Below are 107,498 nucleotides of genomic sequence, written 5' to 3'. Positions count from 1 at the left end.
TGGTTGGGGGCTCACGGGGAGACCGACGGGGACTCTGCACCCTGCAACCGCATCCCGAAGCCAGGGTGGTGTTTGGGCCAAATTCCCTTCTTGCATTTACGCTGGGGAAAGCACAGAGCGATTCCAGACAGGGCTGTAGCGAGGGTGTGGGAGCAGCTGCCACTGCTGCCCGTGAGAGCGTGGCAGTGGTAAGGGAGGGTGAGAGTAAATAGGAAATAGCACGGCTTGCGCAGCGTGGAAGTTGTGACCACGTTGGCTTGGTCTGTGCTGAAGGCTTTCCCGGGGCGGGCACAGGTCAGAGGGCCCACAGGCTCTGGGCACGAGCTGCGTTTCTGTCACATGCAGCACTGTCAGACCTTGGCAGAGCAGCTGTGCCACCTCCAGCAGCTCCTCCCAATATAGAAGATGCACTAATTAGCACCAGCTCTGAAGGTACTAATTAGTCTTCCCCATATCAGCCTCATGTGACAGCTCCCCACACCCAGGAGCCTTCCCTGCATGGGAAGAATTTTCTAAGCATGCTCAGGAATTCTATTTAAGCTCAGCTGGAGTCATCAGTGCCTGTGGGAGCTGTGTTGGAGGAGTGCTGGTATCCAGCTCAGCTCCATCTGTGCTGATCCAAGACCTCAGCCTGATCGTTCATCTTGCCCCATCACCATGGACCTGCCTGGCCGCTGCTGGACCTGGCCCTGATCTGTGGCTTTTCTTCCTGGCTTCGCACTGGACTCATCTTCTCACCATGGTCTTGCTGGATCTGGATTTTTGGGCTGCTCTGGACTCTTGGTTGGACCTGGCCACCATCTCAGACCTGCCCCAGTCTCGCACACAGGTCCTGCGGGATGGACCCTGCTGGACCTGGGGTCCCACTTGCTCCTGCCTCCCTGAGGGAGTAGCCCTACGCTTGCTGTCCCCTGGTATGGGGGCACCTTGGTGTGGGGGGCCAGGAAAGGCCGTCGGGCCAAGTGTGGAACTGGTGGGGAACACTGAAGGGGGCCCTGTGGCCAAGGCTCCAATCGCATTCTCCCCATGGGTGCTGAAAGCTAGAGTGGAAGGTGCCATCCCTCCCTTTGGTGCCAGCTGTGTCCAGGGCATGACCCACATTGGCAGAAATCCCCCATGGCAGCAGAAGAGGACACGTGGTTCCCAACACCTGCGCTCTCTTCCCTGCCAAAGCTGCTTTGCTTTGGGTTGCAGGACAAAGCGCTGGGGGAGGGACCAGCCTGGGAGGATGCAGCATGTGAGCAACCTGGCTGGCAAAGGTGTCACCCATGGTGTACCTGGGGGAGTTTGCACCCCAGCCTACTGCTGCAGACCCACCCCTGGCTGCCTGTCCCCTGCTCCATCCCAATGGCATCCCTCTTCCATGCTGGTGTTGGAGATGTTCCCCCCAAGCTGTGCATGGTTGCTGACAGAAAAACCCACCACTGCGCCTTGTGCCCGCGCGTGGGCTGAAGCTGCTCCCTCCCCCCCAGCCCCAGGGGCCACCGGGCATGCGCTTGTCCATACCACATCAACTGGCAGCGGGTGGCACCTAGGGTCATGCCTGGGGGTGCTCAGGTCGGGTACCGTGTGCCGGAACCCCGATGCCTGGACAAAGCGTGGGCTGGCAAGGTGTGGAAGCGGCAAACTGCTCCCTGCTGGGATCGGCCCTGGCGCATGCGATGCCTTTGCTGGTGTCTCTCCTGGTGCCCAATTTCCTGCTCAGCTGCAGGGCTCTGTCATTTTGCAGTCAGATTTTGGGGCCGAGGCCATGTCCCTGCTCCGCTTGGTGCCCAGAGCCCCGGTTGCCTGTAGCAGCATCATCAGGGACATCCTGGCTAGGTTCTCCCATTTTCCAGTTGCACCACAACCCTTTGTGGTTCCTGAGAAAGGGCTGAAAGCTGGCGACCAGTTGACCTTCAGGTTGCTCTTACACATGAGTTGGGAGTTTTTTCTTTTATACAGACAGCGATAATGAACTGCTTTCACCGAGCCCATGGGCTTGTAGTGCTCCAGGCGGCAGAGCCGGGGCTTTTGGGGCACTCCTGTACCAGGGACGTGGCTGCCTCCTCCGTGAGATCCAGGGCTGTGGGAACATGAACGGGACGTGCCCTGTGTTTCCCCATGGGCATGGCCCAGCTGCAGCCAGAGGAAGGCAGGTGCACACAGACGTTCTGTGTGAGCTCTGGCTAACTTCAGCTGCCTCCAGGAAAAGAGATTTGTATTTCAGTGTTCCTAAAAAGGAGCTGATCCAAGCTGCCTCCGTTAATCAAAGAGAGCCTGTCTAAAGCTGCCTCCGGAGGTGGGTGCTGGCTGATGTGGCCAGCCTGGCTGCAAGGCTGAGTCCTCCCTGGGATTTCATTCCGCCGTGGGAAGCTGCTGCAGTGATGGCACAGCACTGGACCAGAGCTGCTCTGTCACGCACCACGGTGTCGTGCCGGCTTTGCTGGGCTGGCCCGGTCCTGAAGTGCTGCTGGCACTGCTCCTACTGCACTGTGCCCACCAGCAGGACCGTGTCCTTGCTGGCTGGTGCCTCTGGCCACGATGGCTCTACCAAGAAACACAGAGGATGTGTGACATTGGCCTGGGACATCTGAACAGCGTTTGCAGATAGATACAACTTGGTGTAACACTTACAGGGGTTGCAAGGGCGACAATAAGCCCATCCCCACATGCACTAGTACTATGCCCTTATACACAGGGCAAGGGAAAGCTGCTGACGATCCCTAGGAGGTGAAGTGCTCTGTCACTTTTTTTCCCAGCTCCTGTGGTCCTCACTAAACAGATGAGCTGCAACCAAGAAAGCAAATTTTAACATGGGGGAAAGATCATGGGCTGCAGCAGGGGAGAAGAGAGCAACGACAGCTCAGGTAAGGCAGAGGCTTGGCAGTAGCTGTGAACGCTGCGGTTCCTCTGAGGGTGCAGAGGGAACTGTCTACAGCCGCTTCTCAGACCACGGGGAGGTGGGGGGAGCCCCTGAAAGGTGGGGGGAGGACAAGCACCCCAACATTTTCCAAGTGAAGTTGTGACCATGGAGTCTAATTTCCTCATCTGACAGGATATTCAAAGTACAGCTGTTAATAGTTACTGGGATGAACTGGAAGGCGTTTTCCAGAGCTGGGGAAGTTCAATATTCCCCACACGGTGGGGAGGACAGAGGTGGGAGCTTGCCTGCCTGTTGAGTTTGGAAGGGATGGGGTGCTGGGAGGCATGCAAGCATTGCAGAAGGCAGGCTTGGGATGAAAAGCGTAAATCGGAGGAAAGGTCTAAAAGAAGGTGCTGCAGAGGAGGGTGGGAGCGAGCAAATGCACGTTCCAGGGCAGGGAGGGCGAAGGGCTGGAAGGAAAACAAGCCTGGGGGGGGATCACAGCGCTCATGCTCCGCACCAGGAATAATACCACGAGGTTGCAAGAAAGGCAAACATCCTGTTAAAATGTATAAATAGGTGTGTTGCATGTACAAGGGATGAAGTAATGCGGGGCTGCGCGCCGTGCCTCGCCAGAGCACCGTGGCCATATTTGGGCACCCTGCTGGGGAGGGAGCCCTCGGCCATCTCGCCCGCAAGAGCGAGCTCCGGGAGCGGAGCGAGCGAGGGGGGTCCTGCAGCCTGGGGGAATTTTCAGGGGAAGCATGATCACAGGTTTCAAATATGCCTAAGACTGGCAGAAAGGAGACGGCGGTGCTTGGTTTGCCCAGTCCTTCCTGGGCAGGGTGTGGAGCTGGCTCCAGAGAATGAGATTTAGGTTAAACTTTCGGAAAATTGCTGTAGCTGCAGCAGTGGAACATCAAAATGGATTATTAGAGCGGCTACAGAACTGCTGCCGCTCAACCCGGGCACAGAGAAGGATGGTTTAGCCAGAGCCGCAGGACTCTGCCGCAGTGGACTCGCAAGGTCCCACTTTGCCTGTCTTCTGTCACCCCTTGGTTCAGCTCAAACTTTCTCCTGCCCAGCACACAGCTGGTCTTACTTACAGTGCTTAGTCTTCACGCAGATCACACCAAGTTAACATCACTGCTCTGTAATGGATTTGTTTTAGCTACTGAAATACCTGGATTTAGGTGCATCTGAGAACTGTCAGCCTGGGGAAGTGCAGTAACTCCCCAGATGGACTGGTTTCCCAGATGGGGTGATCTAGAAGGACAAGAGAAGCAGCCAGCATTGGAACTACAGTATGCAAAACAGTTAATCGTATAACTGATCTAGAACTCCATTTACTTCCCCTTGACACTTTTCTTTTATCAATTCAAGTTTATTAATAGTTATTAGATACTACTTTAGGTTCTACATCTAGAGCTACCTCAAAGGACTTGTAGCCATCTCCAGGCAGCACCTGCAGAAGGGGCAGATGTCCCCAGCTTGGTTCAATATTCTCCAGTTACAGATGTGGAGCTGGTTGGTGGCTCCCTGGGTCACTGTGCAGGAGCGGAGCTCTGCGATGTGGGACTCAGCACCAGTTCCTGCTCCTCCTCCGCTGTGGGGATCACGGAAAAGAGCCACTCACGGCTCCGTGCAGGATGTGCGCCGTCCAGGATCTTCTGTGGATGCTATTTTGAGTTTACTGACGCTGAGCTTCCTGTGCTGTTTTATCAACTGATCCCTTGGGCTGGGATTCAGCTGCCCTAATTTCAGCATCTGGAGGAAGTCTGAGTAAGTCTGCCTGGGATTTCCCCGGCCCTGCCTCCTGGAAAGAGCCTGCCCAGGAACCCAGGCCTGGGAAAAGGGCATCCGGAAAACCTCCCCCGAGCCACAGTTCACTCCGTGGGCTCCCTGGGCAGGGTTAGACCCCCGAGGCCATGTGGTGCCCATGCACCCCCATGTTATTCCAGCCCATCGCAGCTCTGTACTCCTTGATGCAACCGCTCCAGCTGTCAGCATGCTGCTCATGGAAGCCACCAGCACCGCATCCCACCCCTGGCCACCCTGTCGTGATACCCAGCCGTCCTCAGCTGACATCTTCCATCTGGGACAGAGTGAGTTCCTCCAGGTCAAACTCCTGCTAAGCAGCAGTTGTGGGCCAAGCCCTGCATAGTCTGCTACTACAGCTGTGGAAGCAATCACTCTGCTGCTCCGAGCTACAGGACATCTATATGGGTGCATCTTGCTCTTCATTTGGCTCTTATTGCTAGTGGTGCAGCTCCCTGCTGGAGCTTTGCCCTGGGGATGTGCCTGAAGGGACGACCATGTTCGCCCTGTGCCCAGCTCCCAGCCTCACTGCTCCAGCCTGGAGCACCAGCTCTCCATGGTCTTCATTTTGTTTAACTTTGACATCAGCACCAGCTGATGAATCAGAGGGGCGTAAAGATCCAGTCCTCAGGAGCCCATCCTTCACCAGATCCTGGCACCTGACCCCCAACAGATATGTGTACATTTTTGTGAAAGAAAAGGTAAAGCATTACTTGCAGCCAAAACCTGTTTTCACCTGTACCTTCATCCCTCTCCTGTAGTGTGCTGCATGATCCAAATGGCCTCACTCAAACCAGACCCATGTGGGCCTGTTCTTCTAAGAAAAAAAAAAAAAAAAATCCTGGAGAAAGGTGTTCTCAGAACTTATGGTTTCCTTTCAAACTCTCTGAGCAACTCAAGATGAGCTGCGTGCAGGTACAAAAAGGAGTCGGAGGCATAACTCCCTGGAATTAGGGAGTCTGGTGCTGTGTTCCCACCTAGGCTTTCCCAGATTCCACGTTTTCACAGCGTGCCTCTCTGTTTCCTCATAGCTTCTCCAAGGCTACAACTGAAGAAGTATGTACTCCTCTAGGCTGGCACAACTTGGCATTACTATCGCATGCTCTTTCTGATATATCACAGCAAACCTCCCAGTTCTTCCTGAGATGACCTCATTTATTTCCCTCTGTGGGATCAAGGTTTCTGAGTCACAGGTTTGCTTTGCCTTCGATGAGGTCCTGCCACCTCACTGTGTGCTGCAGGGGCCTTGGAAAGACTGTTCTGAGCTTTTGCTTTGAGCATAAGCTGGTCCTTGGCTTCAAGGTTGTTGCTTCTCTCTCCAACGTGAAAAAGGGCTTGTGTGCCTTGGGTTTGCTCCAAAGATTTCAGATGATGTAATGAGCATTTCTGCCCCTCCCTGTAGACTTCTTCAGCACAAACAGCATGGCAATTCTTGGCTGTCTCCAGGTCGGAACACAGTACAGAATGTTGCGGAGCACCTTGGCCTGATGCGACCCAGCGTCCTCAGCTCCATCAGTGCTATGGCCTCTGTCATCTTCAGCTGTAAAAGACACTCCATACTGGTTCTTTTACTCCCATGACCCATGCCAAGGCCTTTCAGATTGCACCCTTATGCCAAAGATCCAGCACCTCTACCTCTGAGTCATAGAATGGTTTGGGTTGGAAGGGACCTGAAAGCTCATCTGGTTCCAACCCCCCTGCCATGAGCAGGGACACCTTCCACCAGACCAGGTTGCTCAGAGCTCCATCCAACCTGGCCTTGAGCACTGCCAGGGAGGGGGCAGCCACAGCTTCTCTGGGCAACCTGGGCCAGGGCCTCACCACCCTCATGGTGAAGAATTTCTGCCTAGTATCTAATCTAAATCTGCCCTCTTTTAGTTTAGAGCCATTCCCCCTTGTCCCATCACTCCACACCCTTGTGCAAAGCCCCTCTCCACCCTTCCTGCAGGCCCCTTCAGGCACTGGCAGCTGCTCTAAGGTCACCCCGGAGCCTTCTCTTCTCCAGGCTGAACAGCCCCAGCTCCCTCAGCCTGTCCTCGGAGGAGAGGTGCTCCAGCCCTCGGATCATCTTCGTGGCCTCCTCTGGACCTGCTCCAACACATCCACGTCCTTCTGATGTTGGGGGCTCCAGAGCTGGACGCAGGACTCCAGGGGGGTCTCACTAGAGCGGAGTCCAGGGGCAGAATCCCCTCCCTCACCCTGCTGGCCACACTTCTCTTGATGCAGCCCAGGATACGGTTGGCTCTCTGGGCTGCCAGCGCACATTGCCGGTTCATGCTGAGCTTCTCACCCACCAGTACCCCCAAGTCCTTCTCCTCAGGGCTGCTCTTGAGCCACTCTCCGCCCAGCCTGTGCTTGTGTTTGGGATTGCCCTGACCCGCATGCAGGACCTTGCACCTGGCCTTGCTGAACTTCATGCGGTTCACGCAGGCCCACCTCTCCAGCCTGTCCAGGTCCCTCTGTCTGGCATCCCTTCCCCCCAGCGTGTCACCCACGCCACACAGCTTGGTGTCGTTGGCAAACTTGCTGAGGGTGGACTCAGTCCCACTGTCCATGTCGCCGACAAAGATATTAAACAGCAATGCTGCTTCTGGTACATCCAAGGCTCAGTTTTTGGCTTTGGCGATCCATTGGTGAAACACACTGAAGTCTCTGATTTACAGGGGGTTGATGAAATTCAGTTCTTTGGATCATGCTCAACACAAACTGCTTTCCCTCTCCTTGCACCTGGTGGGCAGAAGATCTGCTTCTTGCAGTGCTGATTCATCTTAGTTCCTCTCACTTGAGGAGGATCCAGTGACCTGCTTGGACAAGTTCACCTGCGAGTTATAAATATACCCCTGTGTAATACTCACATGACAATAAGCTAATGGGTAATGATGATTGCCAATAAGAACAAGATTTGTCCCTACAGGTAGAGACCCCTCTTCCTGGGACTCGTTTTGAGGTTGGGTTGTTACTCACCTGCCTACAGCTGGGTGTTGCGCAATGCTGATGAGATGGATTGGACACGAGAGGCGCAAGATTTGGAACTTCACTGAGAAACCTCTACGTGATTAACACAGGCGATGCCATTGGTACCAGAGCTGGAGTCAACGTCTGGACAGGCTGCGTTCCTGTCCATCGGGAGCTAGCTGTTCACTGCACCGAGGCAAACAGAGCTCATGTGATGGGACAGCTGGAAGAAACCAAATTGATCTGCCTCTCTCCTTGGATGTGATCTCAGCTGAAATAAACGGGATAGTTGAATGTGATCCTGGCTGCTTGATTTTTAGCCTTTAGCAGCCACTGTTCACTCAACATCCAGGTGTATTTGGTATCCAGTTTGGGCACTTTCTCCTCTGAACTGAGCCGAGCCATCCTGAAACCTATGGCCTGGGAGTGGGAGGATTCGTTACTAATCCCCAGCCTGACTCACATGTGGGTTGGGACCAGGGTGGGTCAGAGGGCTCACACAAAAGCAGCAGCAATCCACATAATTATTTTCTTATCGTGTGCTTCTTTTAAACCACTTGTGTGATTTAGGTGCTGCCTGACAATATTTCACCAGCTGTGGAAGACGGATGCCTGGCAGGGAGTGCAGCTGGGACACTGCCACTGAGCACAGCTTTAGCCATCAGAGTTAAGGGAGAAGACATTTTACCCACCTCTGACCAGCTTCTGTGAGAGATGGTGACTAAAGAGGCTGCTTGAGCCGATTCTTTACATCTGAGGAGTTGCCTTGCCATGAGCTGCCAATGACTAGGTGATTTTGGAAGCAGCAACTTGTCTCACAGCCCTCTGGACTTTGCTTTGTAAGGGGCAAAAGAACATGACTGAAGACCACTAAAGTTCTGTCTTTAAGCCCTGCCCGTGTCTCAGGTTTAAGCACTCGCCTGGGCAGCGCAAGAGACTGCCCTGAGGAAGGTGTTTTTCAGCAGCAGGTGTCATGAGTTGAGCCGCTGGCTCCAGTGCTCGTTTAAGTGGGGATTAGGGATGACTGCAAAGGCCACAAGCAGTGTTCCCGCGTGGAATTATTGACCTAACACCTTGGAGGAGCTGGGTGGTACACAGCTAGAAGTGGGACTCCATGTATTGTAGTCACTATGTTAGCAGCTAAGTTTTGTTTCTGCCCAAGACTCAATTTCCAGTGGACTAAGCCTGATGACTGAGAGTTTTCACATCATGACAGCAGTGACACAATGGTGATTTACAAGCCGAAAGCACAGAAGTTTGATGCCTTGTGACAAGACAATGTCATTTTGTTCTTCCAAGAAGTAGAAAGCAAGCAATGTTAGGGAGCTCAAAGGGCAAGACGAGATGGCAGAGAATAGTTTTAAAATTTAAATTTTTACCCTTTGCTGCTTTGTGGTGGCTAAAGGCTGCCTGAGAAGACTTAGGAGAGATCAAGTTATGTCTGATTTGATGTTAGCCATCCAGAGCTGGCTGCCCAAGGCCTTTTTACCCAAGTCTGTCTTTCGTTCTCATTTGCTCAGTGCAGGTGTGAGGTGCCGCAAACTGACAAAGATACACGAAGTTTGCAGCCAAATCTTCTAAGTTCATGACAAAGATGCCAGAGAGCTGGAGACCTCTCCACCAAGTTTGTGGGCACTCAGCCTGTTCAGGCTCTGTTTAGTCACCACAAGGCACAAAGCATTTGAACGTGAGTGTTGTTTTTTTCCTTTTCTGGGCATATCTGAGATTCAGCTTGCCAGAGCAAGTGCTGAGGTTGCTCATTTTCTGGGGTGCAGTGCTGAGGCTGCACAGCGTCAGAACAGAAACTGGGGTCTCCCACCTCCAGCTCAAGGCCAGAGATCCTGGCAGATGGGATGGGAAGGCTGGGGAGGACGGTGAGAGTGTGCCTGTCCTCAGATCCTCTCCTGTTCTTTATAGCAGATCGGTGAACTTTAATGAAAGATACTCTCTCGAAAGCACTGAAATGTCTTCAGGCAAAGGCTTGTGATAGACAGCTGTAATAAAGGAGAACAGAACTGGGGAGGAGAAAATTTGGAGCGTGCTCTTGCACTCCTGTTAGCCGCAAGTGCCCGTGGGCAGATCCGTGGTGCTGGGGGTAGAGACATTCCAGAGCGGTTTGCGAGCCAGCTGAGCTCCTCCCATCACAACTTCACTCATCAAAGCGAGTATTTATAGCACAGGTAGGAGTAGGGACAGAAATCAAAGAAGAGCTTCCCAGAAAGACGCATAAATCACTCCAAGAGTTCAGCTCTGGGGTTCTGCATTTTTTTCTTTAAAGAGAATGAATAAAAGCGCTGTTGCTATTAGTAATATTTCTTAATATTATTTTATCGGTCTGCTTTTTGAATTAAAACCATCTTTGAGCAAAGAGCTATTTCCATAGGGTTCTCCCAGCTTTCAGAGCTACCCCGGCAGGCTGCTAAGGATATGCTGTCTGACACCAGAGAAAATATTTTCTCCAGCACAGATCTGCTGAGAAACAATTCAGAAAGCCTGTCCAGGCCGATGCTTGCTGTCCAACCTGTCAGGAGACCTCCAGGCCTTCCAACAAAGCGAAGCAGGAAAGCCAGGAAGGTGCTGTACCCAGCCCAGGTGAGAAAATATTTGCCGCGTCAGGAGAAAGACCTAGCCAAGCGGTGGCTGCTCTTCTTTGCTGGCATCATCCTTATGCAGGTCTTAACTGAGGAACCCGAGCGAGAGAGACTGGCTGGGGGGAAAAGCATTGGCGAGCAGCAGCTCTGTGAACCAGCATCTCTGATGGCTGCACAGCTCAGGGCTGCTGGGAACTGCTCCAGAGAAGACAGAGCTATTTCAGAGGCCCCAGCAATCATTATCTCATCAGCTTATGGGCACCGACCTCTCAGGCAAACCACAGCAGATGTGCCACAACAAGCACGGAGACAACCGCACGTCTTCTGCAGGCAATGCTTGACCAGATTCTCCCGTGCAGAGTACTAAACCGTGTGTGAGAAGCTGTCTTCCTACTCCTGCTCTTGGACATCAGCTGCTGGAGCACCGTCGGCAGCAGAGGTGGCCTGTGAATCCCTGCACCCCTCAGAAGGGACATGAGGACTCTGGATGGTGACACAAGGCCAGCGGTGGCCAGAAGAAGCATTGAAGAAAGCCCTGGGCTGCAGCAGGAGCTGTGCAGTTCTTACTGCTGACTTGTTTGTGACTGCAATTAGAGACTGGGATTTCCCAGAGCTGTAAAAAAAGGCTGCAGGAATTAGATTTTCACTCCTCGGTCGGGTTTGTACTGTGCTGACCTACCTGTCACTGTTGCATAACCTTCTTCAGTGCCTCCCTTTGCATGTCATAATTTACTGTCAGTCCTCACAAAGCAGAAGAAAGCAGCTCAGCTTTTGAAGTGATGAGAGTGCAGAGATCCTGTGTGCATTTCTCCCTCTGTAACACTGTAAGAATAAAACTGCTAAGAACAGACTTTCACAACGTGTTTCATCTGAGATTTTAAAATTAAGGTTTGCCTCTCTGCTGCCTGCTGAGAAGTGCTGACCATCCTGGGGAAACAAAACTGTCCAACCAGCAAGAATAGTGGGGTCAGGGCCACAGCAGGACCCGGACACCGACAAGCTGGTGCCAGGCACAGGGAGAGGGTTCATAGACCTGGGTCAGGCGCCATGGCTTTGGTCGGAGAGACGGGGCACAGCATGAACCACAGCACCGGGCTGAGATCTCGCCTTGGGAAAAAGCTGGGAGGCGCCTAAGGGAAACCATGGGACGTGCTGGGAAAGAGGGTTGGGCAAGGGGAAGGTTGAACCAGAGATCCCCAGTCGTCCCTGCTAACCAGCACTTCTACCATTTCTGTGTTTACTGGGGTTACTGGGAGTTTAGCAGCGCTTTGTGGTTCTGTGCATGAGATATGGGATCAGCCACTGACCCAGGGCAGTACATCTGTAGGTTTTTTGGACAGAGTGAATGGGATGGTGTCTGGGGGCTACAGAGCAAGGTGCAGCTCGGAGCAGGGCTGCTGCCTCCCAGACACGAGCAGGCTGCCTGAGTCAGGCATACAGAAATCTGGCTCCGGACCTGTTTCTGTTCCTTGTCCAGCCATGGGGCTTATTGCGAAGAGCCCTCATGGCTCCTTGCTGGAAAGGCTCAGTCCGAGATGTTCAGTGGGGGATCTTTTGAGCTTATTGAATTTCCTGAGCTGTGTTATCACCCAGTCCCTGAGGCTGGGATTCAGCTGCCCTAATTTAGGCATCTTAATGAAAGTCTGAGTAAGTCTGTCCTGGATTTCCCCAGCCCAGCACCCTGGGAAGATCCTGCCTGGGGAAAGGCCGCCTGGAAAACCTTCCCCAAGCCATGGCTCACGCTCTGGCCTCATCTGTCTCACCTATCAGGCGTATCTCACGTGTCAGAGCTCTCCCCCACGAGGGTCAGTCCCAAAAGGCCATGCTACGCCTTTGCAGCCCTCAGCTTTGCCCTTCGGGTCTCCAGTCCAACCTTCCACCCCTCAGAACAACTGGCAAACTTTTTCTGGGTTGCTCAGGGCTGTATCCAGCCCAACTTTTAAAAGCTCCAAGCATGGAGATTTCACCACCTCCTTGGCCAACCTCTTACAATTGCCTGGGACTTAATTCAGACCTTTTCCACGCCACGTGGTGGCAGGCAGCTGGTGTGTCTCACGTAGCTGTTCACTGAGCAATGTGTCTCAGAAAGCAGGTCTTTTCGTGGCAAAAGCTATTAGTTCCTCAGTTAGTTCCTCAGACCCTGACGAGAGCAGAAGTCCGATGTTTTGTAATGACCTAAAGCAGCCGCCTGTGACCCAGGGATGGAAGGAAGCTGGATCGCACATGCAGTGGTTGCAGCAGAGGTGTGGAAAAGCCAAGTGCAGCACTGCAGGCTGAAACAGAGAAGAGCAGGGAGCTGCAGCCCATGGCAATTACAAAGAGACCTGCTTATCTCAAAAAAAGTGTAGCTAAAAAGACTGAATCACTGACAGAATTTAGCTACTTAATTTCTACTGAAAAAAGATAAGCAATCTGTCCATGTGCAGCCAGGGAACTGTCTGGAGCGAGGAGCAGCTGGGACACGACTTCTGTGAGTGGTGGTCCGGGATGAGCCCCACTGAGGGGCTCCACATCCCGTGTGTAGGCAGGGGAAGACATGCAATCACAAGGAATAACTGATTGTGGAGTTTTGTAAAACTCTGGCGTGGTGAAGGTGGTTGAAAAGTAAGAGATCTTTCAACAACGGTGTTGAAATCTTTCAGTTGATTGTAAACCTGGTGAGCGAGGTCTTCCCAAAGCCCAGCACAGCGCAAAGGCCTCACGAGAGGGCAGCAGAGACGGGAGCTGAGCAGACACCCGCAGGGTCTCAGACGCCCGAGTATGAAACCGCAATGGCGCAGGCCTGAGAAATTGCTGAGGATGCTGTCAGTGCCTTGCAGAGAGCTGATGCGGGGGGAACACAGAATCTGTCGAAATAAACTACTGTGCTGAGGCATAACCGAGCAAAATAGTTACAGAACCCTTAAACATAAAAACCCCATCATGGAGTCTTACAGGTGAGAAGTTTTATTGCTCCACACAGCGCAGGACGGCGAGCTGATGTGCATGGTAATGCAGACGTAACAGAGGCTGCCATCAGCCAACTTCCAAGCCAGGCAGTGACAGCTGAAGCCAGTGCAACCACTGAAAATTCGTTTCAGGCCTTGTGGCTCAAATGAGCCAAGTACAAATAGGACCACTGCAAGGAGTCTGTTGGGTGATGTCTCCTGTTTCAAGTCATGGTCAGCCTCTACCCTACCTGTTACGTTCCTGTTTGCTGCAGTGCTTGCTTTTGGCGCGATGTAACATGCACAGGACCAGCTCAGGCCGAGAGCAGGAGCGAAGGACGCTGCTAGGAGCGCACGTCCCTGCTCCACAGCACGGTGTTGTGAGCACTGTTGCACCGCCGACCCTCACCCAGCCCTGTTGTAGCTACTCCCAGGCCTGTGCATCTCCCAGTTTAGAGCTACGTGCGCCATCTCGCCGGGGACGCGGCAGCCCGGCAGGTCGGCATTGGGAGCCCCGTGCTGCCCTGGAGGGGAAACATGTCAGCACTGCACCGCAGTCGGCACAGCAGCGTATCCAGACAGGCTCTGTAGCTGGGACATGCCAGGACCCAGTCCTGCCCTTGCGTTTCCAGCCCCGCGTGGGGCTCGTGGCTCCTCCTAGCAGCTGCCTTCTCTGCACCCCAGCACCCCAGCTCTGTGGCCCCAGAAGCCTCCACCCTCACCTGAAGTCCCTTGGGCCAGAGCCTGTGTCTCACTCCTTCCTCTCCCAGAGCTCCCAGTTCCTGGCTCTGCCCGCTCCAGAGCCTTCCAGATCCATGCTGCAGCTCTAGCCCCCTCTTTCCTCATCCCACCCCTCCGTCCCACCTCTTTCCTTATCCAAGTCTCCTTGGGCTGTCTCAGTCCACCCTTCCTGCTGGCCCGGTGTCCCCCGGTCCTGTCCCTGGGCACAGGCTCCTTTGCTCCAGCACATGGCCCTGCTGGTAAAATCTCTTGGCAAACAGCACGCCGATGTGTACTGGGAGCAGCCCCTGGGACATTCCCACCATGTTCCCTGCCTGGGGAGCGCGGCGGATGCTCTAGCCCGAACCTAGGCCAGCGACTGTTCTGGCAGCCTGCTGTTACACATGGCCACATTCCTGTCCCCAGCAGTGTCCCCAGGAGCTGCTTCATTTAGGACCACAGATGTGTCCTACGGGACCAGCGCTCCAAAGATGCTCCTGAAGGGGAACCTCTCACCATCTTTCCCTGATCCTACGATGTGAGCACCCTTTTGACCCCCATCCCCACGCTCATCCAGAGCAGGCGCAGAACTGCTCGGTATTTTTTCTGAGGCAGCCGTAAGACCATTCACAACCTCCCTAGCAAAGACCCGCTCTCCCGAGCTGCGACAGCAAGCTCCACCGCAGCTTTTCGGCTCTCCGCCCGGCGCAGGAGCCGGCACCGCTTCCCCTCGCTGCGACAGGAGGGCGGCGAGGCCGCGGGCTGCGGAGGCAAGCCGTGGGAACTGTAAACACAGCTGCTTTCGCGGGCCACGTTCTTCACCCTCCAGCTCTCCCTGAGCTGGGCTGACAGTGTCTCAGGGGCATCACGGAGAAGACATTAAAGTGGTTTTTCATTGCCCTGCCTCACCTAGGTGTTATGTGCTGCACTACTCTGTTGCACAACTGGATGTCTGAAAAACGGGAGCCTGAAAAGACTACTGTAAATAAGGCCGAGAAAGGAGGCAAACGTGAGGCGGAATGGTGAGAAATCAACAGATCAATGAGGAACCTAGTGAGGACGTCCTGGGGTCTGCGCCTCTCCTCGCAGCGTGAGAGAGCCACTCGCCAGAGCTCAAAGCCCTGAGATTGAAAACTGATTTGTGTTCACCCGCACAGCGGAAAGCGACTTTCCTGCTTGCCTTTTCCTTCTTCGGCGTGTTCAGGGCCGTGTGTCTGGGGAGTGGGGGTGCGCAGCAGTGGCCAGGACCATGGTGGCAGCCTGAGGCACGCTGGGGAGCTGGGGGACATGGCAGGCCCCTGAGGCGCATGAGATAACCTGGGAATGTGGCAGGGCCATGAGCTGCGCTGGGGGGGACATGGGGACACGGGACAGCCCTGAGGCACCTGGCAATATGGCGGGGGCCTTTGGCGCTCAGTGGGCATGGCTCAGCCCGGAGGTACCCGGGGGACAGAGGAACATGGCTCAGCCCTGAGGCACGGGGGACATGGCAGGCACAGCCCTGAGGCACATGGAGGACATGGCAGGGCCCTGAGGTGCGTGAGGTAACCTGGGAACGTGGCAGGGCCATGAGGTACGCTGGGGGGGACACGGGGACACAGCAGGGCCCTGAGGAACACAGAGGACAAGGGGACATGGCAGGGCCCTGCGGCACAGGGGGACGTGGGAGGGCACTGAGGCACAGGGGGACACGGGGATATGGCGGGGCACTGAGGCACACGGGGACATGGTGGGGCACCAAGACACAGGAGGACATGGCAACATGGCGGGGCACTGTGGCACAGGGACACATGGAGATATGGCGGGGCACTGAGGCACACAGGGACATGGTGGGGCACCGAGGCACATGAAGGACATGAGGACGTGGCGGGGCACTGAGGCACATGAAGAACACAGGGACATGGCGGGGCACTGAGGCACAGGGGGACACGGGGACATGGCGGGGCACTGAGGCACAGGGGACGCAGGGACATGGCGGGGCACTGAGGCACAGAGGGACACAGGGACATGGCGGGGCACTGAGGCACACGGGGACATGGCGGGGCACCGAGGCACAGGGGGACACAGGGACACGGCGGGGCACTGAGGCACATGAAGAACACAGGGACGTGGCGGGGCACTGAGGCACCGAGGCACACAGGGACATGACGGGGCACTGAGGCACAGGGGCACACGGGGACATGGCGGGACACTGAGGCACAGGGGCACACGGCGCTGACCGCACCCCGCCCTCCCCACTCCCGCGGACGGCCCCGCCCCAGCCCCGGGCCATCCGCGGCTCCCGCCCCCGCGCCGCGTTGCCGCAGCGACACCGCCCGCCGGGCCCCGTAGCGGCGGCCCCCCCCGCGGCGCGGCGGGGAGCCCCTCGCCCCGCCGGCCCCGTCCCGCCCCCCCCGCCGCCGCCGAGCTGTCGCTTTAAGAGCGGCGAGGCCGCAGCCGCCCCCGCCCTCGCCCGCCCGGCGGCCGGAAGGGGGCCGTGATGCAGCGCGCCCGCCCGCGCCCGCCGCCGCCGCTCGGTCCCTCAGGTAAGCGCGGCCGCCCGCCCGCCGCCGCCACCCCACCCGCCGCCGCCGCCGCCGCCGCCGGGGGAGGCGCTGCTCGGGACGGCCGCCCCGCCCCACCGGGTGCCCGCGGGGCTGGGGGGCGGCGCGGCGGGGCCGGCGCAGGTGTGGGGGGAGCGCGGGGCCGCTCCCGGGGCGCCGTTCGGTAACGGCGGGGCCTGGGGACCAGCGCGGGCGCTGGGGCCGCCGCGGTGGGCGATGGGGTCCGGGGCGAGAGCTGCTTAATTACCGAACAGCCGCGGCGGTGCCGAGGGGCTTTGGCTGCCCTGCCGGGCCTCGGGCCGGCCGCGGCCGGGAGCAGCTCCCGGGTTCTCGGCGGGTGGGAGGTGCGGCTGGGCCTCGCCTCCCCGCGCCGCCGGGCCGGCCCTGCCCGGGCTGCCGGCACCGTCCTGCCGGCACCGTCCCGGTTCGCTCCTCGCCGCCGGGTCCGGCCGGTGCTGGGGCTGGGCGAGGCCGGGGGAGGCGGCGGGAGGGAGGGAACCGCGCTGCTGCCGTGCGGAGCGGCGGTGCGGGCCGTGCGCCGGTCCGCGGCTCCGGGTTTGCCTCGCAAGCTGCTGGCCGGCGGTTTCGTTTACTTGTGGTTTTTTTTCCCTTTATGAAAGAAAAAGCTTTTTGGTTGTGTTTTTTTTTTTTCTTAAGCAGACCCCTGTGGGAAAACTGCGCTTCTGAGCTGTTGGTTTGGCTGCTCCTTGTTGAAGCTCAGTGTTCCGATTTCTGGTTCGTCGGTGCTCTTCCCTTTCTTCCTTTCTGCGCTGGCTTTCCGTTTCTTTGGCTTCTCAGTGTTCTTTAAATCGGGGGAATTCGGAAAAGATAAAATATGAGAATCTGGGGCTATTTCTTGTCAGCATCTCTAGTGGAATCTTGTAAGCCAAAGGGGAAGAGGAAAGGAGAGAGAAAAGTGGCTCCGTTGGAGCTCAGGGTGCTTTGCTTTGTTGGGGGCAGAAAGGGAGAAATGTTAGGAGGGGGTGACTCAGATTTTGTTTCACTTATGTTTCTCATCTTTTGAGGCTGAAAGATGAAAGCACATTTTGAAACATTTCGGCTGAAAATGCCGAGCTCTTCTTTTTCTCGGCAATTGACTCCACTGAGGGGGGGGGGGGGGGGGGAAGTTCTTTTGAAAAAAAAAAAGGATGTAGCGGCAGCTCTGCGGTTGTGGAGCCAGCAGCGTGTGGGCAGAGAGGCCTTGCTGCTCGGCCGTCGGCCGCTCCTGCCTTCTCTCTGCGGACCGTGAAATTAGAAAGGCTCCGCTGTCCGTTTGGTCTGATGGTCTGGGTAGCGTGGGCTGTCGAAACGGAGAGCAGCTCTTTGTGAGTTAGCTGCCGTGCCGCTCGTGGCTCGCGCAGCCTGCGGGTTCTGGTCTCTGGTGTATAATTGAGGGAAGTAATTGTGTTTTGAGAAGACTTAAATCTATTAGCCAGGTGTATGCTTGTCCCCTGGGCAGACATTGGGGTGTGTGAGCTTTCTTTTGCTGCTAGCAAGCGATTGGTGGCCTTCTGATGTTCATGGGATACAGTTCGAAAACTGCGGCATCTTAAACTTGTGGGAGCCAGCCCTGCAAGACCCCGAGACTCTCTGTCCTCCTCCCCCCTGGGAGTTGCTGAGGTGACCTGCCTCCTTCCCTGGCCCGGGAGCTTTCATCATTCTCATTTGATTCACTATCCAGGAAGATTTCATGTGTTGCATCTTTCCTGAATTTGTTTTTTGAGCACTGACAAACCAGGCCACGGAGAGCACAGGTATGTGGTGAGGGAGGGAGAGCCAAGAACAACTCGAACTGGGTATAATTGAGAACTGTCAGCTTTGCAGCGAAGGAAGACATTCAAAGCATGTGGCTGTCTACCGAGGCTTGAGATAGTTCCTTGATAACACCCAGTGGAGGTTTGGATCTTCCAGATCTGAGTAGTCATTGAGGAGAAGCTGCCAAAAAGTCTTCCTTGTGTCCCAATACTGGGGAGTTATCCTGGCTGGAGACCAAAGGTGAAATGGCAGCAGGACTGGGTGACTTTTCTCTCGAGGTGCTACTTGCTGCTGCAGTTCTGTGCCATCTGATGTGCTTGCTGTTCTTCTACTGAAGATGTCCTGGAGTGACTTCAGAAAGGTTGAAATGTTCAAGACCTGGTGTCTTGTTGTGAGTTTCCCGCCCTCCTTCCCTTCGGGGTGACTGTCTCCTGGGGCATCGGGCTGCAGTGGGGCTCTCTGTGCTGGAGGGACCAACAGTGCCCTGGGAGAAGGCTTTTGAAGCCAGGGGCACCGGGATGCTTCTGGCTGGGCTGAGACAGCACGGGGCAGTTTGGGCCGTGGGAGAGGCCTGGGCATCTGGGAGGAGAGGGGGGGATTCAGGAGAGAGGCACAGCTGACACGGAGCAAGTGCCCACCGTGGTGGGAAACAGCGCAGGCAGAATAGCTGCTTCTACCCTGCACGCCCTGGACCGATCAACTTTCAGCAGTTTCTCAATTAACCCGTGGGTGAAATTCACTGTTTCATTCCCCAAATGTCCTGCCATCCTCTTGGGCCACTTGTATCTGCCGGTGTTTGCCACACATTGCCTGAGCTGCTCATAAACTGCAGCTGTTTTTGCAGGTTCCTGGTTACTGCACGGTTGTTCTTACTGTGTTTATTTTAGTGGTTATAAACTGATTTTTAAAAAAGAGTTGGAACTTGAGCCGGAAAGTCTCCTTTTTCGTCTTCCCCTTCATGATTTGGTTGAGAAGCTGCACCATGGGAGGTAGCAGCTGAGCCCTTCAATATTACTCCCTCTTTATGCTTTGAATTTTCGAAGATGTGGTTTCCCGGGGGTTTGGGGATGGTTGTCCTGTACCTGGATTTTAGCAGCTGACATATGTTCGGACGGGTGTCTGCTCTTAATCTTGTAAAATTAAGAACTTGGCTAGGGAGTAAAAAGCTTGACGGAGACTCTTTTCCCCTAACATTTTGTTTAGCCTGAATGTTTGCAGTCAGAGCTATGTGTTTCTTTTTTAAAGAAACAAAGAGCACAAAGCTTCTTTAAGGCAATATTTCAAATTCCCATGAGGTTCAGAGTTGCGTTTGGAGCTGGAAGGTGCCACTGTTGACCAAAACAGTTTCACCATGACTCTCTCATCCTGTATTGTACAGGGCAAAGTCCCTCATGGTGATTCTCACAGTGGATTCAAGAACTGTGGGTTGAGGTGTAGGTAATCTTTTTAAAAAGTAGTAAGTAGCTTTAGTGAAGAGACAAACTGAGGGAGAACCTCGTGGTTAACTTGATCCTCCGTTCTCATGGTAATAAATGCGTGTTGCCTTTCCACTCTGATCTTTGGTTCCTTCTGTTTGTTTCATAACAGTTACTTTTGCAAGTTGAACTGAAAATAGGTGCTGGAAGTGGTGAATAATCACTTCACTTGGAATAATCCATGGCTGGGAAGAGCCAAGGGTTCAGTCCTCCTGATCTCCTTTGTTAGAGACAGGCTAGCTTTTTCCCTTTTTCTTCCCTCCCTCCGTCCCTTCTGTATGCTGTGTTGAACACTGAGCAGCGATTTCTATGCAAGAATTTTAAGGAAAGTCTTTCAAAGCACTTGAATGACCAACTAGGGGTAGCTAAGAGAGGGTTGCCTGGGAGATGCTGTTGGGAGCAGCGAACGCGTGGTGTGACAGCTTTCACGGAAGAAAGTGAAGGAAGGCAGGATTATGATCTGATCTTCCCTGCCTCCCCTTTGGGGTGCAAGGGTGGTGAACTGAGGGTGCAATCTAGGAGTCAAACACCACGCTTCATTTCCTACGCTCTTTGCAGTGCCAGTGCTTCCCTGAGGTTTTCACGGGGAAGGAGAAGATGCTTCCTTCTGGGGATGTAGTGCAGGGAGGAGGGGAGGGCTTCTGGATGCTCCTGCAGCATCACCAGAAATTCAGGTAAAATTCTGTTACATCACTTTAAGCAATCTCAGGGTAAAGCTGGCTTTCCAGGGAGCTGTTTGTTGCCTTACTCCTCTTCTGAGCTCCAGCTGTACTGGCTATTCCTCTCTGGGTGCGTGTCTAGGATCCAAGTGTTAATTGTGGGGAAATGCTGAAATACATATCCAGAAATGAAGATGATATTCTGTCTCATGCAGTCAGGTCACCACTATTGCATGTTTAATGGATTGCTTTTCCGGATGCTCCTCAACTTGCAGGTCTGAGTTTGTTCTTGCACTCTTCCAGTGGCTACTTAAAATGAGTTTGCATGAAAATGTGAGTGCTTTCAGGCTGTGGAGAATGAAAATGTGATGCTCCAGTTAGGTGTTGGCGAGCTGTCCTGCTGTCTGGAGTTGTGTGGGAGAAGAAATGGTTTCTTGGTTGTGTGACCCCAATGGGGAGAAGAGCAGCTGGGGTTTAACAAACTGGTTAAAATTATATAGGCCCCCAAATTCTCCCGAGACATCTCTCCTTTCCTAGAAGCTTCCTTTAACAAGCTGATTTCTCAGGCTGATTGCTTGCAGATGAGATCATGCAGTGTGCTTTGCAGGGAAAGAATCTGAACTTAGACTGGTGAGCCAAAAACTTTTAACACACAAGTCACATGCCCAGCGTCCTCATGGCACATACAAAGCACTAGAGACTGCGAAAGCGTCGGTCTTCAGGGCGGCTTTGTGCTCCAACAAGAGCTTTCTGAATATAAAGAGTACCAAGGGATGCTCGCAAGTGCTGGGTCCTGTTGCTTGGACAGCAACAGGAGATGGCAAGGAAGCATTTCATCGTTCTTTAGCTCTGTTTCTCTCTTTAGTGTGTGTGGTGTTGGGATAAGCCCAAGCGAGGGAAGGCTCTCATCTGCCTTAATTCCACAGACATTTTTCTGCTGGCTTCAGCAAAGGAATTTATGTAGAATTGATGATATTTTTGCTATTAATGCATGAGAACATTCTGAGCAGGGAGCTTGGCGCTAACGTTGTGCTGCGGAGGAGAGATCCCACCAATCTCTCTGGTCCCTCTCAGAAGGGACACTGTTCTCCGTTTCTCTCGATTGCAGCTGGGTTGAGGTGTCCTTAACAGACAGGCCTCTTCTGAAATAATCACAGCCTTCATTTAAGAATGCTGAAAATTAGGCAAAGCTGTTCTAAGGTGACATTAGGTGTTGTTCCCAGCATAGGGGAGCAGGCTGGTTAAGTTTTGTTGCCAGTAGCTTTAAACTACAACCCATTCTCACAGGCAAGGTGGAAAGGTACCTTCCTGATGCCAGGGGCACTTTGTGCCTAAGAGTATTTCTTCTTCCAAATGAAGAAAGTATTAGTTATGCAAAAATAGATTTGATGTGAGGGGGAGTTTTACTAATATTGATTATGGACCCAGGAGCCAAGGAGTCACTTGTTCCCAATCTCTCTTTAAAAAAATGAAAATAAAAAGTAGAGTCAAACTAGGCAGGGAAACTTTCAAATCACAAACCTGAAATATGCCAACACTTTATGCAGCTTGAAGACAGGAATGTATAACGCAAGCTGCATTAAAACCTCCTGCCACTCCACATCAGTGTTCTTCTGCCTGTAGGGGAGTCTTGTTCTGTGGGTCGCCCTGGTGAGCTTGTTTTCTGAAACAAATAGTTGAAAATAAATCTTACAGCTGAGCACAGACTTGGTGGTATAGTTTTTTTTTTCTGTGTCGCTATGCTGCGTGTCACATAAGCATGTCTGCTCTGTGGGAGATGAGCAGAAGCTGTCTTCAATGCATAACTTCACACAGGTATTTTATAGAGGTGGAAAGTCAAGCACGTGGAAGTGGAAAACACCTGTATGCAGGCTCATCGAGCTTTGTTTGGAGTCCTTGTGAGTGTGTAGTACAATGCAAGTTAAAATACCGACTTTCCACGTTGTATTATTTTATTCCCTAGACAAAATAGTTGTGAACATGAGTTGCTTTGATTCCATGCCACTTCTCACTGGCTAATAATCCCAGGATCATTCTTTCAATGAGAAGGACTGGTAAAACACTTGTTGCTCCAACCGATTGCTGTGAGGTGGTGTATTTTTTGTAGCAGCTCAGCGATTTTCAGCGTGACCTGGATAGGCTGGAAAGCTGGGCAGAGAGGAACCTGATGAGGTTCAACAAAGCCAAATGCAGGGTCCTGCACCTGGGGAGGAACAACCTCATGCACCAGTACAGGCTTGGGGTCGACCTGCTGGAGAGCAGCTCTGTGGAGAGGGACCTGGGCATCCTGGTGGACGACAGGTTAACCATGAGCCAGCAGTGTGCCCTGGCTGCCAAGAAAGCCAATGGGATCCTGGGGTGCATCAAGAAGAGTGTGGCCAGCAGGACGAGGGAGGTTCTCCTTCCCCTCTACACTGCCCTGGTGAGGCCTCATCTAGAGTACTGTGTCCAGTTCTGGGCTCCCCAGTTCCAGAAAGATGAGGAGCTACTGGAGAGAGTCCAGCGGAGGGCTACGAGGATGATGAGGGGACTGGAACATCTCCCCTACGAGGAGAGGTTGAGGGAACTGGCCTTGTTCAGCCTGGAGAAGAGAAGGCTGCGAGGGGACCTTATAAATGCTTACAAATATCTGCAGGGTGGGTGTCAGGAGGATGGGGCCAAGCTCTTTTCAGTGGTGCCCAGCGACAGGACAAGGGCCAATGGGCACAAACTGAGGCACAGGAAGTTCCGTCTGAACATGAGGAAGAACTTCTTCCCTCTGAGGGTGACGGAGCCCTGGCCCAGGCTGCCCAGGGAGGTTGTGGAGTCTCCTTCTCTGGAGATATTCAAGACCCGCCTGGACAAGGTCCTGTGCAGCCTGCTGTAGGTGACGCTGCTTCGGCAGGAGGGTTGGACTAGATGACCCACAGAGGTCCCTTCCAACCCCTACTATTCTGTGATTCTGTGATTTCATTCTTCATGCTGCTCCTGGATGGGGTCGTGCTGGGTCTGTTCCCAGGCCATCTGTCCACCTGGAGACTGGCTGCTGACTGCAGCTGGGTCGAGCACTGTGCACACATGGGAGGTGATGATCTGCACCCTGACAAGTGCTGCCTAAACTTTGTTTTCTCCATGAAGTTTCAAGTACGGAACTGTTAAGCACCAGGCCACTCAGAACTAATGCTCGCAGAATGCGTGAGCAAGGAATTAAACTGGGTGGAGTTGTTCCAAAGTTTGGATTTGGGGCCCGTCTGCTTCTAAAGCAGCAGCTCTCTGGGTGTTTGCTTGGAAGGACTCCCAGCGTGGATGATGCTCTCCTGACCTGATTTGACTTTCCTTGCTTGATGCTTGGTGCTGTGCCCAGATCTGTCTGCAAGGCTCTGCAGTGCCTGACCCACCCGCAACAAGTCAACGCTCGTCAAGAGGTGGTAGGGAGATGATCAGCTCGTATGTGCCGTAGGGGATGGAGGAGAGGGGGACAGGAGAAGAGGAGGGACAGACAAACAAAGTAAACAGTTGTGTTTCTTCCCCAGGACAGTCCTACGTCTGCCAGCTGCAGTTAGGAGGCCAGAAGAATAGGGTGGGGTATTTTCTTTCAATTTATGCAGTGAAAATGAGAAGTCTGTTCAGTTTCTCTGGGAATAGCATTTAAGGTGTAAAAACATCCCACCCATCAGTAACGAGGAGCCGCTGAAGAGCGAGCAGATAGAGCCAGAGCCTGCAGAGCACGCTGCGTTTGCAGCTCTTCTTTTTCCTTGAAGGAGGAGAATCTGGGCATGAGTTTGCTGCATCTATCACTTGGTAGTGGTATCACTCACTCATGTTGCCTTCTTCTGGAGAGCTAAACTAGCCAAGTGTCAGGCTTTGTTGTCTGTCTGTATTACTGCTATGTTATTTCACTTGTGCTTGTTTGTTTCTGCCTGTCAAAGTAAAAAAAAAAATTAAATAAAAAAAAATACTGTAACAGAAATAGCTGGAGCACCAGTATTCTCCAATATGAAAATGTCAGCCTATAAGGAGTGCTTTTGACTGCTACACTCGGGCTGTTTCTGCTGTCCCTGACGAGCTGTCACGTCTTCATGCTGGGTAATGTGATCTTCCAGGAATGTTTATCTTCCATTTCTGCATTTGTAGTGGAGCTGGGCTGGGGGTGCTTGTGAGAACATGTGCAGCATGAGCCTCCAACGCCGTGTTATTGTTTGGGATGAGGTGTTTGGCCATGTGTCCTGTGATTCAGCTGCTGAAGAGAGCGAATCAGACTAGCCGAGCTAGCCATGCAGTGAGCTCCCTTGCTGTTTCCCTGGACAGGGGTCCCAGTGCTGTAAATTAATCTCATGGACTTTGTTTTTAAGTGCATGTGTTTTGCATTTGTCTGGATTGCGATGGCTATTATTCAAATAACTGAACTTCCCAAAGTGTCCTTCCTCTTTCCATCAGTTTGATGCCACCCATCTACATATTTAGCTAGCAGCAATCTTGTGTTTTCTTTCATGTTTTGGGACAACCTGGACGGGGCTTTACTCTGAGAAAGAGCTTTGCTGGCCAGTGCCATGTGCAGACACCGTGAGTCAACCCTGGCAGCACCACGGGAGGAACGGCAGTGGTGGCAGTTTCTCTGGTGGCCAATGACCCTCCTTCATCTCAGTGCCTGCTACTGCTTCCCCATCACCCTCCAGACAGAGCACCTCGCGTAGACATGCTGCCTTCTTCCCGAGGACTGAACCCACAGTGATTAGATGTGGTTCTGTCTCTGCTATGGCATTTTTTTGGCCTCCTCCCAGCACTGGGAGGACACCAAATAGCAGCAGTGCTTCTGAGACCGCCCTAGGGTAAGGACTTCTTGTGGGAAATTATTTTTCGAGTTGCTTCTAGCGTCTTCAGAGCTATTAGTTGTCTTGCTTTTAACCTGTGTTCTTGGAGTTATTGCATGCTTTTGTGTTTGAATACATAGCTGAAGTTAAATGCCAAAAAGAAATCTCTCATGGTGAGTGCTAATTGTGTGAGGACAGTGTGAGGCAGTGTACTGACCCTGACCGAGATCCGTGCCGTACATCAAGGCACGGCTGCTGGCACTCCAGTATCCCTGCCAGTACAGAATTAGCCCTGATTGTGTCAGTGCTGGTGTCTTTGTTAACCAAACTCTTAATATAATCTAGAAAGATCTCTTCAGAGAAACTGGACGTGAGTCTTTCATAAAACTGTTGGAAATAATTTATTCTGCCTATTCTCATTCACTGTCACAGAATGATGGAAATACTGGTTGGAAAGGACGTCCGGAGGTCTTCAGCCTGACCTCCTGCTTGAAGTGGGACTGTCTCCAGCATGTGATCACCTCAGCCATGGCTTTTTCTGGCCAAGTCTTGGAAACGTCTGGGGATGGAGCAGCGTACCGTGCCGGATCAGCTTTTGTTTGCTTTTGCTTGAGAGTTGTACCTAGTGAACCACCTTGTGGTGTGGGTTATGCATTTAGGTTTGAATTACCTCATCCCGCAGGTTTAAAAACATTGAAGTGAACTGTTAGGAAATGTCCCAGTAGGCCTCATAATGTGATGTGTAATGTATCTGAGTCCTTCTGTCTTTTCCATGCTAGTATGGAAAATATGAGCAGCCTCTGGTGCTGTTTCTGCGGGACAAGGCAGGGATACTGTCAGGTGGCTTTCTCATGGCTTGCACAAGGTGAAGCAGCGCTTGCAGGCGGTGTCCCGTTGTCAGAACGAGCACGTGGGTGTTTTCCCCTTGGTATTAGCCGTGGTGTTTGCCTAGATAGGAGCTGGACTTGTCAGGAGGCGCAGAATGAGCACTGCGAGCATCCCTCGCCCCGAGGCCGAGCGTGGGATGGGTGCCGGCCAGCTGTGCGCCCAGGCTGAGGCCACACAGACACAAGGCATGCGGCTGCCTTTTATCTACCCTCCTCAGCCCCTCGCAGTGGGAGGAGAGGGTTTGCCCCAGAGCCTACTGCATTTATTTCAGAAAAAATACCAGGTCATGAGATGAGTGTGCCTGTTGGAGTGCACATCTAAGTTACCCACCATGGTCCTGAATATTAATGGGAGCAGAAGAGCTCTCTACATCTGAGGAGTAAACTCGCCTTCAGAAATGCCACAAGCTTCTGGACGCAGTGGGTGTCCATGAATGGCACGTAGTCAGGCCAGACCAGAGGCCTGCTGCTGCGTCCGGGCTGGGCTGGATTTCTTCAGACAAAACTGCGGATTGCAACACCCTTGTGCTTCCTTAGGCCGGGAGGCCTTGTTTGGAAGGGAAACGGCAGAGTTGCGAGGAGCTGCTGAGGAGGTGGAAGCTTCCCTAGCCAAGACGTCGTTGCTAGACTCGGATCTGGCTGCATCCCTGGACTCTGCATCCCCTCGTCTAACGGGGAGATTCAGAAATGATGTTCATGCTTCACTGGCACTGAGTGTGAGAGCTCCCGCGGGCTGGTCGCGATCCTGTTTGGCACTGCCTGCTGCTCTGGAGATTGAGGTTGTGTTCCTGTTAGAGTGCAAACCAGCCGTCGTGTCAGAGGAGTCTGGTGTGGAGCGAGCAGCCGTGTCCCTGAGTGGGTGACGAGTTCTCACTGCGCCGTGCAGAGGGGCCGTTGGTGTCCTGCCCGTCTGAACTGCGCACCCGAGAGCACGCTCCTGCCCTTTGTTTCCGTAGCAGAGCCCACGGGAAGGGCTGAGAGCATGGGCTTCTGCAGTCTTCTGGTTGCTTGAAGGTGATGGTCCTTGCTGAGGAATTGCAGAAATGCGGTGGCTGCTGTTGTCCGCCGCTCTCTGTGTGCCGCCTTCGGACAAGCGGGCAGAGGTCAGGTTTGGGGTCGCGTGGCCGGAGGGTCCTGGGGCAGCAGCTGTACGGGGCTTCAGGGGTGTCACCGGGGGGCTGGCTTGGGCTGACAGCTCTTGTTTCACCACTGGTTCTTCCATGCGCTGCTGCTTTTTGCAGGGGTCTGTCTGTGTGTGTTACAGGCGGAGGAGCTGTAACGGCATCGCTGCCACGAGCTGAGCTCGGCCCATTTGGTGTTCGTTGCTGGGAAGAGCGAACGACTGGTACCGAGTCTCTCCCTTCCCATGTGCTGTTCCTCCTTGCTGAAGCTTACAGCCAGTGCTTATGATTTGCTTTGCCTTTCTGCTCATATTCCCCATGTCTCTAGGATAAAATATCCAGTGAAGGAAGCTTTGCTCTGAACTGGATTTGGATTTAATACTCAGATGTTGGTCTTCTCAGGTCCCCACAGCTTGTAGCTTTTGGGGTGAAATATGCCAACAGAGATTCACCTGGAAACTTCTGGGAGAGAGGAACAGGCTTGGGGAAAAGTATCACTGCAGGTGAGATAGCAGGGCTTTGTCCCCAGCAGTGCTGGGACCTGCGCAGCTCTACACTCCTTACGCCGCCTTCCTTGCTCCGGACTCAATGTGGGGATGGAGGGCAGGAGAGCTGGCCCACTGTGGTGGTGGGGGATGAACTTGTGAAGGACAGTGCTCGGGATGTTAGCTGCTGTCTGGTGCTTCAAGAAGAAGGGTCAGCTTTGAAAGAGGCTTTGTGCCTGCTGAATTTGGCAGCTGCTTCCAGGGATTAGATGTCAGAAGCCCAGAGCAGGGGCTTGCTAGCTCATAGGAGTTGATTCCTTCCTTGGCATGGCAGTGATTGTCATCTGCAGTGCACGCTGTTGCAGAACACCAGAGGGTACTTGGCTTGTTGTGCAGACGAGAGCAAGGCAGAGAGGCTGGAGATGTCCTGCCTGGGCTGGTCCCAGTGTCCAGGGATAGGGAGGGATGCCCGTTCACAGATAGTGGTCTGCTCTGCTCAATTCTCACAGCTGCGTCAGCAAAGATGGCCAGGGAGAGTGTTTACAAGTGTGTCTATGCCAGGAGTTTAATCTGAATGACGTGTTCACTGGGGCTTTGTCATTACAACAACGAAAGCTAATTTGATCTTGCTGCACTTGTTCTGACCTGGGGGTGTAAGTACTGCTTTCCTTCTCTCTGCTCTCACCCCTGCCTTTGAGGCAGCCCACGATGTAGCACCTGGGGACATGTTGTTTAAAAGACAGGCCAAATGGGAGGCTGCTGCTGTTTGGGTCTCTCCTGGCAGTATTAAAGCTCTGAGTGAGATTTCTCAGGTGCTGGGGAGGAATAGTTGCTCTTCCATTGCCACCTCCCCAGCCACTCTCATCCCTGGGTGAGGGAGCTGTGGTGGCAAAGCTGTGCTGAGGCCTCCTCTGCTCCCCTGTCCCAGCAGAACGGGGCTTCACCAAGCAGCTGCCTGTGTGCCCTGAAACAAGCAGCTTGGCTCTTCTGCAGACCTTCATCTGCCGGGGGCATGAGGATGTCTGTCCCATGGCTGGACCAGAGGCTGTGTGGGTTTCAGTGATTCAGGAAGTCGCTGAGGGGCAAAGGAGACACTGTTTTGCTGTAATGTTTGTCCTCTTGAGGCCTCCTGTCATCCCTTTTCAGAGCAGGAAAGGCTTCCTCAGTGTGGGGTAGGAGGTATTTGGTGGAGGGTGAGTGTTCCCATGTGCCCTGTGGTCTCCTGTACTGCTTGGGGGGGGTTGTCCCACATCAGGCGTCCGTATATGTCACCGCATGCACTGTGGTGTCATCTCCAAGCCCTTCCTCTGTTACCCTGCGGTACGGCTCTCATCAGCACCTTGGATGTAGGGGTGGCTTGTCAGTATTTCTCAGAGGATGTCTGTCACACGTGCGTCCCACTGTGCCAAGCTCTGCCCTGCTTCCCTCTTTCCCCAGGTGGGTTCCTTCGCAGTGGAAGGATGATACCAGCAGAGCTAGGCTGAGCAGATGTTTCAGCTGGGGTAGGGTGGGAGTGGATGTACTCTCACACTATGAGGAAGGACAGAAGAGGGCTGTAGGGTGTAAACAAAGCACTTTTACAGCAGGCTTCTGTGTTGCATCAAAAGTTCCTGGAAAGGTGGAGGCAGGAGCTGGCTTTCATCGCTTCTCACTGAAAAAATAAAGCAGCTTGAATGTGCACTGGTTCAGCCTCCTTAGTGGGACTGCCCTGTGTCCTCCTTTGTCCCTGCTGAGCTGGAGACTGCTCAGGTGAGGTCCTGGTCCTGCCTGAGGCACTGGGGTCACCAGGCCTTGCTGTGGCCTTCTCAGATAAAGGCATGTAGAGGTCCCACCGTAGCTGGGCTGGGCAGGCGGCTGGAGGACAAGGACTGTAAGGGCCATGGAGCAGAGCTGCTGGAGAAGGATGGGAGGTCTGGGAATATGGCTAGAGCAGCCTCTTGTGCTGCTGCTACAGGAGAGGCCTGTCAGATAAAGCTTTTAGGTGGTATTCTAATGAATATTTCCCTTGTTCTTGGATATATATTGCTGCACCACTGTGGGTAACTGGCAGCTCTCTGGCCACAAGTCACAGGTCTGGTGCATTCATTTCTACAGTGTGGTTATGCAGCTTTTCTTCTGCAAGAACTTTGTGCTCAGGACAGAGGAGGGATCTGCTCAGATGTTCTAGCCCATCAGTCTGTCTTTAGCTGTTTGTCTTCATGTGTGTTCATTTATTTCACCTGATCAGGCAGTGGCTCTGGGGCAGCAAAAGGCACATTCATGATTTTGGTGTGAACAGCTCATCAGTTCATCACCCACGAATTTCAGGTTTCTGCTTTGCTGCTCAACACAGCAGGTTATTTTTAAGCACTGGAAGGAAAAAAAAGTGGTTTTAAGCCCCTTAAAACACTTTCAAGGCATTGTTTTCTGTTTTGTGAGACCATTTCTTATCTCTTCTTAGAATGCTTTTGAAATATTTCTGGGATTCTTGGTACTATGTAGAGACCTAAAGAACAGCCAACTTGCCCTGCACTGGGATAAACAAGGTTTTGTGTCTAAACTTGTATGTGGAATTTAGTATCTGCTAATGTGTCTTCATCTGTTAATTGGTCTGATCTTTTCCAAAGCCAAATGCAATCTGCTGGAGAAACTATAAAAATGCCAGCCCTGGCCTGAACTGGTTCTCTTCCCTCACCGTGTGGAAACCTGCTCATGCTGCGGAAAGCTGTTCTGTGCAAAACCAAAACAGGGTCTGTTGATGTTATTTCTAGTCCTTTGAGAAGATGACTTACTGGTCACATGTGCTGCTGTGAGGTCATTAGGAAGTCTCTCAAACACACAATTTGAGAACCGATGATGCTATTGCAGAAGTATGCTCCCTCTGCGATGTGAGATGCAAAGCGCTCTGAAGTACTTCAGTTTGCAATAGGTCTGAGTGAGATCTGTTACTGTGCATATTTGGGCTCATTCCAGTGAGAAAAGGACTGTTTTCTGCTTTGCTTTATCCCTAGATTGATCAGTGAATGTACACCGTGGGATCACGTTACATTTCGGAGGGCATCCAGCAGAGAGCCTGTTTCTGTGTTGAAGTGCTGAAGGCAACAGTGAGTCTAACTGCAAGATCAGCAGTTTTCTAGCAGTGCTTTGTGCCTCCATGGCACCGTCCTTCCCCAGGGAGCGGAGCTCCTCCAGTCTGTTTGCAAGTTGGGCTGTTGTTCTTCCCGGTGCTGTGAGGAAATGGAGAGCTTTCTCTAGACCCTTGATATCGCTTCTGCGATGTGCAGATGTCTGCGTTGATGCTTTTGTTGATGTCTCTCGTGGACTCCCTGTTCCTGGATGTCCAGAGGTGCCTTCTGCCACAAACTGCCCTGTGTCCTCCAGAGGGAATTGGTTTGGTCCCAGTTTACCTCGGGCGCCTGCATCCAGCTTAGTCCTTGTGCACCATTATGTTGACAGGGCAGGTGTCCTTATTTTGGCAGAAGAGTGCCTTGTAAGAGTGTTACCTGAATCAGTAACACCCTCTTGGAGTAGGGCTTCCCAAACAGGGAGAGGTCTCATGTCTTTCCACCTCCACCCTACCATGTGTTTCTGTCCCAAACTATATATGAGCCTTAGGGATTGTCCCATCCCTCTGAGCTGATTAACACACTCAAACATGCAAAGATTACCCAAAGAGGGGAAAAAAAGTTAGTAGTTTTCTGTTCTCGGTGCTGAGGTGGGCTGAGGAGGCAGGGAGAAGATGGGAGCAAGGTGGTATCTGACTGCACACATGACCATGTTTTACAGCTCACAGCTGTATTTTCCGGTTAAGGCTTAGTGTGGGCACAGTGTGGTTCAGGTTTGCTTCCTTTTTTCTTTTGAGTACCCAAAATACCTGCTTCTTCTGTTGATGCTTTACTGTGATTTCTGCTTGAGGCCAGGTGTAGCATGTGGGAGTCTTTGAGGACTGGGCTGAATTGCTGCCATCTCCGCTTCCCAGTCTCCTGCTGTGGAGTCCCTGTGAGTGTCACTCCTGTACCACACCGGTGTCCAACTCCCACCCCGGCGCTGCTGTCGCAGCCCTGTGCTGCTGACCCCAGAGGGTGCTTACCCCTGCCGTGGTGTCCGAACGGGACGTCGCAGCCCTTCCCGTGTCGAGCAGCCTCCTTGCAGGAGGCAGGCCAGCACCTGCGTTTCCTGACGGGCAAGTCAGCAAAGCCCTTCTGCTCTTTGGTCTCCCTCTGCTGTCATGGTCCCTGATGCTGGTCGCCTAACTGGGGCCTTATACCAGCGACCACAGGTGATGTTCATCTCCAGATCTGGTCTCCACCACAGCAGCTCTGCAGTGGAGCCTGGCAGTGGGCAGGGGCAGCAGCCGGTGCTGGAGTTGGAGGGGCTTTGCAGGGCTGTGCAGCCTGTGAGCGGTTTTGCAGCCCCGTGTCCTTGCTGGTGCCTTACTGGCATGGATGGGTGGTCTCCCCAGGGTGCCCATAGCCTCCTGGCCCCCGTGGCCATGTTGGTGCCTCCCATGGCTCCGTCTGCTGTGGTCCTGCTTGCCCTGCCACCACGGAGCCTTAGCAGTGTCACCTGCCCGTGAGGTTCCTAGTGTCACCCTTGGTAATTATCTCCCTCCAAGTGCCACATTCTGGTATTGAGTTTTGTATTTTCCCTCCATTTCTATATTTTTTAAGTGAAAAGGAAATGAATGTGGTGTTGCACAGCTGTCTGACAGCTGCATTGGTGATCCTCACTCCCGTAGGACCCCAACCCGAGGAAGGCAGTGGGGGGAGCTGGTGTGATGAACACGACTGAGCCCTGGTGTCACTGCTGGGTGCTCCTTCTCCCAGGAAAGGCTTTGGAAGGAAAAGTCCAGATGTCTGAGAAGTGCCTCGCTCTGCTCTTCGGCTGCAATTATCCCCTCAGCTGGGCTTGCCTAATAAATGACTAGTTCTGTCTTTGCTTTTTACCTTTCCCCCGGACGACACGGGCTGGTGAAGAATGCGCGCGAGGAGCACGGTGCGGCGATGTCCCTGCCGGGACGTTTCCCGCGAGCGCGGGCAGCCGTGCTGAGCACGAAGGCGCGGGCTGGCTCTGCGGTGCCGTGCCGGGGCCTGCCTTGCCCCTGGGACTACACGGGCCCTGCTTCCTGAGCAGGAGAGCTGCTTTATGTTGTGGTTTTACTAAATGAATTCAAAGCTTGGCCTTCCTCCAGGCGAAGTCTGGGCCAAGTGCCAGCGGAGCAGCCCCTGGGGAGAGCACTGGAGCAAGGAGGGGCCAACAGCAGGGAAGAGCGGAGGAATCCAAGAAGGCAGATTTGCCTAGAAAACAGCTCTGTTTCCATCTGCTGGGTCAGGAGTTGCTATAGGAACTGGGATGATAGAGGCAGGGCCATCTCCTGGGCCTGTCTGTGTGCAGAGGGAGGGAGGAGGGAGGAGTTACTCAAGTTTGAACATATCATGTGTGCTGGCGGAAAGTTGCAAGGAATGTCGAAACTACAGCCTGGCTCAACCTGTGGAGTTCAAAAGAGACATGGCCGTGGTTCCCCGTGCTCAGCAGGCCCCTGGCGAGGCAGGTAGGGTCCTTCCAGCTTAACTCGGCTCTCGGCTCGCGATCAGCTCTCCCCCCTGCGCCTTTCTGTCACTGGCTGCAGCACAAACACTGTTGGAGACTTGCTGGAAAGGGAGGGGGGGTCTGTGGAGGTGGCAGCGCTGGGAGGTGAAGGCTTTCCTCCCTGGGCTGGTAGGGAGATGGTGGCTCTTTGCGCCCTGTTTCCTGTCCCACAGCTGCGGGGGGGTTGAGGACCATGGGTGTTCCCGCAGCGTTGCCTGTGGGGTCTTTTGTTGGGTGGAAATGTGAAGCTGGATGGTGTCGTTCTCCCGGACAGAAGTGGTTTCTGGGGCTGCGGCTCTCCGGGAAAGCCCATGGTGTTTGAGCTCTGTCGGACATGCTTGCCTGAAATGTTTCAGGGCTAGGGCTGAGTCAGAGATGCAAAAATTGGAGCTGGCAGCGAGTCGCTTGTGGAGGGTGGGAAAGTGGGACGGACATGGTCTTGGCCTCCGAGCCCCAGCGGCCCCTGCCCCGTGCGAGTTTTGTGGCTGCATTTCGTTTGCCTTCTCTCCCCTCTTCTCCCAAGGGGATGCAGACCTCCCTGTCCCCTCCTGGTGCACCTACTGCAATTTTTGTCACTGTCAAACTTTCTCAGACTGGCATTTAGCCTAAAGCACAGGAGTAAGAATAAGCAGGAAGCTGCTCCTGAGAATCCTTGTTGTTAGGGTTAACCACAGGGCTCCCCAGTAGCAGCCCTTTCAGATAAAATCTGGTTACTTCCCCAGTAAACCCATTTTTTCAGGTACTGAGAACTTTACAAAATAGCCATCTTTCCCCCGTAGCGTTCCAGGGTTGCTCACTGCTCTGTAGGTATTTATTTAACAGGTTTGGCTGAAATTTCATCTGCCCTTTTTGTGTCATCTCTGCTAAAAAAAAAAAAAAAGGTGGGTAGAGTTGTTTCTCTTTTTGAGAAGCTGCACAATAAGGCGCCGAAAACTGAAATGCGATCTCTGTACACAGACACGAAGCTTGCCAAACTGGATTAGATCCCAGCCCACCTACTCGGGCACCCATCTGATCTCGGGCAGCGGCTGCTTGGCACATGGCGCGTGAAAGCCCAAGGGCCTGAACGCAGGCAGATGTGGAATAACCTGCCTGTGTAGGAGATAGCTCGCTGGTCACATTAATTACTGGTTTGCTTATGCTTGGCTGGATGAAAATTTATGTCCAGTGTTCTCTTTCTTTTGCTCTGCTAATGGAATCGCAGATGTTCTTATTATGTAGATCCACTTCCAATATTTTATTGAGTTACTCCCACATTGCTCTGTGGCAATACATCCCAGAGGCTTAATGCACGTGGTGTGCTGTGGAATTTCATTTCCTCGGTTTTAATTTGTTGTTTTTTAATTTCGGTTCATTTTCAATATGGAAAAGAGGTAAACGGGTTCTTTTTTTTTGTCTAGGCATCATTATTCCCCCTCCCCCCCCCCCCCCCCCCCATCTCTCTTGTTTCTCTTCTTTGCCTCAAACAATCCCAAGGTTTTCCTATGGCTACCTGCCTTCTGTGTAATTGCTAAATCTTATTACTTCTCTGTGGGCTCCTGTTTTCTGGTCTGCCTTGAGAAAATTTGATCAGAATCGACCATTCTGGTTTTCCGTAGCTGTGAAACGCAGCTAGAGCTTTTTCAGTCGTCTTGTCTCTTCCTTTGTTTGTAAGCAAAACATTTGGTTTGATCGCTTGCAATGCGTTGTGGCAAGCAAAGATCTCTGAACTGTCTGCAGTCGTGCTAGGTATTGTGCTGGAACACTTAGTTAACTAGAATTTCATCTCTGTACATGAGAAGTTAAAATTTATCTTGGAGAGCTGCAAATAGTAAACCTAGCAGAACATGGTTAGACCTGCCTGGGCACCCTCACTGGAGTCTCCAGCCTTGATGCTTTACGAGGATGGTGAGGGGACTGGAGCATCTCCCCTACGAGGAGAGGTTGAGGGAACTGGGCTTGTTCAGCCTGAAGAAGAGAAGGCTGCGAGGGGACCTTATAAATGCCTACAAATATCTGCAGGGTGGGTGTCAGGAGGATGGGGCCAAGCTCTTTTCAGTGGTGCCCAGCGACAGGACAAGGGGCAACGGGCACAAACTGAAGCAGAGGAAGCTCCAGCTGAACATGAGGAAGAACTTCTTCCCTCTGAGGGTGACGGAGCCCTGGCCCAGGCTGCCCAGGGAGGTTGTGGAGTCTGCTTCTCTGGAGATATTCAAGACCTGCCTGGACAAGGTCCTGTGCGGCCTGCTGTAGGTGACCCTGCTTCGGCAGGAGGGTTGGACTAGATGACCCACAGAGGTCCCTTCCAACCCCTACTATTCTGTGATTCTGTGATGCAGCGAATCCAGCTGATCCGTAAATGTTGCTCCTTGCTGCTCCCGTTGTTGCCAGACCCTTCATAAATTAAACTTTAAAACCACTTTGCGCAGCAAACAAAGTTTGCTCAGGTTTCGCTTGCTCGGTTGCGTGCGCTGCTGCAGGTTGTGCTCAGGCTCTGAGGAACCGACCCCACGGAGGACGCAGCCTGCCTGTCGCTCGGGCTCAGGCCAGCGGGCTGTGCGAGGGCAGGAGCACTTTCCACCTGCTGCATCTTGGTGTTCGGAGTTACTGTGTTCTGTGGAATGCCGTAGGTGATGATAAATTTTGCTTCTCTCTGATACTGGAAAAGCTTCCTCCAGTTTGGTATGTGTTTGTAGATGCACGGCATGGCATTTCACGCTGAGAAACATTTTTTTTTTTTTGGTGAGGTTACAGCAGAGCTGCTCGAGCTGAGGGCAAGGTCTGTGTTCCAGTGACAGGTGCACTGAATTCTTGTTTCAGGAATATGAAGAGACATTTTACAAAAGTCCTAAAACACAGCTTTCGGTAGTATCAGCGTTTTTGTGGTGGTTTGGAAACTAGGTTGCCAGCTAAATTAGTAGATGTTCCAAAATAGTGTTTCTGGTTTGATTTTCACTGAACCATCTCTTAGAGTTTGGCTTCCACCCGTGCAAAAACCAGCAGCTTCTCAGCTTGGTGCTGGGTACTGCGTGCTGCTGTGTGCAACTTTGGTTGCTTCCCTTCTGAGTTTGCAAAGAGTCCATCCCAGTAATCGTGTGTTATCTTTTAGAAAGAATCTCCTAGGAATATATTGGAAAAAAAGTAGTTGTTACGGTAGACTAGGTATTCTGGAAGGTAGGCAATTAATAAGGAAAGCTAAAGATGACTGAAAAAGTATATCTCAGGGCAGTGAGAAATATTTTAATTTCTGCATAACAAATTTAATCAATGATGTTTATGTTGTTGGGAAAAGTTAAAAAAACCCCAACTGATTGCTAATAACAATACTGAGAAGTAAAATGTTTCCTGTGTTTGGGGCAAAGCTGGCTGCTGTACCCTCCTGTGTGAGGGTATCGAAAGAACTTCTGTTGCACGGGGGACAAGGGAGGGTGTTAAACGCGAGGTGACATTTGAAAGTCTTTGAAACTTGAGCAAGATGGGAACCTGTTTGTTTAAAACAAATTGGCAAAGCAGCTTTCCGAATCCTGGCTGCTGATGTGTAATAAATCTGGGAAGACTGAAAGAGTTCCAGAGATTTGGGATAACAGAAATGTGGTGGCGATGTGCTAAAATAGAGTGGGGGCAGGTAACCAGCAGGCAGTGGAGAGTAACCTCCGTCCAGAGCGAGGTCTGGGGAAGCTGGTGCGTCAGTAAATCAATGTCAAATTAAAGTAAGAGTGTGCTTGGTGATCCGTGTGCTTTGATGGAAAGCAGATCAGGTCCGAAAAGTCTTGAGATTGTGGTTTTTAATGAGATTCCTCTACTGGCTGCCAAAAGTAACTGCGTTGACATCATAGATGTGGATCCCAACTAAGTGCCCTGCCGTTGACCAAACGCTGCTGCTTGTGGGAGGTACAAGAGGCTCTGCTTTGGGAGCCGGAGCGGTCAGCTCCCCGGCGCGGTGGAGCCGGGTCCCCCTTGCCCTGGCAAATCCCTCACGCTGTGATGGGCTACCTCACTGCTGCTGGCAGCTGGTGGGCTCTGAGCAGTTTTGGTGGGACCTGGTCTTTGTTTGCTGTTGACGTAACCAGTCCCGTTACTGTGCTGAGGCGGCAGTATCTCAGCTGCCACGTCGCCGATCAGTACTGTGTTGAGTAAGTTGATTTAGAAAGTGCCACCTGATACCTCTCAAAAATAGTTACCAGTGGGAATGTGATCCGCGCAGTCCCTAAGCAGAGGGCTGTGGAGTAGTGCTCCAGCCATGCTCCAGCGTCCATATGGGACTAACTCAGGTATTCCCTAGTTTGCCCATGAAGAAGCTGGTGGGAGTCATAGCAAAATCCCACTGGAGGTGTCCCACTGCCTGGGTGGAGCCCTGGTCTCACAAGTGGAGACTTGGGGGAAAACGTTAAGTAACTTCATACTGAAATTTGGTTTCACTGAGGAGGCTGATGGAGCCGGGGCGGTTTAGTTGGGACAAGAGAAGGCTTTGGGATACCAAAGAGCAGATTATCAAGAAGACAGAAACAGACTCTTTGCTGAGGTGTGTGGCAGGAGGGTTGACAACTGAAATATCAGGAGGTTTTGCCTTGGCATAAGGAGGGGTGAAGTTTTCCCTCTGCAGCAGTCAAGCAGTAGAAGAGGTTGTCCAGAGAGGTGAGGGAGCCTCCGTCCTTGGAGGTTTTTGAGACCCAGCTGGACAAAGTCCTGTGCAAGCTACTCTGAAATTGGTGCTAACCCTGCTTTGAGCAGGAGGTGGGATTAGGTGTTCTCCTGGGGATCTCCTCCAGCCCAAATAATTCTGCGACTCAGTAACCTGATCTCCTTCTGAATGCAAGTTTGAGTACAGTTAAGTAGAAGGTTATGGGGGAGCCCCTTGAGAACGAGGAGGGAGGAAGGTGGTTTAGATTGAGTGCTCTTAATACTCCATCTGTCATCTGTGTGGTTAACGTGTCATATGTATGGTTGCTATGGGAGACTCTCGCGGTGGAAGATTGCCGGTCGAGAGGACTATTGCTGACTTGTAGTAGATACGTTTTAAGCATAGTTTAAAAAACAAAGTAAGCAACCTTAAGGAATAGGCTGAAAATGTCAATGTTCCAGGTGCTCTCTGGTGCCCATTCTGTGTGGGGAGCAAGCCCTGGTAAGGGATGGTGATTGCTGCTGCTTGGGCAAGGAGAAAGGAGACAGTCAGAGCTTTTTGTTTGTGCACATCTGCTGTTGTTCTGCCACTGCTGCCCTCCCTGCATCATCTGTCACACAGACAGTGGGACTGGAGCCTGCAGGCTGTCCCTGAGCTGAGACGACCTGTGTTCTGGAGGGCTTGTGGGAGGGCAGCCAGGCTTTCCCTGCTCTGCTTTTAGGTTTAGGTTCCTGGGGGACGGTGTGCGTTCATGTCCCGTGTGGAATTGCAGCCTGCCTGGTGGGTCTGCCTGGGTCGTGGGAAGCACCTCCAGGTTCCTCGGTTGAGAGAAGCACAGGGTACCCTCGCCCTAGGGTCAGCAGGGAAAGATAGCTGTGTTTTTGGGTTAGCTGAGCTGAGAAGCACCTGTTGTTAGTACAATGAGTTGCATTTCCTTATCTTCGGCTTTGCCTTTCTAATGGTTTCTAATTTTGTCCTGGTTACCCTGGTGGATTACATTACACTTGTTCATTTATCCCGAAGTCTGGTTTTGTGACAGAAGTGCTCTGTGCAGTTTCACAACCTGAGGATACCCCACACCTGAGGGACTGGCCAGCGGGCAATGGGAGAATGCTGGAGGATTTGTGGGTCTCCAACTGCTTTGCAAAACCACCCGCACCTCTCTCCGGGCTGTAGGTGAGGCACTCCTTCATGCTTGGGTCCATGGGCTGAACCTTCTCCCGGTGTTCAATGGCTGTGTCACGGGTGACTGGAATGCCGTTTTCCTCCTAAAATCTAGCAAGGGTGAGGTGTCACTTTTTTCATAATAGCTCCAAGTAGATGTTTGGCTACAATGTGGAAAATGAAGTTCCAACCCTCCTCAGCCTTGGGGCAGTCCTATCGCTCACCCCTCAGGAGAGTGATCACAAAGTACACCCTGACCTTGATGTTTCTGTTCTGCTGCCGCTGCCTCAGCCCCAGCTCTGCGGTGTCCCAGTGCCCACCCCATGTGCTGCTGTCACGTGTTGTGGTTCCTTTCTTAGCCCCCTGTGTTCTTCTGTGTCTCTTGGGGTGATGGGTCTCCTAATGCCACCTCAAAGATCACGCTGGAGCCTGTTGCTGTCTCACTTTTCCTATTGCCATGTCTTAGCTCTCTCGTGGATCTTGATGAACCCAACCCTTTCACTTAAAATCTGTTTGCTTTTGTCTGTCCAGACATGTTGCTGCTCTGGATATCACTCTGTGGTGTCCCTGTTCCCGCCCTACATCCCCCACCGCATTCCTAGCATCGCCATGGCTTTATGTTCTTTTTGGCCATCTCTGTTGGTGCCCGTATCAAAGAACTCCTATTGCAGCCTCATGCTTCGTGCCAGGATCTTGCCGGCCTGCCCACCTCCCCTGTTACTGTCTAATGTGTTGATTCTTGGTGTCTTGTTTGTACTTGGGTTGTCCAGGTTCCACCCATGTGTCATGCGGAATCTTTGTTAATGGAAAATAGGAATGTATAGGGAGGAGATAACTGGGGCTTAAAAGCCCTCTTAAAAAACCCAAAATTGATACCAGCAGTAGGAAGTATTTGAATTGTAAAATAAGCAAAATGTTTTAAGTGATCGGAATCCTTTCTGCTAAGCATTTGCTTTGGTGAATTCTGTTTGGTCCAAGCTGGAGGTGCATGGGCTGTTAGTGTGTGCACCGGAGGAAGGCTGCTGGCTTTGAGGTATCTCAGATTTGATTCTGAGGGAAAGAGAAATGTTCCACCATCATTCTGGGGCCAGAAAATCACACCTTCCAGCCTCTGTTTCTCCAGGCTTCAGATATTGCCCAATTAGTAGCTTTGCTGTTTCCTCCTTGAATTCCTTTAGGAATGCTAGGAGATACCATCCAATCCTCCTGACCATTCCTGAACCTGTTCTGAGGATACTTTGATTTAGGATAGAAGCTCTTGTAATACAGAGTTCACCATACACACAGCTGTGAGTCTAGATCACGACCGTTGAGTTTCTTGGCGCGGTGCTGGGCATCTGTAATGGGATTCCTGCAGCAAACCCTAAGGTCCCACTCCGAGGTAATGATCTGTGAAGGAACCAGTTAAAACAAATGCCTGTTTCAGCTGGGATCTAGAGAGGCTTGCAAACATGCCAGACCTCCGTAATGGATCTCTGGAGGGAGAACAGTACCTGGAGGAGCTCCAAGTCCCACCTTCTCCATGCACATCACTGAGGAGTAGCTCCCTCCTGTGCCCGCTGTGCCTGGTGGGACGGTGCTGGGTCCCAGCGAGCTGAGCCTCTGCCGAGAGGGGCATTGCCTTTTGAGACATGGTATCTGCTGGGTGTCTTGGGGAAAAACTGCCCTCTTTTGCATTTCTTAGGGAGTTTTCAGCAAGTAGATTTTTTTTTTTCCACTCTCACAATGATTGTAACAGGATTTTATTCTCCTGCAGCCAGCTGTTAGCAATTAGCAACTTGATCCATTCCGTCCTGAGAACAGAGTTTAACACTTTCTTGCCTCTGTGAGGATGTTGCAAATTCTGGTTTTGCTGGTTGCCGGCTTGTGCTGTAATTTTGGCACTTTCTGTGTGTGTGTGAGCAGGGCAGGAAGGCAGGCACGAGCACAGCAAGGGACTCTAATGCAGCTGAAAGACCTACAAGTACGTGTCAAGTTGTTTACCTGGAAAAAATTGTTAGGAGGATGATTTCCAAGCAGTTTGTAGAGGGGCTTGTGTTTAGTAATATATCCCAGCGTGTTCTAGCATTGGGAAGTTGCAGTGTGGAATCCAATCTACTGCTAGTTGAGATTTAGACTCAGCAGAAATCAACATCTGTAGTTCTCCAAACAGTGATTTCTGGCAGTACCAGCTCCTGAGGGGAGCTGAGGCTCCTTGAAATTCTGAGACAGGAGTGAAAAACACTCTTGGTGTCCTTGCTCAAGAGAACAGCAGCTGCTGTAGAGCACCAGAAGATGAGAAATGACACTTCTCCCTGTGTGCAGCACCTCTCCTGGGATGCCCAAATGTGTGCTTTTGGTGGCCCAGGACTGGGAACCAAGTGTGCTGGGAACAACAAACCCAGTACAGCCTGACCCAGCTGCTGGGGTCCCCGTGTGGGGCTGAGCTGCTGGAAACAGCTCGTCACTGCCACGTGCAAAGGTGAGGATTTGTGTCACCAGGCTGTGGCCACTGTGGAATGATGAGGCTGGTCCAGGCCAGCTATTTGGGTTCCTTTTGTCATCAGCGGGGACAGACACATCCCAAGAGGATTCATTCTGCTCATCTTGGACACTCTTTAGGCAAGGGCCAAATTCAAAGCCAGCTTTTGTAGGCACAGAGCTATAGACAGGCATGCTGCAGAGCCAGCTCTGAAGGTTTCCTTGTCTTTCCTGGAGGCCAGGCTGGCCACTGTAGTCTTCCAGTTCTGACTTGCAGTTCCCCCAGGCCATACCATTTTTGCTTGGCCTGCTGAGCTCCAGGTGCCTGTGGGACGCCCTGGGTTCACACGGTGCTGGCTGCAGCAGGCTGGGGCAGACAACCAGCCCTTGCCTTTCCTCCAGCGCTGACTGCCGGCACGGTGGCAGGAGCTGGCGTGGTGCTGGAGCACCTCTGGGTGACTTTCCTTGTCTGTCCTCCTGTTATCTTCTACATTCTGATCACCGCATTCAAGTGGCTAAATGATGTGACTGGCCACGTGGCAATACAGTCGGCGTGATGTAGAACACAGCGTGAGCTTTGCGTAAAGCAAATGGGCCCTTGAATTACGGTGTTTGGGAGGTAATGGTACTGTTTGTGTGACATCTGTTATATTGGTGTGACGTTGGTGGCTGTTGTCATGACTTGCGTGTCGTTTTGAGAGGATGAGAGACACTTAGCACAACAGCTCTTTTGTCAAAAGATAAAATCCTTATGCAAAGTCTCGGCTTAATTCTTCTCATCTGGGGCAGCAGCCGATCCAAGCTGGACTGCGAGCTCTGTGCTGGATGAGCATGGGCGCTCCTTCGTCCCTGCGCTCTGCTGCAGGCATCTGCCTCCCTGGTGTTGATCCTTCTTTTCTGGACTTTTGGAGCAAATGGGATGCCAAGGCATTTGAACGCTTACAGTGATGTTTGGGGTTGCTCTCACTTCTTTTTTGCTTGAACAGTGAGCGCTGGTCCTCACCTTAGCCGCTTTCTGGACATCCTTTCCCTTAGCCCTGGCTTGGTTGCAGAGGAGAACCCGAGAGTGTTTTGGTGGAGCTGGCCCGTGTCTTGACAGATGCCTGATCCTCTCCCTGTTTGCCCGGCTCTGTTTCTAGGCTCTGAAGAGGTGATGAGGGTATGGATCCGGTATGTCCTTGTCCTCTGCCATCTGAGGGCTACAATACGGCTGGCAGCTTTTAAACCTCGATCTGAGAAGTCACCTGGGAGATGTCTCAAAGCTGCTGTTCTCATGCCAGGACCTCCTCAGCAACTTGCAGCTCTGTTCAGTGGCTGGTCCAGCGTGGGGACCCAGGGGAAGGATCTTCTCCAGCCCAGGCTGCACCCACATGGCCCCCCTGATCGGGGCAGGCTCCTGGGTCGTGGTCAGGGCACCCTGTATACCACCAAACAGCTCTCTGCTGTGTTTCCCACCTCATCCTCCAGGAAGGTGGTTAAAGTCTTGAAGTTCAAGACACTTTGCTTTCGAAGGCCCTGGGGGAGGACAGTCTTCTGTAGGGCTGAACTCTCTGCAGTTCTCTCTGCAAGTCCTGCTTTGGGAGCCTCTGGGCCACCCTAGCAAATTGTCTGCATAGACTAATATACACCAGGTCTGTCTTCAAACTCTGCTGCAAAAATGGCTTTACACAGAATCACAGAATGTTTGGGGTTGAAAGGGACCTCTGTGGGTCACCCAGTCCAACCCTCCCGCTGAAGCAGGGTCACCTACAGCAGGCCGCAGAGGACAGCGTCCAGGCGGGTCTGGAACATCTCCAGAGAAGGAGACTCCACAGCCTCCGTGGGCAGCCTGGACCACGGCTCCGTCACCCTCAGAGGGAAGAAGTTCTTCCTCGTGTGCAGATGGAACTTCCTCTGCTTCAGTTTGTGCCCGTTGCCCCTTGTCCTGTTGCTGGGCACCACTGAAAAGAGTCTGGCCCCATCCTCCTGACCCCCACCCTGCAGATATTTGTAAGCATTTATAAGGTCCCCTCGCAGCCTTCTCTTCTCCAGGCTAAACAAGCCCAGCTCCCTCAGCCTCTCCTCGTAGGAGAGATGTTCCAGTCCCCTCACCATCCTTGTAGCCCTCCACTGGAGTCTCTCCAGTAGCTCTTCATCTTTCTTGAACTGGGGAGCCCAGAACTGGACGCAGTACTCTAGATGAGGCCTCACCAGGGCAGAGCAGAGGGGAAGGAGAACCTCCCTCGCCCTGCTGCTCACACTCTTCTTGATGCACCCCAGGATGCCATTGGCTTTCTTGGCAGCCAGGGCACACTGCTGGCTCATGGTTAACCTGTCGTCCACTAGGACACCCAGGTCCCTCTCCACAGAGCTGCTCTCCAGCAGGCCAGCCCCAAGCCTGTACTGATGCATGGGGTTGTTCCTCCCCAGGTGCAGGACCCTGCATTTGGCTTTGTTGAACCTCATGAGGTTCCTCTCTGCCCAGCTCTCCAGCCTATCCAGGTCACGCTGAATGGCAGCACAGCCTGCCGGTGTATCCACCACTTCTCCCAGTTTGGTGTCATCAGCACACTTGCTTTACAAAGCCAAAGAAGTCTCTGCTCTGTGGTACTTGCAGTCTGTCATGGGATGGTGGGAATCGGTGTGTTTTCATCGGAGATCACAGGGTCCCCTCCGCTTCGAGGAGGGAAGGGACGACCTTGGGTGCACACACAGCTCGGCAGTGCCTTTCCCTCCTGCTGAGATACAGGCTGCCTTTTCTCTCCACTGCTTTGCTTTTGTGTGCTCACTGCCCAAGATGCCACAAAATCACAGAATCTTGGTGTCAGCTTCCTCCCAGCCGTGGCCAGCGTGCTCCCATGGAGCGCAAGCGGCGGCTGAAGCAGCAGGGGGCCAGGCAATGTTAAGGTCTTTTTCTGGGTTTGCTTGCGTTACCGCATGGCTGGGCACAGCACCGCCGGGCAGCATCCACCCATCATTGGTTTCCCCTCCTGCGTGCGTGTTTGGCTCTTTTCCCAAGAAGGCCCTTAGTTGTTTTTCAGGCTCAGAGCCATCTTTTCTGATGGAATCCAGCAGGGACAATGGCCAGTAGCAAATCCTGAGGAAAGAGAATAAAAACAGGGCAAGCCTCAGTGATTCTAATGCTGATTTAGCTTCTGGGCATCTAGCAATCTGCGGCTGGGGGACTTCCCGAGCCAAAAGCTTTACCTTCGGATTGAAGAAGCCGTGGTGTATCTTTCTGCTGTGAATACATTCAGTTGTTTTGGTATCCAGGGCAACTCATGCCTGTGACTTGTACAGTTTAATTATGTTGGGTGGAAAAAACACAGCCTTTTGTTACAAATCTCTGAGCTGATGGCATCTGATGCTCTGTCATTTCTACATGCATGTGTGCACTGCCATAGTGACGGTCGCTTTTATAGCCTTTCTTCCTTTACTAACAAATCCTAACAGTCGATTCTGCCTTTTTACTACCACTCTGAGGATTCTTGAGCAAACACCCTCTGGCCTTGGCAGCTTTTAATTTATTGATTTATTCTGTGGAGTGTTTTCTGCCTGACACTTCAGTAAGAGACAGCGCCTCTAACCTGCCTTCTGTAAGGCTGTCTTCTAGGCTGGGAACCTCCCGAGGCTCTCTGTGGTGGATGTGGACACAAAGAATTCACATAACTTTGCTGATATGACCTTGTGTTCCTTTAGGTGTTATCACAGCTTTCCACTGAAATTGCCAGTGTTTAAGCCCTTTGCTATTTTCCCTGTTTCCAAACAGGAAATTAAGTGTGCTCGTGTGTGCGCATGCTGTTTTGGCAGCAACGTGGACATGTAAGGAGAGATGATTTTTGCCTGGTTTTAGGCATTTATCTTAAGATTGTGTGACAGGTTCCAGAGTGCCCACTTGGCTACTTGGACGAGACCGCTGGTGCGGGTATAGGTGTGCATTGGGTGGGTGAGCCCCGCTTGGGGAGCCTGTCTGGGCGATCAAGGTTCATTGTAGATGCAGCTTCAGTACTTGTTGGTATAATAAGGAAAGTGAAGGATTGATGGGAAGAGATTACTTTGCATTGGACTTAAGAAGAGTAGTTGAGTATTGTGTTTGTGTAATAGACATGGCAACTGAGGTCCTAAAAGCTGAATTATATTAATAGCTCTAGAGATGATACAGGCAGTCAGGCAATCGTTAGTTCTTCACTAAGCCTCTGATCAGGAGATGGGTCAGAGCAGGGCTGAGGTCAGGACACTCTTAGAGGCATAGAAGGTTGCCCAACCCGTCATGAGGCAATGATGTGTGCAGTACAGACAAGTCCCATCTTTGGAGAACTCTCATCTTCTCTCTTTGCTTTTGTCTTTCAGAAATGTAGATGGCAGCTGCTGTCTGTGAAGGACTTGCACCCATCTGACCCTGCCCAGTGCCTCTGACTGCTACCATGATCTTCTGCATGCTGCTGTTGGCCTCGCTGCCTGAGACATCCGTCACCGAAGTCAACCCTGGTAGGGAGCTGCCAGGCTGGGAGAGGACTCTGATCTTCCACCTTTCATATGTTCATTCTCAGCCTTTCTTTGTCTGTGGTGGTGAATGCAAATAAACAGAACGAATGCACATAAACATAATCATAACGTAGTCCCTGAATGTCCTCCTCTGGACTGAGTTGGCCAGTCTTACTTGACAGCTATGCTGGAGTGGAACACCATGTCTGACAGTCTCGGGAGGCTTCAGGCACATGGATATACTCCTTTCTCTGCCCACCCAGAGGGTCTGTGCTCTCATCAGGCCTGTTTGAGCTTCATCAATTTGACCCTGTGGCCTGCAGAACAAACCTGTCTCTAGACTGGCTCAGAGATACCATGCTCGCTGTGGAAAGCAAATTACCAGTTAGCAAAGCATAAGCCACAGCTCTCCAGCCAGCAAGAGGTGCTCTGGGGAGAGAGGTGTAGAAGGAAAGGTAGAAACTCTACCTGGCACAGAACTAGGGTGAAGATAGGGATATGAGCCTACGAGTCCCTGTGGAGGGCATGACCTCTTATCCTACAGTATTTGGCAAGTTAAAATCATGATGGAGATAAGTAAGATAATGGTCTGCAATATATTGCAAAAATCCCTTTAATGAAGTGGTTTGAGCTGGAACAGTCTGTGAAATAAATGAGTCTAATCCTTTTCCAGCTTGGCCAAAGGTGTGGTGAGGCAGCGGTGCTGCCCTGAGGGCCTTCGTTTGCTCTGCCGGCTCTGGCTCTGTTTGTTGGAGCTGTTTGACTGTGTCTGGCTCTGACCCTGCTCTGGCCTGTGGATCTCTGCAGAGGTCTGAGGTTTCGCTGTCACGAGCCAGAAGCGAAGTGAGGCCAGGGGGGAGCTCTGCAGGCCCTGCTGCACACAGCCGTGCCCTGCGCTGTACACTCCTCACGTGCCCAACTTTGAGCTGAGGTTGCCAGCTGGCTCTGCTGGCTAAAACTAGTGGAAGAGGGGGAAAGATGTGAGCTAGAGGGTCAGTCACGCAGATCCCTTTTGGGGGTGGTGAGTACAGAGGTCAGCACACACTCGGGTACAGGAGTAGCTCTCCCAACCACAGGATCCTGGGAGGTGGGGTGGGCTCCTGGGAGGTGGGGTGGGCTCTGAGCCATGGTCCTACCACAGCTGTGGTCCCACCCTTTTGCAGTAATCTTCTTCACCAAGAAGTAAGCATGTAGCTTTGCTTGTTCTTCTCGGCTCTGCCTGTGACTTCCTCAAGCGGCTTTGCTTTCTCAGCTCCCACAGCTGCTCAGCTGCCTCTGTCCCGAGGGGCTGTGCTGTGTTATTCCCAGCCAGGCTCCAGCCCACCCACAGCCCAAGCTGATGCTCCTCAGTTGTGATGCCCACAGGCTGCATGGGTTATCTTGACCTCCTGATGTGTTCCAGGAGTGCTCTGAAGCACCTCTTGCATTGCCTTCTAATTGTGGGTGACTTCGGACCTGTGTAGGAAGGATCCTGCACTGTCCTTTTGCCCAGTGTCCGCTGTTTGACCTCAATGTGGGACAGGTGAGCTGTGACATTTTTCTCAGCCTTCAAGTGTCCTGTCTGCATGGCAGATGAGTGTGTCCCTGATGGTGTTGTAAAGCGTCAGGGATGTCTGAGCAGGAGTGGCCTGTAGTAGGGCCCAGGGATGGGTTTGCCCAAGAGGATGTGCATTTGGGTGACACCCTCATGCTGCTTGTTTTGGTGAGAGCCATGGCCACCCATAGAGTGCATGCCTTGATGCCAGGGCCACTTTGGCTTCCATCTGCCAGCTCTGAGTTTGTGAACTGATGAGTTTTGTTGAGGAAATGCTTATAAATGTCTTCAGGGTGGGTGTCAGGAGGATGGGGCCAAACTCTTCTCAGTGGTGCCCAGCGACAGGACAAGGGGCAACGGGCACAAACTGAAGCAGAGGAAGCTCCAGCTGAACATGAGGAAGAACTTCTTCCCTCTGAGGGTAACGGAGCACTGGCCCAGGCTGCCCAGGGAGGTTGTGGAGTCTCCTTCTCTGGAGATATTCCAGCCCTGCCTGGACGTGGTCCTGTGCAGCCTGCTCTGCGTGACCCTGCTTCAGCAGGGGGTTGGACCCACAGAGGTCCCTTCCAACCCCAAACATTCTGTGATTCTGTGAAGTCCCAGTCCCCCAGAGTCCTTCCCATTTAGTTAGCTCTCCTTCTGGTGTTGCTGTAGGGTGTGCATTTTAACTAAGGTGTGACCAGACAAGACTCCCACTGCAGAAACGAGCACTTTCTGCTTTCAGGTGACAGCTCGACTCTTTGGAAACTCTTCAGATACTTACCCAGTTCAGCAACATACTAGCTTTCCAGCAGTAGATCAGATTGCACTGGTCTGTGGTGGGACAGGTAAGAATGAAGATGGGTGAAGCTAGTTTGGTTTACTAAACTTGCTGTTCGGTATCAGAGCAGGGTCAGAGCCCTCGGCTGGCTTTCAGCAGCCGCAGTCATTGTGCCTGGGCACAGGGGCTCATCCCTGCCAGACACCAGCTGCCTCTCAGGGAATTCTGCTGTAAACCGGCCTCTTGAGAAACCTCAGACTTGTGAATGCATGTTCTGGGTGAGACCAGAGGCCCGTGCAGCTTGGTGTCCTGACTCCGGCAGGGTCTTGCCTTGCTGGTTCTGGAGGAGTGCACAGACGGACAGGCACGTAGCAGTGCTTTACTCCAGGTATGCTCTTGGCTTGCTGCAGTCTGCTGCTCAGGAGCTTTCTGAGCTAGCACTTGTGTATTTGTGTGTGGTAGCTGTGAGTTTGTCCGGCTGATTTTTGAACCCATGTGAACCTTTGTCATTCAGAGTGTTTAAAAGCTTAAGGATGCATATGTTGGTTTTGAACTCTACTCCCTGATCTTTTGATGCGTCCTAGTTCTGGTATTTTGAGAGACAGCAAGTAATTGCTCAGGATGTAAATCATCTTTGTCATATTTTGCTTTATTATCTCTTTTTGTGATGTTGAGGCTGTTGGTCTTTCCTTGTGTTGCTTCCTATGCCCTTTGTTGGGAGAAGGAAGGAGCAAGAGTTCTATTCCATATCTGGCCATGAATACAGAGAGTAGTGTAATAGTGTTTTCTAATTTGTTTTGTATGTATTCCCGTAGTAGCAATGTGCTTTTTTCTGTGTTAAATCATCTGGTATCATCAGAAAACACTGTTGCCTCACCACCCATCTCCTTTACAAGATTATTTAGGAATACGTAGGACATCACACATCATTGGTGCTGTGCCTGGCAACAGCTGTAGCCAAACTCTATGAAACAACCTCTGTTTGCAAACATTTCTACACCGACATCCATCAGGTGGTTTGCTCTGTATGGTGGTGGCAACAAGGTGGGTTTCCTGCTTCTGTCTTGTCTTGTGGCTTCTGAACCAGGTGAACAGCTTTCTCTGTTTGGTACGAGGGGAGCAGTGCTGAGGTACAGGCGCGAGGAAGAGACCCGGGGCAGTGCTCTTGCGTCGGGAGAGGCAGGCAGAGCTGCTGGTATGGCTTCCTTCGGGAGCAACAGGAGTGTGAGCGGGCACTCACCTGCGTGCCTGCAGGCAGGGCAGGAGCTGGGGCTGTTACACACAGAATCACACACAGAATAGTAGGGGTTGGAAGGGACCTCTGTGGGTCATCTAGTCCAACCCTCCTGCCGAAGCAGGGTCACCCAGAGCAGGCTGCACAGGGCCTTGTCCAGGTGGGTCTTGAATATCTCCAGAGAAGGAGACTCCACAACCTCCCTGGGCAGCCTGTTCCAGTGCTCCGTCACCCTCAGAGGGAAGAAGTTCTTCCTCATGTTCAGACGGAACTTCCTGTGCCTCAGTTTGTGCCCATTGCCCCTTGTCCTGTCGCTGGGCACCCCTGAAAAGAGCTTGGCCCCATCCTCCTGACACCCACCCTTCAGATATTTGTAAGCATTTATAAGGTCCCCTCTCAGCCTTCTCTTCTCCAGGCTGAACAAGCCCAGCTCCCTCAGCCTCTCCTCGTAGGGGAGATGTTCCAGTCCCCTCATCATCCTTGTAGCCCTCCGCTGGACTCTCTCCAGTAGCTCCTCATCTTTCTTGAACTGGGGAGCCCAGAACTGGACACAGTACTCTAGATGAGGCCTCACCAGGGCAGTGTAGAGGGGAAGGAGAACCTCCCTCGCCCTGCTGCTCACACTCTTCTTGATGCACCCCAGGATGCCATTGGCTTTCTTGGCAGCCAGGGCACAATGCTGGCTCATGGTTAACCTGTCGTCCACCAGGACACCCAGGTCCCTCTCCGCAGAGCTGCTCTCCAGCAGGTCCACCCCAAGCCTGTACTGGTGCATGAGGTTGTGGTGGGGCTGCTGGGAGCTCAGAGGACAGAGACCAAAAATCTATAGGAAAGTGCATTTTCTTTTTTCTGGGACTTGCCATTGACTGTGTTTTTGTCTCTTAATTGTTTCAGGATTTAATCTCCTATAACTTTCTCTTTAATCTGATGTCTGACAAAAATGTCCTGTTTGTCTGTTTTGAATACAGAGCCTTAATGAATACATTAAGACTTTGAGTTTTCTGAAACATCTCTAATATTCCAAGACGTGTTTAAAAACTTGTGTCAAGGGAGAGAGCTTGGCCAGCTTGGATTTGTAAGCTACATCTGCACTCTGGTGTATTGAGCTTCTAGAGCTCCATGGCTTGAGCCAGTTGTGCCTGTAGTCCCTGGAGCCACCACATTTGAGAGTCTTCTCGCGCCTGGAGAGAAACGCTCGCTCCCCGTGAGGCTGGAGGCAGGGAACAGACGCGGATGGGGCGGTGTGGATGGTCAGGGGCTTGGACTCAAACAGAAGTTCCAACCAACAGTGACATGACAGCGCGCATGTTTCCATGAGTTGAAGTTGTCCAGTCACCTGTAAGAGAAGCTGCTTAGCTTCTCACTTATTACTGGACTGATCAGAGTAATAGTAGTAGTTCTTATCTGAGTGCAAGTCATGCATCCAGTTTATTCCTGAAAAAGAAGAAAAATCTTTAACAAATGCTTCCTTTTTATGTCGCATCATTGTTGATAAATAATTTTTCATTGTAAAATAGGTCAATGCAGCCAGTAACTCTAGTATGGTTTTGGCTTAAAATGTTTTTTGTAAAGTTTTTGCCTTGCCAGGACTCTGCTGAATGATGCTAACTCTGAGTGTGTTTCGTTACTAACAATTTCAGTTTATGGTAATTATGAAGTATTTCATCCTCTTTATTTGCATTCTCTGTTTTATCATTACCATGTTTATTCCCTAGGCATGATAGCCTTTTAATTAAACTTGTCTGGTGATTTAGAAAGATTTTTCGTACTGATTTTACTTGCTTTTGTTTCCCATTTTAGCTATATGCCGTTACCCTTTGGGTATGCATGAAGGGACAATACGGGATGAAGACATCACTGCTTCCAGCCAGTGGTATGACTCCACAGGACCCCAGTATGCACGGTAGGTTAATCTCTGGCAAAGAAATGCAATTCTTTTTGTCTTCTAGATATCTAGTATGTGGTTGAGGAAAGAGTTCCCTCGCCCTTAAAGCAACCTTAAGTTTGCTTAGCTCGTTCACTGCTTCCATATTAAATCTAATTAGTGCATAGTGAAAGACCGATAGGCAGTGGTCATGGTCACAAGCTGTAATACAGGCAATTCTGAATCAATATTAAGAAAAAAAAATCCTTCCCCATGAGAATGAAACGGTGGAGCTCTCAGACAGGTACCCAGAGATATGGTGATGTCTTGGTGTTTGGGGATTTTTGGGATGTGGCTGTACGAGTCCTCGAGCAGCACGCTGTAGCTTTGGCATTAGCCCTGATGTGAACAGGAGACTGGACTGGAGACTTCCAGAGGTTGCTTCTGACCCTGGTCTTCCTATAGTTCCGGGAAAAAATGTCTAATGGGTTTATGACTTACAGGTCAGCTAAGGACAGTGTCCCTGGGATTCTTGTAGAGCATTTTAAATCGTAGGAAATCGTTTACGAGAATGAACTTTTCAACAGCATCATATTGAGGAAATGGGCTGTGTCCACTTTGACTCAAACCTGGAAACTGCCGAATCAAGGAACTGTTGAAAAGCAGCTAAAGGATTTTCTTTCTATGTCAAGCAGTCTTTCTGATAAGCTTGGCTTTTTATTTTGTTTTGTCATTTCACTTCTGTTAAAGCTACTAACTGATGATTCGCAAATACTTACAAATGCAAATTTCCTTAGAATTGTTTATGATGATGATATCAAACATTCCTACAGTTTTTGGTATAAGTCAGATATGAATTTCAGGTTAACTATGATGCTTACATTATTAATGTGGGCGTTCTAAAATCATAAAATTCTCCTAGTGCTTGATTGGGTTTTTTTGTAATCTATGGTAGAGCAAAGATGCTAAGTGTCATGTGTTTTAATGGAGTTTGAACAAGCCCAAGGGTCTAAAAGCTGAGAGACTTACTTTGTTCTCTGAGGTATGGCATGTCTCCAGTTTTGCAAATACTTTAGGCATCACTTGCCATCTGTTACCATCATCCTTTGACAGGGCAGCTGGATGTCCACAGGGGGAAGACACGAAGGCTCACTTCATTTTGTTAAAGGTCATAGTTGTCCTATGCAGGTGTCTGTCCCTGTTATTTCTGTCACCCATCCTGCCTTTCTTAGAACTTCTTTTACTTGCCACTTCACCATAAGAAAGTCTTGTGCAATGAGCTGACCAACCTGAGACAATCATCTTCTGTAGCCTGTGCCTTGACCTTCAGTGTCTCCTTCTGGGTGCTGCCTTCCGTAGTCCACGGGGCTTGGCACTGACCGATCCCATCAGTTAGAGATGGGGTAGCTCCCCGAAGGACAAGGGCACTTCAAGGGCTTGCTGCTTGCTAAGAAATCCATCGTGCTAAAAAGCCCACATGGTCTTTTTGTGTCTGGATAATTTTTTCATGTTTAAAACTCTGGCTGCCTTGCGGCTTGCCCAGCTGAGCCTACAGAAGCCTGGGCAAGGCAGTGTTCCCGTCGGTGGCTCCACGTGCTGCTGGCTGCAGCAGTCGGCCTGGTGTGCAGTCTCCAAGGGGAAAAGCCTTCATCTTTGCAGCTGGTGCCGCAGTGCTCAGAGCAGAGACCCTCACATCATACACCTAGCAATGTCCTGCACAAGCAGCTCTGCTGAATGAAGGAAAGGTGAAAGATGTGTGGAGATGACCCAGAATAATTTGTAGATTTAGAAAGAAGCTTTTCTTTCTAAAATGTGTTTTTAAGGTAGCTCCTCTTTGTGCTTCTTAGAGCTGTAGGGGGTGGTCAAGCAGAGGTTCAGGCCTTACTGTACGGGGTTTAGAAGAAGTGAGTATGCACTTGGTGCTGAAAAGTATGCAGTATACTATTACCTACTGAACAGCATAGTAGTTTCTGATCAACCCGAAAGTATATGTCTGGGAAAGAAATTACTCCTAACAGTTGATGAAAGATACCCGAGACAGAGGAGTTGTTCTGAACAGGAAAAAACTGGCTACAGGTCTCTTAAGTCTCAATTGACCATTACCCCAAAGGGGAGAGGTATTTGGTAGCCAGCTGTCAGGTCTTGCTTCCTGATTTGGTTTCTTTCTTCCAATTCTCAAAGTTTTGAGGTGTTTCCTCAGTTACTGGGAAGGCTGGATCCTTGGAAGTGACATTTTTGGATGTGTGTGGTTTTCCCCTTAGGCTGCAAAGGGAAGAGGGGGATGGAGCCTGGTGCCCGGCTGGCTTGTTGCAACCAGAAGACGTACAGTTCCTTCAAATTGACCTGCACAAGCTCTTTTTCATCACCTTGATTGGGACTCAGGGACGGCATGCCCGTGCCACAGGCAAAGAATTTGCCCGTGCTTACCGAATTGACTATAGCCGCAATGGAGAGCGCTGGATCTCCTGGAAAGGTCGTCAGGGCAGGAAGGTGAGTGTAGTAGGAAGTGAATTGTGGAGCGCGCAAAAGTCAAGTCACAGAGAACTAGACTGTAGAAGGCACGTCCTCTACGTGCTGCCTAGTGCATCATACTTTATCCTGACTCTTCTCTGTCAGGCATTCTGTGTCCTCTGCTTTTAGTCCTGTGTTTGCTGTGATGCTGGACTGTTATTCCCCTGACCTGCTCCCCAAATCCAGGCCATTGCCAAGACTGAAAACTGCAGCTACCTTTCTGTCTATGTTCAAACATCGTGTGAATGCCCCTCTACCAGCCAGATACTTGCTTCTAAATTAGAAGCCGCAAAGCAGATGCCTGCTTTGTGATTAAAAAGGGAGGGGGTGGCAGGGAATGGAGATGAGTTTCTGGATGTCTGATCGCAGTGTTTAATGTAGGGGGCAGGAAATGTGCTGAGCACACACACTGAGACGCTTCCCCGCTCACCGCAGTTGTCTCCTGCTATCTCCAGATTTGAGCACACAGCTCGGCACTAGCTGTGCTCTGGTCATGTTCCTAAGCCTTGATTAAACTTCCTCTGGGAAGGAATCCCCTTCTCTCATCTGCAGCTCGTCTGACCTGATCACCCTGCCTCAGGCTGGCTTGTGACGTCTGAAGACCTTAGCCAGACTAGAAAAGGTGCTGGGTGTGGTGATGTTTTCTAGCCCTGGGGGTGCTTTGGAAGTCACAGTGGGGTCTGTATTGCAGTGTTAAGTAATAGCTTCTAGCTTGTTAATGAGTTATTTGCTCACTCAGACTTTTGGCTATTTGGCCGTTTCTTGCCCATCCCTCATGTTTTGGTGTGTTTGCAGGGTGGGAGGGGAAGTTTTAAACTCCATGGGGCTAACTGTTCTTCATCAGAACTTTCCTAGGTGAAGTCTGTCTGCATCTCGAGTTAGATCAGAATTGCACTGGTTACACTGTCAACAAGTAGTTAAATGCTTCTTGTCCCCCACCACAGTCCTGTGCAGAGCAGTGTTCTTGAGCACTCAGGACTGTGTTAGTGCCAGGTGTTAGGATTTAGGATCGGTCAGTTTTTGCAAGATCTCCCCCTTAGGCCATGATAAGGTAATAAGGATATATTCAGCTGTGTATGATGCTATAATTTGAGCCATCCTCTATTCTGTGCTGTGTATGTGGAAGTCCACATATGTTCTGTTAGTGTATGTACCTGCTCCCCATCACGAGACCCAAAAATTTTCCCTCCTGGTATCCTTAGAGAAGAAGCTTCTGTTCCTCTGCCCCTGCTGTTCTGGATGTGACGTACACAATGGGGTGCAATTCCTGCCATTTTGGCTCCTCTGCAAAATGACTTTCCATAAAATATATTTTTCAAGATGTGTCACCATTAAGGGGCATATTCCATTAGTGAATCGATATTTTAGAAGCACTGCTGTCTGGTCAAATAATTTGGTAAAAGTGTCCTGCAGAATCATTCAAGCCTTGGACTGTGGTGCAGATGGAAGTGCAAGATCCTAATCTACTTATTTGTATGCATTAGGAAGGCCTCTTCCAGTCCTGCAGCTGATAGATGCCCAATCGCTCATTTTCAGAGTGTGATTGTGTAAGACCATCTTGGCACGTCTCTGTCCAAGGAGGTCATGCAAATGGTCTCGGTCAAAAAAACCCCAAGAAACCAGCAAACCCCTTCACCGTGCTGCAAAGTTTCAGAGCTCGCAAGGTATTGGGTCATGAGACAAGTAGGACGTGTTGCTCCTCACTAGGATAGTCACCTCCAGCTTTAATGTGCGCGGTAAAGGCAGAGGGTCAAGTTGCAGTCGCCTGGTCTCTGACACCAGTTAAGAATGGTGCTCTCCATTGGCACTAATGTTGCACGGTGCAGTGGCTGAGTCCTGGTCCCTCATCAGCTTCTGTTATCAGCCGCCCACAGTAGTTTGCCAGTAGTACCACTTTGTTCCTGATGTTGGGAACACTGGCATCAGTGGTGGTTGGTACTGGAAGCCGGTGAGGAGTTTGTTCCACACACAGCTGATTCACGTTGGGATTTTTGGCCCTGAGAAGCTGAGTGCTCAATAGCAGCAACCCCACCTTGTGGAGGTGCTACACAGAACATCTTCTCTTTTTCTTCTCTCAGAAGATGTCAGTACAGGCCAGGCAGAAATGTCAGCTCTTCCAATACACACCTGGTGCAAAGGTACCTTCTTCTGAAGGGGATGGCTGAAGCTTTTTTCCTCTGACTCTGTCCAGCTCTGTCCATCTAGGACTTTAGGGCTTGACATATCTGCTACCTCAGAGATTCCCTGACAAATGGTCAGCTCCTGAGGATCTGTCCGACTTCCGTGGTGAAAACGTGGGATATTCTGCCATATGCTGTCTCCTCTTGTGTTTTATCTCCTATCAGCAAGATCTTGTGGAACCAGCCTAGGTGGCTTCCAGGTTTCCGGTCTTGGGCCATCTGACAGCTGAAAGGGTTAACCACTGTCACTTGGTTCCTGAAGACAAGGATTACTTCTGTGTCCCTACTTCGTTGGAAGAAGTCATGGATGTTGCTTCTAGGATGAGAGATATTAAGAGGCTGCAGATTAGAAGCCTGTTGAGGACCTGAAGCAGATGAGGAAGCAAGCTTACTTTTTGCTTTCCCCTCTGTTTTCTTTGGTTGGCTCCTGGGCCTGTGCACCTTTCTAGAGCTGTCAAACCAGGTGCAGGAAATTTTCACAGCTATCCTGGTGCAGTCCAGTAGACTGCCAGATGTGACTGGCTCTTCTTCAGGGAGATGCAGTCTTCTGAGTGGCTTCCTTTCATGGTACAATAAGGTCTTTCACTTCTCAAGGGAATCCAGCCACACTCGCTCTCTGGAGGTCTTCCCTGCTGCCATGAAGGGGAAGCTACTTTTCTGCTTCCTTGTTGGTGTCACTTGTCTTTGAAGTTGCCTGTACATCAACAATTACAATCCATGTGTTCTTTTGAGTAAGCTCAGCCTCTGATACATCCTTCCCAGCAACAGCATCTTTGAACAGGAGCCCTCACTTTGAATTCAGACTTTTTATAGCAAAAATGTACTTACTCTGTTTCTATAGGTCCTACCTAATCCTTTCAAAAAAATGCCTTGGGTGCTTAGTGTCCACTGCTGAGGCATTGACAGCTTCGGATGATTCCACACACGGACTGTGGTGACAATGAGGGGAAGGTGAGGGTGAAAGTCCCTGCTATATCAGACTGCATTTCAGCAGGATGGGGTGACTGTGGCAAGGCTGAACCCCTCAGTTCCTCTGCCATGCACCTGCTTGCACCTTCATCCCCCAAACACTGCAGCACCTCTGGAATTTTGTTGGCTCAGAAAAAGGCATCAGGACCCCCTGCCAGGTAACTAATGAGGAAGGCAAGTGCTCAGTTACTGCTGTTAAGAGTATATGTGGAAACTCACTTGAAGAAAGAAGGTTACAAACTAGTAACTGGAGCTTTCTGCAATGTGTAGTCCACGTGTACATTCATCTCCCACCTGCCTTTCTCCTCTCCCTCAGAATACTGCCTGGTATGGGTCTGCAGTGGGCAGGAGGTGAAATGGCAGCACGCTTCACCCTGTAAGCCATGTACTGGGCAGGAGGAGGGGAGCAGCAGCAGTTAGTCCACTGCACATGCTGCATGGGAAAGCTCCCCAGCCTCGAATGATAGGGTACCAGTACACCGCTGAACAAGAGAGCAGCACAACAGGGAGAAGTTGCTGGCAAGGATCTCTCTTCTCCAGGTGATCCAAGGCAACATTGATACTTACGACGTGGTCTTGAATGATCTTCGGCCTCCCATCATTGCACGTTTTATCCGGGTGATTCCTGTGACGAAGATGCCAAGGACTGTCTGTATGAGGGTGGAGCTCTATGGCTGTGTCTGGTATGGTAAGTACCAATTTCCATGCCTGTCACTGAAGAGTAGTCCTTAACACAACGCTGACTGGGACTCACCTGTGTCCCCACGTATGCAGAGGGAATCCCAGGCCTGCAGAACTGCTTCTGTTGGTCCACATCATAAAAGGATCATACGGACAGAGGTGATAGAAGGCGGCTGCTGCTGCTGTATTTCTGAGGTATATGACCTTCTTTTTTAGATGGTTTGGCATCCTATAGCATCCCTGAAGGAGGGACAATAGCGGCTCCTGGCTTCCCCATCGTTTATCTGAATGACTCGACCTATGATGGCTACCAGGAGCGCAGGTGGGAGAAGTCGTCCTGTTCTCTCTCGGTCACTGTGCAAATTACCTCTTCTTTCCTACTTACCTCATCACTAGTGTCTTGTATCACAAACACTTCTCTAAGACCTCCGGAGCTGCAAGCTAGCCTAATAGTTCTCGAAAGCTTTGTAACTTTGTTATTCCAGGGCCTTTGACATGTTGTTAGTTGCTTATTTAAAGGAGGGCATGGGCTCAGGATGCATCAGATTTGCTTCCCCCAGCTGACAAAGGCTGGCAGGAAATAAATAATTTATTTTGTTATTGGGAGTTGTTGTTGCTTCTCTTTTAAAGAGAAGAGTGTGTCCTTATACAGCTAAGTGCAGTCTTTGTTCATAGCTTCCGTCTTTGCACAAAGTGGTGACGCAGTCCAGATGTGTCCAATTGCCTTAAAGCCCTCATCGCTCTTGGTCTCTAATTGTGACCATATTCACTGCACTGATTTCTTTGGTTCAGGTACAGCCTTAAGCTGTTGATACTGCAGATCATAAGGTGCTGCAACTCTTATGTTGCCCCACATTGGAGTGGGAGAGTGGGCTGGACCTTCTACCTGTGCAGTCTGTGTCCCTGGAGCAGGTGAAGGTCCTTCCCCTCTTCATTGCCTTTGTTGTTTCTGCAGTTTGGTATCTGAAATGCATTCTCTAGCAGACTGCATCTTAAACTGTTGCAGGAGGTCTCCAGGGTAAAGTGGGCATCCAAGAAAGTGAGCAACACCTGAACTCTAGGCCTGCACTTGATGCCTGTGAGCTTCTGGACAGATTTGAGATACTGTTTTTGAAAACAAAGCTCTGATGGACTTGAAACTTGGAAAACTGCATCACTCCCTGTGAGAAGCTCCAGGTCAGCAGAGACACCACTGCTAATGTGGTATGAGAGGAAGGTGGCTGATTACTCACTGTAAAGATTTCTTGGGTAGGATGCTTTTCCAATTTGGAGTCAAAAAGCCTAAAGTAACTGGATTTTGACAGCTCATTACAAGGTCTGTTAATTTGAGTGGCACGTTGCTGCCATTTTGAGGTGTCTCTGGTTTACCCAATAGCTGACTGTCGTGGAAGGAGATTTCATTAAGAGTCTGTATCTGAAATGTTAAATAACTGACTGAACTTTCAGACATTTAGTGTGACTACTTTCTTTGCCATAAGTACAAATTTGAGGGTGTTTCAACAGCTTGAAACCTCAGACAAACTTGGGTGGGGTATCCTTTTGAGGCATCGTGTCCCTGCCTGTGCAGGAATGTGCCTAATAAGTGATCTGACAGTGTCTCTTCAGTGACATGGTGACATTCACTGACCTAAGGTGCTTTAATTCTATGTCTTGTTTCAGTTGTCATTAACCTCATGAAAACTTTTCCTGTTGCCTAGAATTTTTCCTTTTTTTTTGCTTAGAGGTCATTTTTGGAAACTTATTTGTGTTCTACCGTGCTGGAGGTTAAAATAGCAGGGTGGAAATTCTTCATGCTTGTAGGATGTTGCAAGATACCGGGTAACGATGACTTAATGTAAAAGTATCTCATGCTTTCAAGCTGCATTGATATAGTAGGGATTGGATATTAAAAAAACAAAAGGGGGGGTTTATGTTCAGAGAGATGTAGGTGTTGCACTTAGCTGTCCAGCACTAACTTAGGAAGCTGGGTGTGCTGGGGAGTGTCAGGGAGCTACAGATGTCGGCACAAAACCCAGTGTCCTAAGCAAGGACTCTTTCAAACTGCTTCATCTCTCTGAGGTCATGTGCCTGACTGGCCTGGAAGCAGGAGTCTGCCTCTTCCAGCTGCTAACCCTTGTTGGGGTCCAAAGGCATGCGTAGCTGTGCAAATCCTGGTGACAGGAGGGCTCACCTGGGACGGACTTGCAGAGCTTCAGTGCACGTAGCAGCAGCCCAGCCCGGGTTACACAGACTGGCTGGAGGCAGCTGGAGGAAACGGGTCCCGGGAGCAAGGTCAGGCCCTGGTGCAGCTGAGCTGCTTGCACTTTCACTGCTCTGGGAGAAGGGATGTGGCAGGGATGGCTGCTGGAAGGCAGGGGGGTCGGGAGCTGGCACAGCTGGCATCTGCTGCTCTGGGACAGTGCTGGGAAACTGTGTAGCGGGCTCTGCACTCTCAGAGAGGAGGTGGAATGGGGCAGGGTCTTGGGCAAAGAGTCTGATCAGCCTTGGAAACAGAGCTGGTAACGTTCCCCTCTTGCACAGGAGCAGTGCCAGAAATGATCCCAGTTAGAACTGTGGGGGCTGGCTGAGCTGCCCAAGGTCTCACTGTTCTTTTTGCTGCTTTTCTGTGCCTGCCTGCAAAACTTTCCTCGCTGGCTCCCCCAGGACAGGATGGAGCAGTGTTCCTCCCATGCAGCTCCATGGTGAAATGCTGCAGTTAAAGCTCTCTGTTTGGAGAGCGTATGGCATCACTTTCTGTGGTCTGTTTTTGTTCTCGAGAGACTCTGCTCGTAGCTTGGCTTTGCTGTCAGCACTTGATATCAATGCAAAAACTTCTGCCTTTTCCCAAGCAGGGGAAGATTTTAAAAGCCCAGCCCAAACAAAAAAAAGTGATGATGCGTAAGAGCAGGGAATGAGTTCTTGTCCAGGATGGGTTAAGAGTAAATAAACTAATATTTTCCTGGTACCAGCTGAAGGACTGAAGTGCTTTCACGTTTGAGCTCTCCTGGCTGGTATTCTACCTGACTGTTGGTTCTTTCTTGCTAGGCACTTGTACGGTGGTCTGGGCCAGCTGACGGACGGTGTGCTGGGACTGGACGATTTCACGCAGAGCCACCAGTACCGTGTGTGGCCAGGCTATGACTATGTGGGCTGGAAGAACGAGAGCTTCAGCACGGGCTCTGTTGAAATGGAGTTCCAGTTTGATCGACCACGGAACTTCACCTCCATGAAGGTAGTCAGCGTTGTCCCTCTCCAGCAGCCTGGGGCAGGCTTTGGGTCTGGGTGCTTCCAGGCTGCCCCTTTGGGTCCTCTTCCCAAAGCAGGAGGATACAAGGTGCCTGACAGCAGAGTCCACTGTAGGCAGAATTTGAGCAGATATCCCAAGTTTGCCAATGTAGAAAGGTGAAGCAGGGGAGCGCTTGCTTCTCCAGAGCTCAGATGCTCTCTGGTCAGTGTTTGGCTTAAAGGAGTAAAAAGCAGACACGTGAGCAGTGGTTAGGCAGCTGAGGTGGGTTTAGGAGGGAGGCTATGTACTGTCTCCAGAGGCTGCCTGACCCTTGAGGTGAAGGAATGCGGTTGTGCTTCTGTTCTGACCAAAGATTTCTCTGGATGCCTCAGTCTTTGCTTGTGCTGTGGGAAATTACTTAAACACACAGGAAAAGGATGAACTGAACTTTGAGTCTGTAGTAAACAGCAGAATCCTCTAAAAAGAACTGGTGGCTTTTCTTGTAGAGATTTCAAATGAAGGAGAACCCACCACATCCTTAAGTAAATTATTTTGGTGGTTACTTACCCTGGTTTTATTTGTGTATTTTTAACTTGCAACCATTGGCTCTTTGCCTGCTTTTGCTGGCAAAAATAAGAGTCCTGCCTTCTCAGATATTTTCCTGCTTCTACACTGGGATTAAAGCACTCTCATAATCTTTGCTTCAGTAAACTAAGTTGGCTGAACTTCTCAATGCCTTCCCTGTGAGAGCCAGGGTCACTTTTGTAACTGTCTTCCAATCCTTTCTTTCTGTGCCAGTACTCTTGTGGAGGTATAGAAACTGGAACTGGATGCAGGCTTTCCGTCAAACTGCGTAAAAGAATGGTACCAATTTCCTGCTTTTGGATGATTCTTCTTTGTTTGAGTCTTGTGATCATACTGGTCCTCCTAGCCAACGGATAGGGAGCCAGTGTTCATTAAGACTTTGATATCATGCTTAAAGTCAGAGTAACTGGTGTCCAGGACAAAAGTCCAGTGTAGAAAGCATCACTTACTACTTGTTCCTGAGTTCACTACCCTGAAATGAGTCACTCCTAAAAACTTCAGATTATTTTAAGGAACTTTGATTTATTTTTTTTTCCCCATGTGATTTATTTTATTGCCTATGATTCTGCTGTCTCTTTCAGATCATTTGAAAAAGGTCGCAAATAACCTTGAGCTAGGAATACATTCCTGCTAGAAAAACACCTACAGAAGAATTTGTGCCCTAAAATTTGTAAGACTTACTAGTTGACCATTTTTAATCAAATTAACGTAATTTGTGAGTTCATACTATGCTAATTGGAGTCAGATGTTGTAATGAGTAAATCAAATGCCTTATAAAAATCTGTCATGTAAACACAGCCATCCTGATCAGCCAAACACGTAAGCTCATAGAAACAGCTGCTTCATTTAGTATTTCATTATAAAGCTGTATTGATTAGCATAAATTATTTTTCATTCTTTATTGACTGTTGCCTGTTTCAGCTTTGCATTTACTTTGTACAGGCTAGGAGGTCTGTAAATACTTTTTTTGTATCTTCATACCTATTAGCTTTATTCCAGTTTTCTGAGCTTCCCCAGTATCTAAGAAAGTATTAAAAATAAATGCTAGCAAATATTGCAACTGCATTGCAAATTACTTAGCCTTGCATATTATAAAAGTGGACATTAGTAGGCAGTGTTTGGAGTAGCAAGTGTCTCTGTATCAGTCCAAGATATGAACATATCCAACTCTGTCCAAATCTGGCACAAATTTTATATTGCAGGCGTCAGGCTTTCCTGCCTTGTTATGGATGACTATTTCTCCTTATTGAATAACATTGTCTAAGCTTCATCTGTTCCTAATTACATGCAAATACCCTTCTTTTGTCTTTTTACTGCTCGTCAGGCCTGTCGTCCTCATTACTGCTTCACTGCTATTCACTGCAAGAACTCACAGAGGCCAAGCAATTAATAGGGTTCAAAGTTGCACTCGGTTTGGAAACTGCTGTTGTCACAGTGCTAATACTCCACCATCATTAGGAAGTAATTTCTGGAGTCACTAGGGAGAGTGAGACCACCATGACTATGGAAACAGAGTAGGCTGAGGGGCTACTGAAGACTTTAAGGGTCACCTTGTTCCTTCTGATTCCTGGTCACTGGCCACAGTGCCAAGATATTGTGGTCCAGGTCTTCAGGACTGCGGGGCAGAATTTAAATTCTCATGTTGGCTTGTTTAAAAAGGCACAGGGCAAGGTTTGCACTGAAGACAGTGGAACAGTGTGAAAGATTCTTACGAGCTGCGTCCCTCTTTGTGGAGCCTGCTTCCCTGGAAGTGCTGGAGGCCTGGGAGAGTGCTAGGTGTCTGCTGTTGGCGGCTCTGCAGTGCCCCAACCCAGGGAGGTGGAGATGGTGCTCTTGTGCTGGAGCCTTTTGGCTTGGGTGCAGCCCAAGAGCAGGAAGGCAGAAAGTTGCTACCAGCTCTTGGGAGGGCAAAACAAACCTCCCAGATACAGAGGCGTGAAGTCAGCCTGACAGCAGTTTGTGAACTGGATAGTCTGAAGTGGGCTATGTAGAGCTGTAACTCTGAGAGGAAAGAGGATGCCTTTGTTTTAGTGAGATGTTAGCTTGGCAGCATAGTGATTAGTGATTGCATTTTAAGTTACAGCATCATTAGCTACACCAGTGGTGCCACTGCAGCAGGGACAACCTGATGGTGAGCCACCGGGAGAGGCTGATGGATGCAGGCTTACGTGATGGTGTTAAGAAAACTTAGATCCTTAGTTGTCTTCAGGGTTCAACCACAGGAGAAGAGCTGGTGTGTGTCAGGGGAATATCTGCTTGAGCTTGTACCATTTTGGGGGGAGGAAATTAGCTTAGACTGCAGATGCTGAAGGCTTTCTAAAAGAGGCTAGAGCCCAGGTGTGGTTTTTCTTTCCCCTCTTAGGATATATATTCAAGGATAATTGGTCTGTGAGGCTTTAGATTAGTACAGGGTTTGTTTGATTGATTTTTATATGGGCCTTTTGAAGAGCCTGCTAAAATTTGACCGTTAATGTGGTGTTTGCATGCAGGGTTAAGAGCTATTTCAGAATCACTTTTTGCACAAATGTTCTCATTGCACACTGAGTGATTGAAGCTATACTGGAATAAGGCACTCTTGTTCTGGGCTAAGAGTATTCATACAGGGAGGTATTAGAAACAGAAAATTTTCATGAACAGAAAATCTTTGAGGCTTGATTCAGGTTTCAGTAAATCTTCCTCCTCTCTGATTGATCTGTTCTCTTCTTCCCAGGTGCATTGCAACAACATGTTTTCCAAGGGGGTGAAGATCTTCCAGAAAGTGGAGTGTCTGTTCAAACCACGCCTGATTGCAGACTGGGAGTCTGAACCTGTTGGAGTGGCAACTGTCTTAGATGACAAAAACCCCAGTGCTAGGTTTGTGACGGTCCCCCTCAATCAGCGCGTAGGTAAAGCCATACTTTGCCGCTTCTACTTCGCTGACACTTGGATGATGATGAGCGAGATTTCCTTCCAGTCAGGTGAGTATTCCTCCAGGTCACGCAGATCTGGCGAAGCACAGAGAGCAAAAGAGATGATGTGGAGGTGCAGGACACATGGGGTTGTCAAGCACAATCAGGGCAACCAAAAATTGGACTGTAGAGTATTCCTTCTTTTTGAGACAGCTGCTTGCGGGGTTGATTTTTACTTCTCTTTACCAAGTATTCAGTTATGAATAATTTAAATGTATCTACAGATGATGATCAAGTTAGCAGATTATGAAAAATAAGAGGCTGACTTTTTTTTTTCCTGAAGTCTTAACTATGACGCAGAAGTTGGTGCCATAAGATGCTTTAAAAGGCACTAGAAGGGAATGGACAGAGTCTTGGAGGAAACTGCCAGCACTGGCAGTGAAATAATCTGGCTGTAGCTTCCTGTGTGAAGGTCCCCAGTCAGCTATAGTGAGAGGACATTCCTGGGGAAGGAGGGCTCTGATTGCAGCTTGCTGCTTATCTAGCTGATAGCAGCCCCTCCTGGCTTCCCTTCCGTGTCATGCATGGGACTAGGCAGGCTCTTGGCCTGGGCTGGGCTGACTACGCTTATAATCATGCTAAAATGGAGCAAAGAAAAGCTCCTCCTGCAGCTCCCTCTGGGTGAGCCCAGGGCAGGCTCCTGCATGCACTGGCAGTTTGCTGTGGCCAGGAAGCACACGCTGCGCAGGGGAGAGGCTCGTTCTGTGGGTGTGCTGGGAAGTGCTGAGTCAGCAGGTATCTGCTCTCGCTGTGGTGTGCCTGACCTGCTGCGTGGGCCTCAGCCCAGTACTGCTTGAGGAGGCAGGGGTGGTGGCTGGGGTTGCGCTGACTGTGGGCAGGAGCAGGGAGGTTGTTGGGCTGACACCTTTCCTTCCCCTCCACAGACATGGAGAGCATGAATCCTAATTTTGTTACAGTACCCACAAGCACAACGGATCTCCTGGAAACAGAGTACAATGTTACTGAGGGAACCTGGGGTAAGGACTTCTGTCACTTAGCTATGCCAAGGGCCCACGTGTCAGGGGATTTCACGGTGACATCCTAGTTAACGTGGTCTCTCGCTCCATTTCTGGAGATCTGGGTATGGCCTGGTTATCGCCCTCATGCACAGGGCTGCATCTTGCAGACCTCCGAGCCTCAGCTGTTTTTGTATTCCTCATCTGCCTCGGAGCAAGTGGGCTGAAGGCACGTGTGCAGCCAGTGAAACTCTGAAACTGCTCTGTCGTGGGTCCATCGCAGGAGTCTGTTCCAACACGAAGAACAGTCTTTGGCTGCAGAAGTCCTCTGCATACTTCTTAGCTACGGGCCTCCAACTTGAGAATTTCTGATGGAGCAAAATGTGAACACAGCTAATGTTAATGGTCAGGAGACTGCCAAGGATCTTCTCTGTACCAGACTGTAGGAGGGTGCACGTAGGAGGTTAGCCAGCACAGACAACGCCCAGTGCTTTGTTAACTCTGGATTCTTCTTCATACCTCTCTGATTGCAGAAACCACATCTTCTGTAACCAGCACCTGGATAGGAGAGAAAGCAGATGACTCCAGTACCTCCATCCTTGTGGGCTGCCTTGTGGCTATTATTCTTCTGCTCCTGATGATTATAATCATTATTCTTTGGAAGCAGTATGTTCAAAAAAGGTTGGAAAAGGTAATACAATGGGGCTATTTTGCAGACTCAAGTTTGGTATGAAGTACGCACCCTGATGATCTGACAAGTGGAAAGCACAGGGTTTCCCCAGCTCCACAGAGCAGCTGAAGCTGCTCTTGCAGCAGGGGAGGATGCCAGCCCTATCCAAGATGTTACTGGAAATTGCTGCGCTTGCAGCCAACACATTACTTGACAACTGAGCATCGCCTAAGCAGTTTTTTCTCTTTTGCAGGCCCCACGTCGAATCCTGGAGGAGGATGCCACAGTTCGCCTCTCCTTCTACAGCTACACCATTGCCAACAACCAGACCCAGATCCACCAGTCAAATCCCACCTATGAGCGTGCTTTCCCACTGGATATGGAATATCACCAGCCAACTATGCTGCTCCAAAAGCTTCCAGAGCTCTCCCAGAGTGCAGAGGATTCAGGTAACGTAATCATCAGTCTCCAGAAGTTATGCAGTTATTCTTTTATTACTTCCACTGGATTTTAAAATGTGCTGCTTCTCAGTGTCTAAGTAATCTTCTCTGACTCCTGTGCAATACAGTATGAACCCAGGGACCTAAGACAATATTCTGGAGCTCTGAAACTTTTTAGCACATAACTTTGGCAGGTGGAGTACCAGCCCCACTAGAGGGTGGTGGCCTCTTATTGTTCTCTTTGAAGACTGTGTTTATACATTAGCCAGGTCATCTTTTAGGAGCTGGTTTTGGCAATCACACATCGTTTGTCTCATCAGCCCCTGGGCTCATGCAGCACTCCTGGGCTGGCTGATGGAGAAGACCTTTAGCACCTCTTTCTGCAGCAAGGGATCTTTGAAATGCCCTTAGAAAGAGCAGAGGGAAATGCAGCAGAGAATTGTCAGTGGTGTACTGGCTTCCAGCCTGGGGGGAGCTTTTGGACGCACGCACAAGGGAATGTTTCCAGCAGTGCTTTGAACTCAGTGATGGCAGTACTGGTTAGTGACTGGAAGGGAAATGCTGCGTTCCTCAAGCACTGACAAGTTGCTAAGCTCCAGTGTTATACTGCACGGGGAGATTGATCTGGATTGAGTCAGGATGTGAACCTGAAGCAGAAGTGTTCTGTGTAATACTGACCATACAGGGCGTTAATTATGAAGAGTTATCCCGTGATATTTCTGTGAATAAGCTATAAGAGGTGGTGTAGCATGCTAACAGAGTACATGGGAAATGGAAACCTCAATCAGTTCTTGTTGCAGAAGGGAATCCAGAGCAAGTTTGACGTTGCAGACAACATCCTCGTGTCAGGTAAGGGGAACAGATCATATTTAGGATGAATCAGAAACAGGAAATCACTTCAGACTCATATCTCCATGTCTGGGCAAGAACTTTAGCTCTCATAACTGGGTAGAGCAGGCAACTGTTTAACACGAATTCACTGGCACCTCATGGGGATTCTGGTGTCTGCAGAAGCACAGCTTGCTCTGGTTTAAGCCCTAGTTCAAACAAAGCAGAGTCTTCCATCTGGGTGTACCTTGGTACAAGGCAGTAGGTGTGCAGCTAGGCTGAATTGCCAGAGGTCTGCAGGATCTGGAGGAGTGGAAGCCAGGCCATCCTGGTTTTATGGGAGTGAGTGCGTCTGACTCCAGCTGTCTTTGGTTTCCCTTTAGTGTGCAGTGGGGACTATGCTGAGCCTGACCTGACCAAGTCCACTCCTCACCAAGGCTTTCAGAACAATGTTCCTCACTACGCCGAAACAGATATTGTCCACCTGCAAGGTGTGACTGGCAACAACATGTATGCAGTCCCAGCCCTCACTGTGGATTCGCTTACCAAGAAGGACATCTCAGTGGGTGAATTCCCACGGCAGCAGCTACGACTCAAGGAGAAGCTGGGAGAAGGACAGTTTGGAGAGGTACAGCCATTCTTTTCCACACTTCCTCCAACAGAAAGGAGGTGCCTGGCACAGTGAAACTTCTGAGCTGCCTCTCTGGTACTGCTTCCTATCTGGGGGCTGAGGGTCCTGCATGCCGGTATTTTATTTAATGTATGTCTTTGAAGCCGATCCTAAGGGACCTCAGCTTTGCTCAACAACAGAGCGCCCCATTCTGCACCTGTGAGGCTGCTGCTTGGCACCACGTGAGTCTTTCTCCACAGATGAGCTTTACAAACTTCTTCCGTTCACTGTCTGTGTTCCCATTTATGACCCTACAGAAGAGGTCTGGGGACGGGAATTTAGACTGTTTCGTGGTTGTCCATGGGCAGCTCAAACATGTGGTGGCTGCCACCCGCCTTTAGGCATGCGAGTCTAAAAATCGTAGCTGCAACTCCAGCCGAGACAGATTGATCCTAGCTGTGAAAACAGCCTTCACATTACCAGGTCGAGGTTCCAGTGGGGCTCTGCACGCTGACCTAAGCAGACAGGCATTTCTCAAGTGCTATGGTCCCCTCACATATTTCTCCAGCATTGCTGCTTGCTGAAGCTGCAGTTTGTGTCAGGAGCCTTGGGCAGCGTGGTACATACATGTGTCATCTGCCAAGCTTTCTCTTTGCTCCTTGGGCTCCTTTCAAGCTGTGGATATTTTCACCTTGCCTTTTCTTCTCTCTCTGATTCATTTCCACATTAATCCCTAGTTCCATACTGAGCAGGTCTTCCCCTCTCCTGCTCCCACTCTTCCACTGTCTCTCTTTTTTTCTTCTCAGCTTTTGCTCACTTGCAGCCTTAAATTCTGTCTACTACATTTTGGCAAAGCACAGCCCTTTACTGACTGCTTCATCCTCTGTGATGTGCCCATCTTTCTAGTTTCTCCCTTCTGACAGCACACCTTCCCTACTGCAGCCCCTTCCCTGTCCCTCTTAGCTCTTTCCTGATCACTCCGTGCATTGGGAAGGTGCTGACATCCTCAGCCTCTTCACCTGGCTGCCAGTGTAGCCCCTCCTGTTGTTGTTTGTATCCTGCCCTGTCTTGGGCTGTGCTCCAAAAGTGAAACAGAGTGGCTTTTTTCTCATTATTTTGCTTAATGTTTCTCCTTCCCTCTCATTCCTGTCCTAATAACTGTCAAAGCTTTCTCCTCCTCCTCCTCCTTTGTGTTGTCAAACAGCAGCAGCCAGGCTCTCCCATACCCATTTTCCTTGGAGCTTGATTCAGAGCCTGTTCCTTTCCTCACATCGCAGGCTCCTTCCCTCACTTTTGCAAACGTGTTGCATCGCGTTCTCTCGTCTCTCCTTCTCACCTCCTTAGTCTTTACCAAACCGGTCATCATGATGTGTTCTGCTCCACTGCTCTGGCTTAGTGTGCAGTCTTGCTTCTAGCAGCATGGCTCATTGCTTTTTTTCACCTCTCCACTCAGAGCTTCCTTCCCTTTCAATCTTTTTTCTTCCTTGCTCCTAACCATCCACTCCCTGGACTCGGTGACACATTGCCTACGCTTGTAATACACGTGCTTAGTACCGTGGCGCGCTCTCCCATTCCTGCTTCATGACTGTGCTTTGGTCACAGCAGATCTCATTCTCCATGTAACTGCAGCAGCATCTTTGTGCTCTTGTTTCTGTTCTGTGGATTTGTCCCATTTTTTTTATGCTGTCTCTTTTTTTTCTCCTCACTGTGCTTGGCGCATAAGTTCTTGGTGCTTTCTGCGTATAAAATTTATTAAGCTCCCATTACATTCCCCTCGCTGCTGTCTTTCACACATCCAGTTTGCTCCCTTCCTTCAGTCCTATTTCCTATTCCACACAGTCAGGTCTGTCTACTTTCCCCACCCAGCGTCGCTTGCCCAGTTCTCCATTTGAATATGCATTGTGATAACTCCTTAAGCAAGTGTCTTGTCACCCCTTCTTATACAGCCCTGGCAGTAATTTTATGTCTTTATTTGTTTATTTAATTTATCTGAAGAAACTTGGAATTCTCTGTACTCATCAGCTCTGGCTATATTCACAGCTGAGGTGTTCACATCATGCACACACTCTTCTTTTTTTTTTTTTCTTCTGGAATTAGAGAACTTTGGACAGCTGTCTGTAATTCCTGGATTCTCCTCAGTGAAGTTTGAGCGGTGACTCAAGCCTGGCTGCAGGACAGTTCTGGACTTGTGTGGCTGGTGTGCTGTGCTGTACATGCCAAACCTGCTGCAGCTGTGCTGTTTGCATGCACATGCAGCGTAAAGCAGACAGCTCCAGGCACAGTGGCCTTCCTGAACATCTCCAGTACTTGCTGGGCGAATTGGACTGCCCCAGCATTCTGCTGCACCAGTCTACATGCGTGCAGTAAATTCAGCGCGCTGGGGACACAGCAGGCTGCGATCCATGTGCGTTCCTATGACCTGGGCTGTACATTGTATGTATACGTTTTGTCCAGGATTTGGGGCCAACCTATGGGCTATTCCTGATTGGAACAGTGTCACCACTGGATCATTCACCTGGTCGTTCTGCCAGTGGTGACCCAACTGGTGACCTCAGCGTGATATTGTTTTCCTCTGGTTTTTAACTTGTGCATACTCTCATAGTTGTGTCTGCCTTCCGCCCTGCAGGTGCACCTCTGTGAAGCCGATGGCCTGCTGGAGTTCCTGGGAGTCTCATCTACAGAGTTCACTCACCAGCCGGTTCTCGTCGCAGTGAAAATGCTGAGATCAGATGTCAACAAAACAGCCAGGTAAGTGCATCCGCAATGCCGACTGTCTGAGAAGGAAAGCAAATACTCTCCAAGCACCAGTTTCACGTAGGTTAGCCCTGGTGACTTCTCTAAGAGAGTGTCGTGTGTCTCTGGTGTAAGTTCTGTGTGTTCATGTAAGGAGCAGGACACAGCCGGGGAGTGGGGGACAGAAGTAGATGTAATGTCAAACTGAAATGCTGTATTAATCCTGTTTGCTTGAACACAAGCACGGAACCAGCTTTCAAACTTACTGTGTGCAGATGTGTATATCTCCAAACTGAGATTTTCTTACATGCCACTTCTGCTTTCCTTAGACAAAGCAATAGTTTAGGATTTGAACCTGTGTTTTCTGTTTTACAAGGAATGATTTCCTGAAGGAGATCAAGATCATGTCACGGCTGAAGAACCCAAATATCATCCGGCTTCTGGGGGTGTGCGTGCGTGATGACCCCCTGTGCATGATAACAGAGTACATGGAAAATGGAGACCTCAATCAGTTCCTGTCGCAGCGAGAGATCTACAGCAAATTTGCCATTTCAAACAATATTCCCTGCGTCAGGTAAGGGGAGCTGCCCATCTTTGGAACAAATCAGCAATACAGAGCTACCAGTTTCATCTGCTGTGCCTTCCAGGCACTGACCTTCCTCCAGCCCAGCCACTGCTGTGGTACATACTGTGGACACTGCTCCTGCTTTGCGGGGGACGTTGTTCTTGAGGCCTCTGGAGGTCCATGTTTGCGTGTAGTCTCCCTGAGTGTGAGCTGTTCTGGGCATGGTGACCATCTCGTATGTGTTGCTTACTGATGTGACTGTTTACCTTGGTGGACTTGCATCAAGTATTTCATTAATATGCAAAGCCAGTTGCATTACAGCAAGAATTTTGGGATGAAAATCAAGAATGTCTCTTAGGCTTTTAAGAAGGTTCAGGTGTTCTCTGGATGTCTAAAAAATATTACGTGAGGGGAGTTGAGTGTGGAGCTTCACTAGGGAAAGATTTTGTCAGCCAACAGAAAGAACATTTGGCAAAGAAAACTGTTTTCTGTCAGCAATGGCACTTATCTCCCTCCTCTATGGAAGGATTAAATCTAACATAAAAGCATCTCTACTATTGCAGAAATCCTTTCCTCAGAGGAGAGTTGTGTGTAGGACTAACGTATTCTGCTCAGTAAAGTAACCTGCGCCGATCAGAAATGGCTGCATTGCTTAGCCTTTGGCATGTAGCCTCACAAAGGATTAGATTGATCTGTAGTTCAAGAGCAAGGCGGATAGGCAGGGCAAGCTCTGTTGATGGGCTGGACAGGAGGTGGCTGGGTGTTACCACGTTGGGACAACACCAGCGTGGCTGGCAGTGGTCAGTGGTCCTGTCCGGGAGTGTTAAACTGGCATCCTGTGGAGTGGTGGCACAGCAGGGGCTGTAGGATGGGAGAGGGTTTGCATCAGAGTAGAAACATATTCCAATTCTCCCCAGTCTCCTGTCCCTTCTACGCTTCTGAAACAGCTTTCACCTCGAGACTTGCGGATTTTTTCCTGGCCAAAGCCTCAAACTGTCCTTTCTTCCTCTGCTCCTCACCTCTCATCTGACTTCAGCACTGTCACTCACATGATTCTTCCTTGGTTTTGGTTACTTGGCTCTACCCCTAGTTTTTCTCTCCTTGCAGCTGATCCTGTGGCCTCTCCTTTTGTCCCTTCCAGGCAGATACAGTTTCACATTAAAGGAAGACGGTATGACTAGCTGGGGTATCTGTCTGTGTAGGAGTTGTGCACTGACAGCGAAGTGAATCCCCCTGCCAGGGAGTGCAGCCGGTCTCACTGGGGCGTGTGGGTGTCGGGTTGGCGTGGCAAGGTCCACCCATCCCACCCGTCTCTAGGGCTCAGGACTTGGCACACCAAATGCGATGACCGGCACTTTGCTGCAGAGAGGTTGTGAATTTTTAAGCCCTTATGGCTCTTTGGTATTTGAAATGCATCTCTCTGGCTGTCCAATGAATCATGAAGATGAGAGCTGAGAGGGTTCTCCCGTCCTGCCCCTCTGTGCAGAGCCGCATGCACCGAGCCCTGCAGAGCTGGAGGGGCAGGGGGCCGGGACCCTGCCAGGGTGCTGGTGGGACAGGAGAGTCTGGGCTTCTGGAGCGGGAAGAGCAACAGCCCCAGGCAGGGAGACAACTGCAGCTGAGCAGGGAAAAGGCCGGGTCTGGAGGCTCTGCCTGCTCCTGTGTGAAAAGCCAACAGCTGGGTTACCGAGGTACAAATGGGTGAGTTCTGATCTCGGGTACAGCAGGAGGAACACCGAGCTGGCTGTGGGGCTGGGCCGAGGGTCACCGAGCTGAGGTGTGGCCTTCACCGTGCTGAAGGCACAGGAAGTTCCGTCTGAACCTGAGGAAGAACTTCTTCCCTCTGAGGGTGACGGAGCCCTGGCCCAGGCTGCCCAGGGAGGCTGTGGAGTCTCCTTCTCTGGAGATATTCCAGCCCCGCCTGGACGCGGTGCTGTGCAGCCTGCTCTGGGTGACCCTGCTTCGGCAGGAGGGTTGGACTAGATGACCCACAGAGGTCCCTTCCAACCCCTACTATTCTGTGATTCTGTGATTCTGTGAAAGGCAGGGAGGGAAACGGTGCCCAGACCCTCCTGCCAGTGCTCTGCCAGGGGCTGCCTTTTAATCTCTGCAGCGATAGCGTAGCTATCGATTAGAACAGGTTGGATATATTATCATTAGGTGCATTACATTATTGCCATTTAAATAACACAGCAGGGCTTTTCTCGCTGCCACCAGAGCACAAAGGGGAAGAGACGAAGACTTTCTGTTGCTGAGCTTTATCAGAGAAATACGAACTGTTCAGTTAACGGGATTTGTTGTGACCAGTGCTTGGTTGCGGGAAGCGTTTGCGCACGCACAGTGGGAAACAGCCGAGTCACACAACAGTAGTGTGTGAAGAATGATGGAAGTCGGATGGTCCAAATTATGTCTGTGTATCATGCAACTTATTAATATTATCTTCATTTTGCTAACGGAGGAATTAAAATTGTTAGAGGGAAAATGCATCTGTGTTCAGTAATATTAAATGTATTAAAGTAAGCTCTCTAATGTGAAGTGACATATTTACATTAATGTAAGCATGCCGTAGTGGCAGTGTTAGAAATACCAAGCGAAACGGTTTTTTAGATGGGAGATTCTGAGATTGTACAGCTTAATTTTTCATGCGTCTCTGCAAAAAATTGCTGCTTTGATGCCTAAACTCTTTAAAAATCTTGGGATTAATGCTTGATATTAAAAAAAAAACCAAAAAAACTAAGGGACGTCAAATTCTCAGGACCCTGAATTTCAGGGACAGCTTGTCTGTTTTCGCTTAGTCAGCCCAGGAACTTGGCTTAGCCTGGCAGTTGAGAGGGGGTTAGCGCACTGAAACTAGACAGTTTAGTTTCACTGCTATGGTAAAAAATAAAGTAACAGTTCACTATAATCCATCAAATGCAAGGAAGAGTTGAGCATGGGGAATTCTGTTAATTTTTAATTTGTTTTGTTTTCTTTTAATGCAGCTACTCTAACCTGCTGTACATGGCCACCCAGATTGCCTCTGGAATGAAGTACTTGGCATCTCTGAATTTTGTGCACAGAGATCTGGCAACTCGCAACTGCCTGGTGGGGAACAACTACACCATCAAGATTGCGGACTTTGGCATGAGCAGGAATCTTTACAGTGGGGATTACTACCGTATCCAGGGAAGAGCCGTACTGCCCATACGTTGGATGGCTTGGGAAAGCATCCTCCTGGTAGGGACTGCACAAAACCATTCTCTCTCCCTCTGATTTCTTTCACTGTGCCCCTGAAATAGCAACGCGTGTGTCTGTAATGGTTCTTACAGCATCAAAACATATGCTACAGATGGCCCCAGGTGAGGTGTGCATTAGGTCACGTTGGACATAACTCAGATCCTGGAGCATGTCCTTGCAAATACAGCATCTAGAGTATAATGTCTGTTCTGTGCCTGGCATTCAGGATTCCTGCCGAAATCATAAGGAAATTGCCTTTCTGTGCTTATTTCGGCAGCCGTGAAGCTGAGAGGGACAGGGGCAGAACTTCATGAGTCTGAAGTGCTAAGTCTGGTTTTGAGGTGGGGTTGTTGTCTCATGTTTAAGGGTCCTGCTGTCTCCACTTAGATTGTTCAACAGCCCAAATGCATCCAGTCTGGAGGCAGTTCCCCAATATTCAGCCCCGTATTTCTTTCTCAGACTAGTTGGTGAGATCACCTGGTTTTACTTTCTTACAACGCCCCCTCCAAGTACCCAGAAAAATTGTAATTACCTCTGCTATGAAGACTGATAGGCCTAGGCTTTTCTAAATTCACCCTGTTTTCCTGGTTACAGCTGCATCTAAACCGTAAGTCACTCCCATCTTCCTTGTGTGAACATCTTCCAAACACTGACAAACTGCTAGGGTTGCCAGATAAGCCTGGGCAATCTGGGTCTTGGGTGTTTTCTGCTCAAACAGGGCCCCCAGCCCTAGATTGTTGTCTGTTATTTTTCTGAGCAATGTTAAGCTTCTTTTTACTTCTTCAGAAACACATTGTTCCAAACACGGCCAGTTTGGGTGCATTTTTGAAGATGGAAAACAGGGGCAGCAAGCAGACTGTCACCAACATCTTACATGTGCAAAGATCCAAATTATCTTGGCCTTTCTCGAAGAGCCTGGAGTCCGCTTTGGCTCTGCTTCCACCCCAAGGGCTCTGCTTCCTTTCAAAGGCTTTTCTGTGCTGCGCTGCTGTGCCTTGGGTGGAGGCAGGCAGCAGCTACCCACCCCCTGCCACAGCCTGTTCGCCCGCTGCTGCAGACAATACAGACTTTCTCAGGAGTCTCTGGCTTTCTCTGAGACTTGCTCCCCATTTCCAGAGGTTTGTCCCAGTGAAAGCTGTCCTGGGTCCCGCAGACGTGCTGCTCCTGCCCCCCAAAGAGGCAATGCCATCCCTCAGTCCCTTTGTGCGTTGCCGAGAGCAGGTCACCCGCTCTGCAGTCTCTTTTTGAGAGCGTTTTCCCAGGTACAAATTCTGCGTCCTCATGTTCAGCTGCAGAGGGTGTAGACTGAAATGGCTTTTGCTGAATGTGCACTGTGAGCAACTCGGGCTTGCGACATCCTTTCTGTTCACAGGGCAAGTTCACCACGGCCAGTGATGTCTGGGCATTTGGGGTCACCCTCTGGGAGATGTTCACACTGTGTAAGGAGCAACCCTACAGCCTCCTCTCAGACGAGCAAGTCATCGAGAACACAGGAGAATTCTTCCGGAGCCAGGGCAGGCAGGTAAGAAAGGAAACGTGACCTCTCCTTCCTTCGCTTGACCTTGTCCCATCCCAGTGAATCTCCACAGGGCCATTCTGCTGGCGTTGCGTCATCTGCAGACGTCTCTGCGCTATGACTCATCTTTTCAGGCGTGTCCTGCCTCTCTTCCCCTTCCTCCAGACTCCCTGCGCTGGCTTTCCTCTCGTGGGATCCTGCTGGAAGAACCTCTTGGCCCTGTCCAGTGCTTCTCCCTTACAAGCCACTTCCATTTCAGTCTGCCCTTGCTACGCGGTCCTCCTTAGCTTTTTCAGGCTCTCCTACACAATCCTTTTGCTCTGTCAGATCTCTCTCCTGCTAGCGTTTTCTCTGAAAGAAGAGGCAGCACTTACTGAGGTGAGAAAGGAGCAACTGTTGGTGCCCAGGGCTTAGATACTCCCTGTAGTATCTCAGTGTATGCCAACAAGCCTTTGGCCTTCTCTAGTTGCTGAGGGGTTTTTCTGTGTCGTTCTTTCCTCTCTTGCTGACTCCCGGGCAGCGCTGTGCACTCCGCTGCTGCTGCCTTCAGTAGATACCAGTGGTGATGCCAAATAGAGCAGGGCAGCCCAGCCCCTCGCTACTGAGGATCACTGTACCCAAAAAAGTGTAGTGCATGTTGTTTGCTGTTCTCCCAAAATTCAGCTTCAGCACCCAACAAGTGAAGAGGAGTAAAATAATGTGAGGTTTTATTCACTGTCTCCTGAATACTAATGATCTAGTGGAGAGCCTAAAAGATGTGTATTGAAGTGTGGGGGGGAATCTGCCAGGCTGTGCTTTAGATAAGCTCTAAAAGGTGTCTTTTCTGTTTCTGCTACCAAGCTGTCACGATGCTTAGAAAGCCTCATGGGCTGTCTACGGTAAGTGAAAGTATTTGGATTTTATTGTGGTAAATTTGGTTTTGGTTTGTTTTGCTGTCGCTTGGAAGCCGAATCTCTGTGAAGCACTCATGTTTCCTGGGGGACAAAGGACTGTTTTTTGACCAGCTCATCAAACAAGTTGGCAAGGTGTCCGCAGTGCTATTTGAGATGGCGTCAAAGCTCCATCCAGACTTCACTGCCAGATTCATGCTTAATGGATTTCAAACACTGCATGATGGTCGTGTCCTGTAAACCAAGAACGAAGCTGTCCTTTGGTTTTAATTTAGTAGAGGTTCAGTTCTTCTATGAAAAGCCCACTGAAATAGCTGTGTGTTTCTTCCTTTCAGATCTATCTCTCCCAGACTCCTCTGTGTCCTAACCCTGTGTTTGACCTGATGCTGAAATGTTGGAGCAGGGATATAAAAGATCGTCCCACTTTTGACATGATTCACCACTTCCTGCTAGAACAAATGGAATCAAACATTTGACTCCAGAAACAGAGACAAACTGTTGAGAACAGAGTGACTTTGTCTCCTTGCCTGCACCTCATGGGAAGATGGTCAGGCCACCTTGCTCTCCTCCCTTGACTGTTCCATATTTAAGTTGAGACGTCCATGGCAGCTGCTCACTCTATTGGCCATGGTCTGACACACAGGACAAGAGGATCTCGTTTGGTTGAAAAATCATCTCCTCTTCTGAATCATTTCCTGGGAATACTGTGAGAGGGGTTTTATTACATACCCGTACACCTTTGGGCGAAACGAACGAGTAAAACTTTGAGGGACTTGGAGCTCTCTCCTGGGTGGAGTAGAAAGCTACTGGTCGGTGAGAGCGCTACCACTCGAGAACAGATTTCTAGAAGTAAAGACTTCAGCCTTCTAAAACTGTTCCATTAAATCAGATGGAAGTCTTGTGCACATTAGCAAGTGTTTCTGTATGCTCTTGCTGCAGACGACGCGTACAGTGAGCGACTAGAAGTGTCTGCAGCTAGGGAATGGTGGAACGGACCTGAGAACTGACGGAGCTGGATTTAGCAACCCTTTGGAATTAATGCTACCAGGGTCTACGGAGGATGCTGATGGAAGAGTCCAAGATCATGTTATTTTTTCCTGTGGTTGTTAAGCACTGCTTTTGTTATATATGTGCGTTTTCCCCACACTGGATTTTTTTTTTCTAGAAAAAAAATTTTTTTGAAAATGAATGTTAAAGGTCATAGGAAGTTCACTATGGTAGACGATCTTCTTTTGACCTACAAATTAAGGCTAGGGTAGGGAGTTTGTATTGAAAAGTAGCTGATACTGTACTACTGTCACTATGTAGATTTATTAGCCTAATGAACTTGTAGCCACAATGGACTGATGTGCAATTAATCCTGTATAATTACCCATTAATATGAGATCTCTAAGTCAATGCTGTTACATGTGCAGAGGGAACTTAGACTTGGTGAAACCGAATGGCTGAGAGCAGAACCCGCTGTGTCACTTGTCCTGGCTCGTGCGAGAGGAGGAGGAGCAGAGTACGGGTCGTCCCCCGGCACACGCGCTCGGGTACGTACTCCCAGCGTCGGCGGTTCCTCCTCAGGTCTGCAGCAGGGTCAGAGCGAGCGGCCAGGCAGACGCGCTTCAGCCCAGGCTCCTTTGTTGCCGTGACCACATTGGCAGCGGGAGAGGGGACAGCCCCGTCCCCTTAGTCGGGCTTTGTGTTTCATTCTGGATGCTCCCTGCACAACGCAAGACAATTTACTCATTGAACTTGGTGGGTTTCTTTGTTTGTTGTGTCACAGATGACTCATTCTCTGGAGAGTCTGAGAGGGCTCTGAAATCCTTTTGGAGTGAGTTGGAGAATTCGGCTCGTTTCCACAATAAATCCATTGTGGATTTAGCAGATGCCTGGGGAATACTCTGCTGTTCCCTCTTTAAACGTTTAGCAAGATACTTAGGACCAAACCAAATATTTCATCAGCTGGGAGAAGATGAAAGCTCAGCACTTGACTTTTTTTTTTAAACAGCATCCAGCAGAGCATGTATTTCCAGTAAAGATTATAAAGATAATTTTTATCTGGCCACAAGGATAGTATGAACGGCTGTCTGTGCTCCGAGCTCTAAGAGGGCACTGCTGAGCGAGGGAACGTCAGAACAGTTACAACAGGAGGAGAATTGTTACATTGAAGGAAAAAACACCTGCTTCTGAATTGGCAGATGCCAGGACAGAGTGTGGCATGGCCACATCTGCTCCCCAGGCAGAGCAGACTCCGTTGTGAGGTTTCCCAGTTGCAGCTCGCTCGGTAGGACCATGCCCAGGTTGTCCTGCTGCAGACCTCTACTCTTCCCCTCTGCTCTGCCCTGGTGAGGCCCATCTGGAGTACTGTGCCCAGTTCTGGGCTCCCCAGTTCCAGAAAGATGAGGAGCTACTGGAGAGAGCCCAGTGCAGGGCTATGAGGATGAAGAGGGGACTGGAGCATCTCCCCTACGAGGAGAGGCTGAGGGAGCTGGGCTTGTTCAGCCTGGAGAAGACAAGGCTGAGAGGGGACCTTAGAAATGCCTCTAAATATCTGCAGGGTGGGGGTCAGGAGGACAGGGCCAGACTCTTTCCAGTGGTGCCCAGCAACAGGACAAGGGGCAACGGGCACAAACTGAAGCAGAGGAAGCTCCAGCTGAACCCGAGGAAGAACTTCTTCTCTCTGAGGGTGACGGAGCCGTGGCCCAGGCTGCCCAGGGAGGCTGTGGAGTCTCCCTCTCTGGAGATATTCCAGCCCCGGCTGGACGCGGTGCTGTGCAGCCTGCTCTGGGTGACCCTGCTTCGGCAGGGGGTCGGGCTGGGTGACCCACAGAGGTCCCTTCCAACTCCTGCCATGCTGGGATTGTGACCTGGTGTGGGTTCCCCTGGCTGTGTGTAGGCATCTCCGTCTGAGCTGCTCCTCTGAGCCCCTGGATGTGGTAAGGAGCCAGACGGTCTGAGCTGTCTCATCTCCTGGTGAGGGTTGCTCAGGTTTGGGTGAATCTCACCCCCTTGATTTCCTCACCTTTGTGTAGAGGGCACAGGGTGAGTGGCCGTCACATGTGTGCACCGTCTGTCTGGAACTGGGTGATGCGACTCAAAGCCAGCGTGGTCCCTGCTGTAGCCTGTCGCGTACCCTACCTGGCACTACTGGCTAGCCAACCACCCGTCGATTGTGTTTCTGGAGCACTTCCATCCTGTCCCAGAAAATGCACCCAAATCATACACAGCCGTGTGCATGATCTCCTGTACTTTAGAGATACAGAGCGCTGTGACGTCGCCTGGACGGCCTTTGTACTTCTGTTACGTGGACATGTTGACATACGATGTTTCTCTCATATCAATAAATTCTAACGATAACCTTGACAAAAGCGAATTTCTACTTTCTTACCCAGGTGTCTGCACTGAGGACCGATATTTTGGTGTGATTGTTCAGTAGCTCTTTGGTAAGTCTGTGACACCTGGTTTGGAAGGAGCAGCCACTGGCTGTGGCTACTTCAGGGAGTGAGCTTTGATGGGGAGGCTCTGAAAATGCTGGGAAGATGCTGGCCTTACGAGGCTGGGGGGACCTGGCACAGCCTGGGATCGTTGTTCCGTGCTGTGAATGTGATGCTGCATTTCAGTGACTTTTTTCATGCTGGTATTAAACTCAGAGGAAGGTCTAGGCTGGGAGGGACCTTTGTAGGACTCTGGTCCAGTTGTCCACTAAAAGCTGAGCTACCTTTAGATCTGCATTGGGCTGCTCTGGGTGTTCCTCAGCTGAGCTTTGAAGATCTCTGAAAATGGAGATGCCACCACGGGCCAGGGCTGTGCCTCTTCCATGGGGCGGAATTTTCTCTTTGCATCCAGTGGGTCTTCTTGTTGCATCTTGTGCCTGGTACCTCTCGGTCTTCCATTGTGCGCCCCTGAGAAGGGCCGTCATACCCCTCGCAGACCCATCCACCTGCAGACTGGGGTTGCTGGAGAGGTCTGCCCTGGTTGGAACTCAGGTGTTTGGGCAAACTCAGATGCTTTCATAAAGGCTGGAAATTCCAGATCTCTCAAAGTGTTCAGGCACCAAGGGCAAGAGTCAAAGCAGCATTTTTATCTCCTCAAATACAACTTTGGGTGGAGCATTGGCACCTAAACAGAGGAGAACGACCCTCGAACACTGTATGATTTCTGGTGAGTAGCTCTGAAACCTTCAAATGATTCTGCCAGCCACATGGCCAAGGTCTCTAAGGCCATCGAGGGACTTTGGCAGTGAACCGACTTGCTGCTGGTATTGTAGTTGGTGGAAACGATGCTGGTGCCAACAGGCGTGGTGGTCTTTGACTTGGGGCCATACTGGCCATCGTGGCTGTTCGGTAACAGAGTACTGGTGTCCTGGGCCTGGGGAAACCCACCGCACACAGGACGATGTTACCATACGGTGTTGGGAACGGGAGCAGCCTCTATCCCACGTGAAGCAAGGCAGGGAAGGGTTGCATCCTCCAACAGCCCGACCGGGAGGGCGATGGGAGCAGGGAGAGCAGGGCTGAGACTTCCACCGCAGCGCGAGGAGTGCCCCAGCCTCTGCCGTGGGGGTGTGTGGGGCTGGGTGTGCAGACAGCGCTGGCCTGGCCATGCCAGTGACCGGGCCACGCGCAGCCAGGCCCTGCCGAGCTGGGGAGCTCTTTGTGCTGGGGCTGCTTACGGGGAACATTTACCCCTGCTGTTCCAAGGGCTACGAGCCTGCAGGAAATCTGACAAATGCTGTAAAATCTCTGTGCTTGTCCAAAATTTGCAGGTGGGGGGGGGGAAAAAAAAACCCTGCATCCAGAAAAACCTGAGCAGCTGCGCACTGCAGCTGGAAGCGCTGTCAGGTACCAGCATCGGAGGTTTCCTGGGCGACCGCATCACGGCACCTCCTTCCTCCCCCGCCGCCCCGAGAGTGGCCGCATTGCCGTGGCAGCCCCAGAGCAAAACAGCCTCTTCCCTCCCAATCCCTGCCGTATCCCCGGGTAAGTTCTGGAGTTCATCCGACATGTCTGCTCGTTTCCAATGCAAATAGCTCGGGCTGGGATCATGTAGTATTTATGACTCATGATATTTTGGGGGTTTTTTAAAGACACTATTAAATATTCCACGTAACAGTGCTCTGAAGCAGGCAGGGCTCCAGGATAAGAAGCACCACCTTAGAACAGGGTGTAAGTAAAGACCATGCTGTAGCGCATGGAAGGTAAAGTCAAAATTGTTCTTTTTTTCCCCCTTTTTTTCATTTGTTTTACGGTGCCAAATGTTACCAGGGCTGCTATGCAGGTTCGGCTTCCAAACTGTCGTAGCTTTTGCATCAAGGATGTTGGAAGATCTTCTTTTGAATAAATATTTGCGTAGACATGATACGCTCTGGTCAAATGGGTTGGAGCACAGTCCTGCTGCCGGACCCGAGCCCTCTGAAGGAGTCCCTGACTCTGGGTGCTGGTGATCTAGGTGATACATAAGGGTTTTTTTAAGAGCTTTTTGCAACATCCTCCTCTAAAGGCTTGGAAAGAAGAAACCAAGCTGTGATGGGTAAGAGGTAATGGGTTCTTGGTTAAAAGGTAAGACACGCAGGGCAGAAGCCAAGTGAGGCTTCGTGGTGAAGCAGAGAGGTGGTGCGTGGGGTGCCCTGGTGCCCCGTGCTGGGAGACGTGGTCAGGACGTGTGTGAACGGGTGGGATGGGCCGGCCACCCCGGGAAGAGGGGCTGCTGGTGGTGCGGGGTGGCCCGGCTGAGCCCCGGCTGCGGCTGGCTCCAAGGGGCGTCAGGACGAGCTCCCGGGGCTGCCGACAGCTCAGGCCGCAAACCTCGCGTCCCGCATGGCCGCAAGTACGGGCAGGAGGCAGAGCCCAAGCCCTGGGTAGCGGCCAGAGCGCGTTTCCTTCCTTAACGATGCTCCGGCGGTGACGAGCGGACTGGTCCTTCCCATTACAGCGACGCGCAGGATTTTTCCGTTCCTGCTCTCCGTCTCTTCCAAACTTACGTAAGCTCTGTGGTTGGGGGGTTTTAGTACGTTTTTGCGTTGCTGCCGTTGTCTGAATGATGTGACGGGTTGCTCTGTGCGCGTTGTCACCCTGTCAAAGCTGCCAGCTGACGGCAGCTTGGGAAAGACAAGTAACGAGCAAGGAGGGAGCTGCGGCCGGGCTGGCACCTCCAGAAGCCTCCAGACCTTCCCTTGCTCCCCCCTGCCTGCAGACGGGCCTGAAGAAGCAGCGTCAAGCCCCAACACGGACACGGCAGCTGGGCCTGCTCCTCTCCGGGCTGCTGCTTCGGCCGCTGAGGGCAGGAGGAGGAGGAACCAAGCTCTGTGCAGGCTCGGAGCATCTCCCTGAGCCCCAGGGGCAGCCCGCGGGCAGCGAGGCGGCTGCTTTGGGTGGCTGAGCACAGGGGGAGCTGCCCCAAGGCCATCGGCAGAGCCTGGGCGCTGCTGCCGGCGGACGGTGCCCCCGAGCTGGGCTGCCATGGGAGGAGGAGGAAGAGGCCGCGTTGCAGCATCTCACCGGCTGTCCGTGTGCTGTACCCCGTGTGCTGGGGGGCCTGCAGACACGAGGGCAGCAGAATAGGTGGCTGTCCCTCAGGTCAGGCAGTGGTCACAGCCAGGGCTTTGAAAATGCCACCGCAGCGCTTGCAAGCGTTGGGAAGCCAAACCCAACGCGTGGGGCGGGTTGGGAAAGACTTGGTGCACAGAGAAGGGGTAAATCCGTGAATCCCAGGCACCGGGCACAGCCCTGCCCGCCCTGTCCCGGCTCTGTGGAGCTGGGGAGGGCGCGGAGCCAGGCCAGGGTGGGCCCAGGGCCAAGGCTTTTCCCTGGCCATGGGGAAGGCTGAGCAGGTTCAGGTGATGCGGTCTGAGGAGTGGCGATCAAAGAGATACGGCTGAGTAAGAGAAAAGTGAAACGGGGCTCAGCCCCGGGAAAGCAGGTTACCCGCCGCTCGCCAACGAGGTTCGAGCTCAGCGGCGGCCATGGCTCAGCGTGAGCTACAGGAACGGGGAGCGCTCTGGTTCCTTGGTCAAAATGTCAAGCAGGAGAAGGACAAACAGCCCTGCTGAGGCCGATCTCCTCCCCGAGCGCCGCGGCTTTTACCAGCAGCACTTATAATTCACCCTTCGCCATAAACCCAGGCTGACTCGCCCGAGCTCCTCAGATTGCCTCGCTTTTAATTGCTTATGGATTGAATCCTTTCTCAGCCCTACCATTAGCGTGTTCATGAGCAGCATCCCTCTGGCCATCCTGCAATTATTCAGGCTGGGGTCACTGGTGCTTCTGCTCAGCTTTATTGTCCCGGAGTAGCTTCCCTGTGTCGCAGGGCCCACTGCAAACCTGTGGGGCCGGGCAGCTCCGGCATCTGCTGCCGAGGGATCCTGCTCGCAGAGTGGGAAAACCGGCCAAGCCTAAACGCGCAGCGCTGCTCGCTGTTGCTGGAAGTATTTGGAAGGGAAAGTACTCGCTCATCATCTTCTGATCCTCGTGCATCGTCCGCCTTTACCCCCAGATACGTGGCGGGGATCATTGATTGAGGATTTGTGTCTGTACATTGCAACGGGCAGCTCTGCCTTTCTCCTTCAGCGGTGGAAGAACATCACCGGTAGGAACGCTGACGCTGGGAACAGCTGAGGTTTCTGATCCGTACTGGTGGATGGGGGAGCGGAGGCAGAGCTCCAGCACCCGCCCTACCCTGAGCCACCAAAAAGCCAAACTGCCCGTCCCGGGGAGGGGAGAAGCCGTGCGTGGCTGTGCACCCCGCAGAAGGGTCCCCAGAAATCGAGCGCTGTCGGTTACCGGGGCTGAGCCGCCGCCTGCCCGCGCCCCGGCCTCCTCCGTGCAGTGCGAGGCCGGGCTGGGGTCGTGAGCCCCGTCCCGGTGTGGTGGGTGCAAGCAAGCCATTTTTCTGGTTTTTGAGTGTCAGTGTTGAACAAGGGGTGCTGGGAAATTCCCAGTAATCCACTCTGGTTTTTAACAGAGAGGATGATTGCAAAATTTAAAACTGAGGCATGTTTAACTGCAAATAATAATATTTTAATGGGGAGGATGTTGACATCAGTGCTGTCAAAGCACCCGGAGCCCACGCTGTGCTCCCACCATAAGCTTTCCCATCCGCAGGCGCTGCTTCGGCCGCGCTCCCGGACCTCATCCCATGTTCCTCCGCGAACGGAGACACGAGCCTGTGCCTGTACACGCCCACGAACCCGTGAGCCGTGCTCACGTGTCCAGCCGCGCGTGTGCACCCCCACAGACACGCTGCCTGGCTTTGTGCGTAACCGTGGGCATCTTGGTGCTCCCCTCGTGCTGCTGCTCCGGCGGAACAACGTGTTCCCGCTGGCAGATGCAGTCGCCTTCCCTGGGCTCGCGTGCTCCAAGGCGTGGGTGCTGCTGGCTGTGGCCCTTCCGAAAGCTCCAAAGCAGGTTATCCTACCGGTGGGTGCCTTCCCACCCACTGAGCAGGGAGGGGATGGTGCCCCTGGACTCGGCACTGGTGAGGCCGCACCTCGAGTGCTGTGTGCAGTGTTGGGCTCCTCACTCCAAGCAGGACATGGAGGGGCTGGAGCGTGTCCAGAGAAGGACAGCGAGGCTGGGGAGGGGTCTGGAGAACAAGTCTGATGGGGAGCGGCTGAGGGAGCTGGGGCTGTTCAGTGTGGAGGAGAGGAGGCTGAGGGGAGACCTTCTCGCTCTCTACAGCTCCCTGACAGGAGGGGGGGTAGTGAGGGGGGGATTGGTCTCTTCTCCCAAGTAACCAGCGACAGGACGAGAGGCCATGGCCTCAAGTTGCGTCAGGGGAGGTTTAGATTGGATATTAGGAAGAATTTCTTTACTGAGAGTGTGGTCAAGTGTTGGACCAGGCTGCCCAGGGCAGTGGGGGAGTTCCCATCCCTGGAGGGGTTCAAAAAACGTGTGGATGTGGCACTTCAGGATGTGGTTTAGTAGAAATGCTGGACGTCCACAAATCCATGGGCCCCGATGGAATGCACCCACGAGTGCTGAGAGAGCTGGCGGATGTCATTGCTGAGCCACTCTCCATCATCTTTGAGAGGTCCTGGAGGACAGGAGAGGTGCCCGAGGACTGGAGAAAGGCCAATGTTACTCCAATCTTCAAAAAGGGCAAGAAGGAGGACCCAGGGAACTACAGGCCGGTCAGCCTCACCTCCATCCCGGGAAAGGTGATGGAGCAGCTTATCCTGGAGGCCATCATCAAGCAAGTGGAAGAAAAGAAGGTTATCAGGAGTAGTCAGCATGGATTCACCAAGGGGAAATCATGCCTGACCAATCTAATAGCTTTCTACGATGACATGACTGGCTGGGTAGACGAAGGGAGAGCCGCGGATGTTGTCTACCTCGACTTCAGCAAGGCTTTCGACACAGTCTCCCATGATATCCTCCTAGGGAAGCTGAGGAAGTGTGGGCTGGATGAGTGGTCGGTGAAGTGGATTGAGAACTGGCTGAGTGGCAGAACTCAGAGGGTTGTCATCAGTGGCGCTGAGTCTAGTTGGAGGCTGGTAACTGGTGGTGTCCCTCAGGGGTCAGTACTGGGCCCAGTCTTGTTTAACTTCTTCATCAACGACCTGGATGAAGAGTTAGAGTGTACCCTCAGCAAGTTTGCTGATGACACCAAACTGGGAGGTGTGGTAGACACACCGGAAGGCTGTGCTGCCATTCAGCGTGACCTGGATAGGCTGGAAATTTGGGCAGAGAGGAATCTGATGAGGTTCAACAAAGGCAAATGCAGGGTCCTGCACCTGGGGAGGAACAACCCCAGGCACCAGTACAGGCTTGGGGTGGACCTGCTGGAGAGCAGCTCTGTGGAGAGGGACCTGGGCGTCCTGGTGGACGACAGGTTAACCATGAGCCAGCAGTGTGCCCTGGCTGCCAAGAAAGCCAATGGGATCCTGGGGTGCATCAAGAAGAGTGTGGCCAGCAGGACGAGGGAGGTTCTCCTTCCCCTCTACACTGCCCTGGTGATGCCTCATCTAGAGTACTGTGTCCAGTTCTGGGCTCCCCAGTTCCAGAAAGATGAGGAGCTACTGGAGAGAGTCCAGCGGAGGGCTACGAGGATGATGAGGGGACTGGAACATCTCCCCTACGAGGAGAGGCTGAGGGAGCTGGGCTTGTTCAGCCTGGAGAAGAGAAGGCTGCGAGGGGACCTTATAAATGCTTACAAATATCTGCAGGGTGGGTGTCAGGAGGATGGGGCCAAGCTCTTTTCAGGGGTGCCCAGCGACAGGACAAGGGGCAATGGGCACAAACTGAGCCACAGGAAGTTCCGTCTGAACATGAGGAAGAACTTCTTCCCTCTGAGGGTGACAGAGCACTGGAACAGGCTGCCCAGGGAGGTGGTGGATTCTCCTTCTCTGGAGATATTCAAGACCCGCCTGGACAAGGTCCTGTGCAGCCTGCTCTGGGTGACCCTGCTTGGGCAGGGGGTTAGACTGGGTGACCCACAGAGGTCCCTTCTAACCCCTACCATTCTGTGATTCTGTGTTGGGTGGATGGTTGGACTCGGTGATCTTAGAGGTCTTTTCCAACATATGATTATGATTCCGTTGCCCTCACAGCGGCTGCTCTTTCTTGGTTTCCTCCTCAGCTACAAGGGCTTTGTCCCCCAGTACAAGTACCAGTTTGGAGAGACCTTTGGCAAAACCACGTACCAGCTGCTGACGGACCTGGCCGTTCCGAAGAGACCTCAGCCCTTGCTGGCACCACTGCACTGACAGAAGTTTGTTGAGGACTTCAGCAGGACTAAGCATGGTGTTCAGGGTTATCTCCCAGGGCGTCCAGGTGAGCAGACCCCAGATTTCGTCCCTGTGCCAGAATGGGCTCCGCTAACGAGCACAGGGTCGATCACGGGAGGGGGGCTGTGCCTGCCCTTGCTCCTGGGGTGCAGTGGGGTATTTTTCACCATGGCTCTGGTGTAGGAGCACCAGGGGGGAGTTGGAACACTCGGCCTTAGCTGATGAGCACAGGGCTTCTCACACTGGTGTCTGGAGAATTTTAATTTCCAGGTTATCTTCAGTTAGATGAAGATAAAGGTTTTATGGCATGTTATGAACTCACTCCCCAGTTCCTCCATAGTCTTGTCGTGGTTTAACCTGAGCTGGCAACTAAGCACCACACAGCTGCTCACTCAGTCCCCCCAAGATGGATGGGGGGGAGATAAAGACAGTTTAATAAATCAAATAAATAACAGTATTAATATTGTAATGAAATGGAAAATAACAAGGAAAGGAATAAAACCCAAGAAAGACAAGTGATGCAAATTAAAGCAGTTGCTACCACCAACTGACCGATGCCCACCCACTCCGTGAGCAGTGCCCCTGCTCCCCTCCTTCCCCCCCATTTTTCTTTCTGAGTGCGATGCCATACGGCGTGGAATGTCCCTTTGGTCAGTTGGGGCTGGCTGTCCTGGCTGTGTCCCCTCCCAACCTCTTGTGCACCCCCAGACTGGTGGGTGAGGAGCAGGAGAGGCCTTGGCTCCTTGTGAGCGCTGCTCAGCAGTAACGAAAACATCCCTGTGTTATCAATGGCTTTCAGCACAAATCCAGAACAGAGCCCCAGACACGCTACTATGAAGAAAATGAACTCTGTCCCAGCCGAACCCAGCAGAATTCCACAGGCTGAAATCCATCTCCCTGGTGGACGGCAGCTCTGCCACCCCTGGTCCCATCCCGGCTGACCTGCTTGGCTCAGAGCTCTACTCGCACCTTGCCCTCCATTTTGCATCTTGCTGCTCCTGCCTCAGCTCAGTAGAAGGGCTCGTGTGCCATTCCCAGCTTCCCCGCTTCTGCTAACCAGCCCCACCTCCTCCATCGCACACTGAGGCGTGCTCATGTAGATTTCCAACACTGGAAATTCGCAGGAGCCTCCTACCAAGTCCCAGCCCTTCTGGGCAAAGCCCTGTTCCCTGCAGAGCAGACCCAAACCGGGCTGCAGCAGCAGCTGCCATCATCCCGTACCAGCCCCTCTCGGGAACGTGCCATCCTTCGGACACACATCTGCCATGTACGATATCACGTGTCGAAGCCGTAGCTGTTGTGGACACCCTGTTCGGTGGGAGCGAGTCCTCTCCCGGCTGAACACAGGGGTTACGTGTCCGAGTGGGATCTGGGTCTTCCTTTCCCTGGGGATGGCCACACCAAAGTGATGCTTTCCCGTTTCACACTGGGAATCTCTGCTGGGCAGCTTCCTGCAAACTTCTGGCATTTCTGTTCTGCCTAGCCGGGTTTTGCAGGATCCAGGTCTCCACGATGCAGGTGGTGGTTACAGGCTTCATTCCTGGACATTTAAATTTGCATTTCCTTGGACTAAAATGTAGTTTGGATGGACCCGACCAACCAGTTGACCTAGTTGCTCTCTCTCGCTCTCTCATCATCCTGTCCTCGTTCTCTCCTCACCAACCTTTATGTCACCCACCAATGTTTGCAGCTGGGAACTCCCGTTTGCTGCTCGTTGGTGAAATGCCGAAGCTGGCGGCCACAGGGAGCACCTTGCTGTGCTGGTAACTCTTCACGGACAGCTCCTGCTGTCGAGCTGTCAGCGAGCGATCCCTTAAACCCTTCACTGCGAACTTCCTGACATCCCTCTGGGCGTTTCACCTGATGGAGATCAAAGAGCTCACGGCAGCGTTGGAGCTGTGTGGTTGCCTTTAGCGATCTCAGTGTGGAGACTGTTTCTCGAGGTCTGTTTCTGAGAGCGCCTTGTTGACGGTCACCAAGTGTACCTCTGGTTTGGTCAGTTGAATCCCGTGTTGTGTTTCTGCTGGCAGGGAGGTCGGGCTCTGTTGGTCGGGGATATCAGCCGGGGTTGTGCTGGATCTCCGGGGATGGCCGCATTGGCATTGGGGGGGGTTATGGCACAGGCCAAGCGTGCAGGCACCCACTCTCCGGGAACCTGGGCTGAAACTACAGGGATATTTACTCAAATCAAACGCACAGTGCTCTCCTGGCTTTTAATTCAGTGCCTTCCTCGCAGCCTTTCTGAATCAGTAAGTGTGCAAAACCCAGGGTAATAAAAAAGAGCTCATCTGGATTCTCGAGTACAAAACAACTTCATTTTTCCTTTTGCTTTGGTTTGCAGGGTAAAAAGAAAAGAGTAGATGCAATGTTTTCATTAAGAATGGAGGAAATATTAAGACAAACCTGCTTTAAAATTTTCACACTGGATTGAAAAAAATCACTTTCATCAAGTATTTGTCTTTATCAACTGCTGTCCCGGCTAGCAACAAAATTATAAAGTATATCCACTCTGTATAACTGTATTGAGTTATGTACAGTGTGTAGACTTTATGATACCATTATAAGCAGATGACAAATCTGAATGCTCGTGAGAAGCTTTATACGCTTGCAGCAAGGGGTAAACCTTTCTCCGTGCTGTTGGAGCCGGGACAGGCAGTGCTTCCCTGGGACTTTCTGCAGATGAAGCCTTTGTGGGGAGATGGTGTCTCGTCCATGGGGCTTTGCGCTGCCATGCAGAGGGCTCTGAAGCACAAGGAGGTCGGAGGGCTGGAAAAAAATGACCTACGAGAAGAAAAATGGAAGGAATTTGGTTTGTTTACGAAGACAAGACTGACGTAGAAACAGTTTTCCAATAAGGAAAAGGCTGTTGCGGGGCGTAAGAACCACCATCCTCCGTAACCACCGAGGAGGGAGAAGCGGCCTTCACCCCTGGCGCGGAGCACGAGGAGGGACCCGGGCTGGAGGTGCCACGCGGGGCCGGGGCAGCCGTCCCACGGCAGAGCTGTAAGGGAAGGTCAGACGAAAGTTGCCAAGCGTGGCTGTCCCTGCGGAGTCTCCGGCTGCAGGGCTCCATCCCGAGCTCATGGCGGAGGCATTTAGCACGCGCTGGCTGCAAGAGGTGTTTTCTCTCAGCAGCAGATCCTTTCTCCATGAGCAGCATCGCAGCCAGCGCGCGCATCCCGTGTGGGCACCGGGGAGGTCCGTGCCTGGGATGTGCTGACGCCGCTGTGTGTAGAAGAGGGGTGGGGGCTTTCCCCTTAATCTTCGTAGCTTGGCGGGTGATATTTTACAGTTTCGGCATCACTTAGGATAAAATTTAAGTTATTGAAGTTATATTTGTGTGTTTTTTCTGTGCAGGCCGGTTTATCGCATGGGGCTGGTGGCACTCGCGGCCTGTGGGATGCTGTTGACCTCCAGGCTCCTTTCCTTCACTCCGGAGGGGCCAAGGTCCAGCGAGATGGGGATCCCTCATCCTCCTTTGGCCACTCCTTTCCCTTAACTTGGTGTCTGTCCCGCAGGGTACTTCCCCTGTGAGAAAGCCGGGGCCGCAGCAGGCTTTGCCAACCCAGCCTTTGAGCCAAAACCTCCCTCGCCGAGGCTGGGGCCGGCAGAGGAAGAGATGATGATGATGGACATCATCAGTTACCACAGATAATCAGTTACCACAACTGGATGTGCCACAGTGATCCAACAGAAAGTCATTTCAGGTAAAAGAGAGGGAGGTCATGTCCAGCACAAGTCCACCTCGGAAGAAACCGTGTCATCCCTCTTCCCTGGGGAAAGCCCTGACAGCACTCTGGCGAGTTCATCCCAAGCACACGACTGCCTCGGCGGTACCCATGGAGGGTCTCCAGCCGTCCCGTCTCTGAGGGGTGAGAGTGGCAATTGCCTGAGCTGAGCCCAGCCTGCGGACAGGGAGAAAGCCGTGGACCCGGCCGGCTCGGCGGTGCCCTGGCAGGGAGCAAACCAGTGAGTGGTTCTGGGTGGAAATGACACGCAGGGAGGAATGCTGCCGGGGGGTCGGGAGCTGGTGGGCATGGAAGGGCTCTCCCTGGTCCATGGTGGGGGAGAGGGAATTTCATATGGCTGTGGATGGCAGGGACAATGTTTAGAGTGTCTTGCAGAGAAATATCAAACACTCAGAAACATTTCTAGAAGCAGCAAATCCACCACATCTGCAGGAAACTGTTGCAATGATTGATTACTCTTCTGAATCAAAAAGCTTTAACTTCTCATTTCGTTGTTTTAGCTCCAAATCCCCGTTATTAATCTTGCGTTGCACTGTGCTATGCAGCCGGGCTTGCGTTTCCTTCGGGTGAGCGGGGAGCCTTGCCGCCGCCCCCCTCCTCCTCCCGAAACCCAAGTGCTGCTGGTGCCCCTGGATGCACGCTGGGTTTCTGACCCCGTAGCTGCTCCCACCGCTCCCCTGAATATCCCTCCATCTAGTTGAAAATGCAATTATCCCTCGTAGAAACACAGGCACCAGGATCTGCCTGCCTTGCTGGGTGCTGCTCTGCACAGCACCGCTGGCATCGCTCGGGGCCAGAGTGTTTGAGCCCCGGGTTTTTGCCGGAGCCAGAGACAGCGTTTGCCACGTTCCAGCTGGTCGGGGCTCTGCAAATCCTCCGGAGGCAGAGATTAGAGATTTGACGTATCGAGTCAAAAGCTGCCTTGGATGTAAATCCCAAGAAGGGGCATTCCTGCTCCTTGCTCTGAGAAACAGATTTACGCAGCAGCTCAGCACCCAAAGGTCCCCGTGTTCTCCCCAAGGATTTTGCAAAACCTCTGCGTACAGAGAGCTCATCTAGTAATGTGACCTTACCAGAAATTCCTGGAGTAGCTCTTAGTGTAAAGCTGGGGAGAAATGGAAATGGTAGCTGCCAGTCACAGGTTCTGGCGGTGATTTAAGCAATGTAGCCAGAGGAAGAAGTGAGTTTTACTGGTGTTTACTTTATTTCTCCTTTTATTTCGAGCCTGTGAAATTTGAAGGCGTAACACTGCCAGGAGTGGCTGAAACTGTGGGTGTGGAGCAAGATAATCAGTTACCACAACTGGATGTGCCACAGTGATCCAACAGAAAGTCATTTCAGGTAAAAGAGAGGGAGGTCATGTCCAGCACAAGTCCACCTCGGAAGAAACTGTGTCATCCCTCTTCCCCGGGGAAAGCTCAGAGACATTGGCCAGTCATTCCAGCTCGCTTGAACGCTTTGGGATGGAAAATGCCCCTGCTCCTCTCCAGGCAAGGGGGTTTCTCTAGGATGCTGTCAGCCCCGGGGATCTCGCGCTGAGGGACACGTGCCCATGGGCAGGCGGAAGGGATGCGGGAGCCACCTCAGATCCCTACAGCTATGGGGCCAGGCTAGAAAATGCTCCAGAAACTGAGGAGAGATGGGTCGTGGGCTTTGCACCACCTCCAGCAGCCTGAGGAGTATCTGTTACCTTTGAGGCCGTTATTTCTCTCCTGGAAATAAGACGCTTTTGTCAATCGTCAAACAGTGGTATAGTGCACCATCATAAACGCAGAGAACTCTGGCTTACAAGGAGTTACTCTGTACCTCCTCCACTTGCGCTGAGGAGCATTCCTCTGCAAGCAGGACGATTAGAAAAGGGCAATGCACAGAACTCACCCCAAAGGGTACGCTGCCAGCGGGAGGGACACTTCGCTCTGCGGCGGACCACAGCAAATACAGGGGCTGCACGTCCGGACATTTCAGATGGAGTGAAAGAGCACTGAAGCTTTAGGATGCAGAAGACAAATGTCTCTTTCTCCAAAGCATCCCTTTAGAAACAGGGAGATCTGGCTTCTTTTAGGCTGTACCTGTCTTTGCTTTGTGTATTTTTAGACTTCGCATATTTTTCTGTCTTATAATTGGTGAAAATTTGTCAGATGGACAGGACAAATGAGAAAGAAAGGTTGGACACCCAGTTGTTAGCCTCTGAAACTGTATTAAACTGGGAAAGAACATGACAGAGCTGATGGCTTAAAGAAAAGTCTGTAAGAAAAATGAAATGTTTCTTCCGTACCTCGTGGAGACCAGCAAAGATCTGTTCAACCCATGGAGTTTTCCTTGGGAATCATAGAAGACATTCTTTCAGAAAAGATACTTCACATGTAAGACTTAATTTTACAATTTAAATGGATGAATTTTTCCTTGCTGTACTCTGCCAAGGTTTTACGTTTATCCCAGCCTCTTCCACTTCCATACTGTTGAGCTTTCTATGACGTGCATGTTCTCTCTTGTCTTCATCCAAAGGGTACGCTGGATTCATCCCCACCTCGCCTGCGTTAATGGCGTGAGCTACATCCAGAGCGTGAAGGAAGCCATGAACAAATTTGACTGATATCAGGTGGATTATATCCACAAACCTGTAATTACAAGACTGTAATGTTGGTATCGATTCATCTGCAACACCAACAGTGGTCTCCTTTGCAGTAGTATCAGCACTGGGGTTGTAAGTACAAGCAAAAGGAAATGCTATTAGGTAACGTGTTGAAAAAATCATGAGCAATTACGTTCTGCAACTTGTTTCCTTGGGACATTAAGGGAGGACAAATGAGTTCATAAAAGGATTAAGCAAATCTGTTGAGGGCTAGTTCAAGGGTGGCTATTAAAAATGTTGCTCTGAGTGCAGAAATGCAGGATGCAACTATCTGTGCTTCCTTTGCGCAGTATCTCTTCTCTACCTGGATGGCTTCCTGGGCTGCTCGGATGGATATTTCTCCCTTTTAATTCATTGTAAGGCTTTTTCCTTTACTAACATAATTTGTCTTGAAGGGATCTGGGTCGTCTTTCTCCTCCTTTTGGGAAGGATGCAGAAATATCCCTACTGAAAAGAATATTTTGTTCCCTTGCTTGTAAGGTCCCCCCCCATTAATGCCGTATAATCCTCCTACAGGGGAAGACGAGATCCCTCCCACAGCAGTTAACAGTTTGCATCCACCGCTGCAGCTTTCTTCCCACTGCCAGGATGGAGCGAGGTCCCTGGGATGCCGCTGTCTCGCTGGTCCCCGCTGGTGTGGGCCGATCAGCTCGGGGAAAGCGGGTCCCACCATTTCCAGCCCTTTCTGGTGGCTGGAATTCACGGCAGTGCCTTCGTCCCAGAGCGTATGGGTCTGATGCAGAGGAAATCCAGGACCCAGGATCCCCAGCTCAGAGAAACTCGGCTGGGAAGAAATGACTCAGCGGGGAGAGCAGCAGAGCTGACGGTGCTCATGGCAGCCTGATGCTGCTGCTGAAATGGGTTTCCCTGTGCTGGCTTCCTTCTCCTGTTCCTCTGCTGTTAATAGGAATTGAAATGAAGCAAACACAACAAAAAACCCCAGGCATTATCAACACTAAATGTGCTGTTTGCAAAGCCCTTCTGCCCTGATTATTTAAGCAACGTCTGCCATACAGTAAATCAGCGAGGGAGGCATTTTTCCATCGCAGGATTCGACAGGATCCGGGCTCGCGGAGGTTAGCTGCAGCGCATCAGGCACTGAAGAAAAGCAAAAATCACACCACATTTCTATCTAAGATGGCTTCTGACTTCAAGCCTCTAATCTTCTGCCCTAAATCTCTGTTGCCCCAGGTTACGTACTGGGGTGTGCCATGGATCACTGCTCCCTGTCTGCGTCGGGCACAATAATGCAATCCTCTCGGTTCAGCGCTGCGCGGGAGGCGTTGCAGCGGTCACCCCGTCGCCTGTCCCAAAAGGGTTCAGTGGCCTGGCAGCGTGCTGGGCTCCATCAGCCCGGTCCTGTGCGGCTGAGCAGGGCACAGGGAGTGCACCGAGGAGGGGGACTAGCGTTAGTGACACCTTTTGGGGTTTTGCCGCTGCAGCCCTGCAATGTCCTCCAGCACAGCCCCTTGCCTGGGTCCGACCGTGGCGGGCAGGCACAGCCCCAGATGCTTTACGCTCTCCCCTGACGCTCCCTAAGCCTTCCTGCTCCTCCCCGCCAGGGAGTTACTGGCTGAGCGCTGTCGGTGGAAACACAAAACCAGCTGCAGGGGCCAAACCGCAGCGCAGCTGTGCAGAGCCTTGGTGCGGGCACAGGCGAGGCACGGGCCCAGCTCCGGCAGGTACTGCTGGCACCAGGGCTGCGGGACTCGCGGTGACGCCCAAGGGTGACGAATGCAGTCTGGTCTGTAGGGCTCCTGCCAACCGCGCCTGGGCCGGGAGCTGCTCGGTGTGCCCGGGGTACGGGGTGCTGCCAACACCCCTCGGGCGGGAAATGAATACAGTGGAAAGCGGGGAACGATATACTGTACCCCCTCATGAGAAGAAAGCAGACCTGGGAAGAGAACTGCTGTCCATTGGCTTAAATATTCTAATATGGAGTCAAAGCGCATGGCTTGGGAAACAACAACGTGGGTTAAAATAAGCTGTGCTGTGTCGCTGGATTGGTTGCTTCTTTGTTTTCCAGTTGCTGCAGAGAAACCCAGACTGCAGCGTTGGCAAGAGATTTCCCCAAACGTACTGGCCTGACAACAGAATTTACACCAGCACTGGACTGATACCTTACTACACAGGCTTCGTACCAAGTAAGTTTATCTGCTGAGTGAAAATGAAAGTCACTAATACTAATTACTGTCGTTAAGCAGCGCTGTTATTAGCTGTAGTGTCGTGGTAGTGAACAACTGCTGAAATGTGCCACATGGGTAGCAGATTTTTTTCCCCAGTCTGTGCCGAGGAGCTGGGGCTGTGCCATCCCCTGCCTCCCTGCAGCAGAGCCCTTCGGCCCCGCTGCCGGCCTGGGCTTGCGCGGGACATTCCTCCAGTCCCCAGTCACCAGCCTCGGCTAAAGCAGAGGAGGCTCAGCAACACTCCGCTGCGTTACGCCTTCTCCGTCAGGGGAGTGATTGTGTTCTGAAAAGCCAAAGGTAGATGATACAAAGGGGGTGAGGAAGCACACAAAAAGCAGTGAAATGCCACCAGCCATTAAGGGAGGTGGTGGCTGCCTCTTACCATCTGCCTGATCCTCGTCAGATACTGGTGTTGCTTAAAAGAGGTCTGAAGAAAGCAGTTTTGGGTATGATGTCAAGGGGAAGCTCTGCCCACGCAGAGCATTAAGGTATGAAGCTGAAATTTCAACTAATTGGCAATTAGTATTGGTATCTTTGGCCACAGCAAAGTCAAGAGCCCACGGCTCAGTAACACGGTGTGGGGAATCATGGAGATAAACCAGAAAGAGCCAAACTCCTAGCTTGCATATAATGTGATATAAAGAGGAATAAAATGGTAGAAGACATAAAACGTGGCAGAAGTGAAAGCAAAGAGCAGGAAAACAACCATCCTGGCAGAGTCAGGCAGTAGCTGGTGCTGAGATTGTCTGCTGAGCCCAGAGGGGAGCAGGGTGAAGCGGCGAACGTGGCCCCGGCAGGACTGGTACTGGGGGCAGGGGACAGCCACCCTGGAAAAGCAAAGTTCGGCAGCCAGCCTGGCAGCAGGAGCCTGAAGGAGGGTCTGAGGGCAGGGGCGGAAGCCTCGCACGCTGATGGAGAAAGGTGAGGCCGGGCAGGCCGCCTAGTCAGAGACGAAGAGAAACGTGTTCGTTTTGGCCGTGCTGCAGCTTCGGGGGAGAGGGCAAGTGCCACAGCTGCTGTCCCCGGGGCGTGACAGTCCCCCATCCCCTTCCCTCACGCAGCAGCTCGGGGGGGGGTGTCTCAGGACAAAGCCCTGACTGTGCAGGCGCCCGCTTCCTCTCTGTGCTGGGGTGCTCAGGGAGGGGTTGGCTGTAGCCCACAAGCCCAAGCCCCCGGAGCGATGCTGAGTGGGGCTCCGGTGTTCCTCCTCACCCAGGCGCGTTGTCCTCTCCCCACGAGCCCACAGAGCCGGGGAGAGCAGCCCGAGCTTGTCAGGGGAGGGGGACCAACGGACCTCTGCCCAAAAGGGTGCTGGGGGGATGCTGCTGACCTGCTCTCGGCACCCAGCGGGCTGGGGAACACACCAGCTTCAGGGCTGTGAAAAGCGGGGAGGAAAAAAACCCCACCCTAAAATCAAGGACAAAAATCAATTGCTTAAAGTTTTACCTCGCTTTAAAACTCTGTTGTTGTCTCCAGTGTCAGTTTGAAACCGGCCACTTGATCTGTGGACACACTGGCTGCCGCTGCCCCAAGAGCCACCACAGCCCGTGCAGCTTTAGCTGCTCCAACCAGTTTGCCTCTGGAAGGAGAAACTTATTTTTAAGACAGAAAAAATTAAGGAGAACCAGTTATAATCAAGAACGCTGAACAGCATTTCTTCAGCAGGAAAGCAGCCTGCAGTCTCCTGTCCAGCTGTTCAGTGACAGCTTGGTCACTTTGGGTAACACTGAACTGTTTCCAGAGTAAAAATTTGCCAGTACTGGGTTTGCAGGAGATAAAACAGCGTGATTTGGTACCAGGGGTTCAGCTCACTTAAAAGCAGAGAGGCTGCAGTAACACCCGATTGATTTACAACTTCTAGTGATTTAAAAACCCAAGCGACTCCAGCAAGGCTGCCTAGAGGAGCTGTTCAGTGCCCGTGTCCCCAGCGCAGGCGCATGTCACAGCTGTCCCCAACACTCGGGTGCCAGGCCACGGCTGGCTTGGGGCTCGAGCTCCCCCAAGCCCTTGCCCCTGCGCTTCCGGAGGGGTCGGGACAGCGATGCCTGTAACAGGAGTCCACAGGCCGGTACCTAAATTTAGAGCCAGCCTGGAACCAAATTTCACCCTCCGTGTGAAGCGCGTCCCCCTTGACCACACCGCCCGAGCAGAGGCTTTTGGCAGCTCCCCCAGCACAGGCAGGCCTGCTGCCCGCACCCACTGCCCCCAGTGCCAGGCACCCACCTCCTCAGCAGGCAGGGCGAGCAGCCTGGCTCTCCTGGGCAAGGCGGCAGGGCTCACGCCGAGTCTGTACTGCTCTTTTCCAGACCTCCGACACACCTATGTGCTTACTTTTGGAAACAGCAGCCGACAAGCTTACCAAAAGGAACAAAGGAGACGAGCTCATGCACTGTGAAAAATGCTTTAATGGTGCCTGTACAGCATCTGAAGTGACTTTGAGACAGAAAGAGGAACACAACACAGAGAAGTTTTGAATGAGAGTTCATACAGCTTTAAACAAAATTTACAGGTGTTCATCTGCATAGCTTTTACTCTGCCTCCTCCTCAGCCTCCTCCTCAAACTCGCCCTCCTCCTCAGCCGTGGCGTCCTGGTACTGCTGGTACTCAGACACCAGGTCGTTCATGTTGCTCTCAGCCTCTGTGAACTCCATCTCGTCCATGCCCTCGCCTGTGTACCAGTGCAGGAAAGCCTTTCGGCGGAACATAGCAGTGAACTGCTCAGAAATGCGTTTGAACAGCTCCTGGATGGCCGTGCTGTTACCAATGAAGGTGGCAGACATTTTCAGGCCACGAGGTGGAATGTCACAGACCGCTGTTTTAACGTTATTAGGAATCCATTCAACAAAATAGCTGCTGTTCTTGTTCTGAACATTCAGCATTTGCTCATCGACCTCCTTCATTGACATACGGCCTCTAAAAACAGCAGCTACGGTCAGATAGCGGCCGTGACGTGGGTCACAGGCAGCCATCATGTTCTTCGCATCAAACATCTGCTGCGTTAGCTCTGGCACAGTTAGAGCACGGTACTGCTGGCTCCCACGGCTCGTCAGTGGGGCAAAACCAGGCATGAAGAAGTGCAAACGAGGGAAGGGAACCATGTTCACTGCCAGCTTCCGTAGGTCAGCGTTAAGCTGGCCTGGGAACCGCAGGCAGGTGGTGACACCGCTCATGGTTGCTGACACTAAATGGTTCAGATCACCGTACGTCGGAGTAGTTAACTTCAGTGTTCTGAAGCATATGTCATAGAGGGCTTCGTTATCAATACAGTATGTTTCATCTGTGTTCTCCACAAGCTGGTGCACCGAGAGTGTGGCATTGTAGGGCTCTACGACAGTATCTGACACTTTAGGGGAGGGTACAACACTGAAAGTATTCATAATTCGGTCTGGGTACTCTTCCCGAATTTTGCTGATGAGCAGGGTACCCATGCCAGAGCCTGTCCCACCACCGAGAGAGTGAGTAAGCTGAAAGCCCTGGAGACAATCACAGCTTTCTGCCTCCTTTCTTACAACATCTAACACAGAATCAACTAATTCAGCACCTTCCGTATAATGGCCCTTTGCCCAGTTGTTTCCTGCTCCGCTCTGACCTGGAAGAGAGCCATTTTCGTATTAGATTACGGTCACTGCTTCCTGCTTATTGCTTGCAAGCAAAGCTTAGGAGCATCAGGCTACAGCAAAACCCCACGAGCGCTTTCATTTGATCGAGCGCAGAGCCGCGGTTTCGCACAAGCGCTTCTGAAACGGCTCGGCAGATAGGCGGAAAGCATTCACCATCAATGACACAGCGTCCATGTAATTCCTCCCGATAGCACGGAGGAGATGATGAGAATCGGAAGAGCAACGGCCTCCCGCGCCTCCTCGGCCCCGCTCTCCCAGCAGCTGCCGCCACGCACCGCCCGGTATGCCGTGCCGGGATTAACCCCCCCCCCCCCCCTCCCCCCCCGGGGCCGCAGCGCGGCGTCCCTGCCCGCCCCACCCCGCCCCGAACCGGCTGCACGGCGCGGCCCTCCCCCGCTCCCGGCGCACTCACCGAACACGAAGTTGTCCGGCCTGAATATCTGGCCGAAGGGCCCGGAGCGCACCGAGTCCATGGTGCCGGGCTCCAGGTCCACCAGCACGGCGCGGGGCACGTACTTGCCACCTGCAAGAGAGGGAGAGGCCGTGAGCGCGGCGGCGGGGGCGGCCCGCAGCGGGCGGGGCGCCGGGCCCTACCTGTGGCCTCGTTGTAGTAGACGTTAATGCGCTCCAGCTGCAGGTCGCTGTCGCCATGGTAGGTACCGGTCGGGTCGATGCCGTGTTCGTCGCTGATCACCTCCCAGAACTGCCGGAGAAAATCGCGTCAGGGGGCGGCCGGGGCCGGGCGCGCCCTCACCCCTCCTCCCGCCGCCGCCTCCTGCCCCCCGCCCGCACCTTGGCCCCGATCTGGTTTCCGCACTGCCCAGCCTGCAGGTGCACGATCTCCCTCATGATGGCGGCGGCACAGCTGACTCCCACCCAAAGCCACTCTTCCCCCAAACGACTCTGACGGTGGGAGGTAACCGCCAAGCTTTATATAGCAGCGGAATGCGCGCGCAGCCTTCTTTTCCCCGCCTGGGCGGCCATCCGCAGCACCTATCGGCTACTCATAACGAGGCTCTGCAAATAAGGAAATCTGGTTGGCTGGAGCGCTGTCAGTCAAATCATTGGCTTCTATTTGCTCCTCCCGCCTGTCTGTTGATTTTACTGGTAGGCAACCGGTGCCGACGAATGCCCGCCCTACTCACTCAGGACACTCCCGATTGGCTTAATTGAATGATTGATGCAGAGCGTGATTGGCTGTCGGCCTCAGGGATGAGCTAACGTCATTTGATTGGATGAAAACAAAGTGCCCTAGTAACCGTCGCAATGACTCCGTAGCGGGCCCTGGGCGGTGGCTCGCGCGGCCGCCTATTCCCGAAGCCGTGTGCGCGCTTTGCGCAGCGTAGGCGGCAGCTCCTCCTTACTGCGGGAGAGGGGGGGGCGGTTTCCGGGGAAACGGAAACCCGGCCGGGGCGTTTCCCCCCCCCTCCCCCGGGACCCGAGCACCCCCCTGCCGCCGACCTCCGCTCCCCCGGGCTGCCGGGGGGCCGCCGCCACCCCCTGCCCCCACTCTCCGCTGGCCTCGGGGCGCTGCGGGCGGCACCGTGGGGGCAGGGAGCCGTTCTGCGCAGGCGCAAGCTGCGGCGCTTTTCTAGCACCTTCTGGCGCGCAGCCGCCTGAGGCAGCGGGGCCGGGCGGCCGTTGTTATGGCAACCGCGCCCCGCGCCGGGTGGCGGGAAGGGGCTGGCCTGGGCATGCTCCGGGCCTGGCCCGCGGCAACAGCGGGCGGCGGGGCTCCCCGGGCCGCGGGGGGGGGGCCGGCGGCCGGGGAGCGAGTCCGAGTGAGGCGGCCGGCTCGGCGGGGCTTCGGCGGGCAGCGAGCAGCGCTGCGGCCGGGACCCCTCTCCTGGGCTGGGCCCGCGCCTCGCAGCCCGGTCGTGAGGCGGCCAAGCGGCCCGGGGTGGAGCAGCGTCTCCCTCCTTTAGCTGTTGTGTCTCCGCTGTGCTGTTCCCTGCTGCCGAGCGGCTTTGTCAGCGCGTCCCCGCAGGGACAGCCGGGCCGTTGGGCACAGCTGCTGCGGGGCGTGCTGTGGTGGTTGTTTTAGCAGAGCCCTTTTGTGAATACGTGTATTCGTTCGGATGCCAGCGAAGTCTACAAGTCCTGGCGTCTCTTCTTGTTTCATAATGCAGCTAAAACTTGAAAGAGGCGCCTAATTGGGTTCTCCCAATGTAGCCAGTCTCGAACTGCTGCCTTGATGTGGGGATGAAGCAGCAGGTGACCTCGATTCCTTCTACACAAACAGAGCCCGTCGGGCCGACGCTCGGTGTCGTGCAGGCATTCCCGTAAGCCAGAGGTACACCATGTTGTGTATCGGTATCATCAGCTGTGCTTGGATAACAATAATCCCACTGCTTCTGTGGCTGGCTCAGGTGAGGAGGTGGGCAGGAGAAGAACAGCACTGTGAAGGCTTCGGCTGGGGATGGGCTAGCCTCTGGTAGTTGGCTTAATACAAAGGCTATGGCGGTTGATACTTCTGGCATGTAAACAAACATATTCCCCCAGAGATGCTGGAAGGAGCCCAGGAGCACTGGGAGCAGCCCCAGAGACCCTGGGAAGAACCTGGAGTGACCTGAGAGGATCCAAGGCAGGTCCAGGAGGCCCTGGGACAGACCTTCATCAGCCCCAGAGGTGACTAGGGAGACACACATACAGCTTGTCCTCCACATTCGAATCCAGAATGCAGGAGTGTTATACCATTTACTTCGAGATAGCTGATTAACGAAAAGGCATTGGGGTCCGTATTTATCCCACCTAATTACAGACATTGATTTGAATAGTTAACTCTAGGCTGCGTTCACACCAGAGCCAGTGGAAAGGGATGGCTTGGCCCAGTCCAGCTCCGAACAGCCCTCTGCTGACACCTTTCTGTTGTCCGTAAAGGTGTTTGAGGTGACCAAATCCAAAATCTCAGTATCATTTAAGTATCAAAGGCAGTGGGGATGAATCTGGGTCAGTCTTGCTCAAGATTTCATACAAGGCTGTAATAATCAGTGAAGACAGCTTTTCTTCCAGGATGTGATGCCATCTCTTCAGAGTTATGTGAAAAGTGAATACTGTCTTCACTGTGATTAAAAAGAGAGAACGTAGCATCTCTTGCCTGTGTTCTGCTGTCTAGGAAAGTACATTCAGCATAAATTCTCATCGAGGCGTACTCAGAACGGCATGAACACGCTTCTGCACTCGTGAAGCCCTGGAAAACTGTTCCTGAAATGGAGCAGGAGGAGTCACTGCAGGGCTAGCAGGAGGTTGGCTGCCGCAAGTGCTGCTGCATTTAATGCAGATACAGGTTTGTTTTTTTCAGCCAGGGCCAGAAAGCAAAGGACTGCGCATCAGTGACGAAGATCTATTTCCTCACCTTGTTAGAAATCACGAGCCTTAGTAGCCAGTGCTTCTCCCAGCTCGTGCTTCAGCCCTTGCTGCCTCTCATGTTTGGGAAGCTGTTCTGTAATGTGTAGAGTGAGAAATGGTTGCCACTCTCAGTGTTCCCTGTGGCAGCAGAAAAGGGGAAATACTCTGCTCAGTGAAGACTCCCGATACGTATCTCTAAAACGCTGTCGGGATCGCACCCAGCAGAGCGGGGGACGGTACCCTGTGGGCTGACTAAAACTTTGCTCCTGTGATTGAGCCTCCTGAGGTTTCCCGGGGAGATTCAGCCACCTGAAGATCTATGGGTTAGGAGGCCTTTCAAATTATTCATGCAACATTTATTTTTGCTAATTCTGTCCCAGTCAGCCGGTACTTCTGTTCTTAGCTACGTGCAGATCCACAGGAAATGACAATTTTGTTTTAAATATTTTTGCATTTTTTAAATCAAAGTAAAATGCCAGTTTTTCTAAGCTCTCTGTGAGGAGGAACACAGCCACGCTGCCAGGAATCTCCATGGAGAGCTGCTGGAGCTGCCGACCATCTCAGCCCTGCGACTTCTAAGGCTGTGGTGGCCCAGCAACCTCATTAACGCGTACCAGAAGGTGAGCTGGCAAGTGATGGGGCAGGTTTCTGCCAGAGCCTTGTCTCACACGAAGCATTCCTTCAAAGGCGAACCATCTGTACGAAACACTGCCAACTGGGCAAACTCTGGGAGAAAAAAATCGCACATTCCGTGGTCCTGCCTGAGCAAAATGCTCCAGTGGGTTTCTAATTGCCCTTGGTTTAGTGGACAGCGTGCACAGAGACGCTGCTGCAGATTCCTGGGCAGGGGGCAGTTGGAAAGCAGTTGGATAGCAGAGAAGGGAACAGCTCGACCGAGGTGGGGAGGTACGTGGCTCCCGCATGGTGTTTTCATTGAAGACGGCTGTTTTGTCTGGTATTTGATTTCTTTGAAAGCTCTCCTCAAAACCTGCTGCAAGTGACAGGGTAGGAGGTTTCACCTCATTGAGATGCTTCTAAATTTCTCGTCTGTAAGTCTGCTGTATCGATTAATGGCTGTAACAGGGATACTGGGAAACATTAGGGACTGCTGTTAGCAGGCCAGAGGCCCTGGGTATAATCCAAAGAATGACATGGCAGTAAAGTTAAAACTAAGTTGGAAATTGCATTTCTGTTTTGTGGAACTATATATTAGTTATTTTTAAACTTTTTATTGTAATTTGTGATTTTTTAAATATCTGTACTGCTTTCATAATGGAAATAGATTTTACAGTGAATACAATTGGTTTGAGTGGGGAGATACTTTGCTTTAATTTTGAGTATTGCATCCCCCTTTTACTGAACCAGGGTTCTTTGTGTGCTGTGGGGTGTGCAGAGACAAACCCTCCCCTTAGCAGGCAGGCAGACAGCAGCTAGAATTCTTCTCTTGATATGTAGCCAGCAAGGTAGCAGCCTGTGTCTCTGAAATAGCATCCTGGTCTAAACTGAGCCCGGTACCTGGGGCTGCGGTGATGTTGGGGCTGGTAGGAGCCCAAACAAAAATCGCAGAACTAATTCTGTTTATACAGGTAAACCTCCGAAGCCCTGAGCTCAGGAGAGTGACACTGCAGAACGAATGCGGGTGGAAGTCTGCTTCCGGAACCGAAAAGCTTTTGGTGCTGGGGTGGTTCCAGGTTTATGGTAACACTGAAGTATGATGTGGGTATGTGCAGACCTTTTGTCATTCTTGTCTTTCTGATTGTTACTTCCAAGGATAAACAATACTTTGTTTTCTAGAAATTATGCTCCTGAGAGATGGAATTTACTGAAGGTGAGGGGCTGCTTCCAGAGGCTGGAGAGTGAGAGGTGCAGTTGCGGGATTCCTGCGTGAGAGGAACAGGAAGGGCTGAATGGTATCAAGCCACAGGTCCATCCAGGACGGTGTCTAACGATCAGCAGCAGATGCCAAAGAAGAAAAGGGCAAACATATACAGATGTGGCGGGTGGTTCAGGCAATTCTTTAGCCATGAGCAAGTAACTTTTTGTTTAATAGCCCCAATGGATTACTACTAATTCATGTAATCACCTTGTGCAGCCATGTAAACTTTTGGCGTAGACAACCTCCTGTCATGATGAGTCCCACGGTTTAACCACAAGCTGTGTGGAAGAAGAGCTTCTTCCATTGGTTTGACGATTCCCGCTGAGCTCCTCAGTTCAGAAGAAGGCCGTGAGCACGTCACTGCAAAGCTTGCACTCAAAAGAGTCTTAAACATTGTCAGTGATTACCATGAAACAGAAGGTAACGCTAAACCAGCTTTTACTTGACGTAAGGTTCAGCATTAATTAATTGGCTGTTCACATCTCTTTCATGTTTAAAACCAGTGAACTTTGAACACTGTCCCCGTAAAGTTTCCCTTATTCGGTTCCACAGCTCCACTGCTGTACATTGCCCAGCAATAAGCACTATAGGTATTGCCTTCTTTCACTCAGGAGATCTGCTTCTCCAGAGAATTTCCACCCAGAAGTGGTGACTAATTCGATCATGAGGTGTGCATATGGTGACACCCCCTGCTGTGAACAAAAATAAGCTTTCTTTCACGCACAAGTTGATTTTATCATTCCTCTGTCTCTCTCAAACCTTGTCTTCTTCATTCCCAGTGCAATCCTCTCCCTATTAGGGATTATTATTTCTGCCTCTTGTTTCCAAAAAAGCCTTCATCCATACTCCGTGCTAGTGGCCATCTCCCTTCACAGGGGCCTGCTTCCACTTATGCCACAGCTTCTTAAATCACTGATTAGAGCTGCTTTCACATCCCACACAGCTTCCATACTGCAGTGCGTCTTTCATCTGTGACCACAGTAGGAGTCTCCTTGACGAGTTTCCAGACGAGCCTGCTTGCTAATTTATTTGATTTGTCTTGGGACCAGCTCCTGGCTGTGCTGGAGATTTCCTAAGGCTGAAGGCGCTGTCCTGCCGGCCTCCCTCTTGTGACTAATCCCTGTCATTACACATCCAGGGGAGCAGCAGCTGATGCTCTGCGTTCATCTGACTTGAACAGGGGATCTAAAAGCAGCCTACTGCAAGAAGGCTCTGAATATCTCGTATCGAGGGCATGGTGGAAACCAGGTCAAAGACTTCTCTTCTGCCTGGGCTTCACGGTGTGCGAGTACACCCTGATGTTTGCACTTGCAAAATATTAAAACACTTTGACTTGCCTGGATTCTATGGCATGAGAGGAACTGTGGCAAAAATAGGGGGTTTGCTGATCCCGGTATTCGTTCGGGCTTATTCTTATGATAGCGTTTCCATCTACTTCAGTGTGTTCTGAATTAGCTCTGGAAGTAGGAGTGACAGTCCATGAGTAGGATATAAACATCTCATGGCTTCCTAATTCTCTGGAAGATATTCAGAAACGTGATCATAGGCATGGTATAAGAACAAAACAAAAATATACTGATCGATTTCTAAATCCAGCCATCCATGTTCTTCTGGATTTGCTCCACCAGTGGCTGTGGAGTTCAAGTTATTTCACTATTGTTTATAGTAACAGCCCCAAAAAACTGAAATGAGTGCTAGTACTGCAGTGCCTGGTGCTGTACATTGTTTCTGCCCTTGCTATTCCAAAAGCCTTCCCTTAACCGCTGGACTGGATATCTCCACAGGCAGGACACTGTCTCAAGGAGGGGAGGAGTTACAATCACTGCATTGCTAATGGAGAGCTGGAGCTCAACTATTATGACAAGTTTTACAAAGTCCTTGAAGCAGGCATGACCTCCTCAGGACTTGCCAAGACAAACTAGGAAGTCTGTGACAGCAGCTGGTAGAGAGTCCAGGTCTGGGAAATCCCGGTTAACTAATTCACCCAGAAGCGTCCTGTGAAATGCCTGTGTCTCAGAAAGCAGCAGTTAGCTACAGCCCTGCCTCGGGCACAGCCCGGAACCCAGAGGGAGGTTAGGACTCGGGTTAGGTCTCTCTCCTACAACTGCAGGGAGCCTGGGTGCGTCAGAACGGGAAGAAAGAAGCAGCTCTGGTCCTGTGATGGTGGACTTCGTACTGCAGAACTGGGCTGCAGGCGATAAACTGTTATTTCTCTCAATGTTTGTGGGAATTCATTGGTACAATCTGGATGGGATGTACTGGTTGGAAATCCACGATGCTTTGGAAATGGTATAAACTGGAAGAAAGAGAGGAGCTAATAGACTCCTACAAACTTACTGAAATGAAATTAGGGCCACCCCAGCCAGCAGCCAGTCAGCTAACCTGTTGTGTTTCTGGAGCTAAAACAGAGAAACTGCTTTCTGGTGTCAATTTTTATATTTAATGCTTTTGATTTCCTTTTTACTGATACTTGCTGACAGCAGCAGAACTGCAATTACATGTGAGCAGACATTATTATTATTACCAGAAGAGCTCTCCCATGGTTCAGCCTGAGTGAGAAGGGAGGGAGATATGCATAAACATACAGAATTTATGGGCGGTTAGAAAATCCTCATTATTAATCATTTCCACAATTGCATTGAAACCAAAGGGCT

The 107,498-nt window shown here is 51.6% G+C and overlaps 3 protein-coding genes across 7 annotated transcripts; 2 read left to right on the top strand and 1 right to left on the bottom strand.

The window, feature by feature from the left end:
• Positions 1-16,297: 16,297 nt before the first annotated feature.
• On the top strand, positions 16,298-80,078 carry LOC104335361 (discoidin domain-containing receptor 2). Of its 5 annotated transcripts, XM_075439342.1 has the most exons (19): positions 16,310-16,381; positions 30,562-30,654; positions 45,693-45,830; positions 51,156-51,258; positions 53,481-53,709; positions 57,420-57,567; positions 57,777-57,882; positions 60,585-60,771; positions 64,061-64,307; positions 65,183-65,275; positions 65,788-65,945; positions 66,178-66,373; positions 67,576-67,820; positions 70,429-70,550; positions 70,912-71,109; positions 74,082-74,316; positions 75,689-75,838; positions 76,673-76,710; positions 77,058-77,202. In XM_075439342.1, the coding sequence occupies exons 3-19, from the start codon at positions 45,767-45,769 to the stop codon at positions 77,104-77,106; spliced, it is 2,568 nt and encodes an 855-aa protein (XP_075295457.1). In that variant the 5' UTR covers positions 16,310-16,381; positions 30,562-30,654; positions 45,693-45,766; the 3' UTR covers positions 77,107-77,202. The 5 variants fall into 5 exon arrangements, with proteins under 5 accessions (XP_075295455.1, XP_075295457.1, XP_075295453.1 ...); XM_075439338.1 differs by lacking the exon at positions 76,673-76,710 and having other exon boundaries at positions 77,058-80,078; XM_075439340.1 differs by lacking the exons at positions 30,562-30,654; positions 76,673-76,710 and having other exon boundaries at positions 16,298-16,381; positions 77,058-80,078.
• A 911-nt stretch (positions 80,079-80,989) lies between these two features.
• Positions 80,990-98,395, top strand: CIMIP2A (ciliary microtubule inner protein 2A). Its single transcript, XM_075439840.1, is given in 12 exon segments — positions 80,990-81,053; positions 81,476-81,689; positions 87,286-87,479; positions 90,952-91,074; positions 91,117-91,130; positions 91,226-91,402; positions 92,407-92,494; positions 92,497-92,523; positions 93,688-93,699; positions 93,702-93,781; positions 95,841-95,958; positions 98,307-98,395. Coding segments are annotated over 12 exon segments (1,200 nt in total).
• TUBB4B (tubulin beta 4B class IVb) lies at positions 98,388-100,514 on the bottom strand. Its single transcript, XM_075439585.1, has 4 exons — positions 100,413-100,514; positions 100,215-100,323; positions 100,033-100,143; positions 98,388-99,589 (listed from the first exon to the last, which is right to left on the bottom strand). Exons 1-4 carry the CDS (start codon positions 100,467-100,469, stop codon positions 98,529-98,531), a joined length of 1,338 nt encoding a protein of 445 aa, XP_075295700.1. The 5' UTR covers positions 100,470-100,514; the 3' UTR covers positions 98,388-98,528.
• Positions 100,515-107,498: the final 6,984 nt, after the last annotated feature.

The sequence above is a fragment of the Opisthocomus hoazin genome, chromosome 19 (assembly GCF_030867145.1).
Source record: "Opisthocomus hoazin isolate bOpiHoa1 chromosome 19, bOpiHoa1.hap1, whole genome shotgun sequence".
Classification (NCBI taxonomy): domain Eukaryota; kingdom Metazoa; phylum Chordata; class Aves; order Opisthocomiformes; family Opisthocomidae; genus Opisthocomus; species Opisthocomus hoazin.
The sequence above is the reverse complement of the archived record's forward strand: the minus strand, read 5'-3'. Positions and strand labels throughout refer to the sequence as shown.

What these genes read in the sequence shown, in the direction of transcription:
- LOC104335361 (XM_075439340.1), top strand. Translation starts at nt 45,767, where the DNA reads ATGATCTTCTGCATGCTGCTGTTGGCCTCGCTGCCTGAGACATCCGTC. An exon ending in AAGGTCGTCAGGGCAGGAAG is followed by an intron (nt 53,710 to 57,419) that starts GTGAGTGTAGTA and finishes TCTCTTCTCCAG; the next exon opens with GTGATCCAAGGCAACATTGA. An exon ending in TCCGGAGCCAGGGCAGGCAG is followed by an intron (nt 75,839 to 77,057) that starts GTAAGAAAGGAA and finishes TCTTCCTTTCAG; the next exon opens with ATCTATCTCTCCCAGACTCC.
- TUBB4B (XM_075439585.1), bottom strand. Translation starts at nt 100,469, where the DNA reads ATGAGGGAGATCGTGCACCTGCAGGCTGGGCAGTGCGGAAACCAGATC. An exon ending in GAAACCAGATCGGGGCCAAG is followed by an intron (nt 100,324 to 100,412) that starts GTGCGGGCGGGG and finishes TTTCTCCGGCAG; the next exon opens with TTCTGGGAGGTGATCAGCGA. An exon ending in GCCGGACAACTTCGTGTTCG is followed by an intron (nt 99,590 to 100,032) that starts GTGAGTGCGCCG and finishes GCTCTCTTCCAG; the next exon opens with GTCAGAGCGGAGCAGGAAAC.